Genomic DNA, 117382 nt, shown 5'->3' on the forward strand with positions numbered 1-117382 from the left:
GATAAATATTTTTTTTACAGCAGCCACTGCCCATAACACTAAGATAAATTATCCCTGACAACCATTTTATCTTAGGGACTGGTGTTTTTGGACCCGCTTGTTGCTTGAGCCGAGGCATGGCTCCGAAGGACGACGGTGCAGAACACCGGCAGAGCCGGAGGAAGTGAGTGTAGCTTTATTTTTTAAGAAGCCATCCCCAGCCCTTCCATTTTATCTTAGGGACTGGTGTTGTTGGACCCGGTTGTTGCTTCTCTGGCGGTTTGATACTACAGCTCTCACTGCCTCCTCAGCGGAAAAAAAATACTTGTAATGTTTTGGTTAAACATTTCTCATCACTTCTCAACTCCAACTACATTTGTTTCACAGCGTCGGTTCTTCTCATCAAATTAGTTGCAGGAATAGAAAGTTGGTAGTGATGTCAAAGTTTGAAAAAATACTCTAGTGAGTAGTAACATGAATAAAAGGAAAACATTTATACATTTTTGATCTTGAGTGGAGAAAATTGGTGTAGGATTTCCCTCTATGTAATTTTTGAAATCAAGGTGCTTAACTCCTTAGAGACACGTCACGCATCGTTTGCTTGTGAATGGAAAGGGCTCTTGGTCTGAGCCCTTTCCATAGCCGGTAAGTCTTTGCTGCATAGTGCTAGCACTGATCATGGGTGTTAACCCGTCCATCTTGGTGAAGATCGTTGCTCCCAGTAACGTTATCGGGAGGCAGCGATCAGTTGCCATGACAGCCTTGGGTCTTCTGAAGACCAGAGACTGTCTTTTTTTTAACTTATTCACTACAATGTGCGATTCACAGTTTTCACTGCATTTAACCCTGTAACGGAAAATTGCGCCCAAAGTAGAAAATGGCACTTTCCTGCCATTTTGAAAAATATGAAAAATTCAATAAAAATAGATCAAATGGCCATACAGTCCTAAAAATAGAAGCATTGAAAACGTCAAAAAAATTCGGAAAAAAGTTGGAAAAAATTACACCACCCATAGCTCCATACACTGACGTATGAAAAAGTTATTAGCGCCAGGAGATGGCAAAATTTAAAGAAATGATTCTGTACAGGAGGTTTTAATTTTTGTAAATGTATGAAAACTTTATTAAACCTATACACATTTGTTATCCCCTTGATTTGAATAAACAAATGGATACAGGAAATTGGGTGATGGGGAGGTTAGGTACCATACCCCCAATTTAAACCGGGGCCTAGTATATGGCTCTGTATTCGGTCACCCTAAATGTACCACACTTAGTCAATATTGATCCACAATAATCATATTGAAAACAACAACTACCTCTCACCAGACCCTCCCGGACAGCGACAAATACACCTCACACCTCTCACTATCGGGTAAGAGCTGACAATTATAAAATTCCTTTCTCCCTGAAGCCATAGGTTGTTTTACCCAGGCACAGGGTAATATACCCATTATACACCATATGCTCCAGAGTGGTTGGTATATTACCACCACTCTGCTAATACAATACAATACAAAAAAATTCCTGCAGCTCAACTGCCAATGCGTTTGGCGTATTTGGTCCAGTTTCTTACCACGATATGAGTTACTTTGTTACAACCCTGCCCTGTCCGGGTCGGCCCGGTTTTCTTTTTGTACTCCACCACTTGTAATTTTAATGCATTTTAACCTTTGAGCATTGTTGTTACTAATAAAGATTTTGTTGTTGTTGAATATGCATCCTTCTAGTCGATCCTTCTTTATCCCCTTGATTGTACAGTCCCAAAAAATAAAGTAGACATGTCGTTTGGGGGCGCACAGTGAAATCCGTAAAATCCAGGCCCACAAGAAAACGTCGCAAATGTGTTTTTTCACCAATTTCACTGCATTTGGAATTTTTTTCCTGCTTCCCAGTACACGGCATGGAATATTAAATACAGTCACTATGAAGTGCAATTTGTTAAGTATAAAACAAACCACACAGCTCTTTACATGGAAAAATAAAATGTTAAAGATTTTTGAAGGTGGGTATTGAAAAATGAAAATGCAAAAACAAAAAAGGGCCTCTCCGTTCAGGGGTTAATTTAAGGCTGTACAACTATTCATGACGGTGCAGGATGGAGTTTAGAGGAATGTAAACCAGAGATATAGTAACAGTTTTTCCGGAGTCTCTTGTACATTAACTACATGTTATTTTACAATAGGGATTGAATGGATACATGTTTTGGGTATGAAATAACTTTCATCAACCTTATAATTATGATTGTGCAAGGGGCAGTCAGTGGTGGATGAATATAATTACCAGACATGGCATACAACATATAAAGTGACAATAGCATTTTATAATGAATTACAACATCCAGAAGTTTACATACATTATATCAAAAGACGCACATAAGAAGAAACCTTTCCTATTTTAATACAATGCATAAAACAACAGAACGGCACTCACCAGATTTCTTCTTGATTCACTTTATTGGTACATATTTGCAAAAGTCAACATGAAAATAACTTAATGACTTAATTTTAAAACCAGCCAACAAGGGTGAGAATGTAGTAGTTATGACGCGGGATTATTACCTATCTGAGGCTCAACGCCAACTGGGGGATGATTGTACTTACAGACGTCTTGATCACAATCCAACTCCTAACTACTCATCACACCTTCAGACCTTGCTTAGGCGCAATGTAGAAAAGGGGATCCTCTCTAAAAGGACAGCCGAACGCCTGTTCTCAAAAAATCCCACGTACCCCGTTTGGTACTTCCTCCCTAAGATTCATAAGACCCTTTGTAACCCACCGGGACGCCCCATCGTTGCCGGCATAGGATTCATCACAGAACCTATCTCTCAATTTTTAGACTGGTTATTAAGTCCCCGCTAGATGATATTCTGGCCTATCTAAAGGATACGACTGCTATCGACTCTTCTAGCTATTGAGAAGTTGCCATGGCAGAACGGTTTCTAACCTGCCTCCATTGATGTTGAAAGTCTGTATACCCGCATTCTGCAGGACCTTGGCGTTGAAGCTGTCCGCCTGGTTCTGCGGAATGCGGATAAGGATGCAGACTACAATGAATTTGTAAGTGACGCATTAACGTTCGTCCTATCCCACAATGCTTTTATGTTTAATGATTCCTGGTATGCGCAGGGAGTGGGCACAGCCATGGGCACTCCTGTTGCCTGTACACTGGCCAATATTTTTTTGGCAGTATTCGAGTCCCGCTTCGTCCACTCCCTGTGCAACCCATTTATCAAAAACATCCGCGCATATTTAAGATATGTGGATGACATTTTCATTGTTTGGGATGGATCACATGATGCATTTTCTCTGTTTGTTGACTACCTGAACAGCACTAACAATATGAATATGAAATTTACTTCTCTATTCGGGGGAGACTCTCTTGACTTTCTGGACGTTAGAATTAAAATAGCTATGGGACGCTACTTACGGAAGGGTATAGAAAACCAACAGCGACAAATTCACTCTTACATCATGATAGCTTCCACCCGCCGCATGTTAAGTCCGGCGTCCCCTTTAGCCAGTTCTTACACCTGAACAATGCAAAGTTCCAACAATAAGCACATGAACTTGCTTTACGATTCGTAGAATGTGATTACCAAAATCAAAGACATACTGATTGCACTAAAAAAGCCGATGCGATTCCTTGACGAAGTTTATTTTCCAATGCGAAGAAACACAGAAACAGAGGCAAAATGAGACTTGCCTTCTCCTTTGAATTCAGTCCAAATGATGGCGCTATTCCCAAGGCCATCAATAACCATTGGAATCTACTCCGTCAGGAACACAAATTGGCCGATCTCACGGCCCACAGGCCACTTGTCACCTTTAGACGTAGCCCCACATTGGGAGCTGAGCTGGTCCAGAGTAGATACTCTGTCCCTAGACAAAATTGGCTCAGTAAGGGTGCTCCTAAGGGTAACTTTAAACGTTCTAACGAACGTACTCCTCCTTGTCATGTATTACTATTGTCTGTTTATTGCATTCCCTTGTTTGCTCTTGCTTTTAACATATTGCTTGTTTAGCCATATGTTGTAATGATTGTGCACTGTATTTGCAAGATTGTTGCTGTGTATCTATGACAACCTTCCAGGGCCGGCGCTTATAATGCGCATGCTCCGGGAGGATGACGTCAGAGGCTAGAGGAAGCGCTGCCCAGCGCGAAATGGCCCGTCGCCTTGCCACATGTCGGCGTCCAGTACCATCTGTGTTGTTCACAATAAACCTTGAAGCGTTCCTGGTGAGTGCTGCGATCTTCTTTTCTATACTCAGCATGAAAATATGTGGCAGAGGGATGGGAGGATGCAGGAACTCAAACGAATACAAAGCTCATGACAGCTGTTTTGCGCCTCATCTGACTTGCTTGCTGTTTTATGCATCACGATTTGGAACTGGTTCACATTTAGAGAACTAGAGCACTGCCATCTTCACGTTTTTCTGGGCTTGACAACCACCAAAATTGTTGATAAGAATTGTTTGATGAGTGTTTATAGAGGAGTGCCACATATCATATCAGTAGTTAATTCACATTATCTGTTTCCCTGCCAGAAGGCTGTGGTGAGTCCTGGGGAGACTGGCGGCAGCAGTAGCCTGTGGGCGCCTGTGTTAAGTCTCCTCTCCTCCACACTATCCCCCTCTCCACTTCCCGTCATGTGCACTGAGCAGGCAGGGGGAAGAGGAGGATGGTGTGGAGAAGAGGAACAATGCATGAGGAGACACAGGCTGCAGCTGCGCCTTCCACGAGATTCTTCACTTGGAGCCAGGTAATGTGAATTGAACTTATATAAACTACTGAAATGATTTAGAATGATAACAAATGCTTTTTAAAAATCAACATAGCATAGGCTATTGAAATCTGTCACCGGCTAAAAATGACATTCCTGGTGACAGGTTCGCTTTACGTCAATTAGGATTACCAAAATTATTTATTTACCACATCCCAGAAAAATAATATATATCAAAAGTGAAGGACAGACTGGCTTCTCATAAAATGTCAAGGGAATTAGCTGGCAGGCAAGCAAACAGGTTACATAAAAATGAACTTTGAATATATCATTAACACCTCCAAAAATCCCCTTCTAGCCACTAGAGTAGCCGCCTGGATCAATTGAAACTTATTGAAAAAGAAAATTGAAAAAAAAAAAAAAACTTCTTACTAAATTAAGCAGTTCCTAGTGCTACAACAGTCCCAGCAGTGTTACACTGCTAGTGTTACTGGAAACCTTTGATAACACTAACAAACACTTCTGGCTGTACACTAGAAATGCTGGACAGCGCTCAAAGCAGTCCAGCGTATTCATGAAGGGGCAGTGACTGCCACATGACGCATCACCACTGGCCTATGGAGTCCGGGGAAGAGGCAGCGCCTCGGCCCGCCCCCTCATGAATACACTGGACCACTCTCAAAGCTTTCTACAGTACAGCACAGCAGTGTTTGTTAGCGTTACCAGAGGTTTCCGATGACGCTAGCAGTGTACCACTGCTGCTTCTGTTTTAGCACTAGGAGGTGCTTACTTTACTGCTACAGGCTGCTTAGTAATGTGGACCAGTGTATCCAAGTCAATTATAAGTCTCCTCAACACTCCCGTCTAAGAATAGAAGGTGTTTCCATGATGAGCTTCCTATACTTCCCACAGGAGGTCACTGTAGTGTCCTGATGACAGCTATGCCGTCTTGGAACCTGAGACGAACAAATCAAGCAAGTCGTTTACCTAAACTACTAGTAAACACAGACCTATCTTATCTCTTAGCTGATGTTTTCTCTTAACTATTAAATGTAAAGTAAATCTCAAATATACGAGTATAAATCTCAAAATTGAGCATTTTGTTTGCCACTTACACATATAGAAATAAAACCCATTCTTTTACTAGCATAAAGAATGGATTTGTTCAAATTATTGTCATATATTGCTAATTTCTAGACTTGACTAAACGTTATATTTCTTAGAAGGTTTTAGAAGACAGTAACGGGGGTATCCTTCACTCACATAAAAAAACCATAGGATCTTGGGACTGCTTTATTTAGGTGACGCATTTCAAAGCCATAGGGATGTCTTCTTCAGGCCAAAAGTTATTGAGAGCAGGACCTCTATGTTTATGTAAAAACCCCTATTTCTTTATAATATATATATCGGTTGTGGGAGTTTGCTGACAAATCATGAAAAGGGACACTTTATAATAGAAATGTAAGTAGTGTAAGTCATAGTGAACCAGGAGGACAGAGGATCTCTGGACCATGTATCAGATGCTTCATTTACAGTTTTAAGTGTATTATAGTTGTATTATAAGTTAGCTGCATTGTTGTTTAATGCTGGATAGGTAAACTAAATGCAACCTGAGGATTGGTGTTTATTTTATAAAAATTATTCTGGGACATGGAATCAAGAGGAACTGGTGCCACGTGATATAGATAAAATGAAACCAACACCGCTTGCATCAGTGTCTGCACAGAGAAGCTGCTAATGATGTGAACAGGAAAGTGCAAAGGGAGCAGGAAAGTTCAGTGATAAATCCAAGCCAAGGTCAAACAGTGATGTGTGTCTAACATTTACTCTCTCAGACTGTTTGCTGTCAAACATGTTTCATACAATTGATTGCCAGAAGACTGTTAAGACTCTATTATATGGCTCCATTACTGTGCCAATTTTTTCTCAATAAACGTCAATTGAAATCTGAAGTTTGGTAGATCAGCCAACAAAACCTTGATTTATGGTTGATTTAATCTTTTCTGCTGCCTTAAAGGTACCTAATAAGGTAGATCTGATGGCAGGTTCCTGCACACTGCCCCAGCCCTATCCTTTTTTTTCTTTTAACTTTTACTTCAGTACAACCTTGTAAAAATTTTATCGCCTACTCCACGCTAGATGTTAGGTTTCCTTTAAAGATGTAAGATTATTTTGCTTTAGAGGCTGTCCTTTAAATAAATTTGACATCACTGTTGCGGCCAGTCATGACACTCCATTTGTGTAGAGGTCACTGCTGAAGCCTGTGATTGACTGCAGTTGTGACCTTCCTCCAAATGGTGTACCATAGCCAACAAGAGAGCTGCAGTAGCTTTGACCAGCCATCATTCAAACAGCTTTATGAATAATAAAGAGAAATAAACATTTGGTCATAGTACAATAACCTACCAGCTGGTAGAAATGTATATATCATGTATAAAGAATTATTTTAAGTTTCTGCCATCAAAGGCACATGAACCTACTTTTTGTAGGTTGCTATAATGTTTTTATGGTTCTATTCAGCATGGATTGTCACCCATAAGCTATGTGGGAATAGAACATGCAATAGAACACATGTTTAACCCTTACTTGTAAAGCACTGCGGAATTTGATGGCGCTATATAAATAAAGGTTATTATTATTATTACTTCAAGTCCAAAATAAGCGTTTCTTGAGGTTGCAACTAAAGAGGATTCCCTTTCCGAAGTGTGCTCCAGATAGGATATCGGTAACATCTCTAAAACACGAATACAACACTATACAGAAGTGGTTCAATTTGCATAGTGTTTTACCTTCATTATATAGATATTACTAATAAACTGGATAATAATCTGAAGAAGTAATTGAAGAATTCGTAAAGGGAATTATCTGTGGTTGCAACCCTAAAAATCTGATGTAAATACTTTTGAGTAAAAAGTGCTTAAGGAATGATACCTTTATTGGCTAACCAGAAAAATTATATTTGGTGCAAGCTTTCAGGGCACACAGGCCCCTTCTTCAGGCATGGATACAAATGAAGCACTGAGAGAAAAACACAACATTTGAGAGACGTTACATTAAGATAATATGGTGATACACATTTATGGACTAACTTCAAACCCTTGCCATCCTAGGCCACCCCACCCCTACCCCCATGGCCCTTTTATTACCAGCAGGAGAAATACATTGTCTACAGCCAAGCTCTGAGATACATCCGGATCTGCTCAGAAAGGGAGGATAGAGAACAACTCCTTCTATCACTTCTTACAACAGGGGTACCACCCACTGGTTATAGATACACAGATCCACAGAGCTACAAGTACTCCAAGGAGCTGCCTGCTGGAATACCAACGGAAAGAGTACAAATGCAGAGTACCCTTAGTGGTCATGTACAACCCCCAAATGAAGATTTTGAAGAAAATTGCAGCAGATCTCCAAGCCATTCTTCTTAAGGACAATAGGCTACGGGGCATATTCACGGTTAGCCAATAAAGGTATCATTCCTAAAGCAATTTTGTAGAACAAGCGTCCATTTTAAGTATTAGCCAGGGGTCATGCCTGGGATCAAGCACTGTCCAGCTAATGTCATGATTCAAACTTCATTTTTATGTAACCTGCTTGCTTGCCTGCCAGCTAATTCCCTTTTACATTTAATGAGAAGTAAGTCTGTCCTTCACTCTTGTCATATATTTTGATTCTTCTTCTCAGGGAAATTAGTATAAACAAGGCCTCTGAGAAAAAATAGTTAACCTTTTCGGGGAATGTCCTGGTAAATTAATTATGGCCAATAGCATTGCAGTATTCTATCTCTTTTTCACGACCTCTGCAAGCTTTTACTGTTTTCATATACATGACTGCGGTATTGAAATAAACAGTGTAATTTGAGTGCAGCTGAAGACCGTGTCTGTGTCTTGGGTTTGTTCTCTCGTCCTGGTACCGGTCAGCCATGAAAGAGTTAATTTGAAAGTCACCTTTACAACTGAAGTAAGGGCGGTTTAAGCCCAAGATAAAAAAAAATCTCTATCAACCCTAAAAGGACTATTTAGAGACATAAATGGGGGCTAATGTTCTGCAGATAAAACTCCTTTTTATTGGCATGAGTTCATATTCAATTTAATGTACTGGAAAAACAGAATTGCACAGTTTCTTATGCTCTTTGTTTTAAGGTCTTTCACTGTGTTGTCCAAGTGACACATGCCCTTTATTCTTTGGGTCTGTATGATTTTGTATCGCCATATTGTGATACTTGTAACTTTTTTATATTTTGGTGTAGGGGCTTCTTTAAGGATTAGCTGACATTTTCATGCATACCAATTGGGCAATTTGATCCCTTTTAAAGGGGTATTTCTACAAAGACAAGTTTCTTATATGTACTCAGGATAAGAAAATACCGTATTTTTCAGACTATAAGACGCTTCTTACTATAGGACCAGATTTAGGCTTCCAAAAAAGGAAAAATATATTTTAAACCGATTAAAATATCCCTGTTGGTCGCGCTAAAGCACAGCACACACAGCCCTGCTACATCCATACATTTACAAACACAGCTCTGCTATACACACACACGAACAGAAATAGGAACACTAACCACTGCTGCATACACTGTGCACTACTTTACACACACACACTGACAGGGCACTACTATACACATAAATACACACACAGCTCTACTATACACAAAAAAGGAACACTTTGGGAAGTACTACACACAGGAATACATACACAGCTCTACTATACACATATAAGGAACACACTGGGAAGTACTACACATATGAATACACACACACAGCACTGCTATACCCACATAAAGAACACTCTGGGAAGTACTACACACACAAATACATACACAGCTCCACTATACACATATAAGGAACACATTGGGAAGTACTACACACATGAATAAATACACAGTCTGCTATACACACATAAGGAACACTCTGGGAAGTACTACACACATGAATATATACACAGCTCCACTATACACATGTAAGGAACACACTGGGAAGTACTACACACTTGAATACATACACAGTCTGCTATACACACATAAGGAACACTCTGGGAAGTACTACACACATGAATACATACACAGGTCCACTATACACATGTAAGGAACACACTGGGAAGTACTACACACATGAATAAATACACAGGGGCACATTTACTTACCCGGTCCAGTCGCGATCCAGCGGCGGGTTCTCCGACACTGATTCGGGTTATGCCGGGATTCACTAAGGTCCGTGCGCCGATATTCACCATGTTTCGCTGCTGCACCGAGGTCCGCCGAAGTTCACCTGCTTTTTTCTGGTGTATGTGAGTGCTTGATCTTGCGACACAAATGGCTTTTTAAATTCCACAGTTTTTCCGAATCCTTCGGGTTGTCCAGTGGCCACCTCCCCCCCCCCCCCCCGATTTCTGTCGCGCGAAAGTCGGCGCGATTGCGCCAAAAATTGATCGCGTGCGCCACAATCCCGTGAAATACAGCGCAAAATGGAAATATTCGGGAAAAACCCGACGGATTCGCGGCTGCGGACCCTTAGTAAATGTGCCCCACAGTCTGCTATACACACATAAGGAACACACTGGGAAGTACTACACACATAAATACATACACAGTCTGCTATACACACATAAGGAACACACTGGGAAGTACTACACACATGAATACACACACAGCTCTACTATATACACATAAGGAACACACTGGGAAGTACTACACACATACAGAGCCCTTCCCCCCTTCTCACCTTCTCCCCTACCCCCTTCTTCTTACCCTGTCCCAGTGCAGCATGGCAGTATCATACCTGTGGTGATGTAAGAAGCATGTGATCAGTCACATGATGCTGACATCACAGCAGGTCCTGGTAGAGGGGAGCAGTGCGGAGCCTCTCCTCTCTGGGAGATCAGATGAAGCACTAGGTCATGGCATCCTCCGATCTCCATTACAGCAGTCAGGAGACTCTGGCAGTGCTGGATCCTCCTGACCTTTACTCTATAAGACGCAGGCACTTTTTAGCAAGATTTTTTCTTGCTAAAAAGTGCGTCTTATAGTCCAAAAAATATGGTAACATATTCTCTAAATCACTGTTATTAACAAAAATACAGCATTTCACAGATATAAGTCCAACCTGTCTCTATCACTCCTGGAGTACACAAGGCACTCACTGATTCTCTTCCTGCCAGCACAGTGTGAGCAGAGAGAAGCTGCAAACTACAAGGAGATAAGTGATCTTGGGAAAGAGGGTGGCAGGCCCATATCTGTGAAAACAGAGATGTAGCAGAGCTGGCAGTGTAAAAGTCGTTCATCCTCTGTCTGTCATGCCTCTGTGAAATAGGCATCTCATGCATCTCATCTCTGTCTCTATTTGTCAGTGTGTTAGTACAATGTCAGAAGCCAGATGAAAGTCTATATACATCTGTACCCTGATAATCTAACCACATTGTCACCCAGGGGCGGCCTGGGAATTTAAAGTGGCCCTGGAAAAAACTGTAAAAGTGGCCCTATTCTGTGGGTGGTGTCAAAACAAGTAGGCGTGGCCTTGTGATGTGGGTGGAGTTACTAAACTCCATGCAAACTGTTAATAGATGGTCTAAATCAACATGTACACCACAGAGAAAGACACTCATACTGCCTCCTTGTAAAGGAATAACACTTCTATTTTAAGAGCACACAACTTAATACTGCCATATATGTACACTAAAAACATACTACAATAAACAAGAATGTAACTAGTATAATACTACTGCCCCTAAGTAAAATATATTGTAATACTGCCCCCTATGTACAAGAATATACCTACTATAATACTGCCCCCTGTGTACAAGAATATAACTACTATAATACTGCCTCCTATGTACAGGAATATAACTACTATAATACTGCCCCTATATACAAGAATATACCTACTATAATACTGCCTCCTATGTACAAGAGTATAACTACTATAATACTGCCCCCTATGTACAGGAATATAACTACTATAATACTGCCCCTATGTACAAGAATATACCTACTATAATACTGCCCCTTATGTACAGGAATATAACTGCTTTAATACTGTCCCCTATGTACAGGAATATAACTGCTATAATACTGCCCCCTATGTACAGGAATATAACTGCTATATACTGCCCCCTATGTACAAGAATGTAACTACTATAATACTGCCCCCTATGAGCAGGAATATAACTACTATAATACTGCCCCCTATGTACAGGAATATAACTACTATAATACAGCCCCCTATGTACAGGAATATAACTACTATAATACTGCCCCCTATGTACAGGAATATAACTACTATAATACTGCCCCCTATGTACAAGAATATAGCTACTATTACTAGTAGCCATTACCCCCCCAGTATATAGCCAGCCACCCCCCCCAGTATACATCCAGCCCACTGTAGTATATAATATAATATATATATATATATATATATATATATATATATATAGCCAGCCCCCCAGTATACAGCCACCCAGCCAGCCCTCCTAGTATATTCAGTCTTCCCAGTATACGGCCAGACTGCCCCAGTATACGGCCAGACTGCCCCAGTATACAGCCCGTAGCCCCAGTATACATCCAGACAGCCCATAGCCCCAGTAAGCAGCCAGACAGCCCATAGCCCCAGTAAGCAGCCAGACAGCCCATAGCCCCAGTATACAGCCAGACAGCCCATAGCCCCAGTATACAGCCATACAGTCCATAGCCCAAGTATACAGCCAGACAGCCCATAACCCCAGTATACAGCCAGGCAGCCCATAGCCCCAGTATTACAGCCAGACAGCCCATAGCCCCAGTATTACAGCCAGACAGCCCATAGCCCCAGTATTATAGCCAGACAGCCCATAGCCCCAGTATTACAGCCAGACAGCCCATAGCCGCAGTATACAGCCAGACAGCCCATAGCCCCAGTATGCAGCCCATAGCCCCAGTATGCAGCCCATAGCCCCAGTATGCAGCCCATAGCCCCAGTATGCAGCCCATAACCCCAGTATGCAGCCCATAACCCCAGTATGACAGCCCATAGCCCCAGTATACAGCCAGACAGTCCATAGCCCAAGTATACAGCCAGACAGCCCATAGCCCCAGTATTACAGCCAGACAGCCCATAGCCCCAGTATTACAGCCAGACAGCCCATAGCCCCAGTATACAGCCAGACAGCCCATAACCCCAGTATACAGCCAGGCAGCCCATAGCCCCAGTATTACAGCCAGACAGCCCATAGCCCCAGTATTACAGCCAGACAGCCCATAGCCCCAGTATTATAGCCAGACAGCCCATAGCCCCAGTATTACAGCCAGACAGCCCATAGCCGCAGTATACAGCCAGACAGCCCATAGCCCCAGTATGCAGCCCATAGCCCCAGTATGCAGCCCATAGCCCCAGTATGCAGCCCATAACCCCAGTATGACAGCCCATAGCCCCAGTTATACAGCCCCTGACCCTGGTATACAGCCCCTGACCCTGGTAAACAGCCACCCCCACGCCAGTACATAAAAATAAAAAGACATGAAACTCACCTCTCCGATGCCTCGACGCTGCTCCCCTGCTTGATCCCAGTCCGGCCGCGGTGACAGCTCCGTACGGGCCGGCGTCGCACAGACCATGACGTCAGCCGCTTGCCGACATCATGGTCTGTGCGACGCCAGTGCGTACGTTGTTGTCACCGTGGCCGGACTGGGATCAAGCAGGGGAGCAGCGTTGGGGCGTCGGAGAGGTGAGTTTCATGTGCTTTTATTTTTACACTGGCCCCACCAGTCCCAGACCGGCCCCGGACCGGCCCTAAATTTCTCCCGATGGGTCTTATGGCCAGTCCGCCCCTGTTGTCACCTCACAGAACTAGATGACCATAATGTAAGGGGTTAAAATATGAGAATTTTCTTAAGTGGGAAAAACGCTTTAATGAAAATTTTCATGGACTGCAAAATGGCAAAAAGTGGCTAATCTGACATTTAGGCACTATTTCTCTTAAGACTCTAACCATTTGGGATAATAATTTTTTATATTTTGATAGATCGGGCATTATTTTGGGATATGAGGATACGTAACTTGTTTATGATTTTATTTGTTTAGTTATTTAGGAGAACTGATCACTTACAGTAGGTAGTAGTATACAACAGGCATGCCCTGTATGGAAAGGGCTCAGCCCAACCACACCATGACATACAGTTATGTTATGTTGGCCTTAAAGGTTACAAACATTGAAGGGGATACCCTGCTTACATGCTTTTTCTCCAGATAATGATCTACCCTGAAAGTCTATAAACTTTTCATAGCACCACCATTTTTTCATTGTAACCAATTGGCACATTGCGGCCTATTATTTTCATAATGAAGTATATCAGAAAAATGTTCATAACATACCCCGCACCACAATATCAATAATCATCTAAAATGTTGATTACTCTTTAACCTTAACGCACTGAAAAATGTAAATAAGTAATTAGGGATGTCAGGTGCATATCTCAATTGAACAGTTTGGTAAATTAAAATCATATAATATATTTTTTTTTAAGTCTGCCACATTGTCATGTCACCCCTTATCCACATGTCATGACTGTCATGAACATTCACTCAATGGGTTCAACAGACACCTTGGTAAAAGAATAACAGTATGAGGTATCACATATGCATATAGCATATGTAGCATATATAGCATATTATGCTGATTATATTTAAGTTATACAGTTAAAAAAACAATAAATGCCTGGTTTCTTCGTTGATTACCGATAAAATTTAATTGTGACCATTCTAAACAAACGCAATCCAAATAAGTGAATAATACACCTAATAGTCGCACTATTATCTTTTATTGACATATTATTTGTCTAATAGTAAAACTATCTTTATTGTTCATAGCAACCAATAGGTAACAGCAATATATTTTGTTCTAAATAGGGGTTTAAAGTATGGGTTGCTCACTTTTGCTATAGAAGGCAAACATTGTCATCAATAAACATGTTATGTATACATGATCACAAGATAATACAATGGCAACATATGTTTAACTCCTTAAGGACGCAGCCAGTTTATAGTTTAGGGCTCAGTCCCATTTTTTGGATTCTGACTTGCGGGGGGTGATTTAAATTTTTACACATCATCTATTACAATGTGCAAATTGCACATTGTAAGGGTACATACACACGCGGTATGCCCGCCGTGCGAGCATAACGCTGTGTGCTGGAGGTGAGGAGGAGGTGACCCCTCCTCTCTCTATAGGAAACAGTGGCACACGGCCGCCCACTCACAGAAAGATAGAGCAAGCTCTATCTTTTTGCGATATGCGGCCCGGATCGGTGCCACTCATGTGCATCCCCGCTATTGCCATCTATGGGGACGTACATGCGGCCGCAAATTGCTGCCACATGTACAACCCTGCAGACGGCATTGTGAATGAGCCCTAATAGAAGGGTTACTGTAAAATCAGACAGCCTTGGGTCTTTGTATGTATGTAATTAGGACATAGTTTTGATCCTTGTGACATTATGCTGTAAGTGACTGTGGTGTTTTTAGGTCTACAGTTCTGCGATGTGCTGCACGGAGCTGAAGACGTCTTGTTGTGAATTCTGTAGCAATAAGTTACGGCTGGAGAAGTATCAAAGTTCTGTAACTGATGGCAAAGAATTGTCATCTGTGAGGAGCCACCAATATAAAGAAGAGGACGGATCAGATCAGAGGTAGAAGCTCCGGAGCTACGATTGAGTATACAGTAAGTGATGTCTATATCTGCCTTTTGGCAAATCTGTAGTTCAGTCTTTTTTTTGTGCTGAATAGTATTGTGCAGTTTTTTTTCCAGATGGTATATATTTCTATATGTGGTGTATTCATTAATGCAATATTATTAGTATTGTACAGGTAGATGGGTATTGGTGTGAGGATATATATTTGTGTGAAACTGTATTTCAGTGTTTGTTATATATGGTGTGTATTTGTATGTGTAGTGTGTATATAGTGTGTGTAGAGTACATATGGTGCTGTGATTATATGTGTTTATGCTAGTTATGCATATATAGTGTACACTCACCGGCCACTTTATTAGGTACACCTGTCCAACTGCTCGTTAACACTTAATTTCTAATCAGCCAATCACATGGCGGCAACTCAGTGCATTTAGGCATGTAGACATGGTCAAGACAATCTCCTGCAGTTCAAACCGAGCATCAGTATGGGGAAGAAAGGGGATTTGAGTGCCTTTGAACGTGGCATGGTTGTTGGTGCCATAAGGGCTGGTCTGAGTATTTCAGAAACTGATGATCTACTGGAATTTCACGCACAACCATCTCTAGGGTTTACAGAGAATGGTCCGAAAAAGAAAAAACATCTCTATTCTATGCAGAAAAATATGATGAATATGAAAAGGGTGTAAAAAGAGCTGGAATGAGGGATAGATGGCTTAATAGACCGAATGAGTAACAACATAATGAGACACAAGTAAAGAGGGTGGAAGGTCCCCTATAGTATAAACAACCATCATCATTTATGCTCTTACAATTATATTCACAGCCACGGATCAGATGGTGGTCACCAGTCGCCAGGAGGAGGGGGTAGGGTGGGGGGAGGAAGAGGGGATAAAAATATATAATCGTTTTCTTTTTTTTTTTTCTCTACTTTCTTCTACCTTATAATAAGAATATCTAATTGGGTTCTGTGTGAAATGTAATATTATGCACAAAGTTACTGTATGAAATGTGATGTCGTGCACAAAGTTATTTTGTGAAAGGTGATATTGTGTGTGGACATGGCACCTACTTTTTAATATATTGTACAATGATTGAATAATAAATAAATAAATTAAAAAAATTTTTTAAAATAAGATTCTTTTTGATGTGGACATAAAAGAAAAAGAAAAAACATCCAGTTAGCGGCAGTTCTGTGGGCGCAAATGCCTTGTTGATGCCAGAGGTCAGAGGAGAATGGACAGACTGGTTCGAGCTGATAGAAAGGCAACAGTGACTCAAATCGCCACCCGTTACAACCAAGGTAGGCAGAAGAGCATCTCTGAACGCACAGTACGTCAAACTTTGAGGCAGATGGGCTACAGCGGCAGAAGACCACACCGGGTGCCACTCCTTTTAGCTAAGAACAGGAAACGAAGCTCATCGAAATTGGACAGTAGAAGATTGGAAAAATGTTGCCTGGTCTGATGAGTCTCGATTTCTGCTGCGACATTCGTATGGTAGGGTCAGAATTTGCCGTCAACAACATGAAAGCATGGATCCATCCTGCCTTGTATCAATGGTTCAGTCTGGTGGGGGGGGGGGGTGTCATGGTGTGGGGAATATTTTCTTGGCACTCTTTGGGCCCCTTGGTACCAATTGAGCATCATTGCAACGCCACAGCCTACCTGAGTATTGTTGCTGACCATGTCCATTCCTTAATGACCACAATGTACCCAACATCTGATGGCTACTTTCAGCAGGATAATGCGCCATGTCATAAAGCTGGAATCATCTCAGACTGGTTTCTTGAACATGACAATGAGTTCACTGTTCAAATGGCCTCCACAGTCACCAGATCTCAATCCAATAGAGCATCTTTGGGATGTGGTGGAACGGGAGATTCGCATCATGGATGTGCAGCCGACAAATCTCCGGCAACTGTGTGATGCCATCATGTCAATATGGTCCAAAATCTCTGAGGAATGCTTCAAGCACCTTGTTGAATCTATGCCACTAAGAATTGAGGCAGTTCTGAAGGCAAAAGGGGGTCCAACCCGTTACTAGCATGGTGTACCTAATAGAGTGGCCGGTGAATGTATGTGTACTTAAGTCTGTGGAGTCTATATATGAAATATGTGTATTTTAAAGTGTAATGTGTGGGATAGGGCCAGCAGCGAGTGTTTAAGTATATGGGGGCAGGGCCTTATCCATGCCAGCATATGATAAATCTCTCCCTCAATTCCTATTCCCATGTTTTATACTGGGTACACAAACTTCTGTGGGCTGAGTACATATTGTAGCGTCTGAGCATTTTCCTGTGAAATTTCTATTTCTTATGTAATGTTCTGTAGACAGTTTGCCTGGAAACAGTTCTATAAACTGTTGCACCTAGCATGGTCTAGCCCAGTGGTGGCGAAACACATATAATCTATGGCACGGGTGCCATAGGCGTAACTCAGAGCCCTTTCTGTGGGCACCCGGGCCATCGCCCCAGCACACCAGACAAGACTCAAAGAATCTTTGTGAAGTTCCAAGCACCTTAAAAGTGATACTTACTTTGCTACTTGGGACTGTAGAAAGAGGGAGAATGGGTAGATGCACCAAATTATCTTTGGAGGATCTTCTACTGCCCCCACAATTCTCTGTGAACAGAGGGACACTGGAAAGAAGCTAAAATTATGCAAATTTTCCATCTTGTCCTCAGGAGGCCAATATGATTGAAAGTTATTGAAGAACTGGGAGCAATAAGTTACTGCTTTAATTTTTGGTTGGCACCTCACAATAAATTTTGGGGGTTTTGGGTTGCAGTTTCGGCACTCGGCCGCTAAAAGGTCTAGCCATCACTGGTCTAGCCATTAAGGACAGTTTTCTGTTTCATTGATTATTCATTTTTAAATTACAAGGGGACATAATTTCTGCGTCTTTGTTTTTGGTAAGGAGAACATTATACCTAGGGTTAGCGGACATCCCTATGGCTTTCATAACAGTAGTATGGCATCCTCTCCGATTCCCCATACCTTACACATTCTGCACATACTGTTTTCATACTGTTATTTTCAGTCTTCACACAGTCGCAGCAGTGTATAACCTTAACAGGTTACTATTATGCCCAGTACACAAGCCAGCAATAGCTGCGCATGAGCTCTATGATCCTCACGCGACGTGCATCCCACAGGTGTGTTCCAAACAAACCGCACTATTTTCCACACACTATGCCAACTACAGAGAGGATCGGAGACAATCATAAGCACGGGGACACATCTAGGGACCATACATAGTGGTTTCGGCACAATAGCACTGCAGCACTTTATCATCACAAGGTCAGTTTGTAATGTGCACGCTGGCATAGAAAGCAAACTTAATATAGGTATCTGCACATTTTTTGTACTTTATATGTATTTGCACAAATGAGATATGGACAAAGATCATGTATTTATGAATTTTTCATGTATTGTAACACAAATATGTAAATATGGTGGGCGGATCAGAGGGGATCATGTGACCATGTTTATTTGTATATATTTCTGTCTGTTGCACTATGAAAATGGCTGGAAAAAGGCTCTTCCAGGGCCGAAATGTCGCTACTGTCACTGATGGAATAAAAATGCTGCACCCACCTGGATAACATGTTGAGTGTGCTGCTTGGACTTTCCCACCGTATATATATATATATATATATATATATATATATATATATATACATACAAAAGTCCTCCAAATTTCAGAAGGATTGGCGGAAGGATTAAGGCAACAATGATAAACTTATTTCATACATTTTCATAAAAAATCAGCTTAGATATCTAAACTATGCAAAGGCTTTTCTCATTGCATTCTGAGAAGACTATTTTTATTATGCTATCAGATATAGGAAACATGTTTTGGAGATTTTCATATAGTAAGGAAACCTAAGTGTTAAAAGTTTACCCCTAAAACCTGCCAAAGTAAAGCTGCAGACAAACATTGCAAAATACATACCATTATACGTTATGTCAAGTAAAATGAGGTGCCCATTACTCAAACACAGTAAACAAAAGTCATCTACCAAAACATGTTACGTATGGCTGTGTCTTCTATGCATTTACCCTCCCCCAGTAACATCCAGTCACTTCCCAAGCTACTGAGACCTCCTGGAAAATGTGACCGTCCCTATGCTTGGATGTCTAAAAATAGCAGGTGGGCAGCACATGTCATGAGTGACAGCTGCTGCTGGGTATTTGGCCAGGGGTCGGAAAGAATCAGTTCAGGACTGAGATTTAGCAAACACACAATATTTACCTGCTTCCTCTGGAATTCCTCTGCTCATCTTGTCTGAAGAGCTAATGCTCTCATCTCTGCACGGTAAGTTCTGATTCATGTGTTTTAGTAATTTCTTCAAACAAATAAGTTACAGTAATCTGATGTCATACTGTGAAAATTTGACAAGTGGCTTTACTTATCTGTGGTTTCTCTAATTTATTAAAAAAGTACTTTGATTACAATATAGAAAAGCAAACTTTTAGAAGACTTACAGCACTGTATTACTCCGTCTAAAAGATCCTTTTTAGGGTTACTGTACGGCTGTATACTACTGACTTACTTAACTAACTACCAATTATTATTATTGGAGATTTTAAGCAGTTTTATATCCATATATAATGGGCTTAAATAAGCGATTTTCCTTGTACTTAAAGAGTTTAAGATATACTATAGTCATCGGTTTTTATCAATAAGTTAATCATCAATTGATTTACCTCTAAATCTGAGCTATCCCATCTATAAAATTATTCAGTAGTAACTTCTGATGTAAATGTTAAAATAAAATGGTCATACCTATTTTTAGCATGTTGAATACAGTAGAGCGGTTACTTTTATCCCTGTCCCTTTAAGGGCACCCTTCTGCTATCTTATTCGAAAGAGATAGTGACTGCAAGAAGGGCTGGAGAAATACTAAAATAGGCTTGTCACATTTTTGGTAGCTGGCAATAATAATAATGTAAATCCAATGTACAGCACTTGCAAACTTTGTATAATTGTGTATAATAGCTTGAGCTATTTTTATGTCAAATAATAGAAAGACCTTTAAAATTGACAAAATAGTACTTTTCATTCAAAAATTGTTGTCAGATTTGTCAGGACTAATGTAAAGGTCACAACAGATCATAACCCAACATTAGACATTGTCTTGTCACATAGAGTAAAATAATTGTAACTGGCTAGATACTGCATGAAAAATTAATCTTAAAATGATATTGTAGAGCTTACACTGAATTTTATATTGTTATACTGTGCTGTATAGTTTAGTACTTACCTGGGCTTTTATTGTGTGAATTTAAAGGAAACCTTCTATGAGAATTCTACTATCAGAAGTAGACTGATGGTAGATTCCATAATCTGTAATGTAATAATCCTGGAACCTAACCTAACTTGTTAAAATGTTATTTTAGTAATATGTAAATTAACTGCAGAGGCTACTGGGGCGTTTATAAGTACTGCTTAATATTTTTTCTATTTACTCATGATAAGTCAATCAAGTCTCTCATGGTCATAACATCAATTTATAGAAATACTAACAGTCTCAATTAAGAACATATGCTGAAATTTAATATTTATTACATGTAATTTACCCATGGTAGTCAGTAACATCAGACATCAGCTGATGTGTTTTGTCTTATCAGTAGATGTTTTCCAAAATTCCAGCTTTCACTGGCCATGAGAAGGTGTTTCACATGTGATTCCTACATGTCTGCAACTGCTGTGGAAACATCACACTATATAATAAAATTGTGCTTTTTAATCGTTGTATTATATATATATATATATATATATATATATAATATATATAACAATATTGAGGCATTTCTATAGTTCAGAAATTATCTGATCCAATGATTTTTCCAAGATAACCAAATGGTGTTGCTACAAATGATCTTACAAATGTGTCCCAGTCTTATCATCTGGATATGGGGAACTAAAAAAGGTACATAGCATAATTTCTATGCAATCAAAAGTGACATTTGATGACAACATACCTATGATATAGTATCTGATTTTGTGCTACTCACATTTGGAGATAAAGTCCTGGAGATGTTTTTTCATATATACATTCCTTACATTCCAGAATGGTGGCTGGGGTTAAAATAAGGATGTTGTATTTTGGTATTAAAATCAAGAGGAACAGTGAAATATTCCCTTAATACTTTCTGTATGTAAGTAGGGGCAGGTTTGGCATTTTGGGATTCCAGGACACAGGTTTGCTTAGAGTCCCCCTAACACTAAACTACTAACAACACTCTTCACAGCATCACTCTTGCCTCTCTTCAGTCTAGTTTTTCTTCTCTGACTAGCATTAGATTTTATAGTTAGCTGCAAGGGTAACAAACTAAACTGAGAGGGGGGAGAGGAGCGTAGATAAGGAGGATGTATCTTGTTCCATTTCTATAATTGTATTTCTATAGACCTAGTTTATATGTAGAAACTGTCCATTTTGAGGTTCACTGTGGATAGGGACAAATGGTGACAATCCAAGTATGGTTTTGGGTAACATATTGAGAAAATAGAGAAATAAATGTCACAGAAGCTTAGCATACTTTAAGGGGGTGTTTTCATGATGTAGTATTTGATAGCAGGATATCTTTAATAATTTACATGTATGTCAAAGTTTCCTCACAGTAGCCTGTCTTTGAAAAAAGCAAAGAGTGCCAAGGTCACATAAAAGACACATTTGATTCTGGTAATGTGTGGATACATTTCACAGAACTGATCCAAGGGTTGTTCAATTGAGGTTTGTACTGATTCAGTAAATGTCACGTCACAGAATATTATCTGACTATTATCAGCCACTGAAATCCATTATGATGCATGTCACTCCAAAAACATAATGGCTTATATCTCTTGGGATGTCACATCAGTTTTCCTTGATGAAATACGTATGTGGGATTTTGATTGCATTTTGAAACACAATCCAAAGTCTCCACCCGTGACTATATGTTGATATAACATTGAGTTTACTAAGCATGATGGAAACGCAATGTCGCTTAAAAATATGATAACTGGTTAAACCTTAGCATTGCAGTTCAAATCACCATGAAAAATGTCATATGTGAATGCGACCTGAGTGATACACAACTGGGATATTATAGCAGTTTGCCTTAAGCCTGTTGCCCACAAGTGAGTATTGTCTCACAGGCTAAGTTTTTCAGACCAAACTCACTTGTGTGCAGTAACAAAGATATTTATGATCTCAAAGTGTCTTGTTCAGTTGGATGAAAATAGAAGGCTCCTATTATACCTAATTTCTATAGTGGGATTCTAGCTATAGACAACCTCAATTATGTGCCCCCCAAAACCATGCTCGAGTGTATAAATCACCAAGGATGAATTGATAAAATCACCCTTATTTTCTAAGGTAGCATTGGGGCCTCTTGTCTTAAGAGCCCAAGCTAAAGAGATTACAAGGAATATATTTTGGAGTAGAATTTATTTGTTCCTCATTATCCATAACTTCCATAGCAATCAGAGTTCTATTTCCCTTTCCTAGAATGGTCATTGGCTACTACATTTACATTCACCTTTATTTGAGAAAGTTAATTGATCCCCATTGTTGTCTTTATTTTTAGGATTAAACACAAATTGAACTCAAGTTTAACTTGAATCAAAGCTTTTTCTTAATAGATTTAAGCCTCAAGACCTTTGCTATGATAACCTAATGGTTCATGCTGTAATGAGTCATAGGTAACCTAGAGGTCCACAAAACAGTCCTTAAAAAACTCTTCACATGGCTTGACTGAAATATAGTCTTTCCCTGTGTTAAGAATAGAGCAGTCAATGGTTTGGTCATTATGAGTCACTTATTTATTCACCTGTCTCCCTTGCTTAGAGCTACAGTGGCTGCATGTGGCAATACAAGATGTATATTACTTTTAAGAAACAGAGAAACTATGCACGATACTATATGTTACAGTATCTTGTCATGTTTATGTGGTTCCCTTTCTTTAATTTTTGACCATCAATTAAAGGGTTACATACGTTTTGAAACAGATAGGGCTATTTAAGCATTTAGCCCTTTAATGTGAAATGTTTTGTTTTAGTTTTATTCGGCATAGATTGTAGAAATAATTGTATGGCAGAATAACAGGTTACTGAATAGACAGAAATCATTGTATGGCAATTCTGTTGTATGTCTACAAAAAGCTCTTGTATGCAGGTTATCACAGACCACTGCTTTTCTCTTACTTATTTGCATGGGCCCAGCTTTGCACAGCTATATATAGCTAGAAAGCTCCTACTATCAGAGCCAGTCATATTTTACAAATTTCCTATTAATTCAGTTCCTTTAATAAGATAATTAGGATTAAACATGTGGAGCTTTAGGCTGACTTGAAATAACAAAGAATCATTTGCACTAATACCAAAGGCTGTTTGTGCATGTTGTGTATGTACAATGCAAAAACAATGGTAAAAAACTGTAAAGCTAAATTTACAATTCTTGGGCATCTTTTCTTGGAATACTGCATTATGTGATTCTTCAGTTATTCCAATCTGAAATCTAATATCTAACAGACATTACAGTTACCATTGTCAGAGCATGGTGAGTATTCATGATTTCTCATGTGCTAGAAAATGATGGATATGCGCCAAATATGCATCTAAAATGCCTTCTGACATGTTGGGGTTTATTTACTAAGGGTCACAGGTCGCACTTTCGTCTGATTGTTCGATGTTTTCAGGATTTGCGCAACTTTGGCAGGCATTTAACGGGTTTGTGCTGGGAATGTGTTGCATGCGAACTGATTTTGACGCAGCTGCGCTGGCTTTCATGCAGCAGAAATGGGGGGGGGGGGGGGTCGTCGGACTGAGCGTAGATTTAACTTTCAAATTGTATTGCAAGACAATGCACTTACATGCACCACAAAGAAGAAGGTGAACTCCATCGGACCTGAGTGGGGAAGCGACAGATGGAGGATATCGGGCGCACAATCTTAGTGAATCACGTCACAGTGCATTATTGTCGGACAATGCACTTTCGGGGAACTCGCTGAAGCAGGTAAGTATATGTGCCCCATAATACAGGCTTTTAGACCATTTATGTTGTCCCTTTTTACAACTCTAACAACAAAGGGGCGTGCTTTTGGAGAATATGGCTTGTTTTATTGGAATTAGTCTGCTTGCCAATAAATTAAGGAGGGTATGCCAAATTGTGAACACACTGTAGACCTGCTAAAAGCTGGTCTGCAATTAGAACTTGACAGTCCTACACTGCTACAGAGTCATCATCACAATGATGAATCTGGGGTAGTACTAGACTAGTGTTGTTCAGCTCTGCGACACAATAATACATTCCCCCCGGTGTCTCTATTGAAAGTACTCTTTGGTCAATGTCAGACGGTGAACGTAAACATCTACTCGGTAAAATCAAGTTGACAATTTTATTGAAGAATTTCCAGGGAAATAAAAGAGGAGCATGGAAATGTTTACCTGTTAAATAAAATACTCCAGATTGTTATATTATGCACAATGTAAGTATATATAATAGAAAAACCTAGACAGCTACTGTTCCTCTTTAAATGTATCAATAAATGTCCAATTATAAAATTACAGTCCAAATATCCATTTTACTTTTCTGGAGGGTCTTTACTTTGCTGCCACAAATTTTTGGCAAATAAATAAGAAACCTTGTACCCTACAAAACAGTAGCACCGGACTGTAAACATGGTTTGGAATTGCAGGAATTGAGGTGCTCTATGCTTTGTCCATCTTCGGCACTGTGGTCAGTCCGCTGGATGTAGTCACAACTCACAGTCAACTTCTTGGAGTATCTTTCAGCATATAAAGATTTGAGTAGCATTCTGGTGTGTACTTAGTTAGCAAGTGTGGAAAAGTAAATGCAGACCTGCAAAAGTGGATTATTATACAAGACTTTTGGGCAGCAGCACAGGGTTCAAGGTGGTGGTGGGGGCCCTGTAAAGGTAATAAAGAAAGAGGGACCTCCAGGCCTCATACATGTTTGCCAACTCTTGAAACCCATGTTTACAAGAGCCCTCCTTATCTAAGAAGCTTGACGCCGGTACAATATGTAGGAAGTAAATGTCAAACCATTAAAAAAAAAATATAGGGGCACACAATTTTACCCAAAGCCGAGGGCCAGTGGCAGTTGTAATGTTCCCCTGCAGAACATTAAAGCACTTGGACATTCGTTGTCCTGCTCCATAATAGACAGAAGCCCCAACCCTTTGTAATAACCAAAGTCCAAAGGATTGAATATAATGGCTGCATTGGGCTTCCATTAAGGTGTCTGTTATTTCTTTATGTGATGAAAAAGCCCTGCATGCAGGAATTTTTCATCTGTGACTATTAGAGAAATATGCGTTTGAGTATATGTGACCATAACCTAAGATGTTGAATATTACATGCAGCAATCCTTTTTGGTGCAAAAGTGATATAATTTACAAAAGATGACTTTGAGAAGCTGTAAGTGCTTATGGAAACAAATGCCACCAATGATGATATATCTTAAAGGATAATTATATGATGATATCATTAATCAAAGGAACCATTCAGGTTGCATATTTCACTTTTCAGTGGCTCTTACCAATATGAAAGCAGTTAATTGGGTGGTTGCTTAAGGGTGACTTAACCACTTTTTAACTGCACTAGGTTAAACTTTTTGTCATCACTGCTTTGTCATGTCACTTTCTGTGCTTTTTGTGATGTAATATCCTGTTTCATCTTTAAAATATTAGACAAAGAAATCTGGTAGCTGCTGTGCTGTGAGAAATACTGAAATTTTGGCAACAGTTATTAGGGTCTTTAGTTCACCGGTTCACTGAAAGTGTTAATCGCTAAATAAGCAATATCATTAAGATTGCCACACCCAAATCTTTCCTGTTACTCACTCAGCTGTTGCTTTTTGCTTCTCAAATGGCCCTGCTGGCTGACTCATGAGAAGGATCTCAGTCTCTCACAAGAGCACAGACTGTGAAGTTAAATGGCAGCTACGAAGACATCACATGTTAAGCCACCATGCAGGAACGTGTGCATGCCACGGGCTGCAAACATCAGACCTACGCTCCATTATTTGGGCCCATGTGCCATTAGTGTGTGAAGTCTGCTCAATAAAGACAGCCAGAGCCGCAAATACGGACAGGAATAGGAATAGGAATATTTTCTCATTAGTTATATAATTGCAAGCTTATTTAACAGCATGGGAAATGTATGTTTTCATAGAAACGCCTATGTGATCAGGCAGAGGCCCGGCCCCATACCACACCCTTATAGATTCCTCGTGACCCTGCTTCTGTACTGTACATTGAATGTCTAGAAAATGGGATATGGGGAAATTCAATATATACAACTCTGTATACTGAATACTGCCATAGGACCAGGGCTCTTGATTTCTTAGTGATACATGGTACTAAAAATCTGAGGCTCCACCTCCTGTATTGAAAACATGCTAATGTGCCAACAGGAAAGGGAGTCATAAATAACACCTAATTCATAAAAGATTATTTTTCCTCTTCTTAAAGGACATCTATCATCACAATTACTTATAGTAGACTGCCCTAACTTACATGCTCAGCATTTGTTCAAGGGGAAGGTACTGTTTTTATTATCTTCATAAACAGCACAAATGTTGTACAAATAACTTTATACAATTATGTAAATGAGCCTTAGGTGCTCCGGGCTACATCACGAGGAGCCTTTTGGCTCTACTGGCTTTAAATTTATGAACTCCCCACTCCTCATTCTAGCCTGGTCTCGGCCATCAGTCTCACAGACAGCTGGTGAGATTGAATTTCACACTTACCACTAATTGACCTGTTGCGGATGCTAGACCTTTTTTTTTTTTAAACTTGGTCCTCTATGCAACTGTAAATCATTATGTTTGGCCTTATTCACAGTCCCATCTGTGGGGATGTATATGCGGCCGCATATACGTCCCTATAGATGGCAAAACCATTGAAATAAACTGAACTTCTTAAATCTTCAACAACGAAACATAACAGTAAGGGACCTGAAGGCTGACCCAATGGCATAACAAGACTCCAAACTTTGGATAAGGACTCCATATACCTAGCACATTACCGCTGATCGCATCCTGCACAATATAATTGAATATACACATATACCCTATGTATGCTAAACAGACATATACACTATTTGTGATACTCTACACTGTTATCAGGAATACATAACATCCTTTAGAGCAGGGGTCAGGAACCTTTTTGGCTGAGAGAGCCATGAACGCCACATATTTTAAAATGTTATTCCGTAAGAGCCGTACCATATGCACATGCCCCCCAGTAGATTGGTACTCCCAGTGTCACGAATGCCCCTGGGATCTAGGTCTCGGATCGCAGGCACACCCGTGCCCCTCTCCGTGGCGGTGCTCCTTTCTGAGCTCACTCAACCCACCACTTTCTGGCTCCCGTCCCGGCTGGCCAGCGCGCGCGCCGACACTTGCAGATTTAAAGGGGCAGGGCCCTACTGATTGGCACTGCCCACTTCCCGGGTTCCTATAAAGACTGGCGGCTACCAGATAGGTAGCCGCAGCACATGCCCCCAAGTAGATAGGTAGCCACAGCTGTCTGAGAGCCATATGCAGCCAACAAAAGAGCCATATCTGGCTCCCGAGCCATAGGTTCCCTACCCCTGCTTTAGAGTGTCAATCTTTCACAGCCGCTGCCTTCTCTCTCTGTGCTGGCCTGGTCTTTGACCTGCTGGATTCCACAAAGGTGCAATACTTCACAGGAGACTGCCCTCCTTCAGGAATAGAACAACGTCTTCTTTCTGTGACCTATTGCTGCAGAATTTGCTGCCAGATGTCTTCAGCTTTGTGGAGCACATGCAGCCCTGAAAATAAGAGTTACTTACAGTACACTTTCCCCTAGATAACAATTAGGTCCCACCCTGTATTCCTAAATCATACATGCTCTCCACACTGGCATGTTTACAATCCTAGTAGTCGACTTCCTATAATATTTTAATGTAAATAGCATCTCCACCTATTTATCAAAATTGTCTAGTGGAGTGCATAGGTCATTTATAGCTAAACGCCCGGTAATAAACCAGACAAAGGCAAATGCAAATATTTTTACAGACTGGTTGTTAAAAAAAAAAATTCTATAATATTCACTGGTCAAATATCAATACACTAAGAGAAGCACTCCAGTAAGGCGATAGCTGCAAATGCAGACCCCTTTACAACAACTTGGCTTATTTTAAATATTAGGTATAGTGTGTATAGTGTGGAAATGAATGGAAAACATTATCCAAACATTATCATACTCTCTCTAGCGCCATGGAAAGATAATAGGGAATGATAAGTAGGGATGCTCAGACACCACTATAACCCCTTCAGAACCAGACTCTTTCCTGTTTTAACATTTCTGTTTTTTACTTCATGAATTACAAAAGCCATAACTTTTGTATGTTTCCATTTGTCTGGGGGCTTTATTTTCATGGGTTTCTTTGTTTAGTCAAAATGCCAGATCCTCTTTACTTTTTGGGTTTCATGCCCTCCAGGGTCAACGAAGTGTAATGGGAGTCTAAGTATGACCTTAGCAGTCATTGCAACCGATCGTCACCTCCGATGACATCACACACAGTGTCTACCAACTTCAAACTGGCATGGCCGGTCAGCACTGTGTGTCATTAGGAAGTGGCTATGCATGACGGAGGGAAACCTCTACTAGACTCCCAGGCCTGTAATGCTTAGGTTCCTATTACACTCTGCCTCCAGCTGCAAACTAAACGTTCATATAACCCTCCCTTCCCTAGAATGCACTTACAAATAATCAATTATTCCAAGATGACTGATCTATTCAAATAAAATATTCACTTTCCCATATGTTAAATGCAATAGCAAACTTTTTTCACCATTTTCCCACCTATAAAAATGTTTAATAGGAAATAATCAAAAATCATATAGTTTCCAAAATGTTAAGCTGTCAAAAAGTAGTTGTCAATAGCAGTGTATGCTTTATAATACTCTATCCACTGTGCTATGAATGCCAAGCAAAAAGTGCTAAGCAGCTGATGATGCTGTGTTGACCCCCCCTCCCCCATTCATGTAGCAATGGCCTCTACCGAGAATAGGTCACCAAAAAAAGTGTGAAAATCCCCCTTTAAACCCTTCGCATCGCAGCGTTTTTTGTTCATTTTTCGCTCCCCACCTTCAAAAATCTATACCTTTTTCATTTTACTGTGTACAGAGCTTTGAGATGGCTTATTTTGTACTTCTTTGTGATATATACTATTATTCCGTGCCATGTACTAGGAAGCTGGAAAAATATATTCCAAATCTGATGAAATTGGCAGAAAAAAACATTTGTATATTTTTCTTGTGGGCTCAGTTTTTACAACCTGCACTCCAAATGATACATCTACTTTGGTCTTTGGTACGATTTGTATAGGTTTTATTGTGCCTAAATACATTTTCAAAAACAAAAACATTGGGGTATATTTACTAAGAATGTGGGAAACTGCACTAAAAGTGCTCTGATCATGTATTATGCTTGGTGCGCCAGATTCATTAAGAACGCATGCCAGAAATCATGAATGTGTCACTTTCCTGCACTGTCCAGACAGAGTTCACCAACTTTTTTAGGGGGGCACCTTTAACATAGGGCATGCGACAGACTTTGCATGTTAAATCTGGCACACGGTAGATTTAGCCCTCTTTATACATCCTTAACAGCTCCCTGATAGATATATCCATCAGCGAGTGTAAAGGAATTAAAGTGATCACTGCTGCAACCTCTTTTTACTGACAAAGAGGGTGATTGGTGGTTCCACCCTGAAAGGGAAGGACATCAGTACATAAAAGTTCTCAGACAAAGCTGCTCAAAATTTATAATCCTGAACAATTCTTTTAAATCTTCAATTTCTTGTATATTTCCCATTCGAAAAACATTTATGCTGTATAATGTATGACTAGTGATGAGTGGATTGGGTGAAATTCAAATACCAAGAAGCTTTGGTATTTAGTTTGTGACTTCGACAGGAACTCAAACCCCACTGAAATCAATGGGGACCTGAATTGTAACACCCACAAATATCTGTAAAATGGAGGTAGTAAGGGCTAGAGGGCTAAATGGTGGAGATAGCAGAACAGTTGCCATGCCAAAAATTGAGTACGGTAGTTAAAGTACTTAAAAATATAACTTAACATAAAAAATATAATAAACAAAGAAATAACATTTAAAAATGAATTTAAAAATATTAATGTCACAGCAGTTAAAGGCGCTATGGGTGTTCAGACCCAGTTGTTTACATAAAGGATTAACCCCTAGGCGCACCAGGACGTTATAGTACGTCCCCGGGGCTAGATGCTTAGCGCACGGGGACGTTCTATAACGTCCTGCTTCTGGCACCGGCTCACGAACGGAGCCGGTACCAGAAGCAGCGGCTGTCAGCTGTCTAGTACAGCTGACAGCCTGCGCTAACACCCGCGATCGGAGCCGGCTCCGATCGCGGGTGTTAACCCCTTACACGCCGCGGTCAAACATGACCGCGGCGTGTAAGGGTGTTAGCGCTGTGGATCGGATCCCCCGTGCCGCTTACCGGGGGATCCGATCCTCTTCCGGGCAGCTCCGAGGACTGGCATGTGCCCCGGAGCTGCCCGGTCTCCATGGCAGCCAGACCCCTTCCGGGTCTGGCTGTAAACTGTCTGAGCATGCGCAAGCTTGCTCAGACAGTTTACACTGCTCTACAATAAAATAGTATTGTAGAGCAGTGTATTGAACTTAAACCAGTGATCAGAGCATCACTGGTTTAAGTTCAAGTATGTATAAGTAAAAATATGTAAAAACACTTAACACTACACATTATAATAAATAAAAAATTAATACATAAAAATATAAGCCCCTAAAATGTCACTTTCCCATAAAAAAACTTAATAAAGTATAAAAAACATAAAAACACAAAAAAAACCCGCATATTTGGTATTGCCGCGTCCGTAACAATCTGCATAATAAAACAGAATTGTTACTGGACCCGCACGGTAAACGCCGGAGGAAAAAAACGCAAAAAACATTCCGAAAAAAGATAATTTTTAATTAATACCCTATAAAAAATGCTCTAAAAAGTGATTTAAAAAATGTTATGCACTCCAAAATAAGCCCACTAAAAAGAACAACTGTTCTCGCAAAAAATAAGCCCCTAACAAGATTTATCTGCCAAAAAATAAAAAAGTTATGCATATAAAAAGATGGTGATGCTAAAATGAATAAGATTTTCTCCAAATTAGTTTTTATTCAGTACAATTGAATAAAATACACAAAACCCCCACATATTTGGTATCCCTGCGTCCGTAACAATCTGTATAATAAAACAGAATCGTTATTAGATCCGCAAAGTGAACCCCGTAAAAAACAACCTAAAAAAACTCTCTGATAAAGATGATTTTTTATTAATGCCCTTTAAAAATGCTCTAAAAAAGTGATTTTAAAAAGTTACGCAATCTAAAATAAGACCACTAAAAAGAGCTATCATTCTTGCAAAAAATAAGCCCTTAAACAGATTTTTGAGGTGAAAAATAAAAAAGTTATGCATATGAAAGACGGTGATGCTAAAATTAACAACAATTTTGCCAAATTACTTTTTATTCAGTAAAAATGGGAAAAAATAAAAAAATATATATAAATGAAGTATTTTCATAAACGTGGCGACCCAAAGAATAAAAATAATATACTATTTTCATGGTATGGTTAACGGCCAAAAAAAAAACACATAAAAATTTTCCTAAAAATTGATGATTTTCATTTCCTCCACCAACAAAGAGTTAATTAAATCTCACCAATTAGCTATAGATGCCCCAAAATTATGTATTAGAAAAGTGCATCTCATGTGGCAAAAGAAATAAGCCCCTATAGGTGCACAATAAAAAAAAGAAAAAAATTATAGCCTGTACAATGTGACATGGCAAATCTGATTTGAATGGCGCCTCCTTCCCTTCTATGCCCGGCCGTGCGCCCATACAGCAGGTTACCACCACATGTAGGGTATCGGTGTACTCGGGAGAGATTGGGTATCAAACTTTGTGGAGCCTTTTTTCATTTTATCCATTACAAATGTTTAATTTTCCACCCAAAATGAGTGTATTGTGAAAAAATATTACAATTTGCAGACTCCACCTCCATTTTGTTTTAACCCCTATAAAACACGTAAAGGGTTAACAAACTTCTTAAAAGTGGTTTTTCATACGTTGAGGGGTGTAGTTTCCACAATGGGGTAATTTACGAGTCTCGCTATTATTTAGGCCTCTCAGTGTCAATTAGAAACTGTGCAGGTCCATCTAAATACAGGTTTTGGCGATTTTACAAAAAATGTGAAAAATGGCACCCAAATTCTGAGCCTCATAACATTCTAGTAAAATATGTGGAATCTGAAAAAACCATGCCAACATAAAGCAGACATTTGGGAAATGTAAGTTATGAATTTATTTGGGTGCTATGACTTTCTGAATCAAAAGTAGAGAATTTAGAACGTTGAAAATAAAGAATTTTTCAAAATTTTTGCCAAATTTTGTTTTTTTTCATAACTAAACGCAAAAGATTTCATCCAAATTTTTAAACTAATTTGAAGTACAACGTGTCACGAGAAAACAATCTCAAAATCCCCTGGATATCTCACAGTGTTCCCACGCTATAACCACTTATAGTGACACAGGCCAGATTTGAAAAATGGGGCCGCGTCCTTTAGGCCAAAAGATGCTGTGTCCCGTAGGGGTTAAAGAAGCAAAAAGCACACATCCTTGCAGTTAAAATCCAGCTGCTGCAAGTTTAAATTTGGGTAATGCAGAATTTGACAATTGCAAGTTAAAAGTTGAAATTGTCAAATTATGAACAGGCAATGCAGTATTTCACTTGCTACTAAGTTATTCAGACCACAGGCAGTGGTGAACATGCACTCTGACTACACACTTGCCTCAGGAAAGTGTCTCTTTGCACTCAAGTACTCAAGAGCGCTTGAATGAGGTTGAAATGTGTAGACTGATCTTTCAAGCATTTGTATGGTCATGTTTTAATATGAAGATTTTGGACAAATAAAGATTGAAGTTTTTATACTCTTTACAAGCTGGAGCTGGAATTGTTCCTGAGCATGGCTATTTTCTACAAGACATGGCGAGCTAGCCTGCTTTTTTTTCTCTTTGTTCCACTTGAAGTACCCGATGGTGGTGGAGGTTGGTGAGAATTGAACATGGTTCCACATTGTGGCCACACTCATGTTCCAGTTACATTGGTAAATTTCTCCTCCTTGTGCTGCCACTGAGCTTTCAATGTCAGATGGAAATTCCACCTCTAGTGCCTGCAACAATTTGCACTTGTATTCCCTCATTTTGCCATTCTCCATTGACACCTGAGAACAGCTCCTGTTGTCATCCTGCTTCGAGTAAAAATCCCCCTCCTTAACCTCCAAAAGTGTCCCCTGACTGAACAGTGCAGTACCTGACCTTATGTCATTTATGCAATATACATGAGAATGAAGAATTCTAAGAAAAAAACAGTGCTTTGGTTACGACACAGTTGGTATACAACATAAAGATTGCTAGAACATTTCATAGTGTCATTGTACAGAAACATGTAAAGAGCAGTAGCAGGTGCAGGGGGCATAAACTTTCCAGAGTTCAAATCTGGTACAGTTCTTGGAAGGCACAGGCCAGACAGAAATGCAACTCTGATGATTTATACCAGATAGTACACCACCAATACATGTGGTTTTAATTACTATTCATCTACAATCTGAGGCATATTGGGGCATATGTATCAAAATTTTTGTTTGTCTGACGCATTTGCTCATTTGCAACTATTTCTGTGCCTCAGACAGTCTCTCTTCAAAGTCGTCCATTGCCTAGTTTTCTGCTGTGTTCCCTGAGTTATCACCTGAATCCAGATGTGAAAATTACGACTTTTTAAAAATGTCGCAATAAAGTCTAAGGCTGCCCCTGACCAAGCGTAGAAATTAGTTTGGAGCTGATTGCGACTTTTGTTTTAAAAAGTCGCAAATTAATGACGGACCAAACGCCACATGTATCAATAAGGAAAAACTGTTAAGATACATCTGACCAGCAGAAAAGCCAAGAAAATAAACAGAAAGACAAAGCCAGACTTATGTTTTCATGGTAATGTTAAGTTTTTATAGTTAATACATTTTCAGCAATAGGGCATAACCAACCCAAAATACTACTACTGAAAAATGCATCTCGTACCGGAAATAAGCCCTTGCATAACATCATTAAAAGTGCGCCATGAACCAACTAAAAACCACAAAAGACAAAACTGGCTACTGCAGGGCACTCCTTGCCTCGCTGTACACCCCCTACAACAATTAACGTCCCCATGTGGGGTGTTTACATAGTCTAGAGAAATTGCATAACAAATTTAACCCCTTATCACCGACACTAGTTTTCAGCTCAATGACCAGACTCGATTTTTCAAATCTGACATGTCTCACGATAATTGGTTATAACTTGGGAACGCTTTAACATATCCCGGTGATTTTGAGAATGTTTTCTCGTGACACATTGTACTTCATGTTAGTTATAAAATTTAAGTGATACGTTTTGCGATTCGTTCTGAAAAAAAGTGAAAATTTGGCAAAAGTTTGTAAAAATTCTTCATTTTCCTAGTTTGAAATGTTCTGCTTTCCAGACAGGAAGTAAAACTACCCAAAAAGCTTGATAAATTACATTTACGGAATGTCTGCTTTATGCTGAGATGATATTTTATGCGTCCTCTCACTTTTCTAGGATGTTATGAGGCGCAGAACTTTAGGTGCGATTTTTCTCATTTTCATGAAAATTGCCAAAACTCAAGCTTCCAAGTGACTTTGTAAGGCCTAAGTAATAGTAAAACCTCATAAATTACCCCACTATAGAAACTTCACCCCTCAACGTATGTAAAACAACTTCTATTAAGTCCATTAACCCTTTAAGTGTTTCACATGGGTTAAAACAATATGGACCTGCGATTTAGAAACTATGGAATTTTTTTGGAACATACATTCATTTAGGCCAAACTGACATTTTCAGAATAAATTAAATGATGAAACGCAATGCAACGTTTGATGCCCAATTCCTCCCGAGTGTACTGATACCCCATATGTGGTGGTAAACTTCTGTACGGGCGCACGGCCGAGTATAGAAAGAATATATGCGCCATTCACAGCAGATTTGTATTGTCACATTGTACGACCTATACATTTTTATTTTTTTTGGTAATGCGAACATATGAGGGCTTAATTTTTACGGAATGAGATACAATGTATAGATAATTCATTTAGGGGGTCTATAGCTTATTCATGAGATTTTATTAACTATTTCAAGGGGGACACAAACAAAATCATCAATTTTTATTTTGGATTTTTAGCATTTTTTTCCCCCCGTTCACCGTAATGTAAAAATAATATTTTATCTTTATTCTCTGGTCACTACGATTGCGGTGATACCTCATTTATATAGTTTTTCTTATCTTTGCTCAATTTTCCTGAGCAAAACCAATATTGGAGAATATCGCATTGTTTTTACTATTGACAACTTTTTAGGGCCATAACTTCTGTATTTTTCTGTTGTCAGATCTGGTTGAGGGCTTATTTTTTGCGAAAAGAGTTGTTCTTTTCAGTCGTATCATATTAGGGAATGTAGCTTTTTTTGATCATTTTTTAGAACTTTTTTTGTGATAGTGTTTGATGAAAAATTGTATATTACGGGAATTTTTTCGTGGTTATTTTTTTCATCGTTCCCCGAGCGGGTTCAATATTGATTTAGATTTATTGTACAGATTAATACGGACGCGGTGATACCAAATATGTACATTTTTTTGTGGGTTTTTGTGTTTTATATACTGTATTTGCATTATATGTGTAACTGGGGAGATTATGGGACTTTATTTTATTTATTTATTTAATTATTATTATAAAACAATTTAATCTTTTTTTTTTTACTTTCACATATTTTCAACCTTTTGGCTTGAATAAGCGATCATCCGATCGCTTATTCAAGCCTTTACACTGCAATACACTTGTATTGCAGTGTATAGTGTAAGTAACTGAGCATGCTGCGCATGCTCAGTTACTTACAGCCGGGTCCTGCCAGGAAGGCAGAACCCGGCGAGAAGAGGAGCCGACAGCCCCGGGTCACTCGACGGAACCCGGGGCAGCGGCAGGAGGGATCGGATCCCCCGGTAAGCACACCGGGGGGGTCCGATCCACGGGGGACACACTTGCACGCCGCGGTCATGCTTGACCGCGGCGTATAAGGGGTTAAACACCCGGGATCGGAGTTTTTCTGATCCCGGGTGTTAGTGCCGGGTCTGGGCTGTGATATCACAGCCCGACACCGGCACTATAATAACCCGATGTCCCGAAATCTTCTTCTGATGCGGCGCCGTAGAAAGGCGTCGCATCAGAAGAAGTACCCTTAATGACCGCCGTAGATTCCCGATAGGGCGGTCATTAAGGGGTTAAGGATGGGTTTTCTCTTTTGTGAATGTGTAAATTTTTCGGCTAAATGAATGTATTAGCGACAAATTCGGACCATTCTAAATTTCACCTCTATTTTGATTTGATTACTATGAATATCTCAATCTGTAAACAATCTTCCTGTTTGATAATTTGAGTGGTGCAGATTTGAAAAAGGGTTGATTTATATGGGATTTCTAATATTATATATTTCAAATGTCATTAAAAACAATAATCCCCCAAAAAAGTCAATTCTGAAATCTCCTTGAAAATACGGAAAACCAATGTTCAATTTGTGATGTCAAAATAATTATCCAGGCATTTAAAAAATTATGAAAATGTAAAGCAGACATATGGGAAATTCAGCAACTAATTTAGATGGTTAAACTATCTGCCTAAAAATGAGATGATTTAGAATTTCAAAAATGGCATATTTAAAAAAAAATGTTATAAATAAACACAGAACTTATCAGCCAAATTTTAAATGAAGTACAACATGGGAAGAAAGAACAATCTCAAAATTGGGCTGAGCCTCAAGCTATAAACTGGTTACATCATGAAGCGGTTAAAGAATTTTTTGGAGACGAAAATATTGATGACATATCCAAAAAGCAGATTGGTGGGTGTCCCACTTCCAGTCCGTCCACAGATCAGGGATGTTCCATTCTCTGTGTAGTGGCTGAAATGTGTTACTGCTGCTTAGCTCCCATTCATACAAATGGCAAATTATCTGTAGTAACCTTGTCTGACCACTACACAGAGAATTGAGCTGTCTTCTTCATGTTACATATTCTATTTATCAGTTCCTGAGGGTCTTTGGGTCACACCATTCTGAAAGGTCTAAAATTGACTTTCCAGCCGTCTAAATCTGCTGTATGGCCATCTTAAGATGTTAGGTCTATTAATAATCATATTAAAAAGAGTGCTACATTTCATGGAGAGTATGATTACCCTGCACCTTATGACTATTTGTCTCAAGCAGTGCTAATGTGACAATGACCATCCTTTCTTTCCCTAGGTTCTAGTCTCCAGAGGAAGACATAAACCAGCTTTCTTGGGGGTAGCAGGTGGCTAACTGCATTGGCAGAGAGAAGGAAATACTCATGATGGGCACAAGGAGACCAATGAACCGTATGCCTCCTGGGAATGGAAGGTATTATGACTCCCATGGAAGCAGTAATGGGAGTACAAGTGACAGTGAAGATAGTAATGGTTCAGTCTATTCTCCGCGGGCAGACAGCCGAAGCTACCTGCTCAGTGTGAGGCCTGAGAACAGGTAAGTAATTACCTTTTAAGGTGGATATTGTAGCAGGTTAATGCCGAGGCACAAGAAAGTTAGTTTCTTATTTGTTTTGTATCTTTAAAATGTATTTAGATTGCCCACAGCGTAATGAGCATTAAACTGGCCACCAATTCTCTAAGTAAATATATTTCTAAATGTGCTATTGACATGAAATTCTCTCCACTAACAACCCATCCAATCCATACTGGGAAAAAAATTGAGCTGCATATGTCTTGTAAGCAGATTAGGTAGCGGGGTAGTCGTTTCCTGGGGTACACGGTACTTTTTTCGGGACACAGCAATGACACAGTTCGTTTGGTGCAACCAGTTTTATGTTCAATAAAAAAGTAAAGTCAGCAAAACAACGTATAAACAAAATAAAGTCCTCGGCCACTAACTAAAGTCCTCGGCCACTAACTAAACATAGGTTCTTCTAGATACCTACTGCACAGCCTCCCAAACAATACACAGCAGTAAACACACAGTTGTTTTCTCCAGGTGCAGAGTTGGTCATGTGGGTCAGAACTGCTCATCCTATTTCAGCCCAGCACAGCTATAGACTGATAACATGGACAGCCCAAAACCCAGACTGTCCGATTGGAGTGGGGCCCACCCTCACTTCCCCACCCCAGCAATACAGGTTCCTAGTAGGTTTTGCCAAAAATCTAGTGCAGAGATGTGTGCAAAAGAACTGACATATCTTGGTTGCTTTTAAAAACATGTAGTTTTGTTCCCACTTCCCAGTACAGGGCATGGAATATTAAATACCGTAACTATGAGGTGCAATTGGTTATGCAGAAAACAAGCCCTCACACAGATCTTTACTTGGAAAAATTAAAAAGTTATTGATTTTTGAAGGTGGAGAGTGAAAATTTAAACGAAGAACAGAAAAGGGTCTCAGCGGAAAGGGGTTACATACATTTCAGTAAGCTTGTTCACTACTTTTTTCTCATGTCATCTCTCATTATTACAATTAATTTAAGGACATCCATGGCTCAAATTCTTTGCCATTGTGGATAAGATGGGTTGTTACGACATTTGGTAAGAATTTCATGTGGATAGAACTTATATTTACTTAGAAAATTGGTAAAGTGTTGAATACTGATTGCACCCATTGTAAAGTGAAATTTTGTACCATCTACCTTATATCTATATTAATTCCATTTAATTGAATGGAGGTGACATAAATCTCCCAGAAAGTGTTTTCCGTTTAACCTATGGGATAAGATTTAGGTGGAAATGTAACCACTAGTAATTTAGAACATTAAAGGGGTTGGCCTCTTTACCTCTTGTTTTTTGTAATCTATGTATAAGTGTGCGGGGCAGGTTATTAGGCAATTTACCAATATATATAGCTATTAATAGTTCTGTACCAATTTCTTGATGTGTAAAGTGAAGCCTCCTTCATCTTCTACCTCATCTGCCAGAAATTCCTGTCCATAAAATGGCTGCTGATGGAGGGTCTTGTGATCTCTAACTGGTGATTGTTCATGGATAGTTAGTAGAGATGAGCGAGCACTAAAATGCTCGGGTACTCGTTATTCGAGACGAACTTTTCCCGATGCTCGTCTCGAATAACGAGCCCCATTGAAGTCAATGGGAGACTCGAGCATTTTTCAAGGGGACCAAGGCTCTGCACAGGGAAGCTTGGCCAAACACCTGGGAACCTCAGAAAAGGATGGAAACACCACGGAAATGGACAGGAAACAGCAGGGGCAGCATGCATGGATGCCTCTGAGGCTGCTTAATCGCACCATTATGCCAAAATTATGGGCAACAGCATGGCCATGACAGAGTGACAGAATGAAGCTAGATAGCATCTAAAACATCTAATAATTGACCCTGACACTATAGGGGATGGCATGCAGAGGCAGCGGCAGCAGCGGCAGGCTAGAGAGTGGCATGGCGACATACCCTAAATGGACTCAGACTTCAAACCAATGGGTGGCAGAGAGGAACCAAAGGAGGTGAGCAAGAAGCGCTCAAATAATATCGGTACATGATAAAAGTTTGCCAGTATATTTTGTGGATTACACAGCAGGTTGGCGACAAAGTTAACATGGAAGCCATGAAAACAACCCAAAATTCTGCCTGACACAGCTCGTTTGATAAGGGGACCATGTATGGAGGCAGTGAACTAGTAGTAGATTAAAGGTGCTGCAGTTAAAACTATGTTAGTTGGATCTTGGCATGGAGCTGGCGCTCCGCTGCCAGGCGAGCTTTCGCCAATCCAAGCCCCTGTCTCTAGGCTACTCCCCAAACAGCACTTCTAAGAACCTTTTGTATAAGATCAAGTGTAGTAGCGTTCTTATAAGTTTAGGATATGGCGGGTGAGGGGAATGTAAACAGATGCGCAAGAAGCGCTGAAATAATATTGGTAAATGATAAAAGTTTGCCAGTATATTTTGTGGATTACACAGCAGGGTGGCGACAAAGTTAACAAGTTTGTTGTGGAAGCCATGAAAACAACCCAAAATTCTGCCTGACACAGCTCGTTTGATAAGGGGACCATGTATGCCTACAGTTCATGCCAGTCGCTGCACTGGCTGCCAGTCTCCTTTCGAATACAGTTTAAAATAATAACCCTCATCCATAAAGCTCTGTATAATGCTGCACCCCCCTACCTCTCCTCTCTTATCTCAGTCTATCGCCCAACCCGTGCTCTTAGATCCGCCAGTGATCTTAGATTAACCTCTACCCTAGTGCGGACCTCCCACTCGCGTCTCCAAGACTTCTCTAGAGCTGCACCAATTCTATGGAATGCTCTGCCCCGGACTATCAGACTAATACCTAACCTCCAAAGTTTTAAACGTGCTCTTAAAACCCATTTCTTTAGGCAAGCCTATAACACTCATTAACTGCATGAAGTTTTAACTCTTCTACTAACCCGTCCTGTGTCGTCCTCCCATCTGTTATCCAGCAACCAACAGGCACCAGACTTCTCTGCAGTCCCATTCACCCTGGACCTGGTATATAAGATGACGGCTGAGTGGTTCAAGCGACAGCAATTCCATTTATTATATTTTGTTCTATTCCCTAAGAAGAATGGCTTGACCATTAAATATTCTTTTACCTCGTGTTACCCCATCATCTTCATAAACCGTAAGCTCTGGCGAGCAGGGACCTCACTCCTGTTGTTCCATACAAATGTTGTGCTCTGTTACATTACATTTGTATTTGTTTCCTATGATTTGTAAAGCGCTACGGAATATGATGGCGCTATATAAATAAAGATTATTATTATTATTATGGAGGCAGTGAACTAGTAGTAGATTAAAGGTGCTGCAGTTAAAACTATGTTAGTTGGATCTTGGGATGGAGCTGGCGCTCCGCTTCCAGGCGAGCTTTCGCCAATCCAAGCCCCTGTCTCTAGGCTACTCCTCAAACAGCACTTCTAAGAACCTTTTGTATAAGATCAAGTGTAGTAGCGTTCTTATAAGTTTGGGATATAGCGGGTGAGGGGAATGTAAACAGATGCGCAAGAAGCGCTGAAATAATATCGGTAAATGATAAAAGTTTGCCAGTATATTTTGTGGATTACACAGCAGGGTGGCGACAAAGTTAACAAGTTTGATGTGGAATGCCCTGTAATAGCCCTTGGGCGGTGTGCCTTTTATCGCCTAGGCTCAGCAGTTTGAGCACCGCCTGCTGTCGCTTAGTGACGGCACTGCTGCTGTGCCTAGAGCTACCGACTGATGGCGCCATGGCCACGTATGGTAATTCGTCGGAGGAGGAGGTGGAGGAGGGGTGGGAGGAGGAGGAGGTATAGTAGGCCTTTGAGACCTGGACCGAGGTAGGCCCCGCAATCCTCTGCGTCGGCAGTATATGACCAGCCCCAGGGTCAGACTCGGTCCCAGCCTGCACCAAGTTAAGTGTAGTAGCGTTCTTATAAGTTTGGGATATGGCAGGTGAGGGGAATGTAAACAGATGCGCAAGAAGCGCTGAAATAATATCCCTAAATGGTAAAAGTTTGCCAGTATATTTTGTGGATAACACAGCAGGGTGGCGACAAAGTTAACAACTTTGATGTGGAATCCATGAAAACAACCCAAATTTCTGCCTGACACACCTCGTTTGATAAGGGGACGATGTATGGAGGCAGCTATATGGACGACTTTTGGAGGTAGCAATGGAGACAACGTGTGGAGGCTGCTATGGAGACAATTTAATTTGGATAGTGCCTGTATGTGGCAGTCCAAAAAAGTTTTCAAACCAGAGGAGCAGGTAGGTGGCCCTCCAGAAAAATGAAATAGATTGAGTGCCTGTATGTGGCAGTCCAAAAAAGTTTTCAAACCAGAGGAGCAGGTAGGTGGCCCTCCAGAAAAATGGAATAGATTGAGTGCCTGTATGTGGCAGTCCAAAAAAGTTTTCAAACCAGAGGAGCAGGTAGGTGGCCCTCCAGAAAAATGAAATAGATTGAGTGCCTGTATGTGGCAGTCCAAAAAAGTTTTCAAACCAGAGGAGCAGGTAGGTGGCCCTCCAGAAAAATGAAATAGATTGAGTGCCTGTATGTGGCAGTCCAAAAAAGTTTTCAAACCAGAGGAGCAGGTAGGTGGCCCTCCAGAAAAATGGAATAGATTGAGTGCCTGTATGTGGCAGTCCGAAAAAGTTTTCAAACCAGAGGAGCAGGTAGGTGGCCCTCCAGAAAAATGAAATAGATTGAGTGCCTGTATGTGGCAGTCCAAAAAAGTTTTCAAACCAGAGGAGCAGGTAGGTGGCCCTCCAGAAAAATTGAATAGATTGAGTGCCTGTATGAGGCACTCCCAAAAATTGTTTAAAACAGAGGACCGGGTAGGTGGCCCTCCAGAAAAATTAAATGCATAAAGTACTATAGCTAGAGCCAGTGGGCCCTGTCAAAAAATAGCCAGTTTCCTCTGCTTTAGTGTACAAAGAGGAGGAGAAGGAGGAAAATGAGGAGGAGGAGAAGTGCATAAATTATTCAGGTTGAGCTTCCTTCACCTGGTGGAGATTGGAAATTATGAGAAATCCAGGCTTTATTCATCTTAATAAGCGCCAGCCTGTCAGCGCTGTCAGTCGACAGGCGTGTACGCTTATCGGTGATGATGCCACCAGCTGCACTGAAAACCCGCTCAGACAAGACGCTAGCGGCAGGGCAGGCAAAAACCTCCAAGGCGTACAGCGCCAGTTCGTGCCACATGTCCAGCTTTGAAACCCAGTAGTTGTAGGGAGCTGTGTGATCATTTAGGACGATGGTATGGTCAGCTACGTACTCCCTCACCATCTTTCTGTAAAGATCAGCCCTACTCTGCCGAGATTGGGGACAGGTGACAGTGTCTTGCTGGGGTGACATAAAGCTGGCAAAAGCCTTGTAAAGCGTACCCTTGCCAGTGCTGGACAAGCTGTGTTTCAGCTTGTGCACCAGGGCCTGCTGGTATTCATGCATTCTCACACTCCTTTCCTCTCCAGGGATGAGAGTGGAAAGATTTTGCTTGTACCGTGGGTCCAGGAGAGTGAATACCCAGTAATCGGTGCTGGAATAAATTCTTTGAACGCGAGGGTCACGGGATAGGCAGCCTAGCATGAAATCTGCCATATGCGCCAGAGTACCAAAGCGTAAGAATTCACTCCCCTCACTGGCCTGACTGTCCATTTCCTCCTCCTCCAACTCCTCCAACTCCTCTTCTTCTGCCCATACACGCTGAACAGTGAAGGACTCAACAATGGTCCCCTCTTGTGTCTCGCCAACATTCTCCTCCTCTTCCTCCTCATCCTCCTCCACCTCCTCCGATATGCGCTGAGAAACAGACCTAAGGGTGCTTTGGCTATCAACAAGGGAATCTTCTTCCCCCGTCTCTTGTGACGAGCGCAAAGCTTCCGACTTCATGCTGATCAGAGAGTTTTTCAACAGGCCAAGCAGCGGGATGGTGAGGCTGATGATGGCGGCATCGCCACTGACCATCTGTGTTGACTCCTTGAAGTTACTCAGCACCTGACAGATATCAGACATCCACGTCCACTCCTCATTGTAGACTTGAGGAAGCTGACTGACCTGACTACCAGTTCTGGTGGAAGTTGACATCTGGCAGTCTACAATCGCTCTGCGCTGCTGGTAAACTCTGGATAACATGGTTAATGTTGAATTCCACCTCGTGGGCACGTCGCACAACAGTCGGTGAGCGGGCAGTTGGAGGCGGCGCTGCGCTGCCCTGAGAGTGGCAGCATCTGTGCTGGACTTCCTGAAATGCGCACAGATGCGGCGCACCTTCGTGAGCAAATCAGACAGATTGGGGTATGTCTTGAGGAAACGCTGAACTATGAGATTTAACACATGGGCCAGGCATGGCTCATGTGTCAGTCTGCCGAGTTGCAGAGCCGCCACCAGGTTACGGCCGTTGTCACACACAACCATGCCTGGCTTCAGGTTCAGCGGTGCCAGCCACAGATCAGTCTGCGCCGTGATGCCCTGTAATAGTTCTTGGGCGGTGTGCCTTTTATCGCCTAGGCTCAGCAGTTTGAGCACCGCCTGCTGTCGCTTAGCGACGGCACTGCTGCTGTGCCTAGAGCTAGCGAATGATGGCGCCATGCCCACGGATGGTAGTTCGGAGGAGGAGGTGGAGGAGGGGTGGGAGGAGGAGGAGGCATAGTAGGCCTGAAAGACCTGGACCGAGGTAGGCCCCGCAATCCTCGGCGTCGGCAGTATATGACCAGCCGCAGGGTCAGACTCGGTCCCAGCCTCCACCAAGGTAACCCAATGTGCCGTCAGCGATATATAGTGGCCCTGCCCGGCAGCACTCGTCCACGTGTCCATGGTCAGGTGGACCTTGTCAGAAACGGCGTTGGTCAGGGCACGGATGATGTTGTCTGACACGTGCTGGTGCAGGGCTGGGACGGCACATCGGGAAAAGTAGTGGCGGCTGGGGACCGAATACCGAGGGGCGGCCGCCGCCATGAGGTTGCGAAAGGCCTCAGTCTCTACTAGCCTATAGGGCAGCATCTCCAGGCTAAGCAATCTGGAGATGTGGACATTAAGGGCTTTTTTTTAAAAGTATTTATTTTTGAAATTTTATACAATTACAATAAACAAAACCAGAAAACAAGATTGTCTGCCACATATTTCCTTCCCCCCATTACAGGATTATTATACAACAGCCATGGTAACAATCAGGTTCTTGCTGTGTTACAAAACTACCTGAGGGATATTACACAGTATATAACAGCAGGATACTGCAGCCAGACATCTTGATACAACACAAACAACTATTGACACATAGACAATCAGTCACACACACACACACACACATACCAGCACGCTCAGTCTCCTTCATCATGGAGAGGAGTATATGTCACATGTGATTATAAGGCTGTATGGGGAGTCGCGCACCATCTGGACCAGATGCGGTCAAACTTCTGGGGACACTTCCTGTTGGTATACAGGGACCGGTAGTGGGGAATGACGCTGTTAATAAGTAGTATCCATCTTTTTAATGGAGGGGGCTCCTGGTCCTTCCAGGTCATCACCACCACTTTTCGGGCGTAGTATAAGACAAACCTAAAGAAAATTTTGTCATAGTGGCCATTGACAACTTCATTTATGATGCCGAGGAGACACACAGAGGGAGACATCAAGCGTGGGAAATCAAAGTGTATATTTAGGAATTCCAGCACTTCAGACCAGAAGACATGGACCCTAGGGCAGGACCAGACACAATGCAGGAAGGATCCGACTTCAGCCTGACAGCGAAAGCAAAGATCATTGGGCATTGCTCCCATGTGGAATAGTCTAGCAGGGGTGAAGTATACTCGATGGAGGAATTTAGATTGGATCAGGAAGTCCCTCGCACTCACTACAGATGTGAAGTAGGACAGTTCGACCTCCCTCCAGTCATCATCTGACAGGTCAGGGATATCCTGTCTCCAGCGTTCACAGGCTCTATCAAACGGTCTGGACTTTTGCTCTTGTAGGAGAGCATAGCACTGAGTGAGTGGCTTAGGGAGGTCCGGGGTACTCATCAGAGTCTCTAGTTTGGAGAATTTCACTGTCAGGCTGAAGGAGCCGAATTGGGCTTTGAATGCGTGCCGCAGTTTCGTGTAATGGAAGCTGGCCGTATTGGGTACAGTATGTCTCTCCCTTATCTCGTTAAAGCTGAGTAACTCTGCTTCCGGGGATAAGAGCTGGCCTACAAATTTCACCCCCGCTGCCCCCCACATTGTCCAGCCCGGGAGGGAGAGGAAGTGAGAGAGCCATGGATTGAGCCACAATGGAGTCCTAGGCGAGAGAGGGGGAGAGCTGCTCGGTTCTACCAGGGATTGTGCCCTACGCCAGCACACCGCTACCGTACGTAGGGGAAGTGGGGTATCAGATGGGGACTTATACCTGTACAGCAGGTTTGTAAGGGCCTCGTAGGAACCTACCAGGGCACCAGCCAGTGCAGTAGCTGCATTACCCATGTCTATATCTATCCACCACTGGGCATATACTAGCTGGGAAGCCAGGTAATAAAGATACAGATCCGGGGCAGCCAGTCCACCCCTAGACTTGGGAGCCTGAAGCAGCGCTAAACTGAACCGCGGGGCACTACTCTGCCAGTAAAAGGACCTGAGAATGCCGTCTAAGCGTTTAAACAAACTCTTAGGAAGGAGTATAGGACAGGCATGGAAAAGGTATAGAAATTTTGGGAGAAAAATCATTTTAAATATGTTAATACGCCCGTACAAAGACAGGGGGAGAGTGGACCAGGCTTTTAGGCGTGATTCCGTTGCAGTTATCAAGGGTGTAATGTTTAACTCCGTATATGCCTGGACCCTGCGTGACACCTGAACTCCCAGATATTTAAAGGTGGACACCACCTGGACTGGGACGGGGAGGGAGTGTACCCCTACATCAGATAAGGGGAAAAGGACCGATTTGTCCCAGTTAACCCGGAGACCTGAGAACCCCCCGTAGCGTTCTATCAGGGACAGGAGGGATTCTAGAGAGGGGCCCAAATCCCCAAGATATACAAGTGTATCATCAGCATAGAGAGATACCTTTTCAATGATAGGACCTCTAGTAATACCCTTAATGCTATCAGAGTGACGGATCGCCACAGCAAGGGGCTCAATGGCAAGTGCGAAGAGGAGGGGAGATAGCGGGCAGCCCTGCCTAGTGCCCCTGGCCATAGGGAGAGTAGGTGAGATGTTAAGGTTGGTCCGTACCCTAGCCTTGGGATCATTATACAGTAGTTTAACTAATGCTGTAAATCGAGGGCCAAGACCCATTCTAGGCAAAAGGGTCCACAGATATGCCCATTCCACAGAGTCAAACGCCTTACAATTGTCTAAGGATAAGATAAACCCAGGGTCTGGAGACCGCTCTGCCTCTGCTATATTCAGGTGTAGTCTTTGTATATTTATGTCAGTTCCCCTCCCAGGCATAAAGCCTGTCTGGTCCGGGTGAACCAAGGATAATATCACTTTATTAAGCCTTGTTGCCAGAATTTTTGCTAGGATTTTAACATCTGAGTTTAGGAGGGAAATTGGGCGGTACGAGTCGGGAAGCAGGGGATCCTTGCCAGGCTTAGGAAGAACTACAATAAGGGCCTCTCGCATGGAGTCAGGGAGGGAACCACTGTCGAGCGCATCGGAGTACAGGCTAAGTAGATGAGGGACCAGGGTCTCACAGTTATCCCTATACCACTCGCCTCCCAGCCCATCAAGTCCAGGTGTCTTACCGAGGGGCAACGATTGGATAGCCAGTTCCACCTCCTCCGCCGAGAGCGGAGCATCAAGCTCCGATGACTGTGCCGATGTGAGTCTCCAAAGTGGAAGACTGTCAAGGAATCTGGAAATCTCGACGGAAGGGGCGGACAATCTGGAGCTGTAAAGAGAGGAATAGAATTCATGAAATACCATGTTTATGGCCCGGGGTTCTGTGATCAGGGTTCCACTACTGTTAAGGATAGAGGGAACGGAAGCACAAGGACGTTCAGCCCGCGATAGATACGCAAGCAGCTTCCCATTTTTATCTCCGAATTCAAAGATGGACGCTTCCCTGGCTAGCAGGCGCTTACTGGTGCGCTCCTTCACTACAGCTAGATGGTTCCTCTGCGCCTGAGCCCAAGTCTTTTTATTCCCCGGAGTAGGTTTCTCTAGGTACTCCTTTTCTGCATTTACCAGTGCAGCGGTCAGCCTCTCCTCCTGCGCGTTTAGAGACTTTCTATGGCCAGCTACACCTGACATGAATGCCCCCCGCACCGAGGACTTGTACGAGTCCCAGACTAGGAGAGGATCAGGATGGGTTGAGTGTACATCCCAGAACTCGCTGTGCGCAGCCCTGACAGTACTCAGGACCGCTGGGGATTGGAGCCAGGCCGGGTGCAGGCGCCATACGCGGGAGTCGCTGGGGGGGCCTATAAGGAGACTAATGAGCAAGGCGGAGTGGTCTGATGCACTGCGTGGGCAATAGGATACCTGGTCAACGTGCGGCAACATATCAGGGGAGACAAAGGCCAGATCAATCCGAGAGAAGCTCCTGTGCACAGAGGAATAGAATGAATATTCTCTCTCTTGAGGGTGTTTACTACGCCAAACATCGGCGAGGTCTAGAGAAGTGAGCCACTCGTTCAGACGGACCGAGCCTGTGTCCAGACCACTTGTACGATCTAAGGAGGGATTAGGGACTGCATTGAAGTCACCAATGCAGAGTATCGGACTGGGAGGCATAGCAGCCAGCTTACTGGATATTAGGTGCAGTACAGCTGGATCAAAGGGAGGGGGGACATAAATAGACGCTATAGTAAAGGTAAAGCCCCACAAGGCACAATGTATGATCACATAACGGCCAAAGTGATCCGGCGCTACCTGTATGACCTCTATGGGAAGCGCTTTGGATATGAGTATGGATACTCCCCTAGCGTAGACAGAGTAGGAGGAATGATACCCTCTAGCCACCCAGGCCCGCTTCAGGGAGAGGACCTTCTGACCCGTAAGGTGTGTCTCTTGGATACATACAATGTGAGGGGCTTGACGCTTAATGACATCTAACATCAGAGCCCTCTTGAATTTAGAATTAAGTCCCCTCACATTCCAGCTCATTACCTTAAGTGAAGACATCTTAGCGGAAGGGAAAGGGGTGTGGGGAAGGAGACGTGAGCAACCAAGCATTCATCCTTTCATACCACAGAGACATAGACAGACAGACAACAGTGAGCATAACAAATATAACAGAACTGAACTAACAATCCCAAGAATACAAACCCCCTGTCTAACACCCTAACAGCAGTAGTGTAGACCTATACCCACTAACAGTCAAATAGTAGAACAGTGGTCCCTAACTCAAGACAAACCTACACCATTTGTCCCGGGACCTTCAACCCTTAATGTATATATGATCAGGAGGTTATTAGGCAGCCATATTTAGAGAAAACCAAAGAGGAGATAGGGGATGGGGGAAGGGGGAGGGGAGGGGGAAGGGGGAGGGGAGAGGAGGAGGGGGGGGAATAGGGAAAGAATGAAGTGCCATATGTGGCGCACTGGTCGATATGACCAAACAGAGAACACAAATCAATCACAGGGTACATTTGTGAGGCACGTAATGTGTAAACAAATATTAGAAAACTGTAACAGTGATTTGGGACCCCTAGATAACTATTCAGGACTAAGTCCAGCATTGTCATAGCACATCAGATAAAAGGATATGTGAGTCCAGTCACTCAGGAGGTGCGGGCCTCCCAGCAGGAGCCCGAGGGGCTGCATCAGCCCAGTGAAGTGCTTCGGTTGGGCAGGTGAAGAAACGAGTCTTCTGGCCGTCCACAATTCGGAGCTTGGAAGGATACATCATGGAGTATTTATACCCCTTGTCACGGAGACGAGCACGGACCTCGGTGAATTGTGCTCGCTGTTTCCTGACGGATGCAGAGAAATCAGGGTAGAAGGACACTCTGCTGTTGGCATAGAGAATTTCTCCCTTGGTACGGACAGCCCTGAGGATAGAGTCCCTGTCCCTAAAGTGCAGCAGCCGGGCCAGGAAGGGTCTCGGATTGCCCCCTGGGGGGCCAGGGCGGGATGGCACGCGATGGGCCCTTTCCACTGTGAAGAACGGGGAGAAGGTATCTGCAGGAAGCATATTTTTGAGCCAATTTTCAAAAAAGGATACAGGGTCAGACCCTTCCACTTTTTCGGGGAGGCCAACCACTCTGACGTTGTTCCGCCGTAGGCGGTTTTCGAGGTCATCAGCTCTGTCGATGGATGCAGACATTTGGCGCTGAAGCTCTCTGATCTGTGTCGGCATAGGCCTCTGGACGTCCTCCACCTCAGATATTCTGCGTTCAGTTTCGGTGATTCGCTCTTTGGCTTTGTGGACATCATGTCGTAATAGAACAAAGTCCTGTCGCAGCTCATCCACCTTGGTGACCAGTTTGGATTGGCATCCGTTAATGGCCGCCAGCACCTCTGCAAATTTCCGATCCAACTCCGTGGCCGCGTCAGACGGATCAGCACCCTCTTCATAGCTTACAAGCTGTGGCGGGCTCTGGGAGCCTTCAAAGAGGGAGGGAGAGGAGTTTGGGGACCCCTGAGGAGAGCAAGGCTGTGTGCGGGAGAATCTCCCTAACTTTTTGGCAGCGTTTGACTGTATCTGCTCCAGAACGGCTTGTGATGTGGAGCATTCCTGCGCATCCAGGGGTTCCAGGGACTGGAATGGAGGATCTTCATGGACGGATTCATCATCCGAAGGAGGTGCAGACACCCCGGACGCTGCTTTGAGCATTTTAGCCGTCTTCCTCCGATTACCCATGGCGTCTGGGCAGGGGGGGGCCAGTGATAAACAATCAGGAAGCCTAGCGTCCAGTAGTTAGCAGAGATACAGTCCAAACCCACGTGGAGTATTGCAGCAGGACTGCAAGGGTTAATATAAAACAGAACCCAGGAACAGGGGATCCCTGGGAATATGGAGGACTCAGTGCTGGGCTGTATAGCTTGGGGTCCCCAGGGCAGAGGTGGGCAGCAGCAGGGGAATTACTTCCCTACCTGGTCCTGGATCAGTCCAGCAGTGACAGGGTTAACCCTGCGCGCCTAGGCCTCAGGCAGCGCAGGGGAGTCCACAGGATGGCGCCTCCAGCAGGATGAAGGGCTGGCTGGAGCGCTGTCACAGTGCCCTCGGCGGTGGGAGCGATGTCCAGGCAGCAAGGTGCAGGAAAATGTCCCCGGCGATCGGTTTACCGCTGCACCGGGCGGCTAGGAGCGGGCCGCCGCGCGGGTCACGTGGTCGGCCGCGGGGGAGCACGGAGGAGCGGCGCGGTGTCCGTAGCCGCCTCCAAAACGGCACCGGAGGACAGTGGCAGGTGTGTGGGGCACCCCGGGGCGGAGGGGAACGGGCACAAGTGAGGGATGGCTGCCTTAGGAGGGAGATGGGGTGTCGGGTCCCGGGAGCTCCGCGGCGCACGTCCTTCTCAGTCCGGCATCAGGCCACGCCCCCCTCGTGGACATTAAGGGCTTGGGCGTGCGGGTGGGTTGCACTATATTTCCGTTTCCGCTCCAGCGTCTGGGGTATGGAGAGCTGAACGCTGGTGGATGCTGTGGAGGATCATGGAGGCGACGATGGGGTTTTTGTGCCAGGGTCCTGGGCAGGGGGCTGACTATCAGCTGACACAGGGGAAGGAGCAGTGGTGTGCACGGCCGGAGGTGAACGGGCTTGGTGCCACTGAGTGGGGTGTTTAGCATTCATATGCCTGCGCATACTGGTGGTAGTTAAGCTAGTAGTGGTGGAACCCCTGCTGATCCTGGTTTGGCAAAGGTTGCACACCACAGTCCGTCGGTCATCCGGTGTTTCCTTAAAGAACCTCCAGACTTCTGAAAATCTAGCCCTCGCCGCGGGAGCCCTCGCCACGGGAGCTTCACTACGTGACACATTTGGCGCTGATGCACCTGCTCTGGCCCTGCCTCTCCGTCTGGCCCCACCACTGCCTCTTCCAACCTGTTCTGGTCGAGGACTCTCCTCCGTCTCAGAAGCACTGTGTTCACCCGGCCTCTCAACCCAGCTTGGGTCTGTCACCTCATCATCTTCCGATCCCTCAGTCTGCTCCCCCCTCGGACTTCCTGCCCTGACAACAACTTCCCCACTGTCTGACAACCGTGTCTCCTCATCGTCGGACACCTCTTTACACACTTCTTCCACTACGTCAAGAAGGTCATCATCACCCACAGACTGCGACTGGTGGAAAACCTGGGCATCAGGAAAATTGCTCAGCAGCAACCGGACAAGTGGTTTGTGACTGTGGGAAGGGTCCAGAAAACAGTTCCTCAGAGTATGCCGGTTCAAATGCCAAATTTTCATGGGAGGGGGCAGACTGGGGGGGAGGAGGCTGAGGTGCAGGAGCTGGAGGAGTGCCGATTTCGGTGACATGGGTGGACTGCGTGGAAGACTGACTGGTGGACAAATTGCTCGAAGCATTGTCGGCAATCCACGACATCACCTGTTCGCACTGTTCTGGCCTCAACAGTGCTCTACCACGAGTCCCAGTAACTTCAGACATGAACCTAGGGAGTGTAGCTCTGCGGCGTTCCCCTGCTCCCTCATCAGCAGGTGGTGTCTCACTCTGCCCAGGACCACGGCCTCTGACCCCTGCAGTAGTTGGACGCCCACGTCCCCGCCCTCGTCCTCTACCCCTAGCCCTCGGGTTAAACATTTTGAAAATGAAAGTTATAACTTTAATTTTTTTTAAACTTTTTTTTGTGTTTTTTTGTGTTTTTTTGTGTTTTTTTTTTTTTTTGTGTTTTTTAGTTTTTAAAACCAAACGATGCTATCCTATTGCTATGGCTATTTTCTAGCCAAGTATGAAAGCACACTGCTATGCCAGATGAGATGACGCTGAGTTATGAAAAAATAAACGTAAAATAAAAAGGAAATGGCAGACTGTGCCTAATTGAAATCCAACCCCTAATAAATTTTCCCACTTCGGTCTTTGCGATGGATATGTGCGTCACTAAGCGCTAAACACAGCGGTCGCAAGTCTCACTACAAATTCCTCACAATTTGGTAGTAGATGCACTGCAGCAAGGACAGCCACCAGCAGATCAACCAGAAATAAAATATATATAACGCTATTGTAGGCGTAAGTAAGCCGTTTGGATTCTCCTTTGACTATTTTCTAGCCAAGTATGAAAGCACACTGATGAGATGACGCTGAGTTATGAAAAAATAAACGTAAAATAAAAAGAAACTGGCAGACTGTGCCTAATTGAAATCCAACCCCTAATAAATTTTCCCACTTCGGTCTTTGCGATGGATATGTGCGTCACTAAGCGCTAAACACAGCGGTCGCAAGTCTCACTACAAATTCCTCACAATTTGGTAGTAGATGCACTGCAGCAAGGACAGCCACCAGCAGATCAACTAGAAATAAAATATATAACGCTATTGTAGGCGTAAGTAAGCCTTTTGGATTCTCCTATGGCTATTTTCTAGCCAAGTATGAAAGCACACTGCTATGCCAGATGAGATGACGCTGAGTTATGAAAAAATAAACGTAAAATAAAAAGTAAATGGCAGACTGTGCCTAATTGAAATCAAACCCCTAATAAATTTTCCCACTTTGGTGTTTGAGGTGGATATGTGTGTCACTAAGAGCTAAACACAACGGTAGCAAGTCCCCCTGCAAATTCCTCACAATATGGTACTAGCTGCAAATAAAAAAAAAAAAAGTATAACGTTATTGTAGCCCTAAGAAGGGCTGTTGGGTTCTTGTAGAATCACTCCTGCCTAACAGTAAGCTAATAGAACACCCTAACGCTTTCCCTGACCAGCAGCAGCTCTCTCCCTAGCGGCATCCAGACACAGAATGATCCGAGCAGCGCGGGCAGCGGCTAGTCTATCCCAGGGTCACCTGATCTGGCCAGCCAACCACTGCTATCGACGTGTAAGGGTACCACGTCATGCTGGGTGGAGTGCAGAGTCTCCTGGCTTGTGATTGGCTCTGTTTCTGGCCGCCAAAAAGCAAAACGGCGGGAGCTGCCATTTTCTCGAGCGGGCGAAGTATTCGTCCGAGCAACGAGCAGTTTCGAGTACGCTAATGCTCGAACGAGCATCAAGCTCGGACGAGTATGTTCGCTCATCTCTAATAGTTAGAGATTTTATGATCGGGAATGTCTGGCTGATGAGGTAAAAGACAGGAGGCTTCACTTTACACATCAAGAAATCAGAGCAGAACTTTTCATAGATGTGTAGTGGTAAATTGCCTGATATCTTGTCCCCACACTTGCACACATATTACAAAATAAAATCATGAGGTAAAGTGGCCAACCCCTTTAATGTATCACTAAGATCAGGAGTGACTAATAACCCTATTGTTGACTGCTAAATTTCACAAACAGTTTAAGAATGCACAAGTATATGCAGATGTTGGCACCTATATGTACAAATACTAAACTATCGACTAATAATACAAGTTCTTTGTAGTCATATGTCAATGCCTAAAATTATATTGGAGTTCTGAGCTGTGTTGACTATGGTAAGCGACAGATTCCAAGTATCTGTCGACTGTCACATGGGAACAACTGCTCCTAGTCCAGAGGAGAGAGGGTATGTCTATACACGAGATGGAGGGTCAATGTGTGCACTGCTTGCTGTGATGCATTTACTTGTCCCTCAGGAATATTCAGATATATAGGGAGAAAAAGACTTATATATAGGCATATATTATAGGTATTTTGTAATCTTCTAATGCTTAATTACTAATGCTATCAGTTTTAGTCTATAATCCAACAGGTACAAGCTCTAATAAATGCAAACCAATAGTTAATAGTGAAATGTATATTTCCATGCCAATGCTGTATCATCTACTGAGGTATTTCAGTCTTATTTTATCACAGTGGTTTGCTTTAGAAGCTGTTAAACACATGCTTATGGTAAAGTTAACAGTGTCTTTGGTTACCTAAGGTGAAAGATTTAGAAATAGCAAGTGTTCTGTCAGGCCTGGCAGCTAAAAGAGAAGAGAAGAAACTTGTAATAGAGCCAAGTAATGGGATAGGTTACACTACAAATTAAGTCCAAGCTCTAGAGAACGTCCCATACTTTATTTTCATTGCTATACGTCTCTCTTCCTGGGTGAACATCTCCCCTTACCTCTTCCAGATTCTAGTCTTGAGACCTCAGTGATCTATAATATAAATCATACTGATGAAGTGAGAAGGCCTTCATCCTTCTATCGCTATTAGATTGCTATGTGAAAGATCACTGTCAATGTGTCAATAAATTGAAATTGCTTTATTTAAAGGGGTATTCCATTTATAATATTGAACTCCTTTTCAGGTTGGTTTTTAGTGATTGAAATGAAATATCAAGACCCGTTTCTGCACAATGTATGGTGGTGTGCTTCGTAGAAAGTTAAAGTTTGTAGTGTAGACAGTCTTTTCACTGACCAGGACAAACATTTTAATGTACTGTAAACTTTGTCGAAAGAAGATGTGAAACAAGGGAGAATGGCATCTTTCCATCACTCAGCACCCACATGATAGTAAAGAGAGTTATGGCTACCAAATCTAACTACACAGAATTCTCAGGGAAAGTGAGAGCTAAAGAGAAAAATGCCAACTGCAGTGGAATCATCAGATTAAAGCAGATACCCATGAAAAGGTGCAAAGAGCATGAATTGGTGAAGGTTTCAAAAGATCCTCTTAAACACCCTATTGTTACCAACGCATATCAATTTCATATGCTGGCAGGTAGGGTATAGCTGTTTTGGTGCGTGTAAAAAATTAATAAAAAATAATACATAGCGATGAACAACAATCCAAAGAATGTGTCTTTTTGTTCCACCAGCAACGTTTCCCCATCTCAATGAAGGCATTGTCATGCATTTTCATGCTTGAAAATGCCTTCATTGAGAAGGTGAAACGTTGTTTGAATACATGGTGGAAGCATCCACTATTGCCCCTTAAAACTGATGCTCCAAACTGGTTCTTTTCTTTATTGGGGATAGCCAGGGAACCTGGGGCTCTGGTAATTCCCCCAAAGCACTTCTGCTTAGTTTACATCAATTAAAAACTTTATTTTATAAGTACAGTAGAGAAGCAGAGCTCTATATAAACATGTGGCTACAATCCTGCCGCTGAGAGTTACCAGTCAACAGTAATGATTTATACAGCTCAAATGAGATGGTTGATTTCTTTTTAGAAATCTCCTCGTAACCCAAAAAGCAGTCATGTAGCAAATATCAGACAACTGCTAAATACAACTGTCATCAATAAATTACCAAACAAACTTAGCAAATATGGATTTGAAAAGCTATTGTTCGGCTCAGTTCTGCGCATTTTTGTGCAATGTATCAAAAAAGTAATTACATGCAGTCCCCGGGTAACATACAAGATATGTTCCAGAGGTTTGTGCTTAAGTTGAATTTGTATGTAAGTCGAAACTGTATATTTTATAATTGTAGATCCATACAATTTTTTTTTTGTCCTAGTGACAATAGGAATTGACATTTTTTTTGCTGTAATGAGACCAAGGATTATCAATAAAGCTTCATTACAGAGACCTTACAGCTGATCATTGCAGTCTGGGACTAAAGGAAAGCATCCAGAGAGCTTCGCCATAGGTCACAGTGGGCAGAGGGGTCCGTCTTTAACTAGGGATCGTCTGTAAGTCGGGTGTTCTTAAGTATGGGACCGCCTGTATATGGTTACGATCCATAGGTCCATTGCACTGATTCTGGAGCTGTTGGAATTTTTTTCTCTAGCCTCCACCATTCCTGAGAAGTCAGTGCCATTATTTCCAGCAGCCTGATATGTTAATTAGGTTCTCTATAGTCAGGAGGATATTCTGGGCTGCAGCTTGACACCAATCACCTGACAGTAAAGTCAAGAATGTAAAAAGTAAGTACACTTACACAGTACACTGAATGCTCAGGAACACTGATTGGCATTTAATAAATAGTGCAAAGAGCCGGGGCTGGTGCAGGGGGAGAAACATCCAATTTAAATTCCCTGTTCTTATTCTGTCATATCCATTAGAAGGATATGAACATCAGGTGTGCATTGTGCTCATGCAGTGAGATCCTCATTCCTTTGTGATATGATGGCATGGCTAAATGGTATGTTCTGTTATTTGTGCTTCGGAACCAGCAGATATCTAATTTACTAAATTGTCTTCATATCCACTAATGCTTCTCTGCTTAAATGTCTCCTAAATGTGGCGGTTTACGCTTGCTGCAGCCGATCCAGTGTCAGTCGATATTCTCGTTACACGTCTGCAAGGTAATGCTCTTATGTCTTGTTTTGTATATTTCATACATATCTATTAGATCAAAGTTTTCTTGCATGTGACATGAACTCCAAATATATTTTCTGAGGAACAATTTATGGTTGGATTCACACTGGCATTATGGGTCCATATTTAATGTATACCTCATCTTTCAACAAACTTTGCAGAAATCAGTAGTCCGTTGTCCATGATGACTGTTTCTGGTCGTTAAATGATATTTACCTACCTGAACTAACTGATATGTTATGAAGAGCTATGCCCACACATGCCACCTATAACTTAGGAAGCAAAAATATGCAAATTATGCTAATGTGCACTTCCCCTCCCTTTAGCAGAGCACCTCAGAGCTGCAATAGACAAAAAATGTCTTCCAAAACCAGAATGGAACTTTAAAACTCTTTCTTTATTGCACTTACAAAAATGTATTTTAATAATACTATCCAATACAGCAAATCCTGATATTGTAAGTGAACACATTTCACCTCAGGGCTCCAGCTCCACAGCAATAACAATTCCCCCAGTTACACTGCCCCACCCATCGCCTTCTCTCAAACTTCCAGCAAGATGTGTCCCAGAGGTGCTCTGCTAAAGCAATGCTAATTTGCATATTTTTAAAGTAAAGTTTTATAATGGAATTAGAAGTTGAACAATAAAAACAAAGGGATGTGTGGTATTTGTGAACATAGCCCTATATTACAGTTAAACTGGGAACTTAAATCATGGTGAGAGAGTCCCATTAATCCTTTTAGAATTTATAAAAGAATTTGCTTGCAAGATGGAATTCAGCAGAGATTTCAGAGTAATAAGAAGGAGGACGATTGCACTTCCCCCCTCGCACTGTGTGCTAGAAGTCATTGCTGCCACTAGATCATAGCAGGCAGAAGGGGAGGGAAGTGGTGAAGGAGCATGAAGAGGGGGCACATATTACTGCATGGTGTAACAGCCTGTGAAGCTACAACATGGAGGGTCTCTGGTAACACTCTGAGAGCCATTAAAACTCAGCTTTTAAAAGTTGACTTTAGAAGGAAGGAGGCCATAGGTAACAAATATAAGTGTAAGTGTCCCTGGTTTATCATGGTCTTAATGGGGTTGGTCACCATTAGTCTCTACATGTGTATGTTCCTGTTTCTGAGATCTTGAGCATTTCCCTGTTCTCACCATGCTGCCCTCTGCATATATACACAACTTCCTGTTTCTCACTCATTGGGTCCGTCCTAATAGCATCACCCACTGTGCCTCTTTTTCACAGTCCATCTCACTGGCAGACACAAGGAGAGGAAACGGGGAGCAGGATGAGTCTTAGAGCAGACGACAAGACAGTCTTATACTGTGACAGATTTATCATCCAGCATCAAACATGTATATGAGTCTTCTGCAGTATAACACTGTCTAGTCTAACTTCGCACTGTCTTACCTTACCACACTTTTCTTAAATCTGTACCTATGTATTTCAAGTGCCTCAAGAATCCTATCTGATATGCTCTATTACAGGCCTAGTTACAAAGCTGTTCTCTGTAGCTTGATGTAGTAAATGGGGGTAATTTATCTTTAGACTAGACATTTATACCTTTCTTTTTTTGTTTTTCTGGGTTTTGGACTTATTTAAAGTATCTAAGAGGGTGGTATATCAGGCATATTAGTCTGTTGGCTTTTTGTAACTCTAATTTTAAAAACTAACAAAAGCCACAAATTCTTCTTCCCCCTCTTCTAAATATTTTATTATGCCTGGAGTTGATTTGCACCAAAATTGCAACTTTTTAAATGTAATTTGTGGCATTACATCTGGATTCTAAAGAAACATCAGGCACAACACTAAAAGTCTCTGTTGCAATGAACTTTGCTAGGCAAATGGAATACTAATAAAGATAAAAGAACCCCTATGTGTATGCTGCTATACAGGACTGATAATGCTATAACGTCAGAATTTCATCAATGCTTTCAACTACTTTCAAATTGCAGAGAATTGGGTATCAATATCCTGTAAAACAACCTCAGCTGACATAGTTTTTTTTTTCTTTTACATATTATAAAGTTTTACATTTTCTGTAGTTGACACCCTTTGAGACACGCTTTTGGTTCCATGTTAGTATTATTGTGTGTGTTTTATTTTTGATACATGTATGTCTTATTATCAGGACAACATTCTGCAATATAATATCCCAACTGACTGAAGAGACACAACCCTGTTTTGAGACAACATTGAAACCCAGGGCTGTGTCAGAGGGATCAGATGCAAAGTTTATCTGTATGGTAACAGGTAAGAAGTGTGTGCATGAATTTATTTATTTACATTATTTAACATAAAATCCTGCTCCATTAAAAGGTATTTCCCCCTGTATGTTAAACCTATGGCGCCTTTTTTTACATTATTGATTGCAATGCAATAAACAATTGAGTCAACCATAGTATTATCATAACCCTGTCATAAACTGTTTAGGCCAGTGATTGACAACAGTGTTCAATATGGCCAACGTATATGGACTGTGACCAGCAGGAAACATGTAGGACATAAATTACATTGTTTTATAGATTCATTTTTTTATTTCATGGCAGTACTTGCCTTTTACCAAATATTTGCATAAAGGGCCCTGGTCACTAACTATATGGCCATTAAATACCTTATCTTCATATTGCTGAAATTAGGGACTCGGCATATAGCCCTCCACATTCAGAGTGTAGAACTACTACACTATAGTGAATATACTACCACAAAAAGCGGCGTTACAACGTTCTTTAGTAAAACCAAAAAAATCTATATCTTTATTTAATGCATAAAACAACACAAAATTGTATTGTCATGAAGTAATTAATGTGACAGAGGAATTCCAAACAATAAGTCCGACAGGACAAAACCACATGACCACATTGAAGGGTATACTACTCATTCCTTTAGGTGACACATCAATGTTATTTACACAGCCGTGTATGTCAAGGGTAAACATAAGATGTGCACCTAAAAATAAAGTTCACAAATAAAAGACTGGTGTCCTACCCATATCACCCATATCCTACCCATATCACGCGGTCTATGGTTACCTCTCAGACTCCCCAATGCGCGTTTCGCCCACGCTTCTTCAGGGGGTGCCTATATGGCCATCCTGGGCTTGGACTGTAAAGATGAAAATAATGACATACTATGTAGGGATTAGTATATTTATAAATTTGTTGGTATGTTTTGATACTTTAGTAATTCAGGATAAAAAGAATGTTAATGTTTAGGTCTTGCAAACACCATCAATAGACAGATTTGACTGGTTGGATTCAATCCTAACTGTAACAACAGATATCTTGGAACTCTATGGACAATGAACATTCAACTGTGTCTAATTACACATTTCCATTGTAAATACATTATACCAACAGCCTGACAACTGTAATATAATCTGCTTATGAATTGTAGGTATGTATGATACAAAACACAAAAACATTGGTGGGACATTTTTTTGGACTGGTCTAGTCAAAGTCCTTACTTGAACTCAGACAACATGCAGTGGCAGGAACTCAGACCTATGAGTGTGTCTGTAATGGATTAGAATTCCCCCACAGTAATATGAGAAATCAGCAGCAAATTATAGAAATGATGGGCTTTAAGTGGTCATTGTCTGTCTCACACAGGTGATATTGGGGCAAGTTCGATTACCGTATATACTCGAGTATAAGCCAACCCAAGTATAAGCCGAGACCCCTTATTTTACCATCAAAAACTGGGAAAACCTATTGACTCGAGTATAAGCCGAGGTAGGGAAATGCATTGGTCACAGACCCCCCCCAGTATGTAGCCAGCCTGCCCCCAGTAGTATACATCACTGCCCCCAGTAGTATACAGCACAGCTCCCAGTAGTATACAGCACAGCCCCCAGTAGTATACAGCACTGCCCCCAGTAGTATACAGCACTGCCCCCAGTAGTATACAGCACAGCCTCCAATAGTATACAGCACAGCTCAGCCTGCCCCCAGTAGTATACAGCTTGCCCACAGTAGTATACAGCCTGCCCAGCGTTAAAAAAAAAAAAAAAAAAACTTATATACTCACCCTCCGGTGGCCCCGACATGCAGCGCTGCTCCCCCGATATACGCGCGGGTCCTCTGCTGGCTTCCGTGCCCGTCTTCTTGCTTCTCTAACTTCGTGCCGGGCGCCACCATTGTTCTCCCTTGACGGCGCCTAGTATGACGCGTAGCTGCTGACGTCATACTAGGCGCCACCTGGAAGAAAAACATGGTGGCGCCCGGCACGAAGTTAGAGAAGCAAGAAGACGGGCGCGGAAGCCAGAAGAGGACCCACGCGGACATCGGGGGAGCAGCGCTGCACGTCGGGGCCACCGGAGGGTGAGTATATAAGTTTATTATTTTTTAAATATATATATTAAGTATTGACTCGTGTATAAGCCGAGGGGACGTTTTTCAGCACATTTTTTGTGCTGAAAAACTCGGCTTAAACACGAGTATATACATGGAATATTTCCTTGTTATTAAGAATTTGAAATTGTTGTTTTGTTAAAAGTGCTGCTCATTTTGGGAAAAAAATTTATTTGGAATAAAACTCGCACACTTTTTAGTAGTGGGATTGGGGTGACTAATATAAAGAATGACTTATTCTTTATAAAATACATTTATTATATATTATTATATATTATGTGAAGTGTGACCATCAGCTCATTTACCACTTGGCAATGATAGTTCATGACTAAATCTTGTTTTTATACGTATATAGATAAGTCCCATAGTTCCTGGTAAGATAATAGCCGCTTAGCAAAGATTATAAAGATGGAGACAATGAAATGAATCTTCTGAGAATGCAGTGATGCAATCATTGCGCTGCTGGTTAGAACGGGTAAAGAAGGGATTTTAAAGCTGGTGTGAAGTGGTAATAGATCAGATTTCAAACACTGACGTCCAAAGATAAACTATCCACAGGAGAAGCTTGGCACTTGCTCCCTGTTCTGACAAACACATGGACCTATTTGGGTCTTAGCTTTTCATGTTACCCATTACTTTGTTCTGTCACTTTTGTTTTCATATAATTAGTTGTGGCTTCATCTCCTGACAATGTTTCCCTTTGCTGGTAACTATTTTCATTAACAATTTCCACCTACATCATAGTTTCTGCTATCATTGCACTTAAAGGTCATACCATTATTATAGACCAGTGGTCTTCAACCTGTGGCTTACAAAATGTTGAAAAACTACAGAATATTGCCCTGACAGCTGGAGGATATCAGGGAAATCTTGAGATGTAGTTTGGCAACAAAAAACCCCCCAAAAGAATACTTATGTAATTCATGTCACGCTAGTATTTCTGCTACTTTTTGTACACAATTGGCTGTAACGGGCACAGTCCACATACTTTGGTCATACTGAACACTGTTACCAGTCACTGGCCTAAACAATGATACTAATATGGTTGACTCAATTGTTTATATCATTGCAATCAATAAAACTCTGCATAATAAAGCCACAATGTTACATTTACTGCTTGGAAAATGGCAGAATTAATTTTTTTTGCATAAAAATTGTTGTTTGTCTCAGAAGAAGCTTTCAGTAGTAAAATGCATAGTAAAAGTAAACAATGTATTACCGTGACAAAGAATTCTTCTAAAAGGATTAAAAGAATCAAAGATTCCAGTAGTTGATATAATAGGTATAATAAACTTTCTATTTTGTGAGATTTACAATGGGAACTAGACACACCTTCACCTTCTTCTCACCCCATAATAACCTAAGCACAGATCACAGAGCATGTTCAGATTATACTCAGTAAAGTGGCAGACACTGACAGTAGAGCAGGGGTGCACCAGCTTTTTGGGTCCGAGGGCCGCATTGTCATACCGCTACCCTTATGGGGGGCACACTATTAACCAGAAACCTAGATGTGCCAAAAACCACTGAAAATTCCCCCCAGAAACCACTACTGCATAAGCAGCAGTTGTACAATAAGCAATATAGACCCCAGAGTACACTACAATAAAGACAATTATAATGATGATGGAAATTGTCTCAACCCATGCAGCAGGTAATTGTGAATAACTGCCTGAATGCAGGGGCTCTGATAGACCCCAGTACTGTGTTCTACCTGCAGCATTACAGTTATTCTTACTTATTATCTGCTGCACAGGGCCGATTCTAAGATTTTTGCTCCCCTAGGTGAAAACTGAAATGCCGCCCTATACTATTATACTGCCCACTATGCACAAAAATATAACTACTTTAAGACTAACCCCTATGTACAAAAATATAAGTAATTTAATACTCCCCCCCTATGTAAAGGAACATAACTACAATAATACTGCCCCCTATGGACAAGGATATAACTACTATAATACTGCCCCCTATGTACAAGAATATAACTAATATAATACTTCCTCCTAAGTACAGGAATATAACTACTATAATACTGCCCCCTGTGTACAAGAATAAAACTACTATATTACTGCCCGCCATGTACAAGAATAGAACTACTATATTACTGCCCCCTATGTACAAGAATATAACTACTATAATACTGCCCCTGTGTACAAGAATATAACTACTATATTACTGCCCGCCATGTACAAGAATAGAACTACTATATTACTGCCCACTATGTACAAGAATAGAACTACAGGCGGTCCTCTACTTAAGGACTTACAGACAACCCCAAGTTACAGATGGACCCCTCTGGCGACTGTGACCTCTGGTGAAGCTCTCTGGATGCTTTACTTTAGTTCCAGACTGCAAAGATCAGCGGTAAGGTGTCTGTAATGAAGCTTTATTGATAATCCTTGGTCTCATTACAGCAAATTTTTTGTCTGAAGCTTCAATTATAAAATATACAGTTCAGACTGTTCAACTAAAATACAAACCCAAGGAACCTATCATTATGTTGTTATTTTTTTATATGGTTTCTTTGCTCTATGTTGCGAAGTCAAGGAGGTGGTCCTATCCCCCTCCCTTCTATAATTCTGCACGCAAGGAAATCTGTAAATTGGTGATAGGACATCTGGAGTGCCAGTGTTTGATGAATATCCTGCCCATCCAGATACATCAAGAGGCTCCAGCCCCCTGATGTATCTGCTTGCCGGGTTACACAGTGTACAAATGTCAGATGATGTAAAGGACATAACAGTTGCAATGCCTGGTGTTATAATTATTTTAGGGCTTGTACTCCAAAACTGGTACACAGTCCCTTTTTGACTGAATGCTACTGAATATTTTCCCACTATATAACACCTTGCTCAAGTCCTCCTTCTCTATAACATGTTGCCTACATTTTCCATGTGACAGGTTCTCTTTAAACTAATATACTGTAACACAATCAGCCAGATTCATCATTGGGCAGGCCTCTTCCTCCAGTGTTTTGCAGTGGCTCTTTTAGGCAGCTTGATAAATGTGGTTTATTTAAAGAGGACATGTCAAGGCAATTTGGGACACTAAACTACCCACAATTCTTTATAGATTGGTGGTCCCAAATCGCCCTTTAGCAAGTCGCTCCTTCCCACTAAAAACCTTCATACTTACCTAGATATGGGTCTGATGAGGTTCGGTGGACCCACCTCGAGTACTCCCCATGCAGTACTTTAATGAAGCTGGAGCTGTACATCCTGACTGCATTCCACAAGCCCCGTAATTACAGCGCATGCATGTGCAGGCGTGGGAAGCATTGGAACAAAGTAAGTATAAAGGTTTTTTTATTTTACTAGCAGGCACAGAGCTGCTTGCAAAAGGGCAATTTGGGACACTAACCACCAGTTCGTAAATCGAGTTTCATTTTGAGGTGTTAATGTTTGGAGAGAGTTTTGTGACTTTTTTTTGTAAAAAAGTCACAAACAGTTCCTTGACAAATCTGGAGAAAATTGCTAGAAGTTAAAAGTGGACTGGGTTTGCAATAAGTTATAAATATGGCGCAAATTGCAGATGCAACATTTTTAGAATGGAAAACTGACATAACTGTGATAATTCATGGGACCACTGTGCTAATCCAAGCTTATTCTTGGACTAGCATAAAGCTGAAAGAACTGAGAATTAGGACAGAAAGATTGAAAGGAAGGTGCAAAGTACGGTATGCATTATGCATTCATTCTGACATTTTTATTGTGAACCAGAAGAAGAAAAATTGTAGTATTTCATGAGGTCATGACATTTATTTTAAATTGAACATTTGCTTTTAAGCATTAGAAATTAACCATTTCCATTTGCATCTGGTAACAGTAACCTATTGATGAATTAATTTGTTTCTCCCCAGGATATCCAGAACCTGAGGTTACATGGTATAAAGATGATGAAGAAATGGATCGATATTGTGGTTTACCAAAATATGAAATTTTACGGAACGGGAAGCGACACACTTTGCAGATTTACCAGTATGTTTTTACACAAAATATACATTTCTGATTAAAGCAAACCTGTCACCAGAAAGGTCATTTTTAACAGGTGAGAGGTTCCAATAGTATATGCTATGCTGATTTTAAAAAAATCATTTATAAGAATTCTGTATCCTTTCAATAGTTTATACATGCTCAATTCACATTACCTGGTTCCCCACCAGAAGCTTGTGGTGAGTCCAGGGGGAGGGGCAGCTGCAGTCTGTGTGTGCTTGTGTCAGTCTCCTCTCCTCCACACTCATCCAGATCCCTGGTGTGGAGTAGAGAAAGAATGCAAGAGGCACAGGCCACAAATGCCCCTCCCCCGGGACTCTTCACATGCTGCTGACATGTCACAGGTAATGTGAATTGAACTTATATAAACTACTGAAATGATTTAGAATGATGACAAAGGATCATCAAAGCATAGTTTATTGGAATCTGTCACTAGCTAAAAATGACATTCCTTGTTACATTTCTTGTACACATAATTAACTTATTTATTTTATAGGTGCAGTGAAGAAGATGCTGCTATTTATCAAGCATCAGCCAGAAATAACAAAGGTATTGTGTCATGTTCTGGAGTGCTAGAAGTCGGAACTATGACTGAATACAAAATTCACCAAAGGTGGTTTGCAAAATTGAAGAGAAAAGCTGAAGCCAAAATGCGTGAAATTGAGCAGAGTAGAAGAAAAGTTAAAGAAAATCTTGATGAAAGTGAAAGACTGAGGGCACTGAGTCCTGAAAGGATTCAAAGAAAGAGGAGATTCTCATCTGAAAATAGAGATGTAGAACCTGAAACAACAGAAAAAGAGGAACCCATAAAGGTTCATATTCCAGATCCTAATTCTAGACTTCAAGAGGAAGTGACAAACACAAAAGAGCAACCACATAATGTGGTCAATGGCTTTCATGTAATGGAACAAGAGCAGAAAGAAGAAGTGACCACAAATGGTTACACTGTACCTGAAAACATAGAGGAAAATGGTAAAGAATTCCTTGCATATGTCTATGAAACAGTAGAAGTCATCACAAAAAAATCTACACCACAGGAATCCTATGCAAAGAAAAAGAAAAAAGAAGAGCAGCCGCATTTAAGTACAACAGACTCAACAAAAGAAGAAACAAAACAGGGAACTGCCAAGAAACAAGAAGGCATAAGTCCTTCTCCTAGGAAATCTCGATTTGGTAAAGATGTCAACAAGACACCAGTGGAAGAAAAGATGGAGGTTCAGACACCACCAATTTCAATTAATAAAAGATTTGCCACTTCTACCCCACCGAATAAATCAGCAAAAACACCTGATCCTAAAAAAGTAAAAGATAATATTATGCCTAGTAAGAAGGCAGATGATTCTTCCATTCCAAAACCAGGTAATCTGCAAAGCAAGGATGATATAAACTTTTCAATAAAGGATATGTATTTTGATGATTCACTATCACAACCTGAAGTTATATTACCTCTTGACCAAGTCAAGAAGACAAAAACTGAAGATCACACTGATGTTAAGCCAGCAGTTTCACCATCGCAAGGACAAATTAAACTACCAAAGGCAGCTCCGAGACGTTCAAAAGAACAAAGAGAACTATCTGTTGGCCGAAAGCCTTCACCAACAACAAGCAGAAAGAATGAATTTCCTTTAAATAAACCAGTTTCAAAAATTGATCACGTTGCCCTTGACATTAAGCCAAAGTTAGAAACATCAAAACCGGTAGCAGATAATGTAACTGGTTCTTCTATGCTTGCCTCTGGCAAAATGGGTACCACTGATGAGCAAAAGCCCAAGAAAATGGAATCAGAAGTGCTGGTTCCTTCTTCTAAATTACCTTCTGAGATCAAATCACAAAAGGATAGTACGGATGAAAGTACAAGTCTGGGAGTAAGGCATGAACTTCAAGGCTCAGAGAAGAACATGATATCCTCAGAAGACCCCATTGAAGTAAGTCTATTTTGTTGTTTGCTTGCCACATAAATAAAAAAGTTTCCATCTTGACTAAGATCACAGACAGTGTCTAATTATAGATGAGACACTCATATGTGGGAACAGTTCTATAGCCAGCCCATCATGACATCTTTACTGTTTGTTCCAAATGCCGCTGCCCATGTTCTTATGTAAAAAATGTCATGTGAGATACTTAGGTGTCCACCTCGCATTGTTTATGGACGTACAATAGACAAAAGGCACTTTCACTTTTTACATAATCTCATCGAGCTTTGACAATATTGAAAATTAGTTTCAAAATATGGGTACATTAATTTACATAAATGTGGCTCCCTCCTTTTATGAATGTTTTTATTCTAAAAACATTTAGTACAACCATTTCTATAAATTTCATGTCTTGCAAAAAGGTTTTTAGTGAACTCCATGAAAATTATGACTACACACGTGTGTAGTCCACAGGCCGCAAACAACATTCCTGTGGGCCGCTGTTTGCAGCCCTTGTGTCATAGAGGATGTGCACCCCAACTCTCTGTGCATAATCCAACTGTCTGGGCCCCAAATTATAGAGCAGGTCCTAGCCAGCAACAGGGGAATAGGATCTGCTCTATAATTTAGGGCCCAGACAGTTGGCTCATGCATGGGGCTGTGGAAACCATGGCCCTGTAAATTAGCCCATAGAAAAGTATGTACAAAACAAAATTCCAGCTTACTGCATCCCTTAGAAGACTTTTCTGGTGCACAAAATAGCTTGAGGCTTCACGGGTGAAAGTGCTATATGAGAAAGGAATCCAGCACTCCAAGGATCAGCTTCTTGACATGCCGTTTCACTTATAAAACCCAGCCCCGAGCTCCTAATTATTTATGCCTCTTGCATGAATTCAAGCCTGCTCCATGATAGATACCTCCCTCTCCCATGTTGAATAGGGAGGTGACAGGAGGCGTGAAAAAATAGCAGCCGGAGCGCCGGATGTCTCGTCCTCACGCTCCGGACTGCTTTTTATAAGTCTCTTTTTTAGATGATCCCAACGTGTCATGATTAAAGAAGTCCACTACCAGGATCAAGATAAAAAGAAGAGTAGGTGAGTATTTGCAGTGTTTTGATACTTTTTCTGACTGGTTGATCTCCTTTAAAAGCTTAGCACTGCATACAAGGTAGACTATATAGGCAGATTGACAGATTTTGACAATTTATATCTTAGTCATGATCTGAAATGTAATAATCTGTGCATGAGTCCCTACATTCATTGTACTGCCAGATTTAAAAAGTGGTGCAGGTTTAAGTTGAAATTGATGCCTTGCTCAAAGTACATGCCAGAACCATTAGGAGGCCACTGGTTTGTCTTCTGCCAGCAGGTTAGAAGTGATAGTCTTAATATACTGTGTACAATGAAAGGCTATCTAGTGATAATACATTGGTGCACAGTTGCATTATGATTTTGAGTAAGGCTCTTACAGGTGTGAAACTCAATGGTAAGAGCAGGACTTAAATCCACCTCCACCAACTTGATCCCGTGAATTCTTTCTCTATACCCCCTAAGCAGTCAGTTCCATTATTTCAGGGACGAATTATGCAAATTAGGCACTCTACCTTCATGTGGGTGATGCCAGAATGTCTACTCTTCCCCAAAATGTACACATGATAGTATAGAGCCTAATAATTTTATTGGTTGCCTGAACACTACAAACTAATAGTTTGGAATGGGTGCAGAATCAATGAAGCAGCACGCGAAAGATGGAGATGGTGAACAAATGTATTACATATATTAAGTTTGATTTCTTCTTCTAAGCTAGTTAAGTAGAACAGCTAAGATACTGTAAAGCTTCGGCTCATGGGTGGAATTATCTGCAGACTCTCTTTGCGTGTCATAGATACGACTTCAAAGGCATTTGAAATGTAGCACCCAGGGTCTGGTATCAATTATTTTTATTTATTTATTTTGTTTAACCTTTATGCTTGTAGTGACAGCAATTTGCATAGGTTAAAACCATTATAATGAGAGTATAATGAGATAATATGGTTGTTTAAATTGAGAGTATCTTCTGTTTTCTTTATGTTTTGTTAATATAATTATTAAACATTGCATTAGTTGGACTTTCCAAATTTCCAAGGACAGCATACTGACTGTTTTTAGTCACTAATGTGCAGAGTGCACCAGATTATTGAATACTGGTGCACGGTCTACATTAATATGGTACCCACTGCACTGTTCGGGAAGTGTGCACCATTTTTTTTTTGGTACACCTTTAACATACAGCGTGTAACCCAATTCTGTGGAGTCGCTATAATAAATGTGGCCCGCGGTCCGTATTGCCAATGGGACGCTCATTTAGATGTTGAATTTTGTGGTGCTGCCAACACAGTGCAACACAAAACTAGCGCAAACACATCATAAATACATGTGCAAACAGTTTGCACGTTCTTTTTAGTGCTAAGTTAGACAGAAAACTGCCGCAAACACTTTAATAAATGTGGGCTATTGTGTTTTGTGTCACTATTGTATCTGCATCAATATTATTTTCACCTACGTATGTAATTCGTCATCAAGTTCATCAGTGGATCAGTGGAAAAGCACTGTAAAAATAAAGCATCAGTATCCTGTCCTTTAATATCACCGATTGAGAAAAAAACTGATATGTAAATAAGCCCTAATTATTGAATAATACCCATAAAAACCAATAGCTACAGGGCATGGGAGCAATTAATCATTAAGGTATGTAGTACTTCTGAGTGCCAGACATCTAAAGTCATATAAGAGGAGGCTATCTATCTCCTGGAGTGATGGCTAGGCTCATACCATCAAACATAAATGTATTTGGAACAGAGCAGGTGCTACCTCGCTCCATTTTGCTTTCTGCTGCAATAGTTTTTCTTCTGTCATTCAACAGTTTCCATAACATGTTCAAGGTCAAGAAGATACTGTATCACCGACTTGTGTAGTGCACCTATAAATTATACGTCAGGCTTACTTTTGATGCAACATCCAAAGCTTCAGTCTGAGTCAAAGACTTATTCTCGATGACATACTATTACAAGCTATTTGTGTAATCATAGATACGCGTAATGTATTAAGAAATTATGATTACAGCAACTGAAGACAAATTTATAACCAAATATAATGGCCATATTCCCTGAGTTCCTCAAAGATATTGTACACCTTAATACTTGGCATGAAAAAACACATAGGTCTAAATTTACTAAAAACAGTGCAAACTGCACTGTGTGCAGTTTGCCTGTGTTATGTGCAGGGTGGCAGATTCAGGATTTCTGCCAAATCTAAAGCACTTTTTTTTGGTGCACCTTTAACATGGGGCTTGCGACACATTTCTCTGTGATTTTGCATGATAAATGTGGCACACGGTCTGACTGTGCACAGTAACGCCCATTTCAATGCAGTATAGTGTAGCTGCGACAGAAATATGTCCCGTATACTTCTTAAATACATGTGCAAGCAGTTTGCTTTGAAAAGAATGTGCAAAGTCAGAAAAAAAACTGGTGCAGGGGCTTCAAAAAATCTGGGTCATAATTTTAGTTAGAGTACAACAACAGCGGCATGGCTTTGTAAAAGGGAGGTTGGTCCAGTATACCACAAAGGTTATGAAAATTCTCTGACATTTTAGAGAATTGCTCTAACAAATAATCATACCTATATTATATACACCTCCTAGCAAACATTCCTAGAAATTCCTATACAGTACATAAGCACACCCAATGAAATTATATACAACAGTGTTCAGAAATAAAGGTCAATATTTGCATACACTTATATAATCTTTCACACAACAACTTGCCAATGTCACAATTCACTGCTCAATAGCTCCCTGACCCAATATACAAATAAACTCAGCAGTTACAAAACATAGCGGTCATCCTGTGCTTGAATTGAGGTTTACGGTCACCACTATCCCTATCCAATAAAGGTTTTAATAAAGAAATAAAAATTATAATTTCACCTTGCCCACTCTCTTTTCCCTTCCTCCCTTTGAAATACACAGAATATATGGATTTTTTTTCCCGCATCTCAGTACATGGCATGGAATATTAAATACCGTTACAATGAAGTGAAATTTGTTGCATGGAAATAAGCCCTTGCACAGCTCTTTACATGAAAAAATGAAAAAGCTATAGATTTTTGAAGGTGGGGAGTAAAAAATGGAAACGAAAAAATGAACAAAGGCCACGGGGGTTAATCTGCAGCACTCAAGGTTACAGCACAGTGGCCTCAATAATCCTTCAATGTAAGAAAACTAAGCAATTGTGGGAGAAGAGCCTTGCTGAGAGAGGTAAAGAAGAACCCCAAGATCACTGCTGAACTCCAGAGATGCAGGAGGGAGATGGGAGAAAGTTCAACTATCGCTGCAGCCCTCCACCAGTCAGGGCTTTATAGCAGAGTATGTCGACGAAAGCCTCAAGACATATGAATGCAAGCATACAGTTTGTAAATAAAACCTGAAGAACTGAGATGAAAATTGATCATCAGAAGAACTTCTCATCACCTGACAAATACAATCTAAACATTATAACATGGTTGTGGCAGCATCATGCTATGTAGGTGTTTTCCAGCTTTGGGGACAGGACGACTGTTTTCGATTAAAGGAAAGATGAATGCGATAAAGTACAGAGATATCCTGGATGAAAACCTGTTGCAAAGTTCTCTGGACCTAAGAGTGGGCCAAAGGTTCACCTTCCATCAAGACAATGATCCTAAGCACACAGCTAAAATAGAAATGCAATGGATTCAGAACAATTCTCTGAGCATTCTTGCCCAAAGTCCTAACCTAAACCCAATTGTGTATCTTTGGAGAGACTTAAAAATAATGTCCACCAACGTTCACCATCTAACCTGAGGGAACTGGAGAGGATCTGCAAGGAACAATGGCAGAGTATTCCCAAATCCAGCTGTGAAAAACATGTTGCATCATTCCCAAGAAGACTCATGGCTGTACTAGCTCAAAAGCTGCTTCTATTCAATACTGAGCGAAAGGTCTGAATACTTATGGCCATGTGATATTTAATTTCTTCTTGTTTTAAATAAGCAAAAATGCAGAACTTTTTTAATCTTATTAATTGGCTACAATGAAACAAAGAGTGAAAAAGGGGTCTGAATACTTTCCGTACCCACTGTATACTATGCTTACTGCAAATAATCAATTAGGGTTCAAATGAATCATGAGAATGGGGGTCGGGAAAACGTGAACAGATTACAACATGTTCCCTGCTTTATTCATATCTATGGTGCTAAGGGAGCTAGTTCCGCACTGTACTTTACTATCTCCGTCCGTTGGGATACAATGGACCCCTGTTCTTGTCCCCTTTAATGGCGCAGTTCTTTTCTTTTTATTTACTCCTCATCTTCCAAAGGCTATAACTTTTTTATTTTGCCTTTTCCAGAGCTGCAAGAGGCTTGTTATCTGTAGGACATATTGTAATCTGGGAAGCTGGAAAAATATTTCAAATGCAGTTAAAAAAAACACTTTCTGCAATTTTCTTGTGTTTTGTTCTTAGCATTCACTGCATAGTCTAGAGAATACCTCACCTTTATTCTTTGGGCCAATTCTGTCACATAAATTTATAGGTCTTTTACATACTTCTTTATTCAGACCCGAGTAAGGTGTTATTGTATACTGGATGAGTCAATATTATTATATTGCTATTAGAGAGGAGCGGATCTGCCGTTCCTGTTTGGGTTCGATATCACCCTGGTTAATTATAGCCATGGCTAGTTTCTATGGACGTCAGTTTGTCGCATTGGCTGTTAGACCACCAATTTGGCAATATGTCAGGGTCACAAAGCCGAATCTGAATTCAGTGAGCCCCATGTTCATTCATTGAGCCCCCTTGTGTTCTCTTCCCTCTTTATGCCCCCTTTGTTTTCCTCCTTATTAAGCCAAACATGAGTTTCTCAAGTCACCTGTCGGGCGGTGGGGGGAAAGACAACCAGACAGTGAGCCCTGAGGCTGAACCCCCCCCACTGTCCCTACCTACTTGCCTCAAGACAGCTCTAGCAACTGCGGACAACCTCGGTGGCGGTCCCTATACTATGTAAGTGACACACGTAACAGGACAAGACAGACAACACAATAAGGGGTAGTCGACAAGCCAGAATCAAAACCAGAAGAATCGCAGTACAAAGTCAGTAGGCAACAAACGGTAGTCAAAGTCAGGCAGAGGTTCGGCAACGATAACAGAAGGTACAAAGAGGTCACAGGGAAATATGGGGAGCTGGGATATCCAGGTAAGAACTAGACAATAGCCAGCACGCAATTGAGCCACTAGCTGCCTTATAAGTGAAGCTGGAGAGACAGACAAGAAGCTGATAGGACTAGTGCTGATTGGAGCTGAAATCACCTGCATCAGTCCAGCAAAGACCAGGTAACTCATTAACTGCTGGACCATAGTCATCGGGTGTGTCCAGATTCCAGAGGCACAATTCACATTGCACATTACTGTCAGAACTTGCTGCACCACCGCAATCGGGCGTGTCAAAACCCCTGAGACACAATTCACACTGAACGGTTCTGACAGTACCCCCCCTCTTATGAGGGGCCTCAGGACCCTTAATCGTTGGACCAGGCTTAGAAGGATTATGTAAATGGTACCGCCGGACCAGACGGGGCGCATGCATGTCTTTAGCAGAGACCCATGTGCGCTCCTCCGGTCCGAAACCCTTCCAGTGGACCAGATACTGTAAGGAGTCCTGTACCCAGCGGGAATTCAAAATTTTCTCCACCTCATACTCCAATTCCCCCTGGACGATGAGTGGAGCCGGAGGAGGTGAAGGCAACACCGGTGGCACATATCTTTTAAGAAGAGACTTATGAAACAGGATGGATACGAAGAGCATTGGGTAGTTTCAACCTAAAGGTTACCGGATTAATGATTTCCACAATGGTATAAGGTCCAATATATTTGGGTGCCAGTTTCCCTGACTGCACCCTAAGTTTCAGATTTTTAGCTGAAAGCCAGACCTTCTCACCTAGTACATATTGCTGGCCAGATATACGTCTTTTATTAGCATGTCTTTGATAAGACTCTTGGGCTTTTACCAAGTTCTGATGAGCTTGGGCCCAAACTGTGCACAGTTTAGAGAAAATGGCCTCGGCTGAGGGATTAATAGATTCTGCAGAATGAACAGACGAGTACCTGGGGTTAAAACCATAATTACAGAAGAATGGTGACATCTTAATAGCACGTTGTTCATGATTGTTTATAGCAAACTCTGCTAGAGAAATGAAGTCTTTCCACTTATTCTGAGTATCAGCCACAAAACATCTTAGAAATTGCTCTAACGATTGATTGGTCCTCTCTGTCTGTCCATTTGTCTGAGGATGGAATGCAGACGAGAAGGACAGAGAGATACCTAATTTGCCACAGAACTCTCTCCAAAACCTAGCCACAAACTGGACACCCCTGTCGGAAACAACATTCTCAGGCACCCCATGAAGACGTTGAATATGATTAATAAAAAGTGTGGCGAGTGTGCGAGCGTTAGGCAGTTTACGTAGTGGAATGAGATGACACATCTTAGAAAATCTATCCACCACTACCCAAATGACTGTCTTACCCTTAGATAGTGGCAAGTCGGTAATAAAATCCATAGAAAGATGCGTCCAAGGTCTCGTAGGGACCGGTAGAGGATGTAACAGACCCTCGGGTGGCCTACGAGGGACCTTGGACCTAGCACAAACCTCACAAGCTTCGACAAAAGCCTTGACATCTCGAGCCCAAGATGGCCACCAGTAATGGCGTGAGAGCAGATACTTAGTACCTGCCACACCTGGATGACCAGACAAAACTGAACTATGAATCTCTTCAAGAACTCGGAGTCGAAGGTTAGGCGGTACATACAACAAAGAGTCTGGAGTGTTATGAGGTGCTTGACCCTGAGATTCTGCAATCAGGGTCACCAAGTCAGGTTGCAAAATAGACACTACTACCCCGGGTCTTAAAACAGTATCAGATTGAGTTCTGGGGGAACTTTCTAAATCAAAGCTACGAGACAAGGCGTCAGCCTTGATATTACGGGAACCAGGTCGGTAAGTGACTTCAAAATCGAATCTGGTAAAAAACAAAGCCCATCGGGCTTGACGTGGCGAGAGACGTTTAGCATTGTCTAGGTAAACCAGATTCTTATGATCAGTGAGTACCACCACCTTATGTTTGGCACCTTCAAGGAAATGCCTCCATTCATCAAATGCCAACTTGATGGCCAATAGTTCTCTATTACCGATATCATAGTTACATTCAGCTTGAGAGAACTTCTTTGAGAAGAACGCAATAGGTCGCAGGTTAGTAAGAGTGTCCGATCCTTGGGACAACACCGCTCCTACCCCTACCTCTGATGCGTCCACCTCCACAATAAATGGACGTTCAAAATTAGGTTTAGTCAGTACTGGGGCCTCTGAAAAACACTTACGGAGCTTGTCAAATGCTCGGATAGCCTCATGAGACCAGTTGACAAGATCTGCCCCCTTCCTGGTGAGATCAGTAAGTGGTTTGGCTATAACAGAAAACCCCTTAATAAATTTCCTATAATAATTAGCGAACCCCAGAAATCTTTGTAAGGCCTTCAAATTATTGGGACGTTCCCACTTTTCGATGGCCACCACCTTAAGGGGATCCATACGGAAGGAATTAGGGGTGACGTAGTAACCCAAAAAAGAGACCTCCTGGATACCAAACTGACATTTAGACAACTTAGCAAACAGACTGTTTTGTCTAAGCAGTTCCATCACTACACGAACATGTTTTATGTGTGAAGCCCAGTCGGGAGAAAAAATCAAAATGTCATCTAAGTAGACCACAAGAAAACGACCTAGATGCTGACGAAATATATCATTCACAAAATGTTGAAAGACCGCCGGGGCATTGCATAAACCGAAAGGCATCACTAGATATTCAAAATGACCCTCTGGTGTATTGAAAGCGGTCTTCCATTCATCACCCTCTCTGATTCTAATCAAATTGTAAGCCCCTCGCAAGTCTATCTTGGAAAACCATTTGGCCCCCACAATTTGGTTAAATAAGTCAGGAATCAGGGGTAGAGGGTGTTGATTCTTAACAGTGATTCTGTTAAGTTGTCGATAATCTATACAGGGTCGTAATCCCCCATCCTTCTTTCCCACAAAAAAGAACCCTGCTCCCAATGGGGAGGAAGATGGGCGAATGTGACCCTTCTGGAGACTTTCCTTAATATACTCCCGCATAGCCTCCCTTTCTGGACAAGACAAGTTAAAAATACGACCTCGAGGAAACTTGGCACCGGGAATTAATTCAATGGCACAGTCGTATGATCTGTGTGGCGGCAATCCGTCCACAGCTTTTTCATCAAATACATCTGCATAATCGGACAAAAAACTCGGAATACCCTCTTCCATGGAAGAGCACCCAGCAAAAGAAACCACCTCACAATGGGAGTCACATTCAGTACCCCATTTTACCAGTTCCCGGTTTGCCCAATTAAAAACAGGATTGTGCTTCTCCAACCAAGGCAAACCTAAGATCACATCAGACGACAGGTTATGCAGACACAAAAACTTCATACGTTCCACATGAACTGCCCCCACCTTAACCTCAAGGCAGGGAGTGATGTAACGTATATCCCCCTGAGCAAAGGGGGCTGAGTCTGCTCCTGTGACATTAACAGGAGATTGGAGCAGAAGGGGACACACCTCTAGACTGGAAAAGAACATAGGGTTAACAAAATTAGCAGAAGACCCCGAGTCAATCTGAGCATAACCAGAGATGTTTCTCCCTCCCAAAGACAATGAAATAGGCAATAATAACTTATTCTTATTGGTGAAGGTTACCTGTTCGCCTGAGTGACCCCCTCGATAGTCACTCAGGCGTAGAAGTTTTCCGGCGGTGGTCCAGGAAGGGATGGACATTGCCGGACTCGATGTCCTGCTTTCCCACAGTAGAAACATAAGTTGTTCAACACACGATATGCACGTCTGGTCTTGGCATCAGTAGAATCCACTTGCATAGGTTCCTCTGATGGGGGTATAGCAGGAGGGGAAGGACTAGGGTTGGTAACACGAGTAGGTGAAGGTCTAAAGGCGTCTGATGTACCTCTCTCCTTTAGCCTGTCTCTCAAGCGTCTGTCAACTCGGATAGCTAATGTCATGCTATCCTCAAGGGAACTAGGAGTGGGATAAGCTACCAACAGATCCTTCAACCGATCATTCAGTCCGACACGAAACTGAAATCGGAGTGCCGAGTCATTCCAAGTGGAGGGACCACTCCACTGCCTAAACTCCGAGCAATATTCCTCCACAGGACGTCTACCCTGCCTCAGACCTGTCAAGTGACGTTCAGCATTAGCTGCACTATCCGGGTCATCATACAGTAGCCCTAGGGCCTGAAAAAACCCATCCACCGTCTGCAACTCAGGAGAACTAGGAGGTAACGAGAAAGCCCATTCCTGTGGTGACCCCTGGAGTAGAGACATAACTATGCCCACCTTCTGGACCTCATCCCCAGAAGAGCGGGGGCGCAATCTAAAAAACAATTTACACCCCTCCCGAAATGCACAGAATCTCTTTCTATCCCCACTGAACTTATCTGGGAGTTGTACAGGTGGCTCAGGTGGTGCTGGGGAAGCCATGGTAAACTGACGTGGGGCCGTCTCCTGCTCATGAAGCCGAACAGCTAGTTCCTGCACCATGGTGTTGATTTGCTGCATCTGTTCCACAATATTTGTCAACGCAGTTCTGCTGTCCATGACAGCGACAGTATATTGGGCTGGCTATTCTGTCGGGCGGTGGGGGGAAAGACAACCAGACAGTGAGCCCTGAGGCTGAACCCCCCCCACTGTCCCTACCTACTTGCCTCAAGACAGCTCTAGCAACTGCGGACAACCTCGGTGGCGGTCCCTATACTATGTAAGTGACACACGTAACAGGACAAGACAGACAACACAATAAGGGGTAGTCGACAAGCCAGAATCAAAACCAGAAGAATCGCAGTACAAAGTCAGTAGGCAACAAACGGTAGTCAAAGTCAGGCAGAGGTTCGGCAACGATAACAGAAGGTACAAAGAGGTCACAGGGAAATATGGGGAGCTGGGATATCCAGGTAAGAACTAGACAATAGCCAGCACGCAATTGAGCCACTAGCTGCCTTATAAGTGAAGCTGGAGAGACAGACAAGAAGCTGATAGGACTAGTGCTGATTGGAGCTGAAATCACCTGCATCAGTCCAGCAAAGACCAGGTAACTCATTAACTGCTGGACCATAGTCATCGGGTGTGTCCAGATTCCAGAGGCACAATTCACATTGCACATTACTGTCAGAACTTGCTGCACCACCGCAATCGGGCGTGTCAAAACCCCTGAGACACAATTCACACTGAACGGTTCTGACATCACCTCTTGGGTGGTGCACCCCTGCTTTCATCAAGTCAAGGTCTCTGCATTCATTAACAGATGCTTTTCCACTGATTAACACCTAGTTGGAATTTTCTTTATGGCCCCTACCATTCCTCATGTCAATGTCATTATTTTTAGATCTCAGGTAGGCAGGGTCAAAAAGCCTGCTCCAGTCAAGGGGCACTGAGTCTAAAAATTTTGGGTAAATAAAATACCCAGAATTTAAGCTTAGACTCTCTAATGTTAGATGAGTGATTCTGAAATGATTCAAAGGACTTAAAAATGTCAAGATATGACTTTATTTTAACATGCTTATTCCTGCTGAATCCACTACAGAATGTGGCTTAAAATGTCTGCTGCAAAATAAGCACAAAAAAAAATCTGTTAGGTAATTTATTATGCTGTTTTTGTCAGTTTTTGGTGTGTGCAGACATTTTTCTTGGGTCCATAACATGATCGGGGGCTGCTGATTGGTTGCATGGCAGCCTACAGTCTGATAGAGAATTGTAGGCCTGTCATGAATATTGATCTCTGCACTAGACATCATGCAGCACAAATTAGGGGGGGTTCAGGTGCTCAGTCGGACCGTGCGCCATATTAAACATGCAAACACTATTGAATGCCCTATGTTACAGATGCACCACAGAAAAGTTGGTGAAATGGTGTCGGGCCAGTGCAGAGAAGTGCCAGATTCATGATTCCTGGTGCATGTTCTTAATGAATCTGGGGCACCGAGCATTATACTCAGACAGAGCACTTTTAGTGCAGTTTCCTACATTCTTAGTAAAAGTGCCCCAATTTAACCTAAATAGAAATTTGGATTGCACTGACACAAAAAGGGGAGGTTTCATTTGGACATAAAGACAGAGCCCAAAAGAAAATGCTGCGAAAACGTTTCTTGGTCAATTTCACCGTAACTTTTTTTCCAGCTTTTGAGTACATTGTATGGAATATTCATGGAATATTGAACAGCGGCATTAAAAAGTAAAAAAGTACAATTTTAACACAGATTGCAAGCCCATATACATCTCTGCAAAGGGAAAAATAAAAAAAGTTTTGGCTTTTGGAAAGAAGGGAGTAAAAAACAGAAATGCAAACACGAAAAAAGTCCTGTAGGGGTTAAAATAAATAGCATCAGGTAGCATCAGGTACTTTATTTTCATTGTGTTCATATACTTTTATACTTTCACAATAACACATTACTCCCAGATGATAAGTAAATCTAAGCTGACCGCTGACAGCAAAGTTAAAAAACCTTGGTACTCTTCTGGCTCTAAATCCAGAGGATGACCTCATTCTCAGCTGCACAGAATGTTGACACTCATTAGTCATTCCCATTTTAGGATTCGCGAACATTACTTGACTAAATGCATACACACTAAAAGCAGCAAGTGATTTCATCATCATTTGCAGAAGAAAATAAACCAAACCATCCGCATGCATGGAAATCTGGCAGGAACATGTCATAAAACAAGATATCATTGTACGTCAAAGGGATCTCGTGTTAGTTATGTCAAAAGATACACAATGTTTTTCATCAGTGTTTGTATGTCAAATCCTGAAGTGGTTCCTATGGAAACAAATAACGGAAAGACATGTGTAGTGTAGTCGGATGCATTTCTGCTTTTGGTCTCCAAATGTTGAACATACAGCAATTTACATTAGCATAGTGGATGATTTAAGGAAATTCCATCCACATACAGTGATATGTTTCTACTATTGCAAACAGAAACAAGCAAAATATGTAGTGTGCGTGTGAAAATCTATAGCATAACTTAAAAATCCTTGGATCTTGAAGTCATTTATGAAAATGCTGAATATTTTTGTAGGTATCTTAGAGGAGACGTAATGCAGCCATTGCCAATACTTTATGCAGATGTAAAGTAGAAAAAGATGGAATGTTTACCCTATGTTTTAATACAGATTTGTAGTATATACACAATTTGAACAGGAGCATCTTCTCAGTAATTTTTCTGTAAACGTTTATAATATATTACTATAATGTTGCAGGACAAGGCACGAACAGAAACACTGAAGAAGCTGGAGAATTTAGAAATTGAATACATGGCATTGCAGAAAGCATATGCCCTCCTGCAGAAGCAACTTGAGCTCAGCAAGAAGGCAGAAGAAGCACAAAAGGTGATGTTTAACAATTATTGCTAGAAAATGAGGTTGTGTTTTCAGTCCAAATTTATCTATCAATTGTCTAGTAATTAATGTGGTTAATATCGAGTTAAAACACATTTCTCTAGAGACAGATGCAGGGACGGACTGGGAATTTAAAATGGCCCTGGAAAAAACTATAAAAGTGGCCCCATTTTATGGGCAGAGTCAAAACAAGTGGGTGTGGTCAGATAATGTGGGTGGGGTTACTACAGACAAATTGTTGGTAGATGGCCTTAATGCAAAACAAGAACATCTTTTGCTAATAAGTGAATCTAATGCGGAAAGAATGTGACCTGTCGATCAGTAAATGATGCAAACACACGACCCGGTAAGCCTTAAATACCTTTGCCCTGTGCCATACATGTACAATTCAGAGAAAGAATATATTGATACTGCCTCCTATGTACAGTAATAATGCTACAATAACACATTCAATCCTGCCTTCTATATACAAAATAAAAATACTACAATACCTTCTCCCATATACAAGCCAACTACTATAATACTGCCCCCTATGTACAAGGATATAACTACTATAATACTGCCCCCTATGTACAAGGATATAACTACTATAATACTGCCCCCTATGTACAAGAATATAACTACTATAATACTGCCCCCTATGCACAGGAATATAACTACTATAATACTGCCCCCTATGTACAAGACTATAACTACTATAATACTGCCCCTATATACAAGAATATAACTACTATAATACTGCCCCTATGTACAAGAATATAACTACTATAATACTGCCCCCTATGTACAGGAATATAACTACTATAATACTGCCCCCTATGTACAGGAATATATCTACTATAATACTGCCCCCACGTACAGGAATATAACTACTATAATACTGCCCCCTATGTACAAGAATATAACTACTATAATACTGCCCCCTATGTATAGGAATATAACTACTATAATACTGCCTCCTATGTACAGAAATATAACTACTATAATACTGTCCCCTATGTACAGGAGTATAACTACTATAATACTGCCCCCTATGTACAAGAATATAACTACTGTAATACTGCCCCCTATGTACAGGAATATAACTACTATAATACTGCCCCCTATGTACAAGAATATAACTACTATAATACTGCCCCCTATGTACAGGAATATAACTACTATAATACTGCACCCTATGTACAGGGATATAACTACTATAATACTGCCCCCTATGTACAGGAGTATAACTACTATAATACTGCCCCCTATGTACAGGAATATAACTACTATAATACTGCCCCCTATGTACAAGAATATAACTACTATAATACTGCCCCCTATGTACAGGAGTATAACTACTATAATACTGCCCCCTATGTGCAAGAATATAACTACTGTAATACTGCCACCTATGTACAGGAATATAACTACTATAATACTGCCACCTATGTACAGGAATATAACTACTATAATACTGCACCCTATGTACAGGGATATAACTACTATAATACTGCCCCCTATGTACAGGAATATAAATACTATAATGCTACATATATACACAGAAGCGAACATGAAAAAAATCAGTATGTATCATATACAGCTACAGAAAACACATGAGATCCTCACCTATTCCAGTGACATCAGGTGACGTGTCCTCGGATTAGACTCGTTCCTCATCTTCTCCATTAGTTCCACCATCACCTTGTCTCTTCCTCCATGTACACAGCTTTCCTGCAGAGTTTACCACACAGACGTCTTATGTTCTGCACTTTCCCATTGTCCCTTCTTCTGCTACCACCAATAGTGTGCCCCAAATACTGTAATAGAGCCCCCTGAAATATTAGTACCACACAAATAGTGCCCCATAATGTAACATACTGTAATGGTAAGGGTAATTTATTTCTTCTTTCTCTCCTTTGACCCATCCCCCCACACACACACCCCAGTATTGATAGAGCTCCTACTATGACCCAGGCGTAATAATAATGGCCCCAGCCTATCCCAGACATAGAATTAATGCCCCCAGCCTGCCCCAGACATAGAATTAATTGCCCCAGCCTACCCCAGACATAGAATGAATTGCCCCAGCCTACCCCAGACATAGAATTAATTGCCCCAGCCTACCCCAGACATAGATTTAATTGCTCCAGACATAGAACAATGCCCCCAGCCTACCCCAGACATAGAATTAATTGCCCCAGGCTAGCCCAGAAATAGAATTCATGCCCCCTTCCTGCCCCAGACATAGAATAAAGCCCCCTGCCAGCCCCAGATATAGAATAACCCCACCCCCACCCCAGACATAGAATAATGCCCCCTGCCAGCCCCAGATATAGAATAATGCCCCCCTGCCCCAGACATATAATAATGCCCCCTGCCAGCACCAGATATAGAATAATCCCCCCTGCCCGGCCCAGACATATAATAATGCCCCCTGCCAGCCCCAGATATATGCCCCCTGCCAGCACCAGAATAATGCCCCCCCCCGCCCCAGACATATAATAATGCCCCCTGCCAGCACCAGATATAGAATAATGCCCCCCCACCCCAGACATATAATAATGCCCCCTGCCAACACCAGATATATGCCCCCTGACAGCACCAGAATAATGCCCCCCCGCCCCAGACATATAATAATGCCCCCTGCCAGCACCAGATATAGAATAATGCCCCCCCACCCCAGACATATAATAATGCCCCCTGCCAACACCAGATATATGCCCCCTGACAGCACCAGAATAATGCCCTCCCCGCCCCAGACATATAATAATGCCCCCTGCCAGCACCAGATATAGAATAATGCCCCCCCCACCCCAGACATATAATAATGCCCCCCCCCCACCCCAGACATATAATAATGCCCCCTGCCAGCCCCAGATATAGAATAATCCCCCCTGCCCGGCCCAGACATTTAATAATGCCCCCTGCCAGCCCCAAATAGATAGAACAATGCAATCCCCCTCTCCTGCCAAATAATTAATGCACCCCCCCCCCGCCCCAGACGTAATTAATGCTCCCCATTCTATAATTTAAAAAAAAAACAAAAAAAAACATAATACTCACCTCTTGTTCTTCGGAGCAGGGTTCTTCCCGTCCTCGGTCTTCTGTAGCTTGGTGTAGAGGCGCGGGATAGTGACGTCACTGCTCCGCGCCTCTTACACCAAGCCGCGGAGCTACATAGACGGAGGAGTCCTGACAGCTGGTAAGTGTCAGCCTCCTCCACGCTACACAGGTCGCGCAATGACGTCAATTGCGCGACCTGTGTAGCTGAATGTATACTAATTAAAAGTACCTGCATCGTACGATCGTACGATGCGGGTACTATAGATTATGTTAAAATCTGTAGGGAGGGAGTGCGGACTGGCCCCGGAACAGCCCCGGACCGGCCCCGGTCCGACTGGCCCACCGGGAAACTTCCCGGTGGGTACAATGGCCAGTCCGCCCCTGGACAGATGTACCTTTTCTGGTGAAAAAAACTAGACCATGGCCCACATTTACTGAAGGCTGTGCGCCAGACTTTGCATGTTCTTTTCAGTGCAAACTGCTTGCACATGTATTTAAGAAGAGTCTGTGCCACATATGTGTGGCACGTGACCCTTTTGTGGCGTGGCTGCACTATTCTTTATGCGTTCTGCACTGAAATGGGCATGCCTGTGCACAGCCGGACCATGCGAAGTCCGACAGAAGTGTGTTGCATGTTCTAAGTTAAAGGTTCACCAAAAAAGTGGTGCACTCTTTCAGAGCATAATACAGAACGGGCGCCAGAAATCCTGAATCTGGCGCAACCTGCACACTACACAGACAAACTGCATATAGTTTTTAGTAAATGTGGGCCTATTTGTTTGAATCTTGGACAATATTGGAAAATGTGGTTAACAGCTTATATTGTGTCTTTATAATTTTATAGATGTACAGAAAAGGCCACAAATATCAGATTGGTGGTGGTTTAAGTTAGTGTTAACATATATAGCACAACAAATATATGATACTTTGCTGGTATTTATGTGTCTTTGAATTCTTTTTAGATAAGTAAAGTCTCAGATGGAGTAGAAAACAGTGAACAAGCAGTGCCTCACACCATCGAAGTAAAGAATTTAGAAATACAAGAAAATACAGAAAAAGAAATTAATTCAGTAAAATGTCCAAGTTCGCCAGAGCCAGAGTACATGGAGACAGATGTGCCTATAGAAACAGAAGCAACACCAGATTTAAATAAGACTGATCAAAATCGTCAGCCTCAAACAAACGAAGATATATCTTCAGACTCCTCCATGGAATGTAGTTTAGAGGATGGCTCTAATGTAAATGATGAACCTATAAATGACAGCCAACAGATAGATGCTGTAAAAGTTATATCTGAACCTAGAGGTGGTTCAAGCGAGATTACAGTAGTATGTGACAATATTCAAGTAATAGTTAAGGCCATTTCTGATGACAGTGGGACAGAACATGGTACACACACAAGTGAGGTGGAAATGGTGGACGATGTGAAGGCAGATGTTAAAAAGGAAACCATAAAAATAGTGGAGGAACCCATTGTAAAGGACATACCTGTTTGCTCTTCCAGTGACACAGAAAAAGTGTCAGAGAAACTAAGCCCTACTCCAACAGAGACAAAAGTAACTGCCACCAGTGTAATATTGCCAAATATTCAAACGGAAGTAAACATTTCAGAAGTTGCCGACAAGTGCCTAAATATCGATCTTTCTATAAATAGTCAGCAGGTACAACCAAGTTCTCAATTGTTGCCAAGTGATCAAGGTGAGCAGTCTGTAGCAACACTTCTTCGTGATGTGAAAAAAGCTCTTGAATCTGGAGTAGCAACTAATGTTGGAAGTTCTGTAGATCCCACTTCTTCTCCAATGGCTTTACCCCAGGCTGAGGAAGGAGATGAAGCAGAAAGATTTCAAATTGTACCACAAAAAGAAAACATATGCAGTGAAGAATTAGTGGTACAAGAAACTACAAGCACAAACCAAGAGACAAAGACTGAGCCAGAAGTACCTATTAGTGGACCTGGCACTACTACCCATCGAGATCATCCGAAAGTTGAGCATGATACTACATTGAAACAGAAAGAAAAGCAAGATGACAGTTTGTTTACAACCGTGAAGAATTCTTTGCTAATGTTATTACACATAAAATCTGCAGATGAAAAAAGTGAAACAGATATGGGTGATGTGCAGCCAGAGTCCCCTGAAGAGATTCAGTCACCTCAAATGAGCTTAAGTCCTCCAAGCCCCAGAAAAATGTATGACTTTGGCAAAGATAGCGACTCACCACCAAGTGTGGAGAGCATGCATTCCAGTTCCACATCAGGCAAGCTTACGCCAACATCAGAGGAAGACATGGTACAGAATGTGGATTCCTTGAAAACAAGTCCAACCATTCCTAGACAAATGACTGAAATATTAAAACAAGAGGATACAATACCGCAAGTTGAGAGTGCACCACAAAGCCCAGTTACTCCTAAACGAAGTTCAAAAGGCATGCCAGAGACAACCATTTTACGAAAGGAAGATTTGAGTTTTAGTCCAGCTACATCAAGGAGAATTGCGGCTAAAATAGCTTCAGGTACAGATTTAACAGTTGCATTAACTGTGCCTTCCATAGTTGTTGGCAATCTGCCAGCGGACAAATCTCTTGGAAGCATGCCCTCTGATCTTCAGAGAGATGGCAGTCGCAAATGGAGGTCTACTGAAAACTTATGTCCAATTCCTTCAGCAACACCAGAGGAATTGGCTTCTGGTGCACGTCGGAAAATATATCTTAACAAAACAAAACAATTAGATAAGGAAGAAATATCTCTCACACCTCCTTCTCAAAAAGAGAGCCCCAATGTGTCACCTGGAGTGAGCAGAAAGAACAGTTCTCTCTTGGTCACTCAGTCTCCTCCTGTTGAAAGACGTTCCCCTGGGACAATCAGAAGAATGGCAATGTTGGAAGTTCCGAAGATATACGAAGAAGATATAGATAAAGGAAAAGAAGACTCTAGTTCTCAGGAATCAAAAAAACATACTGCTAAAGATGACACACAGCCTATAGAAACCAAAAGGGTCAATGATCCTTATAAAGGTAAGTTTCAATTCTTTCTCACTTACTTTTAAGTTTTTTAAAGACAAATGACATTAAGAAGATCACAGAATCTGTCTGGCTTTGCACTAGAAAGGCCATCTTTGGAGCTTATACATGTGTTTAAAGAGGAGCTGTCTACCGGAATAATCCCTCTTAGCCCTACCCCAGTAATAGCAGTGTTAAATTGCTAGCTTTATCGGAACATACCAGAGCAAACACTGCAATACATAGCCCTACAAAAGTCGTCTCTCCATTTGGCCGGCGCTGTCAATAAGCACGGGGCGGCCGCTGTCAGTGCGGCATAGCTGGCCAGCAATGTGAATAAGCATTTCCGTGGCAGCAACCGCTGAAGAGAAATTCATTTTTTACCCATACAATGCAAGTAGGGGGTTGCAGTTAAAAGAGCACTAGCTCTCATCACAAATCATTGCTTTACATACTAGATACTGACCCAGCTGGGTCCAGCCTCTCAGCTACCTGATTGCAATATTGCACTTGACTTCTGATTTTTCACAACACCCCCCCCTCAAAATGTACAGCTTGGAATAAGGAAATAAAGGAAGGACATGTAAAGGGGACAGTTACTCATGAAGCTCATTCTCCACCGTGGATACGAGATGTGTTTGTTTTGGAAGCATTTAAAGGAGTAATGAAGGAAGTGGTCACCTGATGAAATAGGAGAAGTTAGACTAGTAACCATATGACGTCAATACACATATCTTTCAGGGAGTTTATTGCCCTTGTGCTTTCTTGTGTCATTTTAATTAATATAGGATGTAGTGGATTATCCATTAATTTAAATCACATTCACTATTTTATGCAATATTTTCACAATATCTTCAATTATATGATTGCCTATCTCCTAACATTGATGTTAAAAGAAGAAATACATTGGAACTCAATTACATTCTGTATATAAATGGGTCGCAATAGGAACTGAGGTTTATTGGTCTGTAGATATGGATACACATGATATGACTGCCAAGCATGTTTAGTTGACGTACTGATCCTTACCCATGGGAACAAAAGGTTGGACATAAAGAAATCCAACATTCAAATCCTTCTTTGTCCCAGCTTGAATAAAAGGGACCTTAGTGGGAGTTGGGAACAGGGCCGGTGGTGGGGGCCCTTGTCACAAACTGATGGGGGCCCTGCCCACAATTTTTTCAATAAAGTAACTTTTGCTAGTAATATATACAGCCCCCAGTAATGAATCTCATGTTCAATTCTCAGCTGCCTTTAAACTATACATATGACAAGCAGTAATGTGCAAGAGAACAGAGTAATATATGTGACTAGTCTAAGGATTTATTGAAAGGATTAGTGGTGTTTGAAAAGAATTTCAACAATCCTAGAAACTTTTCAATTTTCTTCTTAAAGCTCCTCAGGTAATTCGGAAGATTCGGGCAGAGCAATTTTCTGATGCCTCTGGGAATTTAAAGCTCTGGTGTCAGTTCTTCAATATTTTAAGTGACTCAAACATAACTTGGTACAAAGATGAAATTCAGATGGCAAAAATTAAAAGAAGGTAATGACAATCATCTTATTTCCATAGTATCATCATCCATCATGACATTGTAAATCAATGCAAGCTTCATTGTTTACTTCCAGTGGATAAAAATCCGTCCATGGTCATGTGATGTCACACAGATGCAGGACTCATTACAGTAATCCGAGCTGTGCACCTGCGTGACATCACATGACCATGGACAGATTTTTATCCACCGAAATCTAGCAATGAACTTTCCTATTGAATGACAGCAAACAAACATCTAGAAAACCACAACGAATTGATAGACTTTTCATTACATAAACAATAACATTTATCTTCTGAAACTGTAGCTTTTTCACCCCTTTTCCAAAGGGTATGTATTTAATGTCTTCCCACTGATCATTTCAGTATCAGCTGGTTGGTACAATGTATCGTTTCAAACAAACATGTAAATCAGCAGGAGATAGCATGGAAGCATTCACTGCACAAAGAAAAGAACATATACAACTGCCATTTGGAAAGTGGCGAACTAAGGGTCCAGGAGAGGCTAGACAATGCAGCAGATTTCTTCATTTATTTATGGATAAATACATTTATTTATTTAAAGAGGGTGAAGCTTAACTGGAAAAGTGGGGAGCGCCAAAAACTATGCAAATGTGAAAAAAACATTTTTGGCCAAAACTAGGAGGTACAAGGTTAGACTTGATTTATCATCCAGCATTACACATCAAAACAATAATCTGTTGTTCTGCAAAATCTTCATTATGACAAGCAATACAATTTATAAACATAGCACTACATGAATGATTACACACACATATAATACATTTATTGCACTTGTTTTTATAGTTCTGGAGATGAAGGACAGGTCGCACTTGCGATTGTACAAGCATCGGTTAAGGACTGTGGTGTCTATCAGTGTGCCATAGAGAATGAATATGGATCCGATTCAACAGACTGCCTCCTAAGCGCAGAGAGTGAGTTCTTTTGGTTTATTATATCATTTTCCCCATTTTAAATACAGCATTTTATGGTTTTGTTATGTGAGATAGTCTTTTGAGCACGTTTTGTTTTAATGGATGTGTTTATTTGAACTTGTAGACACAGACAGGAGATGAGAATTTATGTAAAATGAGAATTACAAACAAAAAGGACCAGGAACAATTTTGCAGCATTTTATATATATTTCCTTTATTAACCTGGAGGTTTACTGTTTAAATATAGTTTTAAATATAATGTACCGTAATTTCAATTTCTTCACTGCTTAATTTTTATGTCAGAGCATACTTTCCATCTTATATACTGTATGTTTTTAAATCTTTGTATAGGACAATAAGTCATGTCAGACCAGGCCTGTCATCATGGTGGGTCTAATGGGACTGTGTTCAAGGGCCCCTCATTTTCCATTCAAAAAGGGGCCTGAGGGGCTCACAATACCCACTAGCCCCTGAATTCCTGGGCCCTATTTGAGGGAGAAAAACCCCTATACACACCTTTCGGCTTCTTCTCCCCAGCCCCACGGCTCCTTCTTCTTTTTTTCTGGCCCGGAATGAGAAGTCAGAGAAGCGGGGCTGGGGAGAAGAAGCTAGAAGCTGAGTATAGATTTTTTTCTTTTTCAAAAGGGTCCTGCTGTGGACATTACATTAACGAGGGTCACTGGGGCATCTGGCAGGACATTTCATTAAAGGGTTCATCTGGCAGGACATTTAATAAAAGGGGGCATCAGGCAGGACATTTCATTAAAGGGAGGCATCTGGGTTGGACATATCATTAAAGGGGGCATCTGGGATTGACATTTCATTAAAGGGAACATCTGGGGTGGACATTGCATTAAAGGGGGCATCTGGGGTTAACATTTAATTAAAGGGGGGCATCTGAAGTGGACATTTCATTAAAAAGGAACATTTGCTGTGAACTGGGGGTGGCTGACTGTGAACTGGAGGGGGAGATGACTGTGGACTGGGGGGAGATGAATGTGGACTGGTGATGCAATCTATATACTGAGTGGGCACATGCCAGGCCTCTCTGGGGCTACCTATATACTGAGTTGGCACATGCAGTAGAGTAGGGTCCTGTCTAGCTTGTCATGTTTTTGGTAAAAAAAATTGTGTATACAATGTTATGTATCAATGTGGGAATGGATGCCGGTGGGCATCTTACAAAAATCTTACAGTCAGAGGCCCCATAATTCCTAGTGATAAAACATGACCTGTCATTAGTATACATGCCCAGCAGCAAGAAAACAAGACATGTCCCAATGACCTGTCCCAGTCAGATAACATATTGAGGGAGATAAACGATAGACTGTTTTTCAGTGAATTTATGCAGTTTCTATTGATCTACGGTATATACTGGAGTATAAACCGAAGTTTTCGGCACAAAATTTGTGCTAAAAAAACCCCCGAATTTATACTTGAGTCTATAAAAAAAATTAACACTGTATTCACCTTTCCAATGTCCCCCGTAGGTCCTCTTCTGCTTCCAATGCTCCGGATCCTCTTTGGGAAGTTCAGCTACTCTTCTGGTCCCCTCGGGATGCTGACGGCTCACAAACAATGACGTCGGCAAGCGCGAAGACCCGAAGTGGAGCTGAAGAACCCAAAGAGAATCTGATGGACTGGAGGCAGCACCGGAGCATCAGAAGCAGAAGAGGACCTATGGGGACGTCGGAAAGGTAAGTACAATGTTAATCTTTTTTTTTACTACAGGGGCTGACAGGCTGTATATTAAAGGGGCTGACTGGCTATATACTAGGGGCTGGCAAGCTATATACTACAGGGAGCTGGCAGGCTATATACTACAGGGGACTGGCAGGCTGTATACTACAGGGGCTGGCAGGCTGTATACTACAGGGGCTGGCTGGCTAATATACTAGGTGCTGGCAGGCTATATACTACAGGGGCTGGCAGGCTATATACTACAGGGGGCTGGCAGGCTGTAAACTACAGGGGGCTGGCAGGCTCTATAATACAGGGGGCTGGCTGGCTATATGCTATAGGGGCTGGCCGGCTGTATAGTACAGGGGTTGGCAGGCTATATACTACAGGGGGCTGGAAGGCTATATACTACAGTGGGCTTTCTGGCTTTATACTGGGATGTTGTGACTAATGCATTAGCCACCCTCGGCTTATACTCGAGTTCATAGGTTTTCCCAGCTTTTTGTGTTAAAATTAGGTATCTTGGCTTATACTCAGGTCGGCTTAACTCGAGTATATACGGTTGAAGTATTGTTATAATATATTAGTTGCAGGCTTATGGTTTGCAGTATTAAAAAAAGGCTGACAACCCCTGCCTAAAATAATGAGGAAGTAATACTCACACCTCTGCTTTTTAACTGATGTAGGTTTTCATGTACGTGACAAAAACACCCATGCTAGTAACAGCACTAAAGTACTAAAGCACTCTCCCACTTCCTCTTGACTCCCTGATTATACGTCAACAGGTTCTGTAGAGACATACAACATGACTCATCAGGTCTCATTATTTATTCTATGGAATTGCTTAATTCGTCTAGATTACTGGTAAATCTGAGATGGCTACTGCTGTCCATAACTTTCATCCAGGATCTGGGCTGGAAGACTGTTTAGTTCTGCAAACAGTAGTACATTGAACAAAGACTTTTCTTATGTACTTTAAGCACTTATTTAGTTACTTATTAAGGTTGGTAGGCAGTGGCAGATTAAGTGTCCTATGTGCCAAATTTTTTTTCCATGTACTGTGTCCGGTAAACCCTTTAATATGGTCACTTGGGGAAAAAAATGGTCGCCATGTGCCATTTCCAGTAGCCCCCAGTCTAAAATGCCCCCTTTCCTGCACCTGCCCCCTTTTCTGTAGCCCCTTCTGATAATGCTGCTTTTCTGTTGTCTGTCTATATAAGAAAGGGGCTACAGAAAAGGGGACATTATAATACCCCTTTTTCTATAGTCGCACACCCACCTATAATGCCCCCTTTTTTTATTATTCTATAATATATAAAGCATTTTATTTTTTGGCAAGGGGAGGGTGTCTCGTGTGTGGTATTTGTCTCATGATAGGACACATTGGGGGTAATGTTAGAAATATGATGCAAAGGTGACACCTAGTGGAGGAGAAATGTGCAAAATAATAATATGCAAAAACTGGAGAAAAAAAAGATTACTCACACCTGCTCAGACAGGAATCCACAGAACTTAAGTATAGAATACATGTACAAAAGAAAAAATTACAGAGTAATAAATTCATCAAAACAAACACTGTGGCAGAGGACTTAAAATGAGCAATGAGCTAAACGTACATGCGTAGTATGCTTTAAAGAAGGTAATACATAACACCTGCTAAACCATTCACAGGCTGTTTTTTGTGTATGTACAGATACCAATCACATACAAGGAGAGCAGAGGAATTTTTTTTATACATTTGTCATCAGTTTGTCTCATTTCTTTCAAACATCAGTAATTCTTGGCTCCTGCGTTCAGGACAGAGTGTCACTATAAGGGAGGGGGACCATTTAGAAGGGAGATAGCATTGTCAAGACAAGAGTGAATGAGGGTGACAAAAAGATTTATTGATTCACAGCAATTTCCACTTTTAGGGGGACAGTTATTATACACCAGCCCATAAAGAGCTGTCATATTATGTAAGCCCTGCCCCTCCGATATCTTAGGGGGCTGCATTATTACCGGCGACTGCTCTGTGCTAAAAAGTCACCAGGTATAGGGAGTGTGCAGGTGCAGGGCAAGAACAGGAACCCCCTTCACTCTTCCACATCCACTTTTTGTGGATCACCAGAAAACTGGCTTTCAGGCCCTGATAAATGCTCTCAGTAGTCTGGATGTAACAAGAAAGAAGACTCCTTTGGTTATTGGATCAAAAGTTAAAATAGAATAATGACCCATAAAACTTGAGTCAGCTTTACTGACTGACTCTTTGAGTCATATATGTCTTGGAATCACTGGAATCACTTTGGTAAGTTGGAAAAAGTATTTTCGTGTGTGCATGTATGTGTGATATGAAACAAGGTGAAAAATAGTCAGATACCATCAGCTCTTTGGCCTTCTGTTCTAATACATAAAAGGCTGCAACTCTTCCATGCATGCAAATTGAAAAAGTAACATGTTACCCATGTCTGTGGATCAAAAATTCTCTGCTGATGATTTTTTTGGCAACATGTGTATGGGATTGCCATACACACATTACACTACAATGTTATTTATTACATAATGTGTGCAGATACCCTTAGACTTGTAAAGCATCCATGTCATTCAAGTTTCTTATTGATGTTCAAAGTCCACACTAGCACCTGAGTGAAGTTGGCCCCCCACCTTGTTCAAATCAAACAAAATTGGTGTCAAACGTTTGTGCAGCAAAAGTTTTCGTTAGTGCCACTATCGTTTTTAAGATACTAATGAAAGTTTACAGAGGTCATCAGAGGTCAACCAGCCCCCCCACATTGCCCAAAGCAAACAAAACTGGTGCCGAACAATTCTCCTACGTTTGTGCTGGTTTGTGCTGCTCAAATTTTTGTTTGTGCTGCTTTTGTTTTGAATATATGAACAAAAAATTAAAGGTCAAAAGTCCAAGCAGCCCCCCCACATTAACTGAATCGAACAAAACTGGTGCCAAACATTAGTGCTATGTTTATGCTGGTTGTGCAGCAAAAAATTTGTTTGTGCCGCTATCATTTTTAATATATTCATACTTTTTTCAAGAGGTCATTAGAGTTCATTTCTTCCAAAGTACAATGGGGCAGATTTATCAAGCAGTCTGAAAGTCAGAATATTTCCAATTGCCCATGGCAACCAATCACAGCTCCCCTTTAAAATATTCATGAGCACTGGTGAAATGAAAGCTGAGCTGTGATTGGTTGCCATGAGCAACTGGAAATATTCTGACTTTCAGACTGCTTGATAAATCTGCCCCAATGTGTTTGCTTGCTCCCCCTGGTGATCAAACCAGGGAAGTGTCACTAGGTTTGTTTGTTTTTTGTTCATCAACCAAACCAGCACAAACTTAGCACTAACGTTTGACACCAGTTTTGTTTGATTTGGTTAATGTGGGGGGGGAAGGCTGCTTGAACTTTTGACCTTTAATTTTTTGTTCATTTATTCAAAACAAAAGCAGCACAAACAAAAATTTGAGCAGCACAAACCAGCACAAACGTAGCAGAATTGCTCGGCACCAGTTTGATTTGGTTTGGGCAATGTGGAGGGGGGGGGGGCTGGTTGACCTCTGATGACCTCTGGAAACTTTCATTAATATCTTAAAAACGATAGGGGCACAAATTAACATTTTCTGATGCACAAACCAGCACAAACGTTTGACCCCAATTTTGTTTGATTTGAACAAGGTGGGGGGGGGGGCAACTTCACTCAGGTCACACTAGCAAGGGAAAAGGCTAGATGCTAATATAAAATATCCACTATATGTCTCTAAGCTATATTTGATACTATAATAATTTGTACTTTTGTTTGTATTTTAGTTTTGTCAGGATTCATTTCTAAAGAGGAAGTTGAAGGTAATGTAAAAGAACTGCAATGTTTAAAGGATGCAGAACTATGTCTGAAGAATATAAGTAAATATGAGGGTTACTGTTATTATTTTATAATGGTACACATTAAATATATACATAGAATTTGAGTATTAGTTGGTTTGGCACATTCCAGCTGTTATCTAGTTAGACTTGAGTTGACTTTAAAACTGTATTTTTTTTCTCTACACCTCTGTGCAAAACATTTTAGGCATTGTTCACAACTGAACGGTGGAAGCCTTATCAATGTCAAAGTTTTATTGCATAATGAATACTAGCAGAACCTGGACTCTATTGGCTCATTATTGAGTCTCTTGCTTTCGGACAGCTGATGTTTTTAGGTTACAGAGGGAGAAACAATACCTAAAATGATATAGTTCATTCTTTTGCTTCTTCACTTTATTTCCATGCACTTCTTATTTTATCAGTTGGAGAAGAAATAGAGATGACACCAATGGTTTTTGCAAAAGGATTGGCCGACTCAGGCTACTGGGGAGACAAGTTTTTTGGAAGGATAGTTATGGAAGATCCACATGTTGGAAATGGATTTCTAAGAAAGTCCTGTAGAGTGAAGGTGATTTATGGGTTGGAACCGATCTTTGAGTCAGGAAAAACCTGCATCATCAAAATCCGAAATCTTATTACATTTGGGACCAAAAATGAAAGCACCTTAGTGGAGAAAAATTATGATATTACTATTCAGGTAACTTTTCAAATGTTTTCAGTTGAATTCCTTGTGTGATCCATTATTTGTTTCATTGTTTTGTTGCAAATATGCCTTCAATTTCCACTGGACACTATAGATTGTTTTACCTGATTAAATTGGACTCCTAGAGGCCGCCAGAAGAAATGATTTGTAGTGTCCACTTTTATTTTAATCAAACCTGCTGTGCATAGCTGAGAAGTATGTTAGGCTTAAAACCTTGGCTGGTTTTCTTCAGCTGCTTCCAAATCAGCTTGTTACCATTATACCCTGCACCTGATCTGACATAGAGTCTCCTTAGGGTGCAGTCACATGGTGCGTTCTTGCTCCGTTTTTGGTGCATCGTTAAATGCACTGAAAACCCATGCATCTTTGCATGCTTATCATGTGTTTGGCTGGTTTGAATCAGTTTTTCTTATTATTAACATTTTCACTGGGCTTAAACTTGAAGAAATGAAAAATAACAGATTCAAACCAGTCAAACTCAAGGTATACATGCAAAAATGCACCAAGAACGGACCAATAATGGACAGTGACCAGACCCTTAATAGATTTGACTTCTGAAGGGACTTTTGGACCCATTATTGTATCATAGCCCGGCTCCTCCAGAGTATCTTTTTGTTTTATTTCATTGTTAAGATTAATGTTTGGTGTCATTACTTTTTTATGTTCAAGGAATGTAAAATTCAGAACACAACCAGGGAATATTGCAAGATATTTGCTGCTGAATGTAGAGGGGTTCCCTCCTTTGGAAAGTTTCCGGAGTAAGTACATTGCATTATAAAAGTGCTCTTCATTTTAATATATTAGGTTTGCTCATAGCTGGCTATAATACTGATTAGTAAATTTTGGATAAAGATTTATTTTTATTAAGCTTGAACATCATTGACTTATTTTTGGTCCTATATTTGCTTTCATTCAGAGCTGTTGTAACCTGCCTCATATTACTTGGTGACAGGAAACTGTCAATGTAACAGGGATCCAGGAACAAAATGTCATTGGCATCTGTAAATGTACCAATGCATTAAACATACTACTGGTACATAATAGTGTAAACTATTGAGAGGCGGCAATTGACCAGTTGTGGTATATTTTTCTATTTTATGATGTATATTATACATTGTTTTATGTTTAATCCAGGATTTTACCACTGAATTTGATTTATCGCCCTGCCAATAATGTCCCCTATGCTACCATAGAAGAAGACCTGGAAGGCACATTTGAAAAGTACTGCATTCAAGATGTTTCAGGAAAATTACACATGAAGAACAGTACAGAAATTGAGCAGAAATGCTGCACTTTTCAGCACTGGGTCTTTCAGTGGACGAATGGAAATTTCCTTGTCACCACTTTAGAAGGTGAGAAGGAAGAAGGTGCACAAAATGCAAAATTTGATTATTAATATTTCTAATCTGTTACATTTGAGTGATGGATGGCCAAGGCATCTAGGTTATATATATATATATATATATATATATATATTTACCCACCCAGTGACTACTTGTACTACTTTCTCTACTGCACTCACTTATTGCTTTGTACTCTGAACTTTGAACTATTCTTTGCCTCACCATTCTCGACTTCACAAGTGACTGTCTGTTTTCTGATTCTTTATCATCTTAGTTTGTAGGAAGCCTATGACAATGTTTGTTACTTAGGCCCAGTTCACACCTGTGTTGGGGCTTTCCTCTACATTCTAGAGTTTAAAGTAAATCTAGCATCAAAATCCCTCATGATAAACCAGGGACACTTATTCAATCTTCTTATTTTTGCTATCCATGGCCTCCTTCCTTCTAAAATCAACTTTTATAAATATGCTAATGATAAGGCATTATTAGAGTCCCTCCGTGCTGTAGCTTCTCAGGCTGTTGCATTGTCTCCCCCTTCACCCTTTGCACCACAGACCCCCCCCCCCTTCCCGCCTAATGAAATCTAACAGCAACAGAGGAAGCTGAATAAAATCATGCTAATACAGTTGGGGGCTACCCTAACCATTCTGTGATCTGGTTTTAAAAGCTGTTACACTGTTACAACCTTCCCCTGCTTCCTCAGTCTTCTGTACACCTTCTGTTCCACATAGACTTCAACGTATCATCAGTTACCTTCCGTTACTCATTCTTTATTTTCTTCTCTTTATTGATTTTTTTCTTGTACAGATATCGAGGTGTCCACTTAAAGGACATCTACGTTGAGATTTACTCATCTTGAGGTCTCTAGGGAATGGCAGTGTTTTCTGGAACAGCTGTATTGACAAAAAAAATAAATATGTGCAAATGACCACCATGCACTGTTGGTCCAGTTCCCTGATCCCAACCTCCACACATCTAACTATCCACTGATTGGCTCATATCTTCTACATATTCCCATTTGATTGATGCTAGAGCCCTCTCTGCCCCTTTCTTCTCTGTGTCCCGTGCTGTAAATAATAAAATTATACAACTGCACATTATCCACCAAAGCTACCGGACTCTTCTCCATATATTTAACATATTCCCTCCCCAGAGTGCCCCCGGTGCTATCACTCTCCTGCTGCTTTTTTCACATGATTTGGGAGTGTCCAACACTTCAGTCATTTTGGAGGGAAGTACTTTCTACTCTCTCTTTAGTAATGGAGAGGCCTTTACCCCATTCTCCAGAGGTTTGCTTGTTTGGCGTATTGCATGATAAATTTAACATCAATAGAAAGGGGCTGGGGAGTGTATTAGGTGACTATGTTTGAATGGGGGCATAATTTAGGCTGACTAGTTCTCCTTAAGCAATAAACACATAATGCAATGAATTCTCATCCTCACCACAAAGAACCCACGTCTATCCAGATAACAAGCACCCCGACGCGTGTTTCAGCACATTGCATTCCTCCAAGGGTGGTGTTATAAGGTGTTACAATATGAATTACCAATTCAAATAAAAGATAGGAAAGACATGGACTGCTGCACTGTTACTAGCGGCAGTGTAAATGAAACTGATGAACTTAGCCTTTGTTGTTCTTTTGTAATTAATTTCTATATTTATTCTTTCAGGTGTGGGATGGAAATTAACTAATATAGGAATTGCTACAAAATCTAAAGGGTACGTAAAATCAAGGTGCCATACAAATCATCATTTGTTTTGAATAGCCTCTGAATTGATTCTCTAGTTTTGACTTCAGTTTATCTATGTCTAGGTCTTATAATTTTGTTAAACATAGGAACATAAGACATCAAGTAGAAATTAAGGACACTGCAGTCTGGTTTTATTATATATATATATATATATATATATATATATATATATATATACACAAGATGATGTCATCTAATTTAACTGAAATCTCCCAATGTTTTCCCTATTTTAATTATCTAAGTCCTATTTACCTAACCTAAATAATAGCATTTATATGTGAATGTTGATAAGTTTAGCTTTTTTCATAGCCAGGTCTCCAGAACAACAGAACTGAATCTAAGCTAAAAATTTGCTTTGGCAGGACTGCATCAGTGTTTTTTTTTTTAATGAAGAAACTATACCGTTCTGTTAAGCAGTTTTAGCCATGAATTATGGCTTTCTAATATTCTCTTAAAACACTCCCAGTTACATTGTGGGTAGTCCCACTAAAATAATAGTTCCTTGCCTGTTTTGGGCGAAAATGTCCAAGCACTTTTTGTTATTTTTTTATCCCTCACCGTTCAAAATGTTTATCTTATGTCATTATAGCCCTATGTACCTTGTGTACATAAAATTTATTGATAAACTTTGAACCTTAATTGGGAGACAAAATGGGAAAAAATTTAATTCTGACTTACTTTATAACTTAATTTACAGTTTTTACCATGTAGTATAAATTGCATCATAACTTTCACCTCCAAGTAAGTACAGTTACATAGAGAGCAAATCTCGATGATTTTTAAATGATATTTTACATCATGAGAACACTTCACAAAATAAAAAAGGTTTTATGTCAGCACCTTTAATGACTTATTGTTTGAGGGTTTATCAAATTTTTTTTTGGTTTGCTGGTTAACCCCTTAACAACAAAGGATCTAATAGCTTTGCATGGTCAGCACTGACTTGCCGACCCCTGCAGTAATATTTCGTCCTGCTTCTGGATTCGGCTCCCAAACGATTCCGCCGATCATGGGTGTTAACCTCTTACATGCTGCAGTCATACATGACCGCAGCACGTAAGGGGCTTCTGATAGGGACCAGACTTCTCCTGTGCCACTTACCAATCCCCTGATGGCAGCCTGGGGTCCAACAAGTGCACCAGGGCTGCACAATGTGCCTCCCCGTCCTGCCCTGCCAGGCAGGACGCTGCTGCAGCACACTGAGCATGCTAACCATAGATTTGTATTGCTGTGTGTTAGCTCAATAGGAGCTTGAACAAGTGATCAGAGTATGGCTTGTTTACGTCAACCTGTAAAGAAACGTGTTTAAGCCAACCTAAGAATAAAAAGGTTTAAAACAATTTTTTAAATAAAAATAAATAATTAAATAAAGTAAAAGTCCCCTAAACAACACCATTCCTTATGCACATGTAATAAAGTACAAAAAAAAAAACAAAAAAAACACATATTTGGTATCTTCACACCTGTAACAATATGTACAATAAGTTGGAAACATTTTTGGATCCGCTTGGTGAACGCATAAAAGAAAATCTGCAAAACATGTTAATTTCTAGTTAAATCCCTTTATAAAAATGTTCTAAAAAGTTATCAAAAAAGTTATGTGCTCCAAAATGGTACCACTGAAAAAACCTCATCAAATAAAAAGAAAGCCCTAAACCAGCTCTGTCAACTGAAAAATACTAAAATTATGTATCTGAAAAGATGGCAATAGTAAAACAAATGAAATTTTCCCTACATTAGTATTTCTTCTGTAAAATTGTAAAAATATTACAAAAAAACCTACTTAACCCCTTACGGACAGGCCTTTTTTTGTTTTTGTGTTTTCCTTTTTCACTCCTTAAAAATCTATACAAATTATATTCCATGTAAAGAGCGGTGTAGGGGCAGAAATTACACTTCATGATAAGCGGAAAAAAATGCCAAATGCAGGGAAATTGGTGAAAAAATGCATTTGCGCCTATTTGTAGTGACTTTCACTGTGTACCCTACATAACATGTCTACTTTATTCTTTGGGTCCGTACGATCACAGAAATACCAAATTTATATAGGTTTTATTATGTTTTCATACATCTACAAAAATTAACCCCTTAATGACCGCCCTATCGGGTTTTTATGGCGGTCATTAAGGGTACTTCTTCTGATGCGACGCCTTTCTACGGCGGCGCATCAGAAGAAGTTTTCGGGACACCGGGTCTCGCTGGTGCCGGTGTCGGGCTGTGATATCACAGCCCAGACCCGGCACTAACACCCGGGATCGGAAAAACTCCGATCCCGGGTGTTTAACCCCTTGCACGCCGCGGTCAAGCATGACCGCGGCGTGCAAGTGTGTCCCCCGTGGATCGGACCCCCCCGGTGTGCTTACCGGGGGATCCGATCCCTCCTGCCGCTGCCCCGGGTTCCGACGAGTGACCCGGGGCTGTCGGCTCCTCTTCTCACCGGGTCCTGCCTTCCTGGCAGGACCCGGCTGTATGTAACTGAGCATGCGCAGCATGCTCAGTTACTTACACTATACACTGCAATACAAGTGTATTGCAGTGTAAAGGCTTGAATAAGCGATCGGATGATCGCTTATTCAAGCCAAGAAGTAGAAAATGTAAAAAAGTAAAAAAAAAAAAATTAAATCTTTTTGTAATATAATTAAATATATAAATAAAATAAAAGTCCCATAATCTCCCCAGTAACACATAAAATGCAAATAAAGTAAATAAAACACAAAAACACGTACATATTTGGTATCACCGCGTCCGTATTAATCTGTACAATAAATCTAAATCAATATTGAACCCGCTCGGTGAACTACGTAAAAAAAAAAACTCGAAAAACTTCCCATAATATACAATTTTTCATCAAACACCATCACAAAAAATGTTCTAAAAAGTGATCAAAAAAAGTTACGTTACCTAATATGATACGACTGAAAAGAACAACTGTTTTCGCAAAAAATAAGCCCTCAACCAGATCTGACAACAGAAAAATACAGTAGTTATGGCCCTAAAAGTTGTCAATAGTAAAAACAATGCGGTTTTCTCCAATATTGGTTTTGCTCAGGAAAATTGAGCAAAAATAAGAAAAACTATATAAATGAGGTATCACCGCAATCGTAGTGATCCAGAGAATAAAGATAAAATATTATTTTTAGGTTGCGGTGAGCGGGGGGGAAAAATGCTAACAATCCAAAATAAAAATTGATGATTTTGTTTGTGTCCCCCTTGAAATAGTTAATAAAATCTCATGAATAAGCTTTAGACTCCCAAAATAAATTATTTATACATTGTAACTCATCCCATAAAAAATAAGCCCTCATATGATCGCATTACCAAAAAAAATAAAAATTTATAGGTCGTACAATGTGACAATACAAATCTGCTATGAATGGCGCCTCCATTCATTCTATACTCGGCCGTGCGCCCGTACAGCAGTTTACCACCACATATGGGGTATCAGTACACTCGGGAGGAATTGGGCATCAAGCGTTGCAGTGCGTTTCATCATTTAATTTATTCTGAAAATGTCAGTTTTGGCCTAAATTAATGTATTTCCAAAAAAATTCAATAGTTTCTAAATCGCAGGTCCATATTTTTTAACCCATGTGAAACACTTAAAGGGTTAATGGACTTAATAGAAGTTTTTTTACATATGTTGACAGGTGAACTTTCTATAGTGGGGTAATTTATGGGGTTTTACTATTATTTAGGCCTCTCAAAGTCACTTGAAAGCTGAGTTTTCCCTCAAAATGTGAGTTTTGGCAATTTTCATAAAAATAAGAAAAATCGCACCTAAAGTTCTGCACCTCATAACATCCTAGAAAAGTGAGAGGACGCATAAAATATCATCCCAACATAAAGCAGACATTCCGTAAATGTTAATTATCAAACTTTTTGGGTAGTTTTACTTCCTGTCTGGAAACCAGAACATTTCAAACTTGGAAAATGAAGAATTTTACAAACTTTTGCCGAATTTTCACTTTTTTTCAGAACGAAACGCAAAACTTATCACTTAAATTTTATAACTAACATGAAGTACAATGTGTCACGAGAAAACATTCTCAAAATCCCCAGGATATGTTAAAGCGTTCCGATGTTATAACCAATTATCGTGAGACATGTCAGATTTGGAAAAACCAGGTCTGGTCATTGAGCTGAAAACTAGTGTCGGTGATAAGGGGTAAAAACCTACTGTACAAAAAAAAAGTTCTTCATTTTGCCATGTTCTGGCGCTAATAACTTTTTCATACTTCAGTGTAAGTAGCTGTTGGTGGTGTCATTTTTTGCAACTTTTGATAACATTTTTATTGATACTATTTTGAGGACTGTACGGATCGGACATTCTGGAACGCGGTGATACCGAACATGTTTATTATTCTTACTATTTATTTACTTTTATAGGGAAAGGGGGGTGATTTAAACTTTTACTTTTTTTTTACTATTATTTACTATTTTTTATAATTATTTCAGGCCTTCAAGGGTACTTTAACCCTGCAAGTTCTGATTGTTAATACTATATACTGCAATACTACTGTATTGCAGTATATAGCAATAATACTGATGATCTCTGATGATAGCCTGCCATCTTAGGGATCATTACACATGGCAAAATACCAAGTCTCATTGAGACTGTAGGTTGCCATGGCACCCGATTGCCGTCCTCCGATGACATCACGGGGGCGGTGATCGGCAATCCAAGATGGCGGTGCCCATGTCGGGTTTGACCGCGGCTCCCCGATGCTCCCATCCCCGTGGCTCCTCTTTTGTCTGCTGTAATAGCTGGCAGAGACCCGGCCATACGCTCTGCCTGCCGACGCATACTATGACGTCAACAGTGGCCGCATCATAGTGTGTGCACCGGCCAGCAGAGCACATGGCCACGACTCAGTCCGCTGTTACAGCAGACAGAAGATAGAAGAGGAGCTGTGGTGATGGGAGCATTGCCGAAAAGACAGAAAAGGAGCATCGGGGAGCCGCACTGAACATAGGGGGTGCCGGAAGATGAGTATGTAAGAAGTATGTACGTTTTTTTGTGCTGAAAACCTGGCTTATACAGAAATATATATGGTATTCTTGATCATTGTACTTTATATTCATAGGTTTCCATGCTAAATAGGATTATATTAAATAGTTCCATTTTACTTAAAATGTTCTATCTCTTGCAGATATCAAGGCCTTAAAGAGAGCTGCTATCCTGAGGTGCTAGAGGAATTTCCTTCAGTTCACCAGTGCAATAGTTACTGTGAAATGCTTAATCTCAAGTCTCTAAAAGCAACGGAAGGCCTACAACCTCCTTCCAAGCCAAAGGGTTCAAGGAGTCCTCAGATGGGAAGGAAAACTAGCTCTGCTCAGTCAAGCCCCCAGATACAAAAGAAAGCAATGTCAAGCCCACAAACTGCTAGAAAGGGTGGGGTCAGTCCAAAGGCCACACGAAAAGTTCTAGATACAGGAGAACCACAATCTGGTCCCAAAAACAAAGGAAGTGAAGGGTTGACAATTCCAAAACCACAATAAAACCTGAAAATGTAATATTTTAAGACATGCTACATCCGGACTTGACAGAAACAGCTATTTTATTAAATAAACTAAGCAGACATGAGATGCACTATTGTTCTTCTCTTTTCTATTCTATAACAGTGGCTGTGGACAGTCTGACCTGTGTAAGTGAATTTCCTCTTGACACTGAGACCTTGTATTATAAAAGGGACTTCTATTTTACCGACACTGCTGCTTAAAGAAGCATTGTGTTTCAAGACAAAGCAACAATCTTACTATGCAATGTGGAATCCAGATCTCTCCTTAGATTTGTGCAGTAAATGTAAGGTTAAATACGTCTCATCTACAGTAACGTCTTCTAATTTGTGACTCAGATTTACAATACCTATTTCGTTAATGTCACATCAGCAGGACATGTACTTGTAAAAGGCTACATGAATGTAATTCAACCTTTCCTGTAAATTATTGTTTCTCAAGTGGAAATCGCAAAACTTTAACAATAGCCTAAGATCTGGAATATCATCTGATATTTACAACCAGTGTATACTGAACTGTGGCTCCAAATGCCTCTCTTCAAGATAAAGCATCACTGAGCACAAAGCACCTCAGGAGAAAGTGTGGTCTGTTATTTGCACTGGTGTACAAGTGTTTGCTACTGTATATCTCAGGGTCTTTCTCTCAAAGTCAATCATGGTGAATGTCTTCTAGGTTATATCTAATAGGGATTCTGTATTATGTGACTGATATAAGAGTACAGAATAACATAATTATTCATAGACCTATGACATTACATACTTTTTGTAGCAACATCCGAAATAAGACCCATTAACTAAATCCTTCACCGTTGGACTCATTTTGGTGGTTCCAAGGAAATTAAATGTATGCTAGAGTATTCAGTGCTAGAGTGCTAGAGTATTCAGAAAATTAGTTAACTTTCTAAGTTCTGACAACTAAGCCCTAAAGAAACTGAAGTGTAACTAGACTAGTAACAACACTTTATGTAAGCTAATAGTAACAGGATATTGTGAAACAGGCAGTATTTTAAGCTCCATTCTACATGTCACTTGTTCTATCCAGTTGTCAGCAACTTCCTGAATCAGTGACCATGACATCTATAGATATATAATAGCTCTGGTAACATGAGCTAAGAGGACAACTTATAACAGAAGCAGCAAGTCAGCTCCTGGTCACTCTGTGAACTGGCACTAAATGTAGAGACAAGTAAGGTCAGATAATAAGGTCAAAAATAATGCAGGCATGTGATAGAGTTTTCTGCTTTGTTTTTTTACTACTGGTATCCTCTCTGTCTGAGTGGTGTTTTATGTCAGTCTAAAGTAGATGGACCTCATCTTGCCTTGACCTTTATTACACCAGAATTGTGCCCTCAGACCAATAACCCAGAAGCCATATGTGACTCTTGGTTTATCCAATGCTAGTAAATCTAAAAGCTATCGTGCTCTAGTAGCACTCAAGATTTCATAATGAAACAGGACATAGGTGGAATTCAGCTGTCTTTTAATGCTAGCGTATCTCTATCTTCGCATTGCTTTAATAATAATTTTCTATTTTAATATACTTATATATATTTAACAGGTCAACCCCACATGTTGTACAATATGTAATAGTGACTAATGAGGTAGAATAGGTTGTGGACTGCTTTGTTAGAACATGGATCTCTGATCATCTATAAAAGAGTTGGTCTTGTAGGATATTCAACTCAATATAGCCAATATAGCCAATATAGCAGGGTACTGATGATCCCTCCAGTCACTTATATAATTCAGTAAGAATAATAAACTGAATACCACATACTTCAGGGGTAGCAGATGTCCTCGGACCCTGGTATTTCAGGCCCAATTGCCTACTTTCTACATGAGAAGAAATATTGTGGATGGTACATGTTGGGTGGAGGGCCCTGTTATAGATTTTGTATTGGAGTCCAAAACCTTCAAGTGATGTCATCACATTTGACTGTCTAAGGATGATTAGAATAAATGTTATCTTTTCATTAAGGGACATTGGATAAAGTTAAAATAAAGTTACAAATGTGTCATTCTTCAAGTCTGAACAGCAGAATCAGTAATGATTTTTTCATGTATTCTCCTTTCAGCTTTTTTTATGGGGGCACATTTTTCTGCCAGAAGGGTGGCATTAACTCAAAATATGGACTGTAAGGATAATTGATAGACTGTGCCTCGTTGTGTTTTAGAACCTCAGTTTTGCTTGATAAGAATTTTGGAATGTGTTAGAATGCCTAGAGTTCACCTTTTATTTCAGGGTAAGGAGTGATTATTGATCGGTGCCTCACCATAACTAAATAAAGCATCTCTGAGACAAGCCCATTATGCTCCAAAATTACTGTATGTGCGTTGCTCAGGGTTGCCAACCAGTATCTTTTTCTCTGGGCAACTGAATATAAAATCTATTTTTTTTTTCAAATTAGAAACTAATAATAAATGATAACGATGAGAAATGTTGTAAATTGACACAAGAGCAACATTTACCCCAAACTAGAAAATTAGTATATTTACTGACACTATATTCTGTACAAGCTCCTCCTGACGCTGGAAATAATTCCACTATTTTTATGGCTTGTATGAGAATTTACCTATAGTTGGCGACCCTGGTGGTGCTCTGGAGGCAAAGTGACTACAAAAATACTGCCATCCAATGTACACTATGGCATGTACCGATTCATGTATAACTGCTCTCCTTTTGGTGATCCCCTCCATGTATTGGGAATGAAAACGATTCCACTATATTTTCTAGGGATTTCTAGTGATTTCAGACACAGACATTGGAGATGCATGTTTTGCAGAGGGTGGTCATGCACTTAATTTGTGACCAAACTTCTGTTCAATGTATTCAGGGCTGTGAAATTCTGTATCATCTTTTCCCGCCTCTAATTACCGTATAATAAGGTGCACCTGATTATAAAGGGCACCATCAATTAATGCCTGCTTTAATATCTAGGTTCTTATATAAGGTGCACCAGATTATAAGGCGCACCTGATTATAAGGATGAATGACCAGCAGGTGGCAGACCTGTACACAGCTCAAAGCAGCTGTTGTCTGTAAGTATGGTTCATATATAAGGCGCGCTGGGCTATAAGGCGCACCTTTGATTTCTGAGAAAATCAGAGGATTTTTTGTGCGCCTTATAATCCGAAAAATACGGTAACCCTAGAGTGCACAGAAAAGTCACTTTGCCTTTGTTTCTGTGCTTTTTCATAATTGTGGTTGTATTTGTTTTTTTCTTTTCTTTTTTTTGTGAAATATATTTTGTGTGTTTATTTGCACATTTCTTTAGTGTATAAGAATCCTTGAAGCACTTCATTTAAATGTCTTTTCTTTTTTAAGTCAGTTAGAATTTACAGTTATGGCTACCTAGGTCAAACATGATCGCTGCAATAGTAATTTGTGTTGCATTGTACCTTCACACACCTAGCCATGCACATAGGTCAATGTATAATAAACTCTTGTGGAAAATCTGTATTGCCAAATCATTTCTAAATACATAAAAAGGGTAATGTTCTTTGGTTTGCAAAAAAACAAGACGCATAAATGTCTTGGATACTGTCAACAAGAAATTACTGTTTCATTTAACCCTTTTTAAAAAGATGCTGATCTGGCACTAATTGTCCAGGGTCCTGCCTCAGAACCCTCTGGCAATCAGATGTTACTGTCAGTAGAAGTTGTTGCAGGTCACACATTTAGTATAGATGTTGTACTGTATACCATGTATTCAAATGAATGACCAGGTATAGAATAAAGGATAAGCCAGGTCTGCTGGAACACAAGCTACTTCTTGTTAGCAGCTCTCCAATCTGGCTCTTGTCCTTGCCTCCTAAAAACAGATAAGATTTGTGGGATATTAAAGCAAACCTGTCACCAGGGACCTAATTTTAACTAAAGACAGGTTACAGAAGCCTATTACAGCTGCATTGCAAATCTGCCTTTCTACTTTCTCTAAGCATTTGCTTTACAATATAATTGTGTGTTATAACTTACCTTCCATCCTTCCATCTTTGTAGTCCTAGGGGTTGGGCTTTGGTTTGGGTGCATCTCAAACAACATGTGTGCTTACTCCTCAGCTCTCAGCCCCCATCTTTGTGATCCATCACAGGAACAGAGCTCACAGCATGATGAGATGATATTAGTGGTGGTGGGGAGCTGCACAGGAGCACAAAGCTGGGGGCTGAGAGTTGAGAAGGGAGCAGCACAGCAAGTCACCTGTTGTTTTTTGAAAATATACAGCTATCATCAGGCTTATGGCTTTGTGAGCTACAGAACTGGAAAAACAGACTGCTAAAAAATTAATTGGGAATGAAAGATACAGATACATATCCAGGTCCTGCATGCAATTTAACTGCCTGTATTTCCATTTATCTATATAACAGAACCATAAGCCTCTGATCTGAAAGATGAGATTGTTATCTTTAATATGACACATAAAGTATGTTTTTAGGTTCTATGCAACCAATGATAGGGTTTTTTTTTATAGGTAAATGGTGTGTTTTAATAAAAGAGGGAATTCTAGAAAGTAGAAATCATACCCCACCTGAGGGGAGTAGAAGTTTAGTAAGGTAAAACCTGATGACCATGTGTGTATTGCAGGTCAAAAGCAATAAGCCATGTGCTGTTGCTTGTGGCCCATCTAACAAGATGACCGCTGATCAACCTGCTGATGTCCATAGGAAGTGACTGCCGACACAACAATAATGAACAGGAATAGGAGTGTGGGATGTCAGGAAGTTCCTGGTCCAGTGAGGCATGGTGTATGAATTGTGCCTCATTGTGAACATGCTCAATAAAAGGCTATGGGGCCTTAAATTAGCCAAAGTTTCTTCAGCTAGGTAACTACCGTAGCAGACAGATTATATCTGTTTCTTCCCTCATCGATTGCATTCCATTATGCAGGCTTTTATTATATATTTTTTTCTTTTTTCCCATTCCCTGGGCAGGAAGTATCTGTTTGGAAAAAAATTCATTCAACTCAGTTACACTTTGTTCACACTGATGACAGAAACTTAGAACTTACTTTGCATTCTGTGGCATTTGATATTGCTGTAAGAAAGCATCCAACACTATTCCTGCAGCCAAAATAATGGATTTCCTGAACCCTTATGAAACCCATTAAAAATGTACTATCATTTATGTGAAGTTTGTTGAAAGGTGCCATAGATACACCACCACTGGTATTGAGGATCCATGCACTCAGCTCCTGCTGTCCATGCAGAGGATACTTTCCCTCAGCAACTACCTGGTACTCATGGACCTATAGTTGGGTTACAGACAGCGCTGTATGCTGAAGAAATGAGCAACCACTGGACAACAGGTACTGAACTCAGGAATATGGCCAACAACCTACTATCAGTAGTGTTCACATCAATGGTAAACTGTCATAGGGAACGATTACCCAGTCTCTTCCTATTTGTGCATAATGATAGCTATCAATAATGCAGGTCTGAGCTATTATAAAAACAATTGTGGCAATATAGGGATATTTGCACTACCACATTCTGTTGTAGTAATATACTGTTTATACTCGAGTATAAGCCGACCCAAGTATAAGCCGAGGCCCCTTATTTTACCACAAAATCCTGGGAAAACCTATTGACTTGAGTATAAGCTGAGGGTGGGAAATGCATTGGTCACAGCCTCCCCAGTATATAGCCTGCCGGACCCTGCCCCATAGTATATAGCCAGCACCTGCCCCCAGTATATAGCCTGCCAGCCCATATTCCCCAGTATATAGCCAGCCCCCTGCCCCAGTATATAGCCAGCAGCAGGGGAAGCCGGAAAGGTGAGTTTTGATATATTTTTTTTTACTTGAGTATAAGCCAAGTTTGGGTTTTAAACACATTTTTGTGCTGAAAAACTAGGCTTATACTCGAGTATATATGGTAATTATTTTATTAAATTTTATTTGTAACAATCCACTTGATACCTCAATAAAAAATGGTAATGATTTACACTTTACAGAAGTTATACACACTAAAATCTAGTCATAGTTAAATTTCTTTCCAGAAAATAGCTATACACCTGATTTCACTATATGAATAGTATAGAGTGATATAGTTGTATAATTCCAATATCCTATATTTTATTCCAGAGGAATAAAACTTACTCTATTCCTTGTGGAGCCTTGGGCATAAGCCCATAGAAGTAAATGGGGACGCATGCTATCCGCTAAAAAAAAAACAGCCACCAAACATCCCCTTTACACTTACATGTCCAGGAGGCCTTGTAATGAGGAGCCCATAACTATTTCCCTGTGCCATGTTTAGCGCACCATACATTTGTGGATATGTTCCCTTTAATGTCATCACTATCATTATGATTTTATGGCTTGTGAAAGAGACGTAATTTTTCTCATCTGCCTAAGGCACCAAAATGCCTTACCTCAGACCTAGTATAATGATGGACAGAACTAAATACAAATAGTCTCTTCATTATAACTATATTTGTTCCAGAGTGTTTGTCGCTGTGTTACAGAGAAAACATTGTTTTGTGGTGCAAATGGAGAAGAAGAGTTTGCATGGCGTCTTCCCTCCAGCTCCTCTCTGACCTGCCCGGCATGTTAATCATTATATGCATATAGGTGGATATCCACTGATTTCTGCTGGTAACCACAGGTCCACAAGTAGATGGTCCATGGATCCATTGTGCGTATGGATGACTCAAAAAAGTGAAGTTCATGTGTCATAAATATACTTAATAACATACTAAATACTGTAATATAATTAGTTAATATTTTCTGCGTTTAGTAAAATGATTACCACCTGCCCAATGCAGGCAATTACATTTTATTTGGTTTCTAAATTAAGAGTTTGTTCTTGTTGCCTTTAGCATCCTATGGAAGTTCATGTTTATTGGCTCTTATTGGACGTTATGTGTAGGTACTTATTGTGCATCTGTTTTGAGGTAGTGTCAAGTAATGGGAATCTCCCATCAAAATCATTCATGATAAACCAGGGACACTTACTCATAGATCCAGGCACCATGACTGTGAAAATCTTTTATACAGTATTTGTTATAAAATCAACTTTTATAATTATACTAATTAGTCAAAAGGGCTCTAGGGGGCATTAACAGAACCCCTCTGTGCTGTGGCTACACAAGCTGTTGTTCCCCCCCCCCCCATCCCCATTCCCACAACCCTTCAGGCTCATTAGTAGAGGCCATGGACAACAAATATAAGAAGATTGCCAAAGTCACAGTGCCTGGATCTATGATTAAGGGTCCCTGGTTTATCATGCGTGATTTCCTTTAATGTCTTTCTCAAAATTTCTCTTACTGTGAACATTTCTGTAGCTGTTTTTGTTACCATTTCATGTACAGTATATAACATATTTTGCTCACTGTATATTTATACACACATTACCAAATAAAATTCATGTACCAAATACATTTCAAGTCTTCATCAATATTTTAGCTTTTTTGGACCCTAAAACGATTTTTTCATAAAAGAAAAGTTTTTGCATTTCCAAAATGCAAGACTTTTACATATATAATTGTGTTGTGACCTTCAGTGGGTAATATGAAAAAAATTAGCAGTTTCATGTATTCTTTCCTTTACATAAAAATACAAAAATACAAAAAAAATACTTGATACTTTGTGCTTCTTTATCACACATAAAGTGAGCATGGAAAGTATTCAGACCCCTTTATATTTTTCACTCTTTTTTTTTTTAAGTTGTTTTTTTTGTTCATTACTATACACTCCGCACCACATCTTGACCGAAAAAAACAATAAAAACTGAATATCACATGAGTCTTTTAGGAATGATCCTTTCCGAACTTGAGGACAGGAGGCTCTGGCATCTTGGTAATGATGCAACAAGTTTTTCACACCTGTATTTGGGGATCCTCTGCCATTCTTCCTTCCCTCATGGAGGATGGTGAATGTTGGTGGACAGCAATTTTCAAGCCTCTCTAAAGATGCTCAATCGGGTTAAGGTAAGGGTTCTGGCTGGTCACAACAAATGCTAGCTTATTGCCAGTGGGGCGTAAAGGGGAGTGAGGGGGGCACCCTTGGCCGAGTGGAGGGCACGGTCAAGAGTGGGCAGGCACGGGCCGTTACTGTCCCCGCGCTGCCGCACTTAGTCTCGCCGGCAACTTTTCATATGTGAATAGTCACCGGCTGCATTTCTTCTACACCAGGCCCTGCCTGGCGTAGAATAAATGCTGCGGAGTCACCTGCCCCGATACATCAAGAGGCGGAAGCCTTCAATTGTAACCAGTTGCCCTGTCCCTGCAGATGAAAAACACCCCTATAGCATGATGCTGCCTCCACCAACTGTTTAACTGTTGGGATTGTATTTGTCAGGTGATGAGCAGGGCCTGGTTACTGGCTACTAAAACACTGTTACTAGTTGTTAAATAGAGGTCTATCATTTTGTCCAGCCATTCTCTTTAATCGTTTTAATTTTGAAATTGATTTTCAAACTCCTTTAGAGCTATCGAAATTAAAGGTTTTTTTTCTCACTGTGATGAAATGGTCAGGACTTTCTACCGATCATTCCACTTTTTTATTCCAGCTGTCCTCCAGAATCTTGACGGAAATCACTACCCATTTATTAATTTGAACACATTAAAAGAATAGTTTCAGATGAAAGCCAAACTCAAATCAACCCAAACTGACACTAAACTTGATATTATTTGCCAAAAGTTTAGAAACAGATTATAGCCAATATTTATCCTTAAAACCAATAGTCTGAGAAACAATAGGAGAGTGGAGCACTAAGAAAAGGATAGATCTATCAACATTTATTATGTCCGACAACTAAAACTGAGGAAGGCCTTTTGGATACACAAAGTTAACTCTCTCTAAACCCTAAGGCCTTAACAGGGATTATGATGTACAAAGTTTTGTATAAGAACATGTAATTTTCATGTTTTCTTTTTAATTTCCTTTATTCTGATTTTTTTTCTAGATTTGATAAATACTCTTGTTGGAGTCCAGGAGCAGTCTCCCTTATTAATTTATTATCCAGCAACCTCCCCTCACTAACCAAGTGTCCATCTGTCCCCTCATTAATGAAATGTCCAGCAGCTTTCCCTCATTCATGAAACGTCCAGCAGCCTCCCCATTCATAAAATATGCAGCAGCCTTCTTATTAATGAAATGTCCAGTATCCCCCTCACTAATTAAATGGCCAGCAGTCTTCCCTTTTTCATGAAATATGCAACAGCCTTCCTTTATCAATTAATACACAGCTGGGCTACATGTACACACATACATGCAGATACACAATACATACACACACATACATGCAGCCATAACCAAAAACATAAACATGCTGGACACATGCAGACACAAGCACACACACAGAAACAAGCATGAACAGGCACACACAGACACATACGAACACATAGCTGTAGCCATATGCAAACACCTGTCACATACATGCCAGACAAATAAAATCACATGCATGAATGCTGAGACACATGCATTTACAGGCACATGCACACACAGACACATACATTCAGACACATGCCTGCACTTTATATTTATTTATTCATACACCCACACATACATTTCTAACATATATTTACCAGCAGTGAAGTCTGTCTGGCATCAAGTCTTCTCAGTAGGGCTGTGGCTCCAGCTTGCAGACGGCTAAATGGAGGCAGAAGGTTACACATGGACATGTACATTGTATATTTTATAACATAGCTAGATTGATCAATATTGATCATATAGGGGAGTGCCACTGTAAGGTGATCTAGTGGGTACCAGTGCGGAGCCCCAGATGCTGATCCCTATCTGATAGTGTAGGGACCTTACACTTGGGTTTATCCTAGTACTTTCGGACACCCTGAAGGATACTCCTGTACTCTGGAGGTCCTGTCTTTTTTGACAATTTTCACCGCAGTCCCTCTAAAGAACCTACAGCAGGAAGAAACACGTCAGGGAAGGTGAATGCAGGGTGCTTTTTAGATTAGGGCAAGGATGTGGTACTGCCCTGTTCAGGGCAAGAGCTAAATATACCAGGGGGACAGGGATAGGTGTAGTTTTAGTGCAGGTCCTGACACTTTTGTCCCAACATATGCAGGTATGTCCTTCATCATCTTAAGGCTCCTGTCCATGCACGTACCCTGGAGACAGTCCAGCTGGCGGTCGGATAATACTGCATACCACTATATCGACAGTACACGTCAGACGTGGTAAATAACTTTCTGTCTTATTTTCAAGGTGTTTGCTAGATGGCATGGTGCTTGGCACCTTGAATGTAAAAGGTACATGTGTATCCCCATTGTTCTGTCCACAACCACTGGTAGCTATTATAGTTGCCCAGGTTGGCTTCTATAATACGGATTGATGATTTTATATGTTTGACTTTAATTGTTTTAAGGCATACCTAATAAACATTACAAGTTTTAGTTCACAGCCATGCTGGTAATTACATTTGGATATTTAGTGAACCAGAGGGAAAACATCCTCTAACTGGGCCGAATTAATACATGCTTTGTTTTATGTCTAAGTGTCCCACCCTTTTGAATAAGTTCTAAGATGGTGAAGAAAAATATAACTTACTGATTTAGAAGTCCTTAGCTGAATCCTTGCAAGCTTTACACATGCATTTTAACGCTGTTTATTATAATGTACAGTTCACTTTACTCTATTCAAATACAAAGGTAGAGTTTCTGGATGTTCAGGTAGAATTGTTAAGAAATCATCTGGTAACTGATCTTTATGTGAAACCTACCTCCTGCCATTATTAAGGGTAATAGGTTCAGGCATCCTCAGAAGGATGAGACTCTTGAAATAAGACATTATCTGACTATGTAGTGTAATTGTTACAGTGTTCCTGTGATCTACATTACATAGGAGAGACCACTTAAAGACCCGGGTAAACCAACATAGGAATACCAAACGCATTGGTACAAAAGATCTACCTGTTTCTAAGAATTTTTTTTGACATTCGGTCACTCCAAAAGGCACTTTAAATTTAGGATCGTGGATTGAGTTCCCTCCATGGGACATGGGGGCAATAAGATTAAGTTCTTTATATTATTTATTCATAGTTATGATTTTGAGGTGTTTGGTGTTAAATGTAAATATGTTTTCATTCTGTGGCCCCATGCACACAGATATATATGGCGGATGTATGCTAGCTGTATTTGTCGAGGCTGCACGTCATATGGAGAGGGGAGGGATGAGAAGCACTACCCCCTCCCCTACTCATGGGCACTGGCTAGGGCGTAGCAAACGTCTGCGTGCATGAAGCTGCAAACTGATATATCATGTTTTTATTTTTTTCACATCACGTATAAGATACACCAATCACAATCATTCAGAAAGAAGAGACATATTTTTAGCCTCTTTGCCTTTACTTGTCTGTACTTGCCTGCACTTATGTATTTATGCTGTCTGTATATTACTACTTTTCAGTCACGCAGTAAAACACAAACTATGTAGGTTTTACAGGCTTTATACTTTTACTTTATAAAATGCTATTCTTAGTGATTGGGGACATTACACAGATGTCTTTCTGTTGACCTAATGAGGTTTATGTTTTTGTTGGGACTAACTGAGTTCCCCTGGGACATATTCTAAGAAGGTTACTATAGTACTATCCTTCTTAGCAGAACACAAGAGGGAAAACACAACGCAAAATGCATTTTTACCATCCTTAATAATGATGTGTTTTTGGGTGCAATTTGCCTGATGCCTTTCCAATGCATTTCAAAAAATGAATACGCATTGTCTGAAAAAAGCCTATAAATGTACAGGTAATATTTCAATGTAATAGAAGATAGACCCCCAAGAATCTATTTCACTGGTAGGTTCTAGACCCCCCATTGCAACACTCCTTACTACAAGAGGAAAATCACTGGTGGGGCATCTTTGTTTGGGGCAGCATACATAGAATTATGGGTGCCCAAAACGAAGATAGTGCCCTTAGGGTGTGTGGATACTATTGCTTTTCCTCTGATCTCCTAAACTCCCTTTCATCTTGTGAACTGCCTTGATCTTCACTTCATCCTTTGGGCCCCTCATTCTCTCCCCTTCTTATTGTGGTACCCCTCATTTTGTGGACCCCTATCCTCCTCCTTTTCTTATTTCAGAATAATTAATAAAAATAACAAACACCAAGTAGTTACCTCTCCGTGCACTCCAATATCCCTCCGCTTCTTCCTCTGCTGCTGATGTGTGCAGTGATGTCAGCAGACAGGATGATGTCATTATATCGCACATGCTGGCCTCTGCTGCATACAGGTTCCAGCAGGGTTAGAGTGATGATGTAGAAAGCTGAAGGCTCTGCATCTCAGGGGGCATAGATAGAGTTGTAGTTCTGTGACAGCAGGCAGTGAGGGATGGAGTCAGTAAGACCCACCAGTTGTTCCAACGGTACACCAGTGGGCCAGTCCGACCTTGCTCATAAGTGTGAGGGCCGAGAGTGAGCCAGTATATCTTTCTGCTCATGTGCAATAGTAATACTTCTGCCCGAGTTGTTCCTGGAATGCACAGGAGTGCCAGTTAAACAACACTTATTGGTGCAATGTAGGAGGAGGAGGGAATGTTGGGGGTACAGGTTGAAGGAGGAATCAAAGTGGGAGGTAGAAGCCAAGGGATTAATTGGGAAAGGGGGGGGGTGCAGGATTACAGAGGAGAGAAAGTTAGGATACTGAGTATGGTGGAGACCGTGGAAACTTGGGGAGGAACCTTCTTTTTGGTAGTGTGTGTTGGGTGGGTGGGGGGTTGGGTATAGGATAAGGGGGAAGGAGGAGGAGTAGGATGAGGGAATGTGGGGGTACAGGATAAGGGGAAGAGGAGGGAATGAGGGGGTAATGACCTTGCTAACTTCTGAATTTTTTTGTCAATGTGGCTGGGTGAGTACATTTTTTTGCACATCCTAGGGGTTTATAAATCTTTTTGATTGGATTTAAAATTATGATGATGGGTGATTAATAATGTGAATTTAGTCATTGTTCTTCAGTTATTTATTTTTTAAATTTTTAAATTTTGATTCTTCAGAA

General features: G+C 41.1%; 1 protein-coding gene across 2 annotated transcripts; it reads left to right on the plus strand.

Moving 5' to 3' along the window:
- The first annotated feature begins 19548 nt into the window (after nt 1-19548).
- On the plus strand, nt 19549-107883 carry ALPK3 (alpha kinase 3). Of its 2 annotated transcripts, XM_072147706.1 has the most exons (16): nt 19549-19685; nt 37801-38058; nt 57211-57252; nt 59395-59516; nt 65478-65595; nt 66107-67535; nt 80916-81044; nt 85061-87110; nt 88491-88638; nt 89452-89579; nt 95060-95095; nt 95536-95810; nt 96486-96574; nt 96951-97168; nt 98831-98879; nt 104062-107883. In XM_072147706.1, the coding sequence occupies exons 2-16, from the start codon at nt 37886-37888 to the stop codon at nt 104408-104410; spliced, it is 5355 nt and encodes a 1784-aa protein (XP_072003807.1). In that variant the 5' UTR covers nt 19549-19685; nt 37801-37885; the 3' UTR covers nt 104411-107883. The 2 variants fall into 2 exon arrangements, with proteins under 2 accessions (XP_072003807.1, XP_072003808.1); XM_072147707.1 differs by lacking the exon at nt 57211-57252.
- The last annotated feature ends 9499 nt before the right edge of the window (nt 107884-117382 follow it).

The sequence above is a fragment of the Engystomops pustulosus genome, chromosome 4 (genome assembly GCF_040894005.1).
Source record: "Engystomops pustulosus chromosome 4, aEngPut4.maternal, whole genome shotgun sequence".
In the NCBI taxonomy this organism is placed as follows: Eukaryota; Metazoa; Chordata; class Amphibia; order Anura; family Leptodactylidae; genus Engystomops; species Engystomops pustulosus.

What these genes read in the sequence shown, in the direction of transcription:
- ALPK3 (XM_072147706.1), top strand. Translation starts at nt 37,886, where the DNA reads ATGATGGGCACAAGGAGACCAATGAACCGTATGCCTCCTGGGAATGGA. An exon ending in GGTCAATGATCCTTATAAAG is followed by an intron (nt 87,111 to 88,490) that starts GTAAGTTTCAAT and finishes TTCTTCTTAAAG; the next exon opens with CTCCTCAGGTAATTCGGAAG. An exon ending in ATTATGATATTACTATTCAG is followed by an intron (nt 95,811 to 96,485) that starts GTAACTTTTCAA and finishes TTTATGTTCAAG; the next exon opens with GAATGTAAAATTCAGAACAC.